Raw genomic sequence first — 144,179 nt, forward strand, 5'->3', positions numbered from 1 at the left:
ATTGTGCAAATCAGTCTGAAGAATTCTCTCAAACTGAAACTAATCTACCACATGACCCAGCTCTACCAATCCTTGCCCACTATATTACTTCGTTGAGAGTTTCATTACCATCATTTACAAATGGGACTCTCTCAAAATACAAAGAAAATTAACTTAGAAAATATATCACAAAATCATAAAAATGACTAGGGCTTATTATTTTCCATTTTTATTTAAGAATCTCAGAGCCAGTATCTTTTTAAAAAATTAAATATCTTCGTTGCTTGTTGAATACGTAAGCAATAAATCACAAAAGTTTTTAATATTTCACAAGGAATGTAATAATGTATACATTTCTCACATTAACTCTCAGATGTTATTAACATATATATCATATAGACAATAACTTTTTGTTTCTAGTCATATAGACTTTCAAGCCTTGGAGGATGATTAAGGGATCTTAAACCAACAGAGCTATGATGTCATAGAAGAGTGTAGATTGACTATAAATGGAGGAGACAGCAGCAGCTCAGCACACAAGGCCCAAAGACTAAGCGAAAGCAATTAAGATTATGATAAACACAGTTCATTTCTACCTTAAAAATTCAGAGGCTCAATTCTAAAGCTACTTATCAACGGGATGGAGGGATTTGGCTTTGTCTCAGTCTGAGTTTGCAGATGCAAAAGAGCAAATGATAGTGGATTCTTTTTTCTGTTCAGAATGATTCTGTTTCATGAGGTTCTATTTATTAATTCTTGATCTTAGTGCCTGTGCTAACGCTGTTCTGTTCAGAAGTTCTTACCTGTGCAAAAGAGTTCAAGACCATTCCCCACTTTCTCATCAGGTTCAGTGTATGTGCCTTATGTGAAAGTCTTTGATGTATTTGGAGTTGGGTTTTGTGCATGGTGATAAATACGGATCTGCTTGTATTCTTCTACATGCAGCCATCCAGTTTAAATGAATTTATTGAAGATGCTGGTTTTTTTCAAGCATATATTTTTGACATTTTCAAAATAAAAAAAATTAGATGTCCATAGATGTGCGGATTTATATCTGACTCCTCAATTATCTTCCATTGATTGTTGTATCTGTTTTTATGCCAGTACCATGTTGTTGTTATTACTATAGCTTTGCAATACAATTTTAGGTTAGAGATACCTTCAACGATTCTTTTGTTATTAGATTTAAAAAAAAACAGTTCTGGGTGCTTTGTGTTTCTGTGTGAAGACGAGGGTTATCCTTTCAATTTCTGTAAAGAATCATGTTGGGATTTTGATGGGTATTGTATTGAATGTGTAGACTGCTTTAGGTAGGATGGCCATTTCCTCTATTCAAACCATCTATAAGCACAGGAGATCTTTCAAGCTTCTGATGTCTTCTTCAGTGCTTTAAGGCTTTTATCGTACAAGTTTTTCATGTTTTTGCTTGGAGCTACCCCAAAATAGTTTATTTATTTATTTATTTGAGGCTATTGTCAAAAGTGTTGTTTTTCTATTTTTTCCCTCTGTCATTTATATATAGGAAGGCTACTGGTTTTCTGTTTTAATATAATATCCTGTGATTTTGTGCAAATGTTTATCAGCTGTAGGAATTTCCTGGTAAGGATTTTAGGGTCATTTAAGAACACTTCATGCCATTTTCAAATAGAGACCCTTTGATCTCTTCCCTTACTATTTATAGCCACTTGATCTTTTTCAGTTGCCTGTTGCGTTAGCTAAAACTCGAGTACTTGAAATAGGTATGGAGCAAGTGGACAGCCTTGCTCCTGATTTTACTAGATGTGCTTTGAGCTTCTTTCCATTTAAGTTGTTTTTGGAAACAGACTTGTTGTAAATTGTCTTTATTATTTTGAGGTCTGCCCCTGTGTCTCCAGTCTGTTCAGCACTTTTACCATGAAAGGATGCTTGATTTTGTCAAAGGCCTTTCTTGAGTCTAATGAGATGATCATGTTTTTGGTTTGCTTTCAGTTTGTTTATATGGTGGATTGCACTTCCTGATTGTCATATATTGACCCACCAACACTGCATCTCTGGAATGAAGCCTACTTGACCATGGTGGATAATCTTTTTCATGTATTCCTGGATTCTGTTTACAAGTATTTTACTTAGTATCTTTGTATCTGCATTCATAAGGGAATTGGCTTGTAGTTTTCTCTCACTGTTTGTGGATTAGGTTCCAGTGTTTTTAGGTAACTGTTCTTGTAAAAAGAATTAGGCAATGTTCCTTTCATTTCTAAAATAAATAGAAGAGTCTTAACCCTAAGTTTCGGGAAGTCTGGTAGAATTCTGTGCTAAAACCATCTTTCCTTGGGCTTTTATTGGTTGCTAAACTTTTGATGACTGCTTCTGTTTCATGAGGGGCTATAGCTCTGTTTAAGTCGCTTATCTGATCTTGATTTAGCTTTAGTACATGGTATATATTAAGAGGTTCTATTTCTTTTAGATTTCCTAATTTGGTGATATATATGTTATTAACGTGTGTCCTTATGAGTCTCTGTATATCTGTTGTTTTGTTACCCCTTCATCTCTAATTCTGTTAATTTGGATCTTCCCCACCTACCTTTTAAATAATTTTAATAAGAGTTTATTTTATTGTTTTTCTCAATGAACCAACTTTTTGTTCCATTGATTCGTCATACTTTTTTTTAATGGTTTCTCTCTATTTTATTGTTTTCAGCCTTAAGATTTGTTATTTTTTGCTGTCTACTCTTTTAAGGCATTTTTTTTTCCTTTTTGTTATAAAGATTTGAGGTGTGTTAAGTTAATAATATGGGGTCTCGCTAATTTTTTTTTTTTAATGTAGGCACTTAATGCCACGAAGTTGTTCCTTAGAATCATCTTAGTTGTGTCCCAGAGTTTGGGTATGTTGTGTTGCTATTTTCATTCAATTCTAAAAGTTTTTAATTTTTTTCTTGACTCATTTTTTCATATAGTAGTGTGTTTTTTCAGTTTTATGAGTTTGTAGCTCTCTTTTGTTTCTACTGTGGTAAATATCTAGCTTTAATTTATGGTAGTCATATAAAAAGCAGGATGTTATGTTAATTGTCATATATCTGTTGAGACTTTCTTTGTGTCTAAATATATGGTCAATTTTGGAAAAAGCTGCTGAGAAGAAGGTGTATTCTTCTGTGTTTTGGCTGAAATGTTCGGGAAATATTTCTTAGGCCATTTGGTTTATGATGTCAGCACCATTATTTCTGTTTCGTTTTTGTCTGGATGACCTGGTGACAGTGAGGTCTTAAAGTCATCTACTATCACCGTGTCAGAGTCAGTGTGCGGTGTTAGCTGTAGAAGTGTCTCTATTGAGAAATTCAGTGTCCTTGTGTTTGCTGCGCAGATGCCAGAATGGAAACATCTTGTTGATAAATTTTTCCTTTGATTAATATAAATGTTCATCCCCATCTCTTTATATCTGTTTGTTTGGTTTGAAGTCTAGTTTGTTGGATGCTAAAATGGCTATGCCACCTTTTCTCTTAGGTCTACTTACTTGGAGTATCTTTTTCTGTATTTATACTTTGAGGTAAAATCTGTCCTTGATGATAAAGTATGTTCTCTAGATACAGGAGATTGTGCCTGTTTTCATACCCACTCTGTTAGTATGTGTCTTTTTATTTGTGTGTTGAGACTATTGATATTGTGAATTTTCCATGAGCAGGATTTACTGATTTTTTTGCTATTGGGATATGTTTTTTTTTTTTTCCTGCCTCTTTTGACTTTCTGGTCTGAGATTATCATTCCTTGTGTTTCCTTGGGTGTAGTCAACAATTTCTGGTAGAAAATTTTTTTCTTGTGCCTTCTGTAAAGCTGGATTTGTAAATAGATATTTCTTACATTTTATCTTATCATAGAATGTCTTTGGTTTTCCATTTACTATGATGATGTTTTGCTGGGTAAAACACTAAGGACTGCCACCTGTCTTTTGGAGTTTGTAGAACATTGGTCCAGATGAAAAGTCAGGGGTAGAAGATTGGTCTCCATCGAAAGGTCAGGGGTTATTCTAGTACGGTCTACCTACCATTATGGGTTAATTGGTCTTTTTCTATTTTTTTAAAATTTTTATTTTGTATTGGATATTTTATGTATTTTCATTTCAAATGTTATATCCTTTCCCACTTTCCCACTCTCTCATTCCCCCTTCCCCTTCTTCTTTGAGAGTGCTCCCCCCTTCCACCTACCCACTCCCAGCTCAATACCCTGGCATTCCCTTACACTGAGGAAAGGAGCCTTCACAGGAGAAAGGGCTTCTTCTCCTACTGATGACATACAATGCCATATTCAGCTACATATATGGCTGGAGCCATGTGTGCTCTCTGGTTGGTGGTTTAGGCCCTGGGAGCTCTAAGGGGTCTGATTGGTTAATGTTGCTCTTCCTATTGGGTTGCAATCCACTTCAGCTCCTTCAGTCCTTTCTCTAACTCCTAGATACAGGTGCTCCAGCTCAGTCTGATAGTTAGCTGCAAGCACCTTCATTTGTATCAGTAAGGCTATGGCATAGCCTCTCAGGAGATATCTATTCAGACTTCTGTCATCAAGAACCTTTTGGTATCAGCAATAGTGCCTTGGTTTGGTGGATGCATATGACATGGATCCCCAGGTGAGGCAGTCTCTGACTGTTATTTCCTTCAGTCTCTGTTCCACACATTGTCCCTGTATTTCCTCCTGTGAGTATTTTGTTCCCCCATCTAAGAAGGACTGAAGTATTCACACCTTGGTCTTCCTTCTTCTTGAACTTCATGTGGTCTGTGAATTGTATCTTGAGTATTCCAAGCTTTTGGTCTAATATCTACTTATTAGATACCATGTGTGTTCTTTTGTAATTGTGATTAAGAATTTCATAGAGTCATTTTTAATAGCTGAATAGTACTCACTTATGTAACTGTGCCACATTTTATGTATTTATTTACTGTTGAAGGACATCTGAATACGTTCCAGCTTCTAGCTATTATAAATAAGGCTGCTATGAACATGGTGGAGCATCTGACCTTATTGTATGTTGAAGCAACTTTGGGGTATATGCCCAGAAATGGAATAACTGAATCTTCGGGTAGCACTATGTTCAATTTTCTAAGGAACCATTAGACTGATTTCCAGAGCAGTCGTACCAGCTTACAACCCCACCAAGAGTGGAGAAGTGTTCCTCTTTCTCCACATCCTCACCAGCATCTGCTGTTACATGAATTTTTGATCTTTCCCATTCTGACTGGTGTGAAGTGGAATCCCAGGATTGTTTTGATTTGCATTTCCCTGTTGACTAGAGATATTGAACATTTCTTTAGGTGCTTCTCAGCCATTTGATATTTCTCAGTTGAGAAATCTCTGTTTAGCTCTGTATCCCATTTTTAAATAGGTTTATTTAGTTCTTTAGAGTCTAACTTCTTCAATTCATTATATGTAATAAATATTAGCCCTCTATCAGATGGAGGATTGGTAAAGATCTTTTCCCAATCTATTGGTTGCATTTTGTCCTAATAATCCTTTTGTCCTAGTATCCTTTGCTTTACAATTTTATAGAGGGCCCATTTTTTCATTCTTGATCTGAGAGCATAAGCCATTTGTGTTTTGTTCAGGAAAATTTCCTCTGAGCCCATGCAATAAAGCTTCTTTCTCATTTTCTTTTCTATAAAATTCAGTGTATCTTGTGTATGTGTATATGGAGATTCTTGATCCACTTGGACTTGAGATTTTCACAAGGAGATAACAATAATTTTATTTTCATTCTTCTACATGCTGACTGCCAGTTGAATCAGCAACATTTGTTGAAAATGCTGAATTTTTTTCACTGTGTAACTTTAGCTTCTTTGTCAAAGATCAAGTGATCATTGATGTGTGGGTTTATTTCTAGGTATTCAATTCTATTCCACTGATCTACCTGCCTATCTCTGTACCAATACCACAGAGTATTTTTTTTATTATAATTGCTTTGTAATACCACTTGAGGTAATGGATGGTTCTTCCCCCAGTTCTTTTATTGTTAAGAATAGTTTTCCCTATCTTGTATTTTTTTATTATTCCAAATAAACTTGCAAATTGCTCTTTTTAACTCTATGAAGAATTGATTTGGAATTGATGGGGATTGCATTGAATATTTTGCTTGTTTTTAGCAAGATGGTCATCTTGACTATTTTAATCCTGCCAATCCATGAGCATGGGAGATTGTTCCATCTTCTGAGGTTTTTTTTGATTTTTTTTTTTTTACAGAGACTTACAGTTCTTGTCATACAGATCTTTCCCTTGTTTGATTAGAGTCACACCAAGGTATTTTATATAATTCATGACTATTATGAAGCATACCATCTTCATCATTTCTTTCCCAGCTTGTTTATTCTTTGTGTAAAGGAAGCTATTGATTTGTTTGGGTTAATTTTATATCCAGCTACTTTGTTGAAGTTGTTTATCAAGTTTAATAGTTCTGTGGTAGAATATTTGGGGTCACTGAAGTATACTAGCATACCATCTGCAAATAGTAATATTTTGACTTCTTCCATTCCAGTTTGTATTCCTTTGACCTGTTTTTGTTGTCTAAATGCTCTGACTAGGACTTCAAATACTATACTGAATGGTAGGGAGAGAGTGGGCAGTCTCTGATTTTAATGGGATTGATTTAAGTCTCTCTCCATTTAGTTTGATGTTGCCTACTGGTTTACTGTATATTGCTTTTACTGTGTTTAGGTATGGGCCTTGTATTAGGTATTCTTTGAAGGTGTGATAGAATTCTGCACTAAATCCATCTGGTCCTGTGCTTTTTTTTCTTGGAAGACTTTTAATGGTTGCTTCTATTTCTTTAGGGTTTATGAAAATATTCAGGGCATTTATCTGATTCTGATTTAACTTTGGTACTGGTATCTGTACAGAAAATTGTTTATTTTATCCAGATTTCCCAGTTTTGCTGAGTATAGGCTTTTGTAGTAGAATCTGATAAATTTTTTGAATTTTCTCAGTTTTTGTTTTTATGTCTCCCTTTTTCATCTTTCTATTTTGTTAGTTTAGATGCTGTCTCTGTGCCCTTTGATTAGTTTGGTTAAATATCTATCTCACTAATTTTCTCAATGAGTCAGCTCCTGTTGACTCTTTAAATAGTTCTTTTTGTTTCTATATGGTTGATTTCGGCCGCGAGGTTGATTATTTCCTGCCCTCTACTTCTCTTGGGTGTATTTGCTTACTTTTGTCCTAGAGCTTTAAGTGTGCTGTCAACCTACATTTGTATGTTCTCTCCTGTTGCTTTTTCAAGGCACTCAGCAAAAAGAGTTTTCCTCTTAGTACTGCTTTCATTATATCTCATGAGTTCGGGTATGTTGTGCCTTCAATTTCATTAAATTCTAAAAATTCTTTAGTTTCTTTCTTTATTTCTTCCTTGACCAAGTCATCAATCAGTAAAGAATTGTTCAGCTTGCATGAGTATGTGGACTTTCTGTTGTGTTTGTTGTTACTGAAGACCAACCATAACTCATGGTGATCTGGTAGGATGAATGGGATTATTTCAATCATCTTGTATCTGTTGAGGCCTGTTTTGTGACTGATTACATGAACAGGTTTGGAAGAGGTACCATGAAGTGCTTAGAATAAGGTATATTCTTTTGTTTCAGGAAAAAATATTTTATATATGTCTGTTAAATCCATTTGCTTTATAACTTCTGTTAGCTTTACTGTGTCACTGTTTACTTTTTGTTTCCATAGTTTGTCTATTGCTGAAAGTGTGGTATTGAATTCTCCCACTATTATTGGGTGAGGTGCAATGTGTACTTTGAGCTTTAGTAAAGTTTATTTTTTTTCTTTAAATGAATGTGAGCACCCTTGCATTTGGAGCATAGATGTTTGCAATACAGTGTTCATTTTGGTAGATTTTTTCTTTGGTGAGTATGAAGTATACTTTTTTTTGGAGGGGGTAAGTTTTGGGTGAAAGTCCATTTTCTTCAATATTAGAATGGACACTCCTGCTTGTTTCTTGGGACCATTTGCTTGGAAAATTGTTTTTTAGCCTTTTACTCTGAGTTACTTTTTGTCTTTATCACTGACCTGCATTTCATGTATGCAGCAAAATACTGGGTACTTTTTAAATATCCAGTCTGTTAGCTTATTTCTTTTCTGGCCCAATCTATTTGGAGGTATGTAGGTTTCCTGTATGTGCATGGGCATCTCTTTCTTTAGGTTAGAGAAGTTTTCTTCTATAATTTTGGTGAAGATATTTACTGGCCCTTTAAATTGGGAATCTTTGCTCTCGTCTACACCTATTATCCTTAGGTTTGATCATTTCTTTGTGTCCTGGATTTTCTGGATGTTTTGGGTTAGGAGATTTTTGCTTTTTGCATATTTTTTTGGCTGCTGTGTCAATGTTTTCTATGGTATCTTTTGTATCTGAGATTCTTTCTTCTATCTCTTGTATTATGTTGGTGATGTTTGCATCTATGACTATTTATCTCTTTCCTAAGTTTTCTATCTCCAGGATTGTGTCTTTTTGTGATTTCTTTATTGTTTCTGTTTTCATTTTTTAGTTTTCTGGGTGGTTTTGTTCAATTTCTTCACTTGTTTGGTTGTGTTTTCCCTGCAATTATTTAAGGAATTTTTGTGTTTCCTCTTTAAGGGCTTCTACTTGTGTTCCTTGTTCCCCCGAATTTCTTTACAGAAGTTATTTATGTCCTTCTAAAAGTCATCTATTATCATCATGAGATGTGACTTTTTTTCCCTCTGTTGTAATACCCAGGACTTGCTTTGATGGGAGAACTGGGTTCTGTTCTGATGATGCCAAGTAGCCTTGATTTCTGTTGCTTAGGTTCTTGCTTTTTCCTCTTGCCATCTGGCTAGCTCTGGTGTTAGTTGGTCTTGCTTTCTTTGACTGGAGCTTGTCTCTTCTTATAGCCTGTGAGCCTGTGATCTTAGAAGTGAAACCAGTCCTGGGAGACCAGCTCTCTCTGGGCAGGCTTTGTGTATGGAGGTCTCTGAGACAGTCTTAGGTCTTCGACAGATCCTGTCTCATGCTGCCCTGTGGTTCATGTGCCCTTTGTACTCTGGTGCATCTGTCTGGATAGTTATTAAAGTGAAAGTTGGAGTTTCACCTTTGGACTCATGAGTGAGAGCACCCCTGAGATACCAAAACTTCCCCCACAAAATTTCTTCCTCATGGCATTCCTCAGTTTTACTCATCAACAACATGGGTACTCTTTACATGGGCACCCTTGACCATATTACCCATGCAAACAGGTAGGCAATTTTACATGGGCACCCTTGACCACATTACCCATGCAAACAGGTAGGCAATTTTAATTGTGTATAATGAATTATATATAATGTTACTACATATACACGGACAGAGGTACAAAACAGACAGGAAATCTGGCATAGCAAAAAAAGACAGAATCTACAAGTAAGAGAAAAAAAGAAAGGAGGAAGAGGAGGAGGAGAAAGAGAAGTAGCAGCAGCAACTCAGATCAAAGGCACAGAAAAATATTTTCAGCAAAATCATAGGAGAAATATTTTCTAACCTAAAGAATAAGGTTCTGCAACACTCATAGGAGAAAATAAAGGAACAAGTAGAGCAGCAGGGATTAGAGAAAAGGTCACCCAGAGGCTGCTTCACCCGGGGATCCACCCCATAAGCACTGAATAAACCCAAGCACTATTGATGATGCCAAGTAGTGCTTACTGACAGGAGCCTGATATGGATGCCACAGCCACACTGATACAGAGGAGAATGCTTGCAGCTAACCATCCGACTGAACACAGGGAACCCAATGGAGAAGCTAGAGAAAGGGCTGGAGGAGCTGAATGAGTCTGCAACCCCATGGGAAGAACAAAATGATCAACTAGCCAAACCCACCACAGCTCTCAGGGACTAAAACACCAACCAATGAGTTCACATGGAGAGACCCGTGACTCCAGGTGCATATGCAGCAGAGGATAACATTCTCTGGCATCAATAGGAGGTGAGGCCTTTGGTCCAGCGAAGGCTCATTTTCACAGTGTAGGAGAACGCCAAGGTGCTGAGGTTATAAAAAAGGTTATCTCCTTTTATACTTGTCACAGTCTGTCCTCTGAGATATTCATGGCCTCTCCAATAAAGTCTACAGATGACTCATCAGAGCTCTAGGATCCTCTGAGAGATATCTTATAGGCCTCTGCAATCTAGTTGGCTTATAAATATGGGCCAACTCTTGACATCTATGTATGCATTAGTATAGGTCTCTATGCATGGTAATTGAACACAGAGAGGTCAATTACATCACCATGAAAGAACATTTCTTGCTTTTAAAATGTAGCTGTTGCATGCAATGTGAAGTTTGACAGAAGTTTTTTTTTTTTTTTTAAATAAAACCTAATGTAAGACTTTGCTTCTTATTTTGAATCCTGACACATTTAGTAGGGAGTAAAAACAATTATTTGATAAAAATAAAACTTTTGCTCTGTAAGCAAATTAATTACATAAGGAAGGCGGGAAGTACAGGGCTAGGTTGTCTCCCAGTATGTAGACTTAACATAGTAGCACCTAGAGGATCACATTCAGATAAAAGCAGCAATCTATGAAGGTGAGGCTATACCCTGGACTAAGGCCTTACATTGTCTAAAAGCCTGTTTTCTTTCTAAGCAATAGGAATCTTTTTAACGGTCACATACAGAATCAGAGAAGAAGCAATGATTAATCAAGTACCATCTTGACTAAGACTCTTTAACTACTTAACTCTAAATTTTAGTAATATTATAAAGTAGAAAGAATTTGGGCTAGCTTGAAAGTCTCAGTTAACGTTTTCATTTATTCATAAGCCAGTCTCTACCATGTACACAAAATAAAAAGATAAGCACATGTAAATACAGACCCATGTATGTTGAAGTTTGATTCCTTTTTAAAATATTGAACAACTTTATTTTAAAAAACAAAGATAAATGTACAGATTTTAAGCATTTTTGCATAAAAGTATATGAATACATTTTTGTCAGTACTTGATTTTTTTAAGGTTTGATAGTATGCATTAAAATCTTACTAGTTACAATGAGCATAAATTATACGTAAAACAAGATATAACCTGGAAATAGTCAAAGTTTTCTTGGTATGTAAAGATTAAGCATAATGGTTTTTTCTTTCTTTTTTTTTTTGGACTTTGTTTTTCTTGAACTTCATAGAGTCTCTGAGTTGTTTCTGGGGAAATCAGAGCTTTTTAGGGTTAGTATCCAATTATCAGTGATTGCATATTATATTTGTTCTTTTGTGACTGGGTGATCTCACTCCGGATGATATTCTCTAGATGCATCTATTTTCTTAAGAATTTCATAAAATCATTGTTTCTGATAGCTGAGTAGTACTCCATTGTGTAAATGTACCACAATTTTTGTATCCATTCATCTACTGAAGGACATCTGGGTTTTTTCCAGCTTCTGGCTATTATAAATAGGGATGATATGAACATTGTGGTACATGTGTCTTTGTTGTATATTGGAGTGTCTCTGGGGTATATACTCAGAAGTGGAATAACTGGGTCTTCAGGTAGTAGTACTATGCCCAATTTTCTGAGGAATTGGCAGACTGATTCCAGAGTGGTTGTACCAGTTTACAAGCCCTCCAACAGTGGAGAAGTGTCCTCTTTCTCCACATCCTCACCAGCATCTGCTGTCATCAGAATTTTTGATCTTAGCCATTCTGGTTAGTATTAGGTGGAATCTCAGGGTTGTTGTGATTTGCATTTCCCTGATGGCTAAGGATGTCCAGCACTTCTTTAGATGATTCTTAGCCATTCCATATTCTTCAATTGAGAACTTTTTGTTTATCTCTGTACTCCATTTTTAACAGGGATTTTTGATTCTCTGGTGTCTAACTTCTTGAGTTCTTTGATACCAGGGATATTAGGCCTCTATCTGTTGTGGGGTTGGTAAAGATCTTTTCCAAATCTGTTGGCTGATGTTTTGTTTTCTTGACAGTGTCCTTAGCCTTACAGAAGCTTTACAATCTCATTAAGTCTCATTTGTCAATCTTTGATCTTAGAGCACGAGCCATTGGCGATCTGTTTGGGAAATTTTCTCCTGTGCCTATGTGTTCTAAGGTTTTTCCTACTTTCTCTTCTAATAGTTTCAGTGTACCTGGTTTAGTGTGGAGATCATTGATCTACTTGCACTTGAGCTTTATACAAGGAGATAAGAAAGGCTCTATATTCATTCTTCTGCATACTGAGTGCCAGTATGACCAACACCATTTGTTGAAAAGGCAGTCCTTTTTCCATTGAATGTTTACAGCTCCTATGTCAAAAATCAGGTGGCCATAAATGTGAGGGCTCCTTTCAGGATCTTCTATTCTATTCCATTGATCCACATGCCTATCTCTGTACCAGTACCATGCAGATTTTAGCACAATTGCCTTGTAATTTAGCTTGAGGTCAGGGATAGTGATTCACGCAGATGTTTTCTGGTTGTTGCAGATGGATTTCGCTATTCTAGGTCTTTTGTTATTCCAGATGAAATTGAACATTGCACTTTCTAACTCTATGAAGAATTGGGTTGGAATTTTGATGGGGATTGCATTGAATCTGTAGATTGCTTTTGGTAGATGGCCATTTTTACAATGTTGATTCTTTCAATCCATGGGCATGGGAGACCCTTCAATTTTCTGAGATCTTCCTAAAATTCCTTCTTTAGAGGTTTGAAGTTCTTGTCATACAGGTCCTTCACTTGCTTAGTTAGAGTCACACCAAGGTATTTCATATTGTTGGTGACTATCGTGAAGGATATCTTTTCCCGAATTTATTTCTCCACGTTTGTCCTTTGAGTAGACTAAAGCTACTGATTTGTTTGAGTTAATTTTATATCCAGCCACTTTGCTGAACTTGTTTATCAGCTCTAGGAGTTCTCTGGTGGAATTTTTGGAGTCACTTACTTACACTATCATGTCATCTGCAAACAGTGATGTTTTTACTTCTTCCTTTCCAATTTGTATCATTTTGATTTCCTTTTGTTGTCTAATTGCTCCAGCCAGGACTTCCAGTACTATGCTGAATAGGTAGGGGGAGAGTAGGCAGCCTTGTTGAGTACCTGATTTTAGTGGGATTGCTTAAAGTTTCTGGCCGTTAAGTTTGATGTTGGCTATTGGTTTGTGTTATATTGCTTTTAATATGGTTAGGTATGGGCCTTGGATTCCTGCTCTTTCCAAGACTTTTAACATGAAGTGGTGTTGAATTATGTCAAATGCTTTCTCAGCATCTAGTGAGATGACCATGTGTTTTTTTCCAGTTTATTTATATGATGAATTATGTTGATGGATTTCCATATATTAAACTATCCTTGCATCCCAGAGATGAAGCCTACTTGATCATGGTGAATGATCGTTTTGATGTGTTCTTGGATTTGTTTTGCAAGGATTTTGTTGAGTATTTTTTGCATCAATGTTCATAAGTGAGATTGGTCTGAAGTTCTCTTTCTTGTAGGGTCTTTGTGTGGTTTAGGCACAAGGGATATTGTGGCCTCAAAAAAAGAGTTAGCTAGTGTTCCATCTGACTCTATTTTGTGGAGTATTTTGGAGAGTACTGGCATTAGGTAGCCAATAAATGTCTGTTAGAATTCTGTACTAACCCCAGTCCTGGGGTTTTGGTTGGGAGGCTTTTGATGACTGTTTCTGTTTCTTTAAGGGTTATGGGATTATTTAGTTGGTTTTCCTGGTTGTGGTTTAACTTTAGTATCTTGTATCTGTCTAGGAATTTATCCATTTCCTCCAGAATTTCCAGATTTGTTGAGTATAGGCCTTTGTAGTAGGATCTGATGATTTCTTGAATTTCCTCAGTTTTAGTTGTTATGTCTCCACTTTCCTTTCTGATTTTGTTAATTTGGATACTCTCTCCTTGCCCTCTAGTTAGTCTGGCTAAGGGTTTATCAATCTTGTTAATTTTCTCAAAGAACCAGCTCTTGGTTTTGTTGATTTTTTGAATTTTTTTTTTATTTCTATTTTGTCAGTTTCTGCCCTGAGTTTGATTATTTCTTGCCATCTACTCCTCTTGGGTGTATCTGCTTTCTTTTGTTCTTGAGCTTTCAACTGTGCTGTCAAGTTGCTAGTGTATGCTCTCTCCAGTTTCTTTTTGGATGCACTCAGAGTTATGAGTTTTCCTCTCAGTGCTGCTTTCATTGCATCCCATTGGTTTGGGTATGTTGTGTTTTCATTTTCATTAAATTTTAGAAAATCTTTAATTTCTTTCTTTATTTCTTCTTTGACCATGCTATGCTTTAATAGAGCATTGCTTAGTTTCCAGTTTTATATGGGCTTTTTGTGTCTTTGTTGTCATTAAGACCAGCCTTAAACTATGGTGATCTGATAGGATGCATTAGAGTATTTTAATGTTCTTATATCCATTGAGGCTTGTTTTGTGACTGATTATATGGTCAGTTTTGGAGAAGGTGCCATGAGGTGCTGAGAAGAAGTTGTATTCTTTTGTTTTACGATAACATGTTCTGTAGATGTCTATTAATTCCAATTGGTTCATAACCTCTCCTAGTTCCACTTTGTCTTTGTTCAGTTTCTGTTTCCATGATCTGTCCATTGATGAGTATGAGGTTTTGAGGTCTCCCATTATTATTGTGTGGGATGCAATGTATTTTTTGAGCTTTAGTTGGTTTCGCTTATGAATATCCATTCGTGCTCTTGGATTTGGAGCATTTATGTTAAGGATTGAGAGTTCCTCCTGACCAATTTTCCCTGTAATGAGAAAAAAGTGTCCTTCCTTATTTTTTTCATAACTTTTAGTCAAAAAACCTACTTTATTTGATATTAGAATAGCCACTCCAGCTTGCTTCTTGGGACCGTTTGCTTTGATGGCCTTTTCCCAACCTTTTACTCTGAGATAGTGTCTGTCTTTGTCTCTGAGATGAGTTTCCTGTAAGCAGAAAAATGCTGGATTCTGTTTATGTATCCAGTCTGATAGCCTATGTCTTTTAATTGGGGGAATTGAATCCGTTTATGTTAACAGATATTAAGGAATATTGGTTGCTGTTTCCTGCTAATTTTGCTTTTAGAGGTAGAATTGTGCCTGTGTGTCTTTCTTCTTTTGGCTTTCTTGCTTAGGTATTTTCTTGTTTTTACTAGGATGTAGTTTCCAACCTTGTATTGGGTTTTCCACTTATAAATCATTGTAGTGCTGGGATTGTTTTCAGATATTGTGTAAATTTAGTTTTGTCCTGTAGTATCTTTGTCTCTCCATCTATTGTAATTGAGAGTTTTGCTGGGTATAGCAGCTTGGGCTGACACTTGTATTCTCTTAGGGTCTGCATGATTTCTCTCCAGGATCTTTTAGCTTTCATTGTCTCTGTTGAGAAGTTGGGCATGATTCTGATTGTTCTGCCTTTGTATGTTACATGACCTTTTTCCCTTACTGCTTTTAGTATTCTTTCTTTGCTTTGGGCACATGGTGTTTTGACTGTCATGTGTCAGGAGGAATTTCTTTTCTGGTCCAATTTACTTGGAGTTCTGTAGGCTTCTTTTATGCTCATGGTCATCTCATTCTTAAAGGTAGGGAAGTTTTCTTCTACAATTTTGTTGAAGATATTTACTGTGCCTCTTAGTTGATACTCTTTGCCCTCTTCTATTCCTATTATCCTTAGGTTCGGTCTTCTCATTGTGTCCTGGATCTCCTGTATATTTTGGCTTTTGCATCTTCTCTGACAGTTTTGTCTATGTTTTTTTATGTTGTCTTCACCCCCGAGATTTTCTCTTCCATCTCTTGTAGTCTTTTGGAGATGTTTGCATCTGTAACTCCTGATTTCCTTTTTAGGTTTTCTACCTCTAGGGTTGTCTCTTTTTTTGTTTTCTTTATTGTGTCCATTTCCACTTTAAATTCTTTCTTCAATTCCTTCATCTTTTTGGTTCTGTTTTCCTCTAATTCTTTGATTTCTTTTTGTGTTTTTCTTGTTTCCTCTTTAAAAGTTTCTATTTCTTTATGCTTTTCCTACCATTCTTTTTTAAGGGTTCTCTATCATCATCTTTAGGTATGATCTCGGGACTGAGTCTTCTTTTTCTAGAGTGTTTGGCATTCTGCTGTTTGCTTTGATGGAGGGGCTGGGTTTTGGTGTTGCCAGGTGGTCTTGGTTTCCATTGGGTAAGTTCTTCTTCTTTCCTCTTGCCATCTGTTGTCTGTGATTATATGTGATCTTGTTGTCAATGATTGTTTCCTGTCTCTCCCGTGTACCTGGCCTGTGTCCCTGGATCTTGGTTTTTCCTTTTGGCAGATGGTCTGAGTGCCTATTCTGCATGCACAGGCCCTCTGGGTGGAAACAAAGTCCCTCTGGTAGAGTCACTGTGCCCCTGAACCAATGAGCGGGGGCATGCTTTCAATGTGCTTGGCCTAGACTTCTCTGTGCCCCAGCTACTCACAGTGTAGTCTCAGTAGGCCTGCATCCCTGGATCTCTGCTGTTCCTGGTGGCAGAGCATTTGCTCTGTACACATGGATCCTCCGGGTGGCAACCGTGTCCCTATGGCAGAGTTCCTGCTACCCTGAACCAATGGGGGGTGCTTTCCTCATGCATGGCCAGACATCTCTGCGACCCGGCTACTGGTAGCCCAGTCTCACCAGGCTTTTAAGTTTGGTTCTTTGTTACTGTGACAAGACACTGATAAAGGAAAACTTAGGAAGGAAAAAATTTATTTGGTCTTACAGGTTATAGTGCATCATCATGGGAAACCAAGTCAGGAAGTGAAAGCAGAAACCTGAAATAAATCCTGAGTCAGAGACCATTAGAACCACTGCTTACCAGAGAATACTCACTTTCTCTGGATATTCATCTACCATATATGTATGTATATGCATATGCATATGTATGTTCATGTGCATGTATATCTATATGTATATGTGTATGTATTTGTATATATTTACTTTAGGCCCATCTGTGGAGGTATGGGAGGGTATGGCCCTCCCACATTTCTTGAGAATCATGAAAATACCACACAGCTTGGTGAGATTTAGTTGACATTCTGGAAATGAACATTAGGATTGTGGTTATTTTTAAGAAATAGAGAAAGAATTTCTGGTTTCAAAAAGGAAATTGTTTAATTATTTGATATCTTTGCCAATAGAAAGAGCTGTCCTGTAATCAGCAAGATCTACCATGGTGTCATTCTGCCACCTAGTGGCCACAGTTCTGTCTTCAAATCTTATAAAACAAAAATAAAAAAACAAAATAAACTATGTTTTCCCTTATAGAGGAAACACAAAAATCAGTTACAGAATTACAGTAAAATATAACCAAACGGGCAAATGAATTAAACAAAACTATCCAGGATCTTAAAATGGGAATAGAAACAGTAAGGAAATCACAAAGGGAGACAGCCCTAGAGAAAGAGATCAGGAGTCATAGATGTAAGCATCACCAACAAAATACAAAGAGATAGAAGAGAGAATCTTAGGTGTAGAAGGTACCATAGAAAATACCAGTACAACAGTCCAAAAATACAAAATTTCAAAAAATCTCTAACCCAAAATACCCAGGAAATCCAGGACACAATGAGAAGACCAAACCTAAGAATAATAGGCATAAAAAGTTTGAAGATTCCCAGATTAAAAGACCAGTAAATAGTTTCAATAAAATTATAGAACAAAACTTACCTAACTTAAGGAAAGAGATGAACATGAGCATACAGGAAGCCTACAGAACTTCAAAGAGATTGGGCCAGAAAAGAAAGTTCTCCTGTCACAAAATAGTCAAAACACCAAATGCAGAAAAGAAAGAAAAAAGTATTAAAATCACTAAGAGAAAAATGTTAAGTAACATATAAAAGCAGACTAATCAGAATTAACCAGACTTCTCAAGAGAGACCATAAAAGCTAGACGAGAACACAAATGCCAGCCCAGGCTACTATAACCAGCAAAACTCTCAGTTGCTATAGATGGAGAAACCAAGATTTTCTATGACAAAAATAAATTTACACAATATCTTTCTACAACCCAGCCCTACAAAGAATAATAAATGGAAATCTTCAACACAAGGAGAGAAACTACACTGTAGGAAATGCAAGAAAATAATCTTTTTGCAACAAATCCAAAAGAAGATATTCACACAAACACAGTTTCACTTCCAACAACAAAAAGAACAAAAACCAATAATCACCATTCCTCAATATCTCTTAACATCAGTGAACTCAATTACCCAATAAAAGACATAGACTAACAGACTAGATACATAAACAGAACCCAGCATTTGCTGCCTACAGGAAATGCATCTTAGCAACAAAGACAGACACTATCTCAGAGTAAGAAGCTGGAAAATAATTTCTTAAGAAAATGGTCCCAAAATACAAGATGGAGTGGCCATTCTAATATCAAATAACACTGACATTCAACCAAAACATTTTTTAAAAAAGAAAAGGAAAGACACTTCATACTCATCAAATGAAATATCTGCCAAAATGAACTCTCAATTCTTAATAGCTATGCTCCAAATGCAGTAGCACTCACACTCATAAAAGAAACTTTACTAAAGCTCAAAACTTACATTGCACCATGCACAACAATGCTAGGGGACTTCAGCACTCCACTCTTTCCAATGGATCATGAAAACAGAACCTGAATAGAGACACAGTGAAACTAAGAAGTTATGAACCAAATTTATTTGACAAACATACATAGGACATTTCATCCTAAGAAAAACAAAAGTATATACCTTCTTCTCAGCACATCATGGTAACTTCTTCAAAATTAACCTCATAATTGGTTACAAAATTGGCCTCAACAAATACAAGAAGATTGAAACAATGATATGCATCCTATTGGATCACCATGGCCTAAGACTGGTTTTCAATAACAAGAAAAAGAACAGGAAGGCCATATACACATAGAAGTTGAACAACACTCTATTCAATGATAACTTGGTCAAGGAAAAAATAGAGAAAGTAATCAAAGGCTTTCACAATTTAATGAAGATAAAGGCACAACATACCCAAACTCATGGGACACAATGAAAGCAGTGCTAAGAGGAAAACTCATAGTTCTGAGTGCCTCCAAAAATAAACTGGAGAGAACATAAACTAGCAGTTTGAAAGCACAGCTGAAAGCTGTAGAACAAAAAGAAGCACATACACCAAAGAGGAATAGATAGCAGCCAACAATAAACTCAGAGCAGAAATCAACCAAGAACAAACAAAAAGTACCATACAAAGAATCAGCAAAACCAAGATCAGGTTCTTTGAAGAAAAAAAAAAAAAACACCAATATAGATAAACCTTTAGCCAGACTAACCAGAGGACACAGGAAGAGCATCCAAATTAACAAAATAAAAAATGAAGGGCAAAGAGAGAGTATCCAAATTAACAAAATCAGAAAGGAAAGTGAAGAAATAACAACTGAAACTGATGAAGTTCAAGAAATCATCAGATCCTACTACAAAAGACTTTACTCAACAAAGCAGGAAAATCTGGAGGAAATGGATGAATTTTTGGACAGATACCAGATACTAAAGTTAAACCAGGACCAGGTATATCATCGAAATAATCCCATAACACCTAAAGAAATAGAAGCAGTCATCAAAACCTCAAACCAAAAAAAGCCCAGGTCCAGATGGGTTCACTGCAGAATTTTATCAGACATTTATTGATGACCTAATACCAATACTCTCCAAACTATTCCACAAAATAGAATCCGAGGGAAAACTACCTAACTCATTTTTTGAGGCCACAATAACCCTCGTTCCTAAACAACACAAAGACACTATTAGGAAAGAGAACTTCAGACCAATCTCACTTATGAACATAGATGCAAAAATACTCAACAAAATCCTTGCAAACGAAATCCAAGAACACATCAAAATGATCATTCACCATGATCAAGTAGGCTTCATCCCTGGGATGCAGGGATGGTTTAATATACAAAAATCCATCAATGTAATCTACCATATAAACAAACTCAAAGAAAAAAAACCACATGGTCATCTCACTAGATGATGAGAAAGCATTTGACAAAATTCAACAGCCCTTTATGTTCAAAGTCTTGGAAAGAACAGGAATCCAAGGCCATTACCTAAGCATAATAAAAGCAATATACAGCAAACCAACAGCCAACATAAAACGTAATGGTGAGAAACTTAGAGCAATCCCACTAAAATCAGTGACTTAACAAGGCTGCCAACTCTCCCCCTACCTATTCAACATAGTCCTGGAAGTCCTGGCCAGAGCAATTAGACAACAAAAGGAAATCAAAGGGATACAAACTGGAAAAGAAGAAGTAAAAATATCACTATTTGCAGATGACATGATAGTGTACTTAAGCGACCCTACAACTTCCACCAGAGAACTCCTAGAGCTGATAAACAAGTTCAGCAAAGTGGCTGGATATAAAATTAACAGAAACAAATCAGTAGCCTTCCTCTACTGAAAGGATAAACATGTGGAGAACAAAATTATGGAAAAGATATCCTTCACAATAGTCACAAACTATATAAAATACCTTGGTGTGACTCTAACTAAGCAAGTGAAGGACCTGTATGACAAGAACTTCAAATCTCTAAAGAAGAAATTCTAGGAAGATCTCAGAAAATGGAAAGATCTTCCATGCTCATGGATTGGAAGGATCAACATTGTAAAAATGGCCATCTTACCAAAAGTAATCTACAGATTCAATGAAATCTCTAGTAAAGTACCAACCCAATTCTTCACTGAGTTGAAAAGAGCAATATGTAATTTCAGCTGGAATAACAAAAGACCTAGAATAGCTAAATACATCCTCAAGAACAAGAAAACATCTGCAGGAATCACTATCCCTGACCTCAAGCTATATTACAAAGCAACTGTGCTAAAAACTGCATAGTACCAGTACAGAGATAGGCCCGTGGATCAATGGAATAGAGTAGAAGATCCAGAAATGAGCCCTCACATATATGGCCACCTGATTTTTGACAAAGGAGCAGTATACATTCAATGGAAATAGGACAGCCTATTCAACAAATAGTGTTGGTCCAAGTGGCACTCAGCATGCAGAAGAATGAAAATAGACCCTTTCTTATCTCCTTGTAAAAAGCTCAAGTGCAAGTGGATCAAAGATCTCCACACTAAACCAGGTACACTGAAACTATTAGAAGAGAAAGTAGGGAAAACCTTAGAACACATAGGCACAGGAGAAAATTTCCTGAATAGAACACCAATGGCTCATGCTATAAGTTCAAAGATTGTCAAATTGGACTTAACGAGATTGCAAAATTTCTGTAAGGCTAAGGACACTGTCAAGAAAACAAAATGGCAGCCAAAAGAGTGGGAAAAGATCTTTACCAACCCCACATCAGATAGAGGCCTAATATCCAAGGTATACAATGAACTCAAGAAGCTAGACACAAGAGAATCCAACAACCCTATTAAAAGTGGGGTTCAGAACTAAACAAAAAGTTCTCAACTGAGGAATATTGAATGGCTGAGAAGCATCTAAGGAAGTGCTCAACATCCTTAGCTATCAGGGAAATGCAAATCAAAACATTTCATACCATCTCATACCAGTCAGTATGGCTAAGATCAAAAATTAAGATGACAGCAGATGCTGGTGAGGATGTGGAGAATAGAGTTGAAGACCCAGAAATGAACCCATACACCTATGGTCACTTGATCTTTGACAAAGGAGCTAAAATCATCCAGTGGAAAAAAGACTGCATTTTAAAGAAATGCTGCTGGTTCAACTGGTAGTCAGCATGCAGAAGAATACATACCAATCCTTTCTTATCACCTTGTAAAAAGCTCAAGTCCAAGTGGATCAAGGGCCTTTACATAAAACTCAATACACTGAAACTAATAAAAAAGAAAGTGGGGAAGAACCTGGAACACATAGGCTCAGGGGAAAATTTCATGAACAGAACACCAGTGGCTTATGCTCTATGACCAAGAATTGACAAATGGGACCTCATAATATTGCATGGTTTCTGTAAGGCAAAGGACATTTTCAATAGGACAAAATGGCAACCAACAGATTGGGAAAAGATCTTTACCAATCCTGTATCTGATAGAGGGTTAATATCCAATAATTACAAAGAACTCAAGAAGTTAGACTCCAGAGACTCAAATAACCGTATTATAAAATGAGGGACAGAGCTAAACAAAGAATTTTCAAGTGCAGCTAAGAATAACCTAAATAAATCTTCAATGTCCTCAGTCATCAGGGAAATTCAAATTAAAACAACCCTGAGATTTCATCTCACACTTGTCAGAATGGCTAAGATAAAAAACTCAGGCAACAGCAGATGCTGGTGAGGATGTGGAGAAAAAGGAACACTCCTTCATTTTTCATCAGGTTGGAAGCTGGTACAATTAACTGTGGTAATCAGTCTGGCAGTTCCTCAGAAAACTGGACATAGTACTACCTGAGGACCCAGCTATACTGCTCCTGGGCATATACCTAAACATGCTCCAACATATAACAAGGACACATGCTCCGTCATGTTTATAGCCGCCTTGTTTGTAATAGCCAGAAGGTGGAAAGAACCCAGAGGAATGGATCCATAAAATTTGGTACATTTACACAATGGAGTACTACTCACCTATTAAATCAATAACTTTATGAAATTCTTAGACATATGCATGGAACCTGAAAATATCCTGAGTGAGGTAACCCTGTCACAAAAGAACACAAGTGGTATGCACTCACTCTTAAGTGGATAATAACCCCAAAGCTAGGATCAGCCAAGATACAATCTACAGATCACATGAAGCTCAAGAAGGTGGAAGCCTAATGAGTGGATATTTCAGTCCTTCTTAAAAGTGGCAACAAAATATTCAAAGGAGGAAATACTGAGACAACGTTTGGAGTAGAAACTGGGGGAAAGCCTATTTGGAAGTGTGGAGAGCCAGTCCACATAGTGCCACCAAATCCAGACAAATTGTGTATGCCAAGGAGTACATGCTCACAGGTGCCTGATATAGCTGTCTCCTAGAGGCTCTGCCAGAGGCTGAGATACACAAGAGTCAGATGCTCTCAACCAACCATTGGACTAAAAATGAGGCCCCCAATGGAAGAGTCAGAAAAAGGACTGAAGAAGCTGAAGGGCTTTTCAACCTGACAAGAAGAACAACAATATCAACCAGCTAAATCCTCCCCCCCAAGTGCTCCCAGGGATTAAAACACCAACCAAAAGTACACATGGAGGGACCCATGGCTCCAGCAACATATGCAGAAGAGGATGATCTTATCATGCATCAAGAAGAGAGGTTCTTGACTCTGTGAAGGCTCAATACTTCAGTGTAGGGGAACGCCATCGTGAGGAGATGGGAGGGAGTGGGTATGTGTGGGAACACTCTCCGAGTTAGGGGAAGGGGGGATGTGACAGGGGGTTTACATAGGGGAAACTGGGAAAGGGGATAACATTTGAAATGTAAATAAAGAAAACATCCAAAAATAGAAAAAGAAAAAAAAAAGCAAAACAGTTACACTTGGTAAATTTTACTCAATATGTTTAATCAGAATAACACATTAGAATTATAAAATTGTTAAAACTATATTTCCTAAATGGTGCAGGATTTATGTGGTGTGAGCTGTAGTATTTGTCTATTAAGGTCTGTGTTTCACTTTTCTCATTTCTCTTATCCAACCCCAGTTAACAGTCCTCTTATTCTGCCACACAGCTTTGAGGTGCCTTCAACACTTGGAGAATATCTTTTTTTCTTTTTTTTGGCCAGCTTCTGGCTTTGAGAAAAGTTATTTTATACATATTGAACGAATGTACCTATCCTTTAAAAGTTTGCTGCTATCAAAATCAATCAATCAGTCAATCAATCAACCAAACAAACAAAACAAAACCAAAACGTCATAAACTCATAAACCACCAATCACTATCAACAACCTGTGTGTGTGTGTGTGTGTGTGTGTGTGTGTGTGTGTGTGTGTGTGTGTGTTTAAAACATTTGCCACTTTTAAAACTGGTTTCTTATCCTGAGTATATACAATGATGAATTATGGCAAATAAATTCTACCTCAAAATCAGTATGCTAACATATTGGAATATTCAGAGCTGCTCCAAAGAGCTTTGCTTCAGTTTTACTGTGGCAATTACTAGTCACAATTATCACAAGTATTTATTGAATTTCTACAATTAACAGGAGTCTCATCTTTTCTGAATTGTAGTTGATCTTCTTACCAGCATTGTAAACTAGGAATTATTCTGATTTTAGAGTTTTTAGAATGTATACTTAGAGTAAATGACACCACTATGACCACACAGGGAGTTAGTAGCAGTGAGATTTCAGTACTACGTGAGTGGCCAACCCTCCGCTCACCTGCGTGCATTCGGTGACTGAGACTGTGTGCCTTCAGTGCAAAGAAAAGAGGATGAAAGCTATATATAAGGACAAATATTTAGAACACACTTAAGTAGTATGCTGCTTTAATAAAGTGGCAGTGACAGCTTCCCCCCCCCTTTTTTTTCAGGAAAGAAATTGTAGTTTATTATGAATAATTTATTGCACAAGTTTTTCCACATCAAGAATTTTTGCTGAAAAGAGAAACAGGTGGGGCTAAATTCAGTTTTCTCCCAGATTTCCCCTAAAAAAAAAAAAAAAAGAAAAGAAAAGAAAAGAAAAAATCCACTCTCTAATTGTAAAGAAAATATATTTCTTACACGAGACAATCCAAACTGATGCAAAATATTTATTCCATGTTAGTTATTTTATGCAGTAGTTTTTCCCCCTCAACAGACTTGTGGTACCCACATCTTTTAAATCTGTAAATAATGTTATCAAAATAATCTTAATCTTTGAAATCTCACAAAAAATTCATATTTTACAATCCACCCTGAATATCAAGGCTGCAAGAATAACATTTCCTATATCCAAATATTTTACAGCTGTACCCAAAAAGGAAAAACAAAACAAAACAAAACAAAACAAAACAAAACAAAACCCCCCAAAACAAAACCAACCACATATGCTCGGTTAAGGGCAAAGTTACCCCAGCAGCCAAAAATAAAATAAAATATCCAAATGATTAGCATTAATTTAATACAATTATAGCTTCAATAGTCACTTTGTCATTGACAAGGATTGCTTGAGCACAGGGCTGAGTGCCCAAGGGCTGGAGTAGAAGCCGTTGAGCAGAGCAGCATCTCCTCCCTGCATCTTTGCCGGGACAGCTCCCGCTTGTGCACAGCCCAACAGCTACTGTGTGTGTGCTTAAAAAATCCCACCACACAAATGTCTATTAAGCAGAAAACGGAAGAACAACAAAAGCTAAGCAAGACAATTGCTCTCTCTCTGGGATATGATTGTTTCCCTTGTGCACGAAGAATTCAACAACATAAGAAAAGGAAAAGAACACTTTATATTCTCTAAACACAAGGCTGAGCTCAGCGGGGCAGGTCAACCGTGAGCATTCGTATTTCTACTTCCAGGCATCGTCATCTGATGTCTCGCTGCTGCTTGTTTCCGTGTCGGAGTCCTCACCCTCGGCAGTGCAAGCGCTTCTCCATGGGGAGAACAGGCTGGAACTACGGCTTTGGAAGAAGCCATTCTTTCCAAACCCATTTCTTCGTAGCTGCTCTGTTCTCGTGTGGAACTCCTTGAGTTCATCCTCTGTGAGTGGGAGGCAACTCTCATCATTTTCAGGATATTCCTGCCATCCCATTGCTTTTAATAAACTGTGCTCTGCTTCCAGAGAGTGTGACAGGACCTCCCCTTCCTCTACCATGGGCAGAGAAAGACCGTTCTGAAGACAGCCTTGTTCTCCATTTTCCTTTGGTTTGGGTATATGGCTGCCCTCCAATCTTAGCCCCTCCAGCTTGTCAGAGTCTCTACGTTCTGAGCTGTCTCCATTGCGTTCATCCTTCACAGTCTTCAGGAACTCGCTCTTCTTGTCCGTGGTTCGTCTGGTCAGTTTGGTCAGGCGAGAGGAGCTGATCTCAATCGGAGGGGTAGAACTGGAAGGGCTCTCTTTGGGAGAGTTGAGAACTGCACCAGCAGCTAGTACCACTGATTTAGTGACAGAAATTGGATTGGTAAAAGCAGACTCCCGGCTAGAGGAAAGGGATCCAGATTTGTGTTCCATTCTGTTAGCTTTCCATGCGCTGGGCTTAGAGGGAGGTGGTGCAGGCTTAGGAACCAAGTTCTTATAGACACTTGGGACCATAGTTGACACTTTGTTTCCATTGGCATGATGGGATCCTGAGGAGGTGAATGCAGCAGAAAAGGCAGCAGCAGAATCCTCTTTGGAAATTTTTTTGATGACTAGCATCTTTGAGGGTTGCTTGGCACTAGGTGGATTTTCCCACACTCCAGAAGGGGTCCCAATAGGTCTGCATGGCTGATTCTGTTTGCCAGCTTCTGGATTCAAAGAAGGGAAGTCTTCCTCTTCGAACTGCAACTTTTCTATTTTATCTTCTTTTTTTTCTTCCCTAATCTCAGTTGGTGTTTTTTCTTGAAAGGCACAGCCTTTCCGGGAATGGAAGCTGCCATTCCAGTGTCGGTGGTTTCCTGTACTAACTCCACTACGTTGGCTCATACCATCGTGACCTCAGGAAGAGCCATGCCAACCAGATAGATTCCCAGAGGTTCCAGCATATGCTCCCTTAGCGACACCAGAGTCAACAGAATCATGGCGGAATAGGGAGGGTTGGTGCCAAGAGTCTCCTGTAGTCAGTAGAGGTCCACTGTTAAAAAAGCCATCAGAGGAATTATGTCGACGACGGTTTATTCCAAATCTACCTTCTCCACGGGATAGGTGCTCTCCGTGTTTATCAAAGGTGGTTGTAGATGACTTAGCTGACTGTGGCGTTGAGAAATTTAGCCAAGCAGGAACAAAGTCATGCTGCGCCATTTAGGTCCAGTGTCTTTTCAGCAAGATGAGGCATCCAACCTCATGGCCAGGATCCTCAGAGTGTCACCTCTGTGGTCCTGTATGCAAAGTTGCCACCTGTCTCTTCCACGAGGTTTTCTTGTAAAAAGGGTGCTAACATAGCCTGGTCAGCAGGCCTTGTGACGAAGCACAAAGAAGCCCAGCTCTGTACAACCTACCCTCTTAATCCTCTCAGTGGCTCATCCTGAACACCTAGTTCCTGACACTTTTCCAAAGGGGGAAGGGGAAGGGGAAGGGGGAGGGGAACATAAAAAGTTATTTGTTACATTTAAAAAAGGGGGGAAAGGGGGAAAAGCTATGTCTATGTTCACCTCATTCAACTTCCTTGAGTAATGGCACTACAATGTTGCTTAAATAGGCAAAACATGGACATCCGCAGTGAGTGCAGACACCATTCATAGCAAATCAATTCCAGGGCAAAATATTCACAACAAAAGCTTTGAAAACACAGATCTCATTACCATACACAACTGCTTAAAGCAGTGTGCAGATATATGTGCTTTTATTGGTTTTACCCTTCAAAGACTAAAGATATAAGAAGTCCTTTTTTGGTTTTGAAAAAAGAATCCAACAGAAACTTGATTTATTTTTCCTGCCACAGAATATCAGCTTTCAAGGCAAATTTCTTGGTATAAAGCTCCTAAATATAGATCCTATTTCTTTGGTCTTTACTATTAATACATTCAAAGCAAAATTGTAAGTAGGAAAAACAAGGGTCAAGGAGAAAGAGAATTCCAAGACGGGGTTTTCTTCTTCTTAATTTTCTGTATTTCACTTGTTGTCCTCCTTCCCAAAAACTAAACTGAGCTTCCAGAAGTGATGTGAAGAATCTCCTATTGCTTTATTGAAGAAATTGCTTTCTAATTTGGGTCCATCTTCATTACTCAAACATTAAAAAGGCCACTTGAGTATGCCAATCAGTCAGCGGCTGGGCTATGGTCAAGGACGATTCGTGGCGCCTAAGGACGCGTCCCCAGCTTCTCCGACCAACAGAGGTGACTAACCCACAACCATAACAAAGCCGACAGCTTCCCCCTTAAAGTCTGTGATATTAATAGTTCTGAGTAGTTGCCTATGTTTCAGATACCAGGCACAATTTCTCTCTTGGTGAGTGGGTCTTATGTTCAGTTAGAAAGATGTTGGCTACTGCCAAGAACTGTGTACCATGATTGCACCCTTAGGTTAGTACGCCATGCTGGTCGCTGTGGTTCATAGACATTCGAGGACTATTGGTTGCTTTTGGTACCATGAGTTCTCAGGGAGGGAGGCTTTCTAACTAGTTCCAGTTCAGGGATCTCTGGGCCTTGTGTCTGAGCACTGTCGGTTCTTCTTTAGGGCAGTCAGCGATCCTGGGAACCCCCTTTCCCCCCTCAGGTCAAACAGTGAGAAATGCCATCTCACTGAAAGATGGTATAGAAGTTAGAGGTGCTGCATTTCTGAGACAGCATTGCTTGCTACACCCTGATGTTGGCAGAGGGAACATCCAACCTTCTTCCATGGGTTCCTTACTTGGTTCCACAAGGAAGCTGCTTATGCACGCATCTTATCACCATGGAAACCTGCATAGGTGGTGAAGAAGCAGAAACTACGAAAAAGGAGAGTACTCTGAGTGAAACTTTCTTCTTGCCTTTCTCAGGCCCTTCCTTGCCGCCATCATTCATCAGCTGCCCCTCTCCCCTGAGTTCCTTTCCCTCTCTTTTCAGAATTCTCCCCATTAACACCTGGTCCGATTAAGAAGCTCAGTTTGACATGCCACCCAGCACCACCCTCTTGACTGGTTCTGGTCACAACCAAAGACTGTTGGTTGGAAAGAACTGCTGTGACAAACATTGGGTGTCATCCAGTAGGCCTTGTCTGGGACAACACATTACCACATCGCTACTATAAGACTTCACTCTTGTCCTCATATCTCACTTAGTGGGTCTTTCCCAGTTGAATAACAGGTGTGAAGCCAGTGGATTCAAGTCTATTTTCCTGAGAGGAGACAAAGTACTACAGGTGATGAAGGAAAGACTATAGGAAAGATGAGTGTAGAAGAGGAGAGAAAGCCGAGCTGCTGGATTAGTGGATCTCTGTCTTTCTTCTTGGTGTTTCATGGCCCCCCTTCATGGAGGAGTGCTTCAAAGTGTGGTGTGGCGGAGGTAAAGACTGGTGTCCTTGTGCAGGTGGTGGTGTTGTTGAGGTTTTTATTTTCTGTAGTTTAACTAGTTATTGGTCTATGTATTAGTTACCATCTACCACAAAAAGAAGTTTCTCTCATGGTGGTTGAGTGATGAACTAATCTTTGGGTATAAAGATAAAAACTCAGGGAGCTGTTTTTTACTATGTCAAGTTGGCAGAATGATAATACTATATTATTCCTGAGGGCCTACAACTTACCTGGCCATAGATTTTTAGCCACAACAGACATGACTTCTATTTTGTATAGTTGGCTTAAAATCCAACCAAAAAATACTTGCTTACTTGCATAACATCTATCTTGCTGTTGAACCAGAGTGTATAACTTGCCAGAACCATGGTTATTATAGCTGGCAGTTCACAGTTCACAGAATTTTGATAACTTTTCTCCCCCAGTAGTGCGCATATCACCTTCTAACATGGAAATCTAGCTGTTAGTAATAAAGATTTTAGGTTTTGGGTACTGATCTAATTTCTTTATGTCACTGATTTCTCCATTCAGCTATATGGTGTATTTAGCAATGATTACACCAAATTCTAGGCAATAGCTTGTGTATTTTTTTTTGAGGGAGAAGGCTGTATATGGAACCTCACTGACCAAGAGTTTGAAAAGAGGTACAGGGGTTTTTATTTGATATTCTGTGATATCTTAGAGTGACTGAGTCTGGCACAGACTGTTGAAATCTCAAAGCGTATATACTGAGAGTATATACTGAGACACACTTCCTTCAACTAAGCCACATCTCCTAATCATTCTCAAGTAGTGCTACTCCCTGCTGACTAAGTATCCAATGAGCCCATGGGGACATTCTTAAATAAACAGCACAAGGAGATTACATGTTTTACATAGAATATTCTCCCCAGCACTGCAATTTTTTTGACTCATAAGATGTCTAGCTCCTTCCAGGCATCAATCTATGAGAAATGCTTGAACAAACCAATCAATACCCTTGTTTTCTTAGATAGCCATTCAGTAAACTTGGCTTGATCCAGTTTTATGTTCCTTCCACTATCTCACACACTTAAAATCCATTTCCACACATATTCCGCAGACGTTTGCTTGAACGAAATAGTACATTTATGAAGCTCTTTAGTGGTACAGCAGCAAACTTCATCATGAACTACAGTTTCTATCCCACTTATAGGAGGAGGCTGCTTAGCATTTTCCGTCTAGAAGCAACTGTTGTTGGGTATTGAGGGACATCAGTATCGCTACACCTGGAACCTTCTTCAGAAAATGTCTCTCTTTGTTTAGAAGAAATGAAAGAATAATACCCTGGGGCAATGGTGGAATGGGCAATATTATAGGTTGGGGGAGGGGGCAATGAGGATGCATGGTCTGTTAAGGGTAGAAAGGCTTCTTTCTCAGATGATAAAATCTGTTAAGAATCTGAGGGTTCGGCATGCGGAAAAATGGCCAGCTCGGGAGCCTGAGCGGCTCTGCGGTCACCCTGGTTCCCCTCCGTGCCTACCCTGATCCCCCTCCGCGTCTGGGCGCAGCGCTGGGCGAGTAGGACCGCCGCGCGTCGTGAGTGGAGCCGCAGTGCTCCGTGCGTGGAGCGGGCGACGCTGAAGGGGCCGGGAACGCGCGCGCCGAGCCTCCCTGGAAGGCGGGAGGGCGCGTGGGGCGCGAGGGGCGCGGGACGGGACAGGACAGCATGAATCAGCAGCGGACGGCGCGGAGACTGCCCAGCCTGCTGGTGGACCCGGCGCAGGAGACCCTGCGCCGCCGCTGCCGGGACCCCATTAACGTGGAGAACCTACTGAAGCTCTGAAAGTGAAGAGGCCCCGGTTTGATGTGTCGCTGGTCTACTTAACTCGGAAGTTTATGGATCTTGTCAGATCTGCCCCTGGGGGCATTCTTGACTTAAACAAGGTTGCCACAAAACTGGGTGTCCGGAAGAGGCGCGTGTATGACATCACCAATGTCTTGGATGGCATCGAACTGGTGGAAAAGAAATCTAAGAACCACATTCGGTGGATAGGATCCGACCTGAACAACTTTGGGGCTGCACCCCAGCAGAAGAAGCTACAGGCAGAGCTCTCCGACCTGTCAGCAATGGAAGACGCTTTGGACCAGTTGATTAAAGATTGTGCTCAGCAACTGCTGGAGTTAACAGATGACAAAGAAAATGAAAGACTAGCGTACTTAACCTATCAGGATATTCACGGCATTCAAGCTTTCCACGAACAGATTGTCATTGCAGTGAAGGCTCCAGAGGAAACCAGACTGGATGGGCCGGCTCCCAGAGAAGATTCTATCACAGTACATATCAGGAGCACCAAAGGACCCATTGATGTATATTTGTGTGAAGTAGAACAGAACCACTCAAATGGTAAAGCAACTGATGGAGTAGAGGCCTCTCCAGCTAAAAGCAAACAACCACAGTGCCCAGAGAAAGAAGACAAGCCTCTTCAGTGAGTGAAGAACTTCTCAGAGTGAGCAGCTGATAGCAGTGCAAAGTGACAAAGGTCTTTGGAGCATCCCACGTGGGTGAACCGTGTGCCCGTCTGAACCTCAGCAATAAAGTCTCCTCAGAGTGCTCTTGTGCTCTTATTCTAGACTCGTAGCAGCCCTGAAGGCCACTAGTGTTCTCCCGAGTAACCTCCGGCGTAGGTTCCCGGATGGGTTCCCCTTTCAGAATCGGCTCTGTTGATAACTTCACTGCCTCTTGCCTCCTGAGATCATTGTACCACAAAGACTAGCACAAGGACAGACAGCTGGCCAGCTGCTCGTGGACTGTGCCCTGCCCTGGTGGGTAGTGTTTGCTTCACAGAAGAATTGCCATACACTGGGTCACATTTGCAGTTAGGTGTTGTGCACTGGTGAGGTGTGCACACGGGGACAAATGTGGCGCCTTTGTATATATATATCTGTATCATGTTTAGTTTGCGTATGAAATATGTCTGAGTGACACGTCTATCCTAGAACACCCAAAATAATGTATGTAGGGAAAATGACAGACAGATCTCTAGATCTTTGGTTCCTGTAACTTATTAGAACCCTCTAGATGGGGGTGAGAGAAGTTTTTTAAAGTTTTATGTGTACAAGTTTCACAGATGCCTGTTCATTTATTCACATACTTAAAAGTATTTTCATATGGTCCTCGGTGCTACAATTGGAACCACACACTTCTTGATTTTAAGCTGCCTGCAGAGTCATCATGTCCCAGTAGATTGATGGCATGCCTCAAAGCACTGGGGGCAAGTACAGAATTCCATCTGGCAACACTAGAGTTCACGACAATGTGAATTTTATCCTGGTGGAACTAAAAGCATTATCACACTTTCTTCGAGCGGATTTTATAATGTGTTTCTGTGTGCAGCCTTGCTCCTCTGTCAGAGGGCCTTACCTCCTGTGCATTGTACCCCACTCCAGCTCTCATCCCGCCTTCCCCATCATCTAGTGCTCTCTACCTCAGTGGGTAAGTCATTTACCTCTCTGTGCCTCAATTGACTCAGTAATTTACCACTAGACTGTGAGCTCCGAGAGAGACATTTGTTCATAGTCGCTCTCAGCGCCTTGTACCACGCCTCGTCCAAAACAAGTGCCCAGTGAATGTCTAGCGAACTCGTGAGTGGGCGAGTGCAACGTGGGGCTGATGGAACCTGGCTTGTAGCTGTACAGGAGTTTGGAGCATCATTAGTGCATTAGACCTCTCTTGCTTTACAAAAGAGCTGAAGCAGCTTGAAATAACAATCACGTATTCAAAGTAGGGATCCAACATTAAAGTGTTAAAAAAAAAGAATCTGAGGGTTCAAAGTCTTCAGCTTTATTGGGCCCCTCTCCCACACATTTCCACCCAGAACTGCAGGACCCCAGTCATTACCAATCAATGTTCTTACTCTAATGGCACACACACTTTGAAGCTGAGAGTTGAATTTTCGCAGCCAACCACATAATGAGAGCTTGGGTTTCATTTTTCTGCAACTTGAATTCTACGGCCACCGGAGAGAAGATATTCTTTCATGACGCACTTAGAAACCTTTAGACTGTTATGTTAATCCTGAGCCAGGTGGTAGTTTTCTGTGAACTTATGTTTTTTTGTTTTATAGTTTATTTGGAACTTATAGAAGCAACCAGGCACCATAACTATTTCTCCTATTTTACCACAAATTGTCTAATGTCACTGAAATTATTGTCACTCACTGTTATCTCTTTAAATATTGTTAACCGCTGGCTTCCAGTGTCATCTCTGCCACTATGGAACTCTTCAATCTATAGGCTTTGCCAAATTCCAGACTGAATTTCAGATAATTAAAACTTTCATCCTTAGACATTTGTTTCTATAGAACTACTCCTGTTTCTACAAACTATATCAGTCAGGGTTCATTAAAGAAACAGAAGTGAGAGAGTGAAAAATTATGGAATTTTAAGTAGCTTTCAGGCTTTTTAGCCCAACAATGGCTGTCTATACTCGGAAAGGCCAATAATCCAGTAGTTGTTCAGTTCATGAGTCTGGAGAACTTAACAGTCCTAATTTGGTACTAGAGTCCTGGAGAACTCCTAGAAAATTGCCTGTCTTCAGCCTCCATGAAATTAGCCTGTGAACAGATTTGTAGGGCATTTTCTTGGTTAATCGTTGATGTGGGAAAGCCCAGCCTACTGGAAATAATGCCACCTCTGGTCAGTTTGTCCTGAATTGTATAAAAGAGAGGGTGAGAAAGCCATGGGAGCAAACCAGTAAGTAGCATTCTTTCATGTTCCTGTTTTTGTGTTTTTGCTTTGAGTTTGTGTCAGTTTCCATCAGGGGTGAATTTAAACCTGAGAGTTTCCAGCTGAAATCAATCCTTTCCTCTTCTAGTTGCTTTTGCCGTGGTGTTTATCACAGGAATTGAACCAAACTATGATAATGTATTCTTCCTAAATGCATAGCTAAAGTTTAGCGAGTTGACCCATTGTCTTATGGAAATATGCCATTCCTCTCCACTAATAGATCAACAGGTAAAAATACTCCCTTGCCTTGGAATAACTATATTTGGAGATGGAGTCTTTGAAAAGTAAAATGAGGCCATAGGCATAAGAAGTGGAGGGCAGCAAGTGTAAGTGGATCAAAGATATTCACATTAAACCAGGTACACTGAAACTAGTAGATGAGAAAGTAGGGAAAACCTTAGAACACATAGGCACAGGAGAAAATTTCCTGAACAAAACACCAATGGCTCAAGCCCTAGGCTCAAAGATTCACAAATGGGACTTAATGAGATTGCAAAGTTTCTGTAAGGCTAAGGACACTGTCAAGAAAACAAAATGGCAGCCAACAGAGTGGGAAAAGATCTTTACCAACCCAACATTAGAAAGAGGCCTAATATCCAAGGTATACAAAGAACTCAAAAATCTAGACACCAGAGAATCAAACAACCCTATTAAAAAATGGGGTACAGAGCTAAACAAAACGTTCTCAGTTGAGGAATATCGAATGACTGAGAAATATCTGAGGAAGTGCTCAACATCCTTAGCCATCAGGGAAATGCAAATCAAAACAACCCTGAGATTCCACCTCACACCAGTCAGATTGGCCAAGATCCAAAACTCAGATGACTGCAGATGCTGGCGAGGATGTGGAGAAAGAGGAACACTCCTCCACTGTTGGTGGGGTTGTAAACTGATACAACCACTCTGGAAATCAGTCTGGCGATTCCTCAGAAAATTGGGCACAGTACTACCTGAAGACCCAGCTATTCCACTTCTGGGCATATTCCCCAGAGACACCTTAGTACACAACAAAGATATATGCACCACAATGTTCATAGTAGCTCTATTTATAATAGCCAGAAGCTGGAAAGAACCCAGATGTCCTTCAGTAGATGAATGGATACAAAAATTATGGTACATTTTCACTATGGAGTACTACTCAGCTATCAGAAACAATGACTTTACGAAATTCTTAAGAAAATGGATGCATCTAGAGAATATCATCCTGAGTGAAATAACCCAGTCACAAAAGAACAGACATAATATGCAGTCACTGATAATGAGATACTAACCCCAGAAAGCTCTGAGCACCCCAGAAACAACTCACAGAATTTGTGAAGTTAAAGAAAAAGAAAAGAAAAGAAAAGAAAAAACCATTATGCTTAATCTTTACACACCAAGAAAACTTTGACTAATTCCGGGCTACATCCTGTTTTACATGTACTTTATGCTCATTGTAACTAGTAAGACCTTAATGCACACTATTAAACCTTTGGGAAAAAAAAAGCCAAGCAGTGACAAAAATGTATTCGTATACTTTAATGCAAAAATGCTTAAAATTTGTTCATTTATCTTTGTTTTTTAAAATAAAGTTGTTCAAGAAAAAGTAGCATTAAAACTGTAAAAACAAAAATAACCAAAAAAAAAAAAAAAAAAAAAAAAAAGTGAAGAGCAGGACTCAGGCATGCTCAGTGGACACAGCGGATGACCATAGCCTAGTGACACCCTGATCTCAGACTTCAGACTATTTGAATTTTAGGAAAGTAAATTTCTGGCATCTAAGTGTCCTCATTTACGGGACTTTATTTTAACAATCTAGAAGAGTAATACAGTCACAGTGTTGGTCAGAAAAGAAGTCTGAAAAATTTTTGAGATGTAAGTTCTAGAATTCCTTTTTACCATAAAGTTAAATTAGAAGTCAATATAGGATATTAACAAATTTTCTATATATTTACAAATTAAATAACATATATTAAATTGATTAAAATGGAAAAATAAATTTACTTCCAAAGTTTCTTTAACTCTGCTGTGGTCTCTTGACTTTTCATAAATATTTTCTAGTACACACACACACACACACACAGACACACACACACACACACACTCCAAAGTGAGGAAACTATGAACATTACACTGGCATGCCTTGTACAGAAAAAGTGTTCTAGAACTACTACACAACTTTGTGTTTGAGAAACTGAGTGGCAAGAGTTTACAAAAATGGCTTCAAGCTAGTACGTAAAGAGGAGACCCATCTCATAAAGGAAGGAGCTTCCCCATATCTTCCACCTTTCCTGGAAAAATAATTTCTGTTGCCCGTCACTCTAACTAGCCCCTACCCACACCTTCACCTCTTTCAGACACTCCAGGAAGAGGTAAGTGTTTACTTTTCCACTCTGAGGTGCCTGTGGTTTTCCTCACGGTACAGAACAATGCTTAGCTCTATTAGCTACCTCTCATGATGTGAGATCAGTTTTCCTGCCACAAGTGGATGAGCTTGGTATTCCTTGGTGTTCTGTGGGTCTGCTCTGAAATTGACTTCATTCCTACAGTTCAGAAGACACAAGCACACAACAGCAGTACACTAACCTCATCTGTCATGCCTGGGCAGATCTCTGCGTTAGCTGTAATTGTCCTGTCCCTGGCTGGTAAGTGACACAGCCCATTTTCTGTGGTGGTCATTCTTTACCTAGTTATCTTAATTCTAAATGCATGTGTGTTCTGGACCAAAGGTGAGACAAAGAAGGCTATAGGGCTATGGGTGTGGTTTCTGCTACTACAAGTCTTTAGTGTGAGCACATTTAAAACTTGTTATCTTACATAGGTGGGGCACATCTTCTACTTTTTTCCTAAGGGCCTTTATGATTTGAGTGAAATTTCTGTGAGTTAGAGTAAATATCAATCCCAGAAGACATTGCCTATGGCACCTACGCTATTGTGGATGCCATATCAATGTGATTTTATAAAACTCACTTTGATTTAATAGAACTAGGCCAGAGCTTTGAAATTGGAGCTGTAGCTGGTTATATACTCCATTCTCTGTTTTTCTTTTATTGGATATTTTATTTATTTACATTTCAAATGTTATCTCCTTTCCAAGTTTCCCCTCTGAAAACCCCCTATTCTACTCCCCTGCTTCTATGAGGGTGCTCGCCCACCTACACTTCCTCTCCTGACTCTCCACCCTGGCAGTCCCCTACCTTGGGGCACTTGGCAGGACCAAGAGTATCCACCCACTGATACTCGACAAGACCATCCTCTGCTACATATGTGGTTGGAGATATGGGGCTCTCCATGTATACTCTTTGGTTGGTGGTTTAGTTAATATTGTTGTTCTTCTTATGGGTTGCAAACCTCTTCAGATCCTTCAGTCCTTTCTCTAATTTCTCACTGGTGACCCTGTTCTCAGTCCAGTGGTTGTCTGAGAGCATCCACCTCTGTATTTTTCAGGCTCTGGTAGATCCTCTCAGGAGACAGCTATATCAGGCTCCTATCAGCACACAGTTCTTGGCATCTAAATTAGTGTCTGGGTTTGGTGACTGTATGTGAGATGAATCTCCAGGTGGGGGCAGTCTCTGAGTGGCCATTCCTTCAGTCTTTGCTCCCTACTTTGTCTCTGTATTTTGTTCTGTAAGTATTTTGTTCCCCCTTCTAAGAAAGACTGAAGCATCCAGATTTTAGTCTTTTTTTTTCCTCTTGAGCTTTATGTGGTCTGTGAATTGTATCTTGGGCATTGTGAGCTTTCGGGCTAGTATCCACTTCTCAGTGACTGTATACCATGTGTGTTGTCTTGTGATTGGGTTACCCATTTTTCTGTTTTCCTTAAACATGTTGTTTATTGTATATAAATTGTGACATGTGAATATATATCAAAAGTCATTTGACCAGTAACATTATTTCACAAAGGTGTAACTAGAGGCATCAAAAATGTTATTAAAATAGTGCTGTTGCACATCAATTCAAAGAGGTAGTCTGGGAAGCCAAGATGAGAATGGCTGGTTAAGTGCCATTTATCTTACTACAGTATTTTACACAAGACAATGAGTTCTATTGGGTTCATGTTCTGTTCTGCCAGCAAGTGTACCAGCAAATTTCCAGTTCCTTCCAGAACTACTGAATTTAACTTGTGAGATCGCTGACGGTCTACACTACACTGCTTACACAGAGTGGAGGACACAGTGGCCTCGGTTGTTACATGAATGTTATGGAAGCTGTGTGTTCAGGTCAGCTGCCATGTAGTTTTGTACCTTGCTTTCAGAATCAAAATTTCATGCTTGCAGAAGTACAAAAAAGATAAGACTTAATGTAGGAATGTAGTACACTGGTAGAGTTGCCTTAGCCTTGGATACACTCACTAATACTGTGGCAATAGCTAGAAGAAAAAGTAAAAAAATTTTGCCTATGCACATACTCTCATCCCTCTAGAAGCAAAAGTAGGATTAAAGGTTTTTACTACAATCAACATGGGTTCAGCTTATAATTAAGCTTTCATTGCTAAGGAAGAAGAGGAAGCACTTTGAATATGTGTGTGTGTGTGTGTGTGTGTGTGTGTGTGTGTGTGTGTGTGTGTATGTGTGTGTGTGTGTGTGTGTGTGTTTAACACTTTAGTAAGCATTTTGTCTTTGTTATTACAATTTCATGTTTTTTTTTAAGCATTACACTAAACACACACACACATTTGTGTGTATATATTATTGGCTAGTACTTACATATGATGAATGAAAATTTTCTTATTTTGAGATTAGGTGAAATTACTTTTTCTTCTGTTTTATTTTTTTAATATTTAAAACATTTTTATACTTAAACATATTTGATTATATTTCTCCCATCTCTCAAGACATTCCTGATCTTTTTCCCCCTCTATCTATAAAATTTTAAGTCCTTAAAAAAATGAATGAAAACCCAATACAACAACCTCTGATCAAATAAACAAAAATGTCACCCCACAGCCCCCAAACAATAAAAATCGAACAACAAAATTCCCACCAAACTGTAACCAAATATATATACTAAAAACTGTGGAATTCATATGTTGGTCAGCTACTCCTGAACATGAGGCCTATCCTAAAATGGTGGAAATGCTCTGTGTCACTCTATTAGAGAAAACTGTCTTTCCCTTTCCCAGAAGGTATAAGTAAATACAGTTGTTAACTTTTACCTTAGTGGCTAGGTTTTCATTAGCTGGTTAATTAATAAAATTATACAAAATATAATTAAAGCAAAAACTATCACAGTGAAGTTGGACAAGACTAATCAATGAAGGAAAAGAGCCCAAGAGAAGGTATAAGGATTAGAGACCCACTTGTTCTCATACTCAGGAATCCAATACGATCACTAAACTGGATCTATAATGTACGTGCACAGGACCTGGTACAGACCCATGCAGGTCCTGTGTGTTCTGCTTCAGTCTGTGAGTTCATATGAGCTTTGCTCATGTTGATTTAGAGGGCCCTGTTTGCTTGGTTCCTCCATTCTCTCTGGTTCATACTTTTCACCTCCTCTTCCACAGGGTTCCCTGAGCCCTGAGCGGGAAGGATTTGATAGAGACATCTCATTTAGGACCGAGTCTCCGAAGGTCTCTCACCCTTTACACATTGTCTGGATGTAGATTTCTGTATTTGTTCTCATCTGCTGCTGGAAGAAGTTTCTCTGATGATGACTGACCAAGGCCGTGATCTATGAGTGTATCACAATGTCATTGGAATCATTTTATTGCTACATTTTCTTTTTTAGAACAGTAGTAGTTGATTTAACCCTAGGTCCTTGTGTTGTCTAATCCTTTGTTTTTGGTCACTCAAGCAATGTTCTATCTCATGAAGTGAGCATTAAGTCAAATAAAATGACTTAATACATGAGTTTTTTAAATTAATTCCTCTAGCATATATTACAGTGATGACCAACATTGTGGATGTAAGGACTGTGACTGTGTTGGTGTTTATGTTTCTCTTTTAGTTTACCGTGCAGAGTACTGTGATATATCAAAGACGCTGGTCCATAGGAGTGAAAGATCTATGTGCGCACTAGTTGGACGTCTTTGTGTTTAGTATGCTGTATAGATTTTTATCTTCAGTAATGGGATTGTTTGGAATTTCCCATTTGCCTTCATATATGTGCTTGATTTAGGAAGGTTTTATTTCATCTTACCTCTCAAATTATCCTTAATTTTAACTCTTTCCCAAATTCCCTCCATTTTCTCTCCCTTTCCTCCCTCTCTTACCCATCCATAGCTATTCTATCTTCCTTACCACATGAGAGTTTTCTGTTTTACTTAGTTCCATTCTCCTTTATCTGTACCTATCTTCTGTGGTTCTGCAGACTGTAGCTTGGTTATCTCTGACTTAACAACTAATATCTATATATAAGCAGATAGTACCACATTTTCTTTCTGGGTATGGGATACCTCACTCAGGATGATTTTGTTTTACCTCTACCCATTTATCTGTAAATTTTATGACTTGACTTCATGTTTTAAAATTGCCAACTAATACTCTTTTATTTTAATAAATGTACAAAATTTTCTTTATCCATTTTTTTTTTGTTGTTAGGAACATCTAGGTTGTTTCGAATTTCTAGCTATTATGAATAGAGCAGCAATGAATATTGTTGAGCGAGTGTCTCTGTGGTAGGATAAAGAAAAAGTACCTTTGACTTAAAGCCTCCATGGAATAAATTTCCAGTAATTGTGAAGTTTTAAGGGTTAGGAATGTAACTCAGTAGTATAGTCCTTGGCCTCCATATCAAAGTTTGGTCCTCAGTAGCAAAAGTGCCAAAAGTCTTGCTGTTACCTGAATAGAGAAAAATCAACTACTTAAAATGCACTGAATGGAAGAATGAGACCTAAAGATACTTATAGACTATATTGACAGTTGTGAACCTGAAGATTTCATGAATACCTGGAGAGCCATGTCTTTTTTTCTCAAGTCTCAGCCTGGAACCTAGCAACTACAGTTCCTATAAAAGTCTGAGTAAATACAGAATAACAAATGCAGTGTGAATGCACAAAGCTGTTTGCTAGCACACCTCACCAAAGAGTTTCCAAGGGCCAGTTTAAAAATATTGTCTATTTTTTCTGGGTTTACATGTACCTAAAAAGAGGCAAGGATAGAACCTGGAAGAATGAGAGATAGAGGTCTTTAACTCCTTAAAGAATGTCTCTAGAGACAATTTGTGACAACCGCAGACATTATATATTCAGTGGTCCCGAAGGTTTTCACCGAAACCAACTTGCTAAAGCTTTATAATAATTCTAGAATATGGTTAAGAGTGTTGTCCTTTTATATCCACATCTAACTCATATTTGCTGAACACTTTCTGTGAACAGGCATTGTGGTGAAAACTATACTCATGATTTACAATTTTAGGCTTTTATTCTAGTGAATGAGTTGTATAACCAAGAAACAAACCATTAAGTAAAGATTTTTTTTTTTTTAAGAATGAAATTCCATGCATTTTTTGACCCTATTGGCAACGAGATCCTAAAATGTTTTGGTGCTATCTCCATGTGTGTACAAAATGTGATGGGTGAAGCGAACAATGAATTTATCTCTGAGGTGGACAATCCTGGAGATAGACCTTATTGAGCATAAGGAAGACAAGGGATGATACTCTGAAGATCTGGCATTTAAACCAAATCATGAAGAATCAGAGCAATTATACCTTGATTTTTTTTAGTTAATAAAGACTAGATAGCTCAAAAGATTAAGAAAATACTCAAAGTTGGTTTACATTTAGAAAAAGACTGTGGGGGGGAATATCTTGCACGAAAATAGTCTCTTATCATTGGGAGTATTTCAGTGTAGACTGCATGAAAATATATCAGTGAGCCACAATTTATCCACCAGATTATGGTTTAAGCTAAATGGCTTGTGAGACTTAGTCCAAATTTGTAATTATAAGATTTCATGAAAAATATAAAACTTTATAACTCTAATCCTCCCTCAGTCTATGAAGTTGTCATAGCCGCTGTTCACCCTGGAGCACTTTGTGACTCCTTTTTGGTTCCGCAGTTGAATATGGTTGCTTTGGTGTGCATTGGTACTGTAACGTGTGCAGGTGAAGGTTTACATACAAATATTTGCAATGTGACCCTAAACATTTAAAAAACACACGTACAAATCAAAACTTACAGTGATGGCCTGGTACTAGAGTCTTCGGTGATCTTATCTTGTTGAAACTCTTAAAAAATTTCCCTAGACTTGAAGCTTTATATTGTGTTTGTTTACTAATGAACACAATCAAGTGGGGATGGAGATAGGACCTTTTCAGCATATTGTCTAACACTTCTGCTTTCTTAATTTGCAGTAATTGTATATGGCTATCAAATAAGAGAAAATGAATTTCCAAAAGCCAGACGCTATCTTCAGTATACTGCAACAGCAACAGAACAGATCACAACAAAACCTCCACTACAGCTGATTAACCAAACATCTCTTGTAACTTTAACAACAAGGTCCAAAGATATTCAAATGACTGCTGAAACTTCTACCTTTGAAAACACAGCCCACATAACAATGAAAACAGCAATCCAAGTGACTACAAAGAGCATTCTACCCAGTAAATCAGCTAGCTATACCTTTGTTAGAGCTAAGAATTCACACATGACTGCTTCACCAACTGAAGATACCACTGGTTCTGGTTCAATTGCACACTTACCAATTCATATAATGAGAGCTAGTCTAGACACTGTCAACCATATAACTGGGAGAACTACCCATCTTGGTGGTCAGACTACGCTTCCCAAGACACTTTTTACTGCACCACACAAAAACACAACCACTCAAAGACCAACTCTATCCACTAATGTCTCAGGAACATCAGCACATACACACAAGGACAGATCAACAACCTCACCTGGCCCCCTAGTTCCTAGGCCTACTTTTGTAACTTGGTCATCACCAGCCAAGATCGGAACTTATGAAGTCCTAAATGGAAGCAGGCTGTGTATAAAAGCAGAGATGGGAATAGTGCTGATTGTTCAAGAAAAGGATTTGGTAAGTTGGGGGTTATAGGACAATAATGCTGTATCTTCAAAGTCTGGCTGAAGTTGCCTTGCTCTGAATGAACAGTTCTCTACACTGTATCTTTAGGCGAGACAGGTAGCTGTGGGTTCATCTTTCCATTGTTCCCTGTCATAAGAAGTATGTTCCAGAACACAAGTTAAAATAAATAGAGAAAGCAAGGAGACCTTCAACATGTATACTTCCTACTTAGAGCCAGCATTGGCAATATTAGCAAGGCTGAATGACAATCATAGCCTACCCCTGTTCCTCTGTAATGACTTCTGAGCTTCAGTTTCTTTCTGACATGAGACATTGGAATCTGATATTCTTCATGGTTCTATCCCATTCTAATATTAATGCAAAAATCCAAATTATCAAGATTATGGAAAGGGGTTATATTAAGTGTTTTATTTATAAAGGAGTCACAATAAACTATTATTTTTACATAGTTTTTAACCAAAGAAGTCTCATATTTATATTTGATACAGAAGTACAAACTCCTCTCTCCATTTCCTTTTAGTACATCAAATTGAGAAAAAATTGAATTTCATGAAATTTGATTCCTATTAGTTACCTGTTAAAACACCTATTATGGGGGAATCTCTTTTAAGAAAGCCTTTAAGCACATGCTTGGAAGTAAGATGATGTCATACAACTGGAGAGTTTGTGTTTTTTATTGTAAATAAACATCCATTTACTTATTTAATAGTCTATACTTCTGGCTTGATGTTTTTCTCCCTGTCTCTTACTGATTGGATCTATCTCATGGTTTAGGATACTGCAACCCAGAGACACTTTAACATTGACCCCAGCCTAACCCATGCATCTGGGAAATGTGGCTCCCAAAAATCCAAACTCTTCTTGAATTTCCAGGGAGGATCCGTGAATATAACATTTACCAAGGTAAGGCATAGATTTCTTCACAATCATTACCTCAAGCAGGGCTTGGACTCTCCTCAATCTAGTGCCAATACTTCAGTGCAAAATTTCAGTCTAGATCCTGGCAGAAGTAGCCAAGAGTCTCTTGGGGTCTTTTTAGATAAGAATAAGGACCCTGGGAGGAAATGAAATGAAGTGTTGACATCATGTTTGCTTTCTCCTTCAGCCTACTCTTATCAGTCCAAGAAGGGCTTCAGTACCTCTTAGGAGAACTTCAGCTTTGCAGGGAGGTCTACTCACCAGTGCTTTTGCAGATTACATAAGGAGGAAGCAGCATAGATGAAAAGAGTTGTGGAAATTCCCAGTGGGCACCAGATAAGTGGTTATTCTAAACCCTAAGTCAAACAACAGAATGGGTTCTTTCCAATCCCTGAAGGCAAACCCCATGGACTTAGAAGTTTTCCTGACAGGAGATGAAAAGAGCACAGTAGAATGGAAATGCTTGAGTGTTGAGGGTCTGAGTCAGACGCACATTTGACTCACTGACTTGTTTTGTGGCAGTGAGCAGGCGATGCTCATTGGTATCTGTAAGTTCTGTTTTATTACTTAGAAATGAGAAATGGGATCATTTCTATACAGGCAAACCTATTATAGAGGAAGTGGTGTGTACCCAATAGTTTCCTACCATAATTGAAGTGACTACAACGGGCAGATATTTCGGGAAGAAAAAACAGGTGAACCTGCTTATCTCACTGTCTAGAGGTTCCCCAACCTTCACCCCAGCAGCTGCAATTTCATTTTATTCTCATGGCCCTCTGTGTGTCTTTCCTCTCTCCCCGATATGAGATCCTGCCTGCTTATCCTTTCCCCCTTCCCTCTCCTACCTTGCTCACTCTGCCTCCCATGATTATTTTGTCTAAGTGGGATTTAAACATAATCACTTGGGCCCTCCTTGTTTAAGTTCTTATGGTCTGTCTGGAATGCATCATGAGCATTCTGTACTTATTGGCCAATATCTACATATCAATGAGTATACACCATGCATGTTCTTTAGGGTCTGAGTTACCTCCCGCAGAATGATATTTTTATTGGACATTTTATTTATTTACATTTCAAATGTTATCCCCTTTCCTGGAAAGCTGCTATCCCATCTGCCCTTCCACCTGCTGCTATGAGGTGATTTCCCTATCCACTCACCCACTCCTGCTTCCCTTCCGTGGTATTTCCCAACACTGGGGCATCAAGCCTTCCCAGGACCAAGGACTTCTTTTTCCATTGATGTCCCACAAGGCCACTGTCTACTACATGTGCAGCTGGAGCCATGGGTTCCTCCGTGTGTATACTCTTTGGTTGGTGGTTTAGTGGTTTAGTCCCTGGGAGCTCTGGGTGAGGGATCTGGTTGGTTGATATTGTTGCTCTTCTTATGGATTGCAAACCCCTACAGCTCCTTCAGTCCTTTCTCTAATTTCTCATTGGGGACCCCGTTTTCAGTGTAATGGTTGGCTGAGAGCATCCACCTCTGTATTTGTCAGGCTCTGGTAGAGCCTTTCAGGAGACAGCTGTGTTCTTTTGTGACTGGGTTACCTCACTCAGAAGGATATTTTCTAATTCCATTTTTTTTTTTGCCTGAAAAATTCATGATGTCCTTGTTTTTAATAACTGAATAGTATTCCATAATATAAGTGAACCACTTTCTGTATCCATTCTTCGATTGAGGGACATTGGGGTAGCTTCCACTTTCTGTTTATTATGAGTAAGTTTGCTATGAACATAGTGGAGCACGTGTCACTGTAATGTGGTGGAGGATTTTTGACTATGTGCCCAGAAACAATGTAACTGGGTATTCAGGTAGAACTCTTTTCAATTTTCTGAGGAACTGTCAGAGTGATTTTCAGAGTAGTTGTACAAGTTTGGAATCCGACTAGCAGTGGAGGAGTGTCCCCTTTCTCCACATCCTTGACTAGCAGTGGAGGAGTGTCTCCTTTCTCCACATCCTTGCCATCTGTGCTGACGCTTGAGTTTTTGATCTTAGACATTCTGATTGGTGTAAGGTTTTGATTTGCATTTTTCTGATGATTAAGGATGTTGAACATTTCTTTAGGTGCTTCTCAGGCAGTTGATATTTCTCTGTTAAGAATTCTATGTTTAGCACTGTACACATTTGGTTTTTTGGAGTCTAACGTTTTGTGCTCTTTATATATTTTAGAAATTAGCCCCTCTATCTGTTGTAGGGTTTGTGAAGATCTTTCCCCAATCTGCAGGCTATCGTTTTGTCCCATTGATAGTGTCCTTATCCTCACAGAAGCCTTTCAGTTTTACAAGGACCCATTTATCAATATTTTATCTTAGAGTACATACCATTGGTATTCTGTTTAGGAAATTGACTGCTGTGTTAATGCATTCAAGGCTATTTCTCACTTGCTCTTATATTAAATTAAGTGTACTCGCTTTTAGGTCAAAGTCCTGGAGCCACATGAGCTTTGTGCAGGGTATTAAATATGGAACAATTTAGATTCTTCTACATGCAGATTGCTAGTTAGACAGTACCATTTGTTGAAGATGATTTCTTTTTTATTTTTCCCATTTGTTTTGGCTTCTTTGTCAAAGTAGAAAGTCCAAAGTTGTATTGGTTTATTTCTGGGTCTATTCAATGGATCAAACTGTTTGTCTCTGTACTAGTACCACGCCGTTTCTTTAAAATCATTATTGCTCTGTAGTACAGCTTGAGGTCAGAAATGGTTATTTCTCCAAGAGTTCTTTTATTGTTCAGAATTGTTTTGGATATCCTTGTTTTTATTTTCTCCATATGAAGATGAGAATTGCTCATTCAATGTTTGCAAAAAAAAATGTTGGAATTTTGATGGGGGGAGTCTGTAGAACGGTTATTTTCACTATGCATCTTCTGAGGACTTCTTTGATTTCTTTCTTCAGACACTTAAAGTTCTTGACACACACATTTTTTTCTTGCTTGGTTACAGTTACAACAAGATATGTTATATTTTTAGCTGTTTGTAGCTATTGTGAAGGGTGTTGTTTTCCTGTTTTTTTTTTCCTCTGCCAGTTTATCCTTTGTATAAAGGAAGGCTACTGAGTTATTTGAGTTAATTTTGTATCCAGTCACTTTGCTGAAGTTGTTTGTCAGCTGTTAGAGTTCTCTTGTAGAACTTTTTGGCTCTCTTCTGTATATTGTCATATCATCTGCAAACAGTGATACCCTGACATTGTCCTTTCCAATTTGTATCCCCTTTATTTCCTTCTGTTGTATTGCTCTGGCTAGAACTTCAAATACTATATTGAATAGATTAGAGAGAAAGAGTGGGCAACCTTGTCCCTGGTTTTGGTGGGATTGTTTCAAGTTTCCCTCCATTTAACTTAATATTGGTTTAATGTATATTGCTTTTATTATGTTTAGGTATATGCCTTGAATACCTTATCTTGCTAAGGCTAATAACACAAAAGGGTGTTAGATTTTATTGAAGGTTTTTTCAATATCTAATGAAATGATTATGAGGGTTTTTAATTTATTTTAACACGGTGCATTGTGTTGATGGATTTTCATATATTTTTATCATTCCTGCATTCCTGGGATAAAGCCTACTTGGTCATGGTGAATGTTGTTTTGGATGTGTTCTTAGATTCTGTTTGTGAGAAATATATTGAGTACTTTTGCATCAATGTTCTTAAGTGAAATTGGTTTGAAGTTCTCTTTTTTGTTGTGTTTTGTGTGGTTTAGGTATTAGGGTAAATGTGTTCTCAAAGAATGAATTAGGTAGTGCTACTTTTGTTTCTTCTTTGTGGAATAGTTTGAGGAATATTGCTAGTCGCTTGCTCTCCTTTGAATGCCTGTTGTAATTCTGAATTAAAACCATGTGGACCTGAGAATTTTTTTTTTTTTTTTTTTTTTTTTTTTTTTTTTTTGATGGGAGGTTTTTAATGACTGGTTCTATTTCTTTAGGGTTTATGGGATTGTTTAGATAGTTTATCTCATCTTGACTTAACTTTGGTATGTGGTATCAGTATAGAAAACTATCCAGTTCATTTAGATTTTCTAGTGTTGTCAAGTATAGGCTTTTGTACTAAGACCCGATAATTTTTTGAATTTTCTCAGTTTTTATTGTTATGTCTGTCTTCCTTTTCATTTCTTAGTTTGTTAATGTGGATACTGTATCTAAGTCTTTTAGTTAGTTTGGTGAGGGTTTGTTATCTTGTTGATTTTCTCAAATAACCAAGCCTTGGTTTTGTTGATTCTTTGTATTGTTTTCTTCGTTTCAAATTGTTTGATTTCAGCCCAAAGTTTGACTGTATGCCACCTTCTTCCTGGTTCGTTTTGTTCTAGAGCCTTCAGGTAATCTCTCCAGTTTCTTTTTCTATCTTTTTATTGGATATTTTATTTATTTACACTTTAAACGTAATCCCAGGTGTGCCTGCTGGAAACTCCCTATCCCATCCTCCTTCCCCCTGCTTTTATGAAGGTGTTCCCCTACTCACCCAATCACTCACACCTCCCCACCCTTACATTCGGGCATCCAGCCTTCTCAGGACCAAGGGCATCTCCTCCCACTGATGTCCTACAAGACCATTCTCTGCTACATATGTGGTTGGAGCCATGGGTATACTCTATGGTTGGTGGTTTAGTCCCTATGAGCTCTCTGGATTCTGGTTGGTTGATATTATTGTTCTTCCTATGGGTTGCAAACCATTTCAGCTCCTCCAGTCCTTACTCTAACTCCTCCATTGTGGACCCTGTGCTTAGTCCAATGGTTACCTGCAAGCATCCACATCTGCATCAGTAAGGCTTTGGCAGAGCCTCTCTGGAGACATCTATATCAGGCTCCTGTAAGCAAGCATTTCTTGGCAGAAGCAATAGTTACTGGGTTTGATGGCTGCTTATACGATGGATCCTCAGGTAGTGCAGTTTCTGGACGGCATTTCCTTCAGTCTCTGCTCCACACATTGTCTCTGTATTTACTCCCATCAGTATTTTCCTTTCCCATCTAAGAAAGACTGAAGCATCTACATTTTAGTCTTTCTTCTTCTTTAATTGTATCTGTGAATTGTGTCTTGGGTATTCTACACTTTTGGTTTAATATCCACTTATCAGTGAGTGTGTACAATGTGTGTTCTTTTGTGACCGGGTAACTTCACTTGGGGTGATATTTCTTGTTCCACTCATTGGCCTTAGAATTTCATGAAGTCATTTTTTTAATAGCTGCGTAGTACTTCATTGTATAAATGTACCATATTTTCTGTATCATTTCTCTGTTGAAGAACATCTGAGTTCTTTCCAACTTTTGGCTAGTATAAATAAGGCTGCTATGAGCATGAGTCCTTATTACATGTTAGAGCATCCTTTGGGTATATGCCCAGGAGTGGTATAACTTAGTCCTATTTCCAATTTTCTGAGGAACTTCCAGACTAATTTCCAGAGTGGTTGTACCAGCTTGCAATCCCACCAACAATGGAGAAGTGTTCCTCTTTTTCCACATCCTCACCAGCATCTGCTTTCACCTGAGTTTTTGATATTAGCCATTCTGGCTAGTGTGAGGTGAAATCTCAGGGTTGTTTTGATTTGCATTTCTCTGATAATTAAGAATGTTGAACTTTTCTTTTAAGTGATTCTCGGCCATCTGATATTTCTCAGTTGAGAATTCTTTGTTAAGTACATTAATTTTATCCTTTTTACAGACCTCAATCATCCTAATAAAATGGGGTTCAAGGTCAGAAAACTGCTCCTCAGGTTGTATTAGGATATCCAGGGCATGCTGTAGTAAGAGAGCTTGGTTTTAATGGTGCCAAATTGCACTGGATTTGACTCATCATGTTCTTGTGCTTGCCTTTCACCATCTGGTTGTTTCTGGTGTTAACTAGCCTTGGTCTCCTGGATTGGAACAGGTCTCTCTTAAGGCAGGTGGAGCTGGCCTCCTGGGAGGCCTTTATTGCTGTGCCCCTGGTTAGAGCAGGTCTCCTGGAGACAGGCAGAATTTTGGACTTGGTAGTGGTGGGTGTGCGAATTCTCTCCGAGTACAGGTGCAGCTACAGTCCTGGACAGTGGTGGGAGTCTGGCAGTACTGGGAAGATGCTGTGTTTATAGGTCTCTGTGGGGTCCCAGCTGATGTGGGTATTGGGGTGGGTGTCTTACCTGTGCCCATGGTTAGAGCAGGTCTCCTGGGAGACAGGTAGGGCTCTATGATGGGGGAGGAAGGTATATGATGGGGGAGGCAGGTATATGATGGGTCAGGCAGGTATATGATGGGCGAGGCAGGTATATGATGGGGGAGGCAGGTATATGATGGGGAAGGCAGGTATATGATGGGGGAGGCAGGTATGCCAGTCCACCATGGGGATGAGTGTAAGTGCATACTGGAAGGGACCAAGGCAATCCTACAATGGAAAGAATTCAACAATAGAAATTTGAAAGCAGTATTCTTCTGAGCACCCTCAGCTTTCTCCTGAGTCAGATTTGGGTCTCTTCCTAGGTCCACAAGTTTCTCTGCAGTAAGATATGAAACTCTCAGCATCTTTGGGACTTGTCCTGAGGGCTTGAGATTCCCAACTTGAACCAGAAGTTACAAAATTTTACCACTATTCAAGATAGAAACAAATTTCATACTCACGAGAGATGCATATTCTGTTTAATATTTGTATAAGGAATCAAACTTTTGTTTTAATATTAATATTATTAATATTAATAATACTGCTGGAACTATATCATCTTCAATGTTTTTTAGAATTGGTTATTAATTTTATTTAAAAATATCAGTGCTGAGAATACTGCTTTATACATTGTGTACAACTCAGAATGGCAGGAGTACAATCAAGGCCACTTGTTTAATTCCTATAAGTTCTGTCCTATTCTGTGGTGGTTTGAATAAGAATGGCCTCAGTAGGATTCTTATATAGGTGTGGCCTCATTGGAGTTGGTGTAGCTTTGTTGGGGTTGATGGAGCCTTATTAGAATAGGTGCAGCCTTGTTAGAATAGGTATGGCCATGTTGGAGGAAGTAGGTCACTGGGGAGAGGTTTTGACATTTCAAAAGCCCACATACTTTTTGTTTCCTGTGTGTCAGGATATAGAACTTTCAGTTACCTTTTCATCACCTTGCTCACCTGTGTGCTACAATTCTTCTTACCATGATGATAATTGAATAAACCTTTAAAACAGTAAGCCAGCCACATATAAAATGGTTTATTTTGTAAGAGTTTTTGTGGTCATGGTGTCTCCTCATAGCAATCCAAGAGTGAATTGAAACATTATTCTAAGCTAAGATTCATTTTATATGTTTTTCAGTATTCTCATTCTGTTAAGTGAAGTTAAAATGTATAAAAATCTCTTCTATACATAATTAAGAAATCTTAATTGATTTCTTGAGAATTTCATACAATTTGTTTTGACTATAATCATTCCTTTTCCACAACACCCACAAGGTACCCTACCTCCCTACTGATCCAAATTTGTGCTATATTTTGTTATTAAAAATACATCAAGTCCAATTTATATTTCTCAAATACCTTTGGTTATGCAGACAGTACTTATAGTCCGGTCAATTATTAAGGAAACTGACTCTTCCTCTCTCAGCAGCTAATTATTGTCAATAGTTCCTTTTCTAGAGGTAGCATGCTATGTCCATCTCCTTTGTCAATACTGGGGCTTTGTCTGGCTTGAGTTATCATAGGTCTTCAGTGTGTTGTCACACCTGCATTGAAAATACATGTGCAAGTGACCTAAGGTATTTGAACACCACTTGTTTCATTTGTAGGCATCTACCAACTCTGTACTTATAATATTTCTGCTCCCTCTTCCACAACAATCTATGGGATTTGTGAGGGAGGATGGAACACAGATGTCTTATGCAGTGTCTTATTCTCTGCATATTGATCTTTTGTGGGCTTCTGTAGTAATAACAATCTATTGTAAGAGAACCTTCTCTGATGAGAAAATACTCCAAACTATAGGTCTGCAATAAGTTATAGATATCAGTTTAATGTTCATTTAAAGGAATGATAGTAGCAGGTTATCGATCTTAGTCTATGATACATCTAGCCACATAATATATCTTATTCATGACAATCATGCTAGGTACAGGTTTTATGTTGTGGAAAGGGCCTCAAATCCAAACAGAAAGTCATTGGTCACTTCTACAACTTTTCTGCCACTTATACATTAGTGGTTTATCTTGCCAGGCTGGCTATAATTTTAGTGTCTGGGTTCAGAGTTGGGTGAGATTGATGATTAATTTTCTCCTTTAGTTGCATGCATAAAACTTCTGATACTGTGAAAGATAGTTAATAAGAATGAAACTTACAGGTGAGTATCAAATTGATTTCTCCATGTTCTATGACTTAAGTATGTGGTATCTTCAGAAATAGAAAGGGTCTTACTATGAAGTTCTTGAGGGTAAGCTAGGGAATTATTTTAAAAGTAGGATCTGTTTTGTCTTACCTATAAACTATGTGAATCTGAGGAAAATGCATAACTGTTCTGAACTTTCTGATTAGCCAGCTCTAAAATAGGCTAATGATATTTATTATATCATAAAGGAATATTGTGAAAGCCAATTGAGGCACAAAGTGGAAATAGTGTACTTGAGAAAATATAACACCCTATTAGAAATGTCAAATACCTACCTGTAAAGTCCTGGAGATACCAATGGTAGGGAAGCTTCTAGAAATGTTCAAAGTAGTATTGTAACATTCTTCTTCTGCTCCTTAAATTAAACTAGCTCCATAGCCTAAGCAGTTTCTAAATACAACATTCAGCATATTACCATACTTAAAACCCACCAACAGGTTCTCTCTTTGCCTTCAGTATGGAGTTGGATCTTTCTTTTGGCAGGAGTTGAGGTAGGGTTTCACTGGTTGGCTTGAAACTCACTGTGTAGACCAGGCTCTTCCTGCTGGAATATACAATGGAATTGTAGGATAGTTGCTAGGAAAAAGCAGTGCTGCTATAGTGGGATTAATAATTGCCCCAGGAGTCATAGATGCAGGTAATACTGGGGAAATTAAAATTATGACCTTTTCACCTACTCATATTTCGGTCATCCAACCCAGGCAGCGAATTGTCCAATTGATCCTTGTGCTGTTGGTTATGACAAAAATTTAAGTTATGACCCAAGCTCAAGGAACAAAAGAATTCGGTTCTTCAGATGCCTATTGGGTACAAGCTATAAAAGATGAAAGACCTGAGTTAGCCTTAAAAATAAATGGAAAAAGATTTATGGGGCTACTGGATACAGGAGCGGATGTATCAGTAATAGCCTCTACTCATTGGCCTATATCTTGGCCAAAAAGAGTTAGTGTTACCCAATTACAAGGGATAGGGGAAAGTCAGAGCCCTGAGCAAAGCAGTGATTTTTACATTGGGAAGATGAGGAACGTAACTAAGTGTATTTCCAGCCTTATATTGTTCCTAATTTGCCTGTTAATTTGTGGGGAAGAGATATAATGAAGGACATGGGAGTCCTTCTATGTAGCCTGAGTAACAAAGTTATAAAATAAATGTTTGTGGTTATTTGCCTACCCAAGGGTTGGGAAAACAAAATCAGGGCAGATTAGAGCCCATGGAAGTTACCCCTAGAGAAGGAAAAGCAAGTCTAGGGTATTATTAGCAGAGGCCATTGACAAGTCTGTGCACCATGCAGATAAGATTACTTGGAAAAGCAATGTCCCTGTATGGGTTGATCAGTGGTCTGTAACTTCAGAAAAAAAAATTGGCTGCTCAATAGCTAGTGCAGGAGCAATCGCAAGCTGGCCATATTGAGACTTCTAATTCCCCCTGGAATTCCCATATACTTGTAATTAAGAAAAAGTCAGGGAAGTGGAGGTTATTGCAAGATTTACGGAAGGTTAACGAGACTATGGGACTTATGGGGGCTTTACAACCTGGCCTACCCACTCTAGCAGCCATTCCAAAAGATACATATAAGATTATCATAGATTTGAAGGATTGCTTTACACTGTTCCTTTGCATCCTGATGACCGCAAAAGATTTGCATTTAGTGTGCCTTTTTTAATTTTAAGTAATTGTAAGTAATTTTAAGGAACCACTGAAATGATATCATTGAAAGGTTTTGACCCAAGGAATGGCTAATAGCCCCACATTGGGCACCACTGTCCAAGACTAGCTCAGTCAGACAACAGGTTCTCCAGGGCCAGAGCAAGGATTGAAAAAAAAAAAAAAAAAAAGAGAGACGCAGTTAGTCAAAATTGTGACATAACTTTGGCCAGACTTGAGGCTGAAGCCTCTAGGCTGAAGTAAAACCTGGTTTATTGAATCCTCTTTTAAACAACTTTAAATTTTAATTGCATGCAGAAAGAAAACATCAGTTCTGAATCCGGGAACAAGCAAGTTAACAACCAAAGATCCTGTAAACATCTTTCAGGAGGTCAGGTGTAAAAGTCAGGGACAAAAATGGGTCCAAGGAGACTTCTGCGGAATCTTCCTTGCCCCAGCTACATTTCTAAAGGTTCTGTCCTGAACTACAGATGCAAGTGTACTTCCATCTAGTCTACATTCCTAAGGGCTCTGTCCTGAACTACAGATGCAAATGTACTTCCATCTAGTCTACATTCCTAAGGGCTCTGTCCTGAACTTCAGATACTTATGTACTTCCTTATAGCCTTATCAGGGTGTAGCACTGAGGCCAGGTTTCTGCCTTAGTCTAGCTTCAAGATGTCCTGGTAAAATGAGATTATTCACTATCAACTGTCCAGGGGTGCCAACAATGCTCCCCACAGTTACACAAATTTACTATCCTGACACTTATCAGACTTCACTCCTTGTTTGTCCTTAAAAGGTCCCCCACTTTCCAACATCTTTCTATATCCCTGTCCTGGCCAATGGCACACAGCCACATTAATCTTTCCCCAGAGACCCTGCTCATGTCCCCAGAGACATAAATATCCCCTTGCCATTAATCTGAAACAGTTCTATGAGGCTGTTCCAGTGTGTGTGTATTCTTTGCCCTTGCAGTCACCAATTGACTAAGGCCCTGCACTGTAACTCACCTACCCTGGCCAAGGTTCTTTCCTTCCAGCTCAGCCATGTTTTTTTTGCCAAGTCCTTGAACAATGTATCACATGGAGTGGATGTTAAAGACAGGTTAATTCTACTTTGAGCTTAGCACTGGGTGGCCATATCTTACCTTTTCACCCTTAGGCTGTGAATTAAGTATTACCTTAGTAATACTTAATTTTCAATTTTTTTTTCATAGTTGTGAAGATGAGTTGGGACAATGCATGAAAGCATCTGCTACAGGGTCTCATGCAAACTAAGAGGGCATCAAATAGGCCAGTCAGTGAACTGCAGAATCTATAATATTTGTATATTACCAGTGTTCTTACTAACGTATGTTGTACTCTGAATGGATCATCATTTCATCTGTGGATAACAGGAGTGTGAGCCATACTGTGATCATAATCATTACTGTTAAATTTCTTTCATAATTACATGTAAAACTTGAAAAAGTAATTTGATTTTGTTTATTGATTTTGATTATATGATGATGAGCTTTACACATATCTGATAATAATAATGTAAATTGCTAACTGAAAGGTAGAAAGGAGCCAATGCTGTAGCTCAGTAGTAGAGTACACGATTTTTATATATGAGACCCTGGATTTAATTCCCATCCTTAAGAAAATACACAAATTTTCTTTTTAACTCAACTCTTTCTTACCCAACATTAATTTTCTTGAGCATCCCAAGTCCCCAGTCTTTCAAAGGGGTTGCAGGGCTATTATGAAGTTTCTTTTGATTTCAAAAGGAAAACTCAGAAACAAAAAAGTGGAGGCAAGAGTGGACTCTAGGACGAATGAAATCTTCCTAGAATCTCTCTTGGTGACCCATATAACCAATTTGAAAACACAATTTGAAAATAGATATTCATCTTTTTACCAATTGACCTTCTACACAGAGAAGGGCACATACAATTTTTCAATGTTATTTTTATCTGAGGGTAGATGAACCCCTCAATCTTCACCCAATATATTCATGAGAATGGGTACTTTAAGTTAATACCCTCTACCCTTACAAATAATTCCACTCCATCTTCTAGATGTAATTACATTTTGGAATTTTGATAGAACTGAAATTCTCCTGGGGAAACTTTAGTTTCAGACTCTAGCAACAAGTAAGAAATAGAGTTATCTGGGTCTATGAGTTATTCATTACTTAAAAAAATTTATTGTATCATAAAATTACTTTTATTAAATTTTTCAAATATAATTATGATTAGCACAAACATACCCTGGCTCTCATATTGAGTATTTAGTAGCTATGACTATAGTCATAAACCTTGAGATTACTGAAAGGTTAACACATTACTGTTTTACAGGAAGAAAACTTATATTATATTAGTGAAGTTGAAGCCTATTTGACCATCTCAAATACAGGTTAGTAAAAGAACAGTTCTCATATCACTATTTTCATATCATTGACTCTGATACTTTTTGATGCTGTTTTTTTTTTTTTTTTTTTTTTTTTAAACAACAATATGGAACTAAAGGAACTAAAACTTTGGGAGAATTAAAAATCTGTGTGTACTTCAGTTTATGATCATGGATGCTGATGGTCTAGATCATGTTGACAATATCAAATTATAAGTTTAGTTTTTAAAAACTGATTTGTTATTGAAGTAAAATTTATTCTTTAATCTTAGTTGTATATTACTCAACAAAATTACAATATAGCCCTGTCTGTGTTCGCCATAATTATCCAAGTTGATAAGATTCTGCATAGTAGGGCTTTCATTCCAGAAAAAAAAAAGCACCGTACACAGTCACATTAAATTATATTCTTTTAAAACAATTTTTTAAAAAAGATTTATTTATTTTATACATGAGTACACTATCACTGTCTTCAGACACATCAGAAGAGGGCATCTGATACCTTTCCAGATGGTTGTGAGCCACCACGTGGTTGCTGGGAATTGAACTCAGGACCTCTGGAAGAGCAGTCAGTGCTCTTAAACACTGAGCCATCTCTCCAACCCTACGTTATATTCTTAAGTGATAATTAGTTCTATGAGTAAGCACCAATCAGAATGTCAAAGAATGGAGAGCTATTTAGTATGTCCTTCAAGAAACCTTCAGAGGAGAAAGACTATTGTGAAAATGTTTGAACACAGTTTCTTTATCTAGGGGCATCTGCTTTGAGGCAACTTTCCCAGATGTCTGTAATAAAACATGTATGGGTTTTAATGAGTGAGGTTTTCAAAGAAGCTATATTTACTACTTTTATATTGGTGCAGTAAAGCTTTATGGCCAAGGTAACTTGTAGAAGGAAGGGCATATTTGGTTTCTGACTCCAAAGACATAAGAGTTCATTAACATCACAGCAGAGAAATGTGGCTGCAGGAAGACATAGTGACTGTGGAATGGGGCAGAAAACAGAGGAGTTGCATCTTGATCTGTGAGCTGGGGGGGGGGGGGCAGTGATTGGGAATGGCATGAAGCCTGAAAACCTCAAAACCTGCTGTACTCCTCCAACAAGGCCATTTCCCTGAGCAGTGACACCATCTGAAGACCAGTATTAAAATATCAGTGCCTTTTAGGGACATTCTCATTTAAGCTACCCCTAAGGAATAGTGCTGTTTCTAGTTCCCTAGAAAGTGAACACACAGTAGATGTGGTCCCGGGGATGCCCTTTTAGAGCACGTAGAACCTATGGGCAGGTCAGCTAAAGACGAGATTTTATTCTAACGGATGCAACTATACCATGGGAAGATTTGGATTAAGTGAATGGTATGATGCATTTATGAGCATTCGCTTTGTTTATCTTATGGAAAACTAACCATAGAGAGACATTTATAAAAATTTACAAATGTTCATGTTTAGAGAGATAATGTTCCCAACAAAATCTGATGAGCTTATGGAAGCTCTCAGATACAACCCTAGAAAGTCTAGCTTTAGATATTACATTTGTATTGAGCTCATCCACTATGCCTTTGAAATGTTCTGATTTTTTTTTTTTAAAAACACTGTTATTATTTGATTGGTTTAAACATTATTTATTAATAATCTCTCAGTAATGGTATTTGCTACAAAACAAAACTGTGGGGTTTTAAAAAACTGTGCAAAGTCTGTTTTAAAATGTGTTCTATATAGTCAATTCCGGGCAATGAGGTGGGAGTGGGTATGTGGGGGAGCTCCCTCATAGAAGCAGGGGGAGAGGGAGTTTGTGGAGGGGAACTAGGAAGGGGATAACATTTGAAATGTAAATAAAATATATACATATTTTTGATATTATGTATGCTATATTTTATTGATATGATTCAAGGAGATTTTGTTAGTGATGACAATTAAATATAAGTAGAAGAAAACAACTAAGAGCTAATTTTCAGATGTTAATTTACACTTGCCTCATGTAGACTAGAGATTAAGTATTATGTGCTAATAGAAATTGTTTAATGTTATCTTAAGGGATAGAGAAGATTTTAGCTAGTAGTGGGGTAGTCAGCTCTTAAGAAAGGTGGGAAAGGAATATCAGACTAGAGACTAACTTAGAGACTGATAGGGAAACCAGTTTTAGGTTCATATGCTTAAAGGCTCAGCAATATTAGCAGGAAGAATAGCTGACACAGTAATGGTGGTTTTCATGTCATTGTGCTCATATTAGCAACAGTATTAGTAACAGTAATTCATCATCATTACAGTAAGATATCAGAAAATGTTGGGGATGGCAGCAACAGGATAAACCATTGATATGTGGGTAGGGAGATAATAGATAGATAAAACTACAGATATTTATCATATGATACAGTAGTATAAATAGATAATTTAGTATATCATCTCAGGCCAACTTGTTAATTTACATAACACTGTTTCTTACTGTAACTGGAAATGGGACAAGACATTTTGGCTTTTTTACTCACTAGATTTTGTTGTTGTTGTTGTTATTTATGAAGCCAAATATTATTAGTGAGTGTTGGGTTGGAGTAAATGAAGTTTGTGATATGTTTAACTTCATCTACCTTCAAGATCGCTGTTTAGAAAAACTGTGTATCTGGCATAATGAGTTGACCCCTTTGCTGGATGGCAAACAGAAGAATGGGATACATTTCCGAGGATGCAACTTCCTTCCTGCCGAGTTCTTTCTCCTCTACGGACTCAGCCTTATGGCATGCAGATGCATTCTTTGTGAACTTGTTTATTTTTGTTCTGATTCATTATCATGCATGCTAAGTGTCAGAACAATCTCACTTCTCTTTCTAACATCTTTAGGAAACTCTTTATAGCCCCAGGAATGGACAATTCTATCTGCAATGATGTGAAACAAAAGTAGAGGAAACACACTAAATTCACTGTTATCACATGGAAATCTACATGAAATGTCTCACATATATTCCAAATAGAGCCACAAAGTAGCCTGCACACATAGAGTACTTTTTTCATGAATAAAGGACAGCAGGACTCCAAGGTTACCACATCTGAAAAAAGACAACTGGCCATATGTGAGCAGAGTAGTGGTACCTGGCACTTAGTTGATATTGTTAGGATTCTCACATATCATATTTTACTTTGTCTCCAGAGAAGACTTACCAGGGAAAGAAGAATACTATGATGATGTTTGAGACAGTAGTTGGGCATTCTTTCAAGTGTGTTAGTGAGCAGAGCATCCAGCTGTCAGCTCAGCTTCAAATGACAACAAAGAATATCCATCTTCAGGCCTTTGATTTTGAAGGAGACTCCTTTGGAAATGGTAAGTTATGTGTCCTTAAGTCACAAGCAGCCTTCAAACACCTAGGGGTCTATTACAAGGTGTCTTTATTCTGAATATGTCATGGGGCTAGAGCACATGATTACCTCTCATAGTATAACTCTGTGCAGCTTAAAGAGCTGTTCTCACCCTATGCTTGCAGGTCAAAACCATATGTATAACCCTTGTATTTACCAACTTACTCCAGTAGGATGAGTCTTCATCTGACTCACAAATTGAAACACATGCACAGTCTCTCTCTCTCTCTCTCTCTCTCTCTCTCTCTCTCTCTCTCTCTCTCTCTCTCTCTCTCTCACACACACACACACACACACACCACAAAAGAGGGGAAACATTGTGGACACTTCTCATAAATGTTGTTGAAGAGTAACCAGTTACAGCATGTTCAGAGGACATTTTAGACATTTTTCAGTAAGAGATTTTTAAAAAGACTTTGTAATAATCTTCCCATTTATAGAAAGGGAAAACCAAGGTGTGCTTTGTCCACATTCAAAAATAAACTTAAGGTCTGTCAGAGTCACTTTTCTGGAATGTAGGGCATCATTAGACATTTTCTCTCAGCCAGTTTAGTTTACATACATCTAACTTTTTCTTTGCATTTAAACTACAACACAGAGCTCATCTGGAACTTCCCAGGGTAAAAACTCACCCTTAGGTGAAGACCAGGGCTACATAGGTCACTTTTTAGAAAAGTTCTTGTCGTAGTCACTGTTATTTTTCTATGAAGAAACACTACAACCATAGCGACTCATATAAAGAAGCTCGAAACAATTTTAAAGGGTTAGTTTACTATCATTGTAGTGAGGATCAGGTGGCACATAGGGAGTCACGGCTCTAGAGCTGAGAGCTTTACAACTAGATCCAAAGATATCAAAGAGAACAGAGGGAGAACCTAGTCTGGCGCGGACTTTCGAAACCCAAAGCCCACCTCTAGTGATATACTTCCTGAAACAAGGCTGCATGTACTACAACAAGGTCACACCTCTGCATCATTTTCATTTTTCACAACCAGTGCGGACCCTGATGAGCAAGCATTCAAATATACGAGCTCACATGAAACAGTATTATCAAGCCACCACAGATACCCTTTCCATGTTTAATAAACAGTGTTACTCAGACTTATACATTTGACCAGAATAGTCACAAACATCACCTAAAATATTTTTTTTTGTAGGAACTCAAAAATATTCTAAGTACTTTTGAAACAACATGATTTAGAGGCCTCATATGAACTTTAAACATAAATCTGGTTTTACATTTGAATTTCATTGTATAACTAAAGATGTGTCTAGGGGGAGAAACTCCTTTTCATTTGTTAAAGTATTCTGGTGTTTTCCCCCTATCCTCTGTTTTTGAAGGTTTTTTTCTGTCTTAGAGTTTCTGTATTTGTTTTGTGTCTTTGTCATAGGGTTAATATCAGTAAGTATCATCACAGAAGCTGTCAAAAACTGCTCTTAGAGTGTCTAACTTCTAGAAAACATTTACTTCTTAGCAAAAAAAAAAAATCCTCTAACATTAGTCATGTGATTTCAGAATGAGGCACACAGTTGCCTGTCTAATTGCTTTTTTTTTTTTTTTTTTTTTTTTTTTTTTGGTGAACCAGAAAAGGGGTAGATCTGGTGAACAATATCTCTCTCATGCCTGGTTACCATTATGAATGAACCACAAGCAGATGCATAGAAGCTCTTTCCTTTGTTTTTCCTAAGGAAAAACTAATCAATAGTTAAGGAGACCCCAAGCAAGAGAGCAACATTCCTTCACCCTTGTTGCTATTCACTTTCTAATTGAACTCTCACAAACTCCTGCCATTCTATGACCAAAAAGTTTCTTGCTTGGTAAATGCCTTAGCTGAAGTGTACATTCTGAGATTTTGTAATTCAGATATTTTTTAAATGATGCTCAAGTGGAAACATATATTATTCTTTAAATGCTAAATTTTTACGAGTGACAGTTAGTTAAAAAGAAAAACATTATTGTGTGAATGGAATTTAAATGCACATGGGCCATGGCCACAGTGCTCTTGATGAGGGGTAGATCAGAGAAAAAAACTTTTCTACAGTTTCTGTTTTTCCACTCGTTGCAGGAAGCCCATGCAATTTTGGCAACTACTCTGTGGTTGTTGGTTCCTTACAAAATGCACTTCCTCTTTTCAGGAAGTAGTGTCTTAGTTCTTTCAACATTCCTAAGGGGTTGAAGGAAGCATAAGGAAGATCTAAGAGAGACTGAAGGGCCTAGGTTTCTTCTAAATGACTCAGAGTTAATAGCACACACTTGGCTTGGAGAGATGTGGTCTCCTTGGTACTTTGTCAAATACTTTTTTTCTAGACTTTCAGGTATGACGTGTCAAGGGCTCTTATAAAGCTCTACAGAGCAGATTGAAGGTATTTACTTATGCTACCAGTCATCTTAAGGAACGACCACATTAAAGTTTATTTGTTTTGTGGAAGTGGCTTCCAAACCAGATGGGAACAATGGGTAGAGCTTAATATAAAGACTAGGGCAATACAATGTTTAGTAAAATTGTAAGTTTTATTTCCATCACCTTGAGTGAGTTCTTTAAGCTTCTGTTATTTATCTGTACTAATATAAATTGTTCTTCAAGTTAACATGGATGAACATTCCAGTAGCCATGAAGAGCAGGACTTCCTCAGAATAACTAGTAAACCAAAACTTGAATATGTTGGTTTCTCACAGTTTTGTTTACTTTATTCCACACAGAGTGGTGGATCATCTGTGGCAGGCTCTTTATTCTGTTTCACTCTCTCTCTCTCTCTCTCTCTCTCTCTCTCTCTCTCTCTCTCTCTCTCTCTCACACACACACACACACACACACACACACACACACAACCACTCTATGAAACTCTCAACATATGGACAAAAATCTGTAGACACTTTCTTCTGTTTGGAATAAATAAGAGTGGGTTGCTTCATAGTTTCTATCTCTAAACATAGACAATAGAGTGATCACAGGGATTGAAGGAGGTAAGCTGAGGATCATCCCAAACAACAAAATAAAGCAAGCCCACAGCTAGTTTCAAGATTACATAAAAGTGATAGAATACAAGAATTCAAGAAATCCATCGACAGTGTTCTAGTACAATGGAAATAAGGTATATAAGTCATTTACATATTATCAAAGAAAATTGAATTTCTAGACCACCATGATTAAGAGTGAGCAAAATGAAAGTAAGGTACATAACCATTGGCAGAAACACTGCAGAAATATATTGATGAATTGAAGCTAAATTGATGAAGTATTAGGAGTAATGCTTGGTTAGACATGTCAAAGTGAAGTACTACAGGCTGGGTGTCTAAGTAATAGAAATTTATGTTCTGATAGTTTGCGGAGCTGAAAGCCAAGTACAACATGTTAGCAGCATTAGAGTTATCAATTTTTATTAAAAATAAATTTTTATATAATATATTCTGAATATAGTTTTTCTTCCTCCTAATCTGCCCAATTCCTTTTGTCCTACCTTCCCTTCCAGATCCATACCATTTTTATATTTCTTTAGATAATAAACAGGCATCTTGGGAATAATAGTACAATTTAGTAAGGTAAGATAAACTGAATCAACAAATCAGAATAATACAAAATAACCAAACAAGTAAATGAATCATAACAAAAGCATGAGAAACACATATAGACACAGAAATACATGTTTTTATGCACAAGAATCACATATGTCCCCATTCCCTGCAAAATAAATCTGCATGTGTATGTGTGCATGTGTGTGTATTTGTGTATGTATGTTTCTAGAGTTTCTAACCCCAATACCCTTATATAAGAAACACACAATTCAGGTATTATAATTATAAACTATATGACTAGATTGGTCAAATCTAACACTATACTAACTTATTACTCAGCTATAAGATGTTTTGTTACTTGTGGTTTCTCTTGGCCACATGGTTCTTCTCCATCATGGCTTTTTTTCCTTCTTCTTTTATCTCTCTTTCTCCATTTCCTTCTCCTTCCTCCATCTCTCAAACCTCTCCACCCACCGTTGTCCCCCACTGCCCAATCACAGGCTCTAGCTTGAATTGAATAATAAGAATAGGGAGAAAGTTCACATGAGATCACCTGAGTATATGATCAATTTCTTATTGGGGCAACCCCTCTAGAGGAAGCAGAATTAACATCAGAATACGAACAGCATCAGTGCAACCCACATTTCCCCCTTTTTATTCTATTAAAATGGCTTTTTCTCTCAGATATAAATTGAGCCCAACTATAACAATCATACAAATTATGAGATATAATACAAAATTAACATCCAGTGCATTACATTTATCAATTTAGATAAAGCACTCTATCATTTATCCTAACTTGAAGAGTTTACAATTTTATGTTTGAGTTATGCTGATATTAATTTGTATTACCCTCTCAAATCTATCCTTTCAAATCTGAAACTTCTTCTTTAACAACTTAAGTTTTATTATGAGACTATAACTAGTCTTTAAAACTACTAAGATATCTGAGAAAGAATAAAATATTATCTGACTATGTAGGTAGCAGAAAGACCTAGCTTCCAAAATTATTCAATTTCTAGAGAGAGTTGGCTGCCCGGACAGTCCCTTAATTCCTTATAAAATTGGAGCATCTGTCTTCAGCCTTCTGACCGAGAACTATCTGACAGACCTTAGGTGAATCAGGAATTATTAAAGACTAGGTAACCTTGTCTGGGCAGAGCTTAGCAGTCAACTATCCCACCTCTGTTCTTTTCTTGGACAGTATTTTTTGTCTGTAGATGAATTAGGGCAATTTTTGCTGAGAGGCTACCTTGCCACAAGTGAAACAATTAAACCTGGAGATAATGATGCTCAATGCCTTACCTGAAGTGGAATGGGGATACTGCTAGGAGCACATATGTCTCATAGTCAGATGATCCCCAGTAACAAAATAACATCAAATGTTACATTATGTGTAATGTAATCTCTGATGCTTTTGAAGACTTCTATATACATACAGCATAACTGATTTGTCAAACATTGTTTATTCTCAGCTATTCACTATTTGAATAATCTTGAAAACACATGTAATTAAATTAGGATCTAACATGATTACAAGCTTCACTATTTTACTATTAACTTGCATAACTTAATTGTGATAGTTTGTATGTGCTTGGGCCAGGGAATGGCACTATTAGGAAGTGTGGTCTTGTTGGAGTAGGTGTGTCACTGTGTAAATGGGCATTAATACCCTAGTCCTAGCTTCCTGGATGTCAGTCTTTTCTTAGAGGCCTGTAGATAAAGATGTAGCTCACTTGGCTCTTCTTGCACCATGCCTGCCTAGATGCTGCCATGCTTCCACCTTGATGTTACTGGACTAAATCTCTTAACCTGTAAGCCAGGCCCAAATAAAATTTGCCCTTATGAGAGCTGCCTTGGTCCTGGTGTCTGTTCACAGCCATAAAAGTCTAACTAAGACAACTATCTTAAGTAGTTTGTAATAACAGTTATTAAAAGTACTGGGTATAAGTCTTGTATTCTTAAAGAGTTTTATAGGCCTAATATCTATCCAAGAGTAACAATATTAATTTTAAAATTTGTATCAATATTCAAGGAGTTATACCAATAAAAATATTAAACCTTCATCAATATATAAATTCTGTACCAATATATAAAATTATAACTTTAATTTTGCATCAAATATAAAGATTTTTTCCAATGCAGCATTATGGCTATACAGTGTTTTGTTTTAGAGTAAAATTAATAACTTATTCTTATACTTCTAAAATATTACTGCATCCTTCCTTTTTCATTTCCCCTTTTTACCAAAGAAAAAAGAACAGAGAAGAGGAAAGGAAAGATAGAAATCCTTAAGTCTATGCTCTATAATCTCCTCCACGAAATTTTCTCCATATCACTTTCAGTGACAACATATCTATAACCTGTAAAATAACCACAACTGTTCACCCCAACCTAAGCAACCAGGACAATGATATTCTTTTGCTTGCTTCTTGCTGAATTGGGGCAGAGAATTTCTTTCTGTGGGCCCAAAGGGGGAAAAAAAACTGGTTTTGTCAAAGGAAGCTCTAGCTGGCATCATTTGTTGTTCATTTCTATATGACAAGAATGTTCATGGTTTAGCTGCAGTCATAATTATAATAGTCTGAAATGCTGGATGGGCAATCTAACTGTTCTGGAAAAGTCCTGGAAGAAAAAAAAATCCACTTATCTTATTAGAGACTTATGTTAGACCATTATCCTTTTAAATTTGTATAGGTATTCCCATAATGGCCATAACTTCTAACAAATGTGTAATTATAGAATTAGCCTTTTCTGAAGCGAAGGCAATGACCCACTGAAATCCTGGCTATGTGTCTATAGTATGATGGACATATTTCAGTTTACCAAACTCTGTAAACATGTCCATTTGCCAAATTTTATTTCTTTGGGTACTTTAGGATTACTTTCTGGGGGTGATGGAGTTTGGTTATATAATGAGCAGGTAGGACATTGCATCACAATTTTCTTGGCTTGCTGCCAAGTGCTGGATAATTCCTTCTTTAAACCCTTGCAGGTAAAATGGTGATTTTTACGAACTTCTAATGTCTCTAGGACACTTTATATCAATAGCTGGTCAATTTCATTATTACCTTATAGCAGAGAACCTGGCAGATGTGTATGGAATCTTATATGTGTCATATATAGTGGATGATTCCTATTTCTGATCATTTGTTATAGCGAAGTAAATAGTGAAGTTAACTCAGTATCATCCTAAATAAATTATATAATTTAGATTTTTTTAATCCAACTTACAGGGACTCTCAACTACCTTAATTACAGTTTCTGACTTATATTCTGACTTTCTTAATTTATCAGCATCAGAATAAAATGTTAGGGCTCCAGAAATTGGAGCTCTCTTTATTATAAGGGAAAAAATCTAATTAGTTTTTTAAATGAATTGAAGTTGCTTGCTTTTAGGGTATTTTTTCTTAATTTCTCTTAAGAAATTATTGTATGCTCTTATCCAGTGTTCATATTGTGTCCATAATGAGGCAATTTCAGCATTAGTAAAGGGTACCAACAGCTTCAGCTGGATCCATTCCAGCTAATTGTCAGTGTTTCCTCTTTCCTTTTAGTATCAATTCAGAAACCTTGTCTATGTAGGTTAATTTCTTTTCTATGTAGTTAAGTTTCATACTTTGTCATGTGCTAAAAAATATACATTCTAAGATATAATCTTCCTCTGCATAAGAATCCATATAGAAGAATGAGTAGAGGACAAGAAAACCAAGATGCAGTCCACATTTAAATAAATATGATCTAGATGTGTATCCTGTAATTTCCCTTTTACCAGAGCTAACTCTTTCTCAGATTTGCAGGCTGTAGCCAGTTAATATCTCCTAGTAGTTTCTGAAAAATCACTGAGTCTTTAATTTGTTTCTTCTGATTTGCATCTTTTGTGATCTAACCCCTTGTAAACTTGTTATGTATTGTAGGTAATTAATGAAATCCCCTTTCTGTATTTTTTCAGGGGTGATTTGAAATCCCCAGCAAAGCAAGTATTTTATTCTTTTATTTCATTAAATATTTCTTACAAGACATTCCTGTCTGAATCAGCCAATAGGATAGCATCCATATAATGATTAAATAATAGATCAAGGAAGCATGGATCATCTACAATGGCTGTTGTACACAATATTGACACAAACTGGGGCTATTCAACATTCTTTGTGGCAGGACATTACAATCATATATTTTTCTTGGAAAACTTTTATTAAAGGTAGGTACCAAGAAATCAAACCTTTTTTTTTTAATAATTTTTATGTAGAGGAATTTTGACAGTCTTTTAGATCAATAACTATGTTAGGCCATTTTTTAGACAACAAGGAAGGCAATGGGCTTCCAGGCTGCAGAGAACCCATTGGCTTAATAATCTTATTAATTGCTCTGAGATCTTTTAACATTTTCCATTTTCCAAAATTCTTTTTAATGAGAAATACTGGAGAATTTCAAGGACTGGTAGAGACCTTTATATGCTGAGCCTCCAGCTGTTTCTGGACCAGATGTTCTACTTTCTGTAGTTTTTCTTTTGTCATAGCCCACTGAGCATTCCAAATGGATTGGTCAGTTAATCACCTCAATGGTAAGTAATGGTCAGTAATCACCTCAAGGCTATTGGTGTTTTTTTCTGCAGTGGTTCCTTGATGCAAAACTTATTTATCAGTCCCTGTTGTGTCTTGTTTATGGACAGTGTGGACAATTCTGAAACCATCCTTGAAAACCTTCCTTAACTAATTTGATTTTTTAAATTAGGATCTTGACTGGTTTTGTGGCCAGTCTCTGAAACTTAAAGGATGTTAATATGTGTTTTCCACTGTTGTAACAGATCTCTTCTCCATATGTTTATGGTTATATCAGCCACATATGGCCTTAATTTTCTTATGTCACTTTCAGACCCTGCACATTTAAGATATCTGGTGCTTGCTTTATTTGGAATAAAGTTCCAGCTCCTTGAAATTTGATGTCTACTTCTTGAAGTGTCCAACCTGAAGGCCAAGATTTTAGAGAGATAATGGTGACATCTGCTCCAGTTGTTAACCATTCCTTCAATTTCAATTTCAATTTCAACATTATTTATTAATCATCTTAGCTTGTGCCTTTGATTCTTTCTAAATGTTTGCCACAATATTTATTTTTGACTCCTCATTAGGTTTTCTGAATTGTTTGTAGAATTTGCCTCAACCTTGTTATTTGGTCCCACAGTATTCGATTTCTGAACAGTGGTTTTTAATTGTCCAGAGGAAGAGAACTCTCCCTACCTGGCATTGAGGCCTGCAAGAGACTCCCCTTGGAGTTTTTTGGTAAAGTGTTACCCCATTTATCTGTTGTTGCTCTGTATTCCTTAGTCTAATGTTTACCTGTGCCAGGCTCTCTTTTAGAATTAATTTGGTTTTCTCTGCAGTTTATTCTGAAATGACCCTGCTCACAACAATTAAGACATTTGAAATTTTGGGTCTTCTCAAGTCTTCAAGTGGCAACTTTTTCTGTTAAGGTCATAGTAGGTGAATGATGTCTAACATTGATTGTACATCTAATCCACTCATCTGTTGATGCTGACCTTGCCCTCAATGGTCTCATTACTTTTTGTATTTAGCATTCACATTTTCACAAGTTAAAGACTTGATTATTGCCTTTCTTGCTGATGAATCCAATATGCTTTCTTCTACAACAGAACTCAACTATTGCAAAAAGTCAGGGAATGTTTCCTTTGGACCTTTGTTTCTACAGTGTTATCCCAGGTATTTAGGCTGCCAAGTGACACAATGTCAAGGTTTCTTCATCATATTCAGCCTGTCCATCTACCTCAGCAAAGCAACTTCACCCAGCCACTGATCTTTAGAAATATCTTTACCTCTGGCTCTACTTCTATGTGTGTGTGTGTGTGCGCGCATGCTATCTTCTTCAAGTCTTCTCTCCACCATTGTAAATATGACACAGGTTCTAATATTGCTTTATCCATATCCTTCCAGTCTCAGAGGATTACTTTATTTCTAGTAGGCCAAGAAGGCAGGATTTATTTTTACAAATGTTTAATATATTCCAAAATTAGTGATATTTTCCTGAAATTTTCTCAGTTCTAACACATCCATGGGTTGCCAATAGAATTCTTGATAATTCTGTGGATGATCACTATCTGCTAGTGTTTGTTGTGTACTAATTGTTTAAACTAAGTTTGTTTTCTAGTAACCCTTGGTTGGACTTCATTAATTTTATCTTCTGTCTCTACCTGAGTATTTTCTTTAATTAATAATTTAAGTTCCTCCCTTAAGGTATGTGCCCATGCTTCCTATCTTCCTTTAGTTGTTCTCCTGTTCCTCAACTTCTTGTGTATCCTCTGTTCAAGGTTCTGCTTCCACATTTAAATTTTTCTTTATAGTGTAAATTTTTATTTTCTGCTGTCTATATTATTTTGGTTGATTATTTTTAAAAGATTCTCCTCTAAGCTTGCTCCCAGACCTTATTATTTTCTTTCTGCTGTTCAGTCTGATATGTGAGATGTCATGTACCTTGTTTGTGTGCCTTCTCCAGATCCTGTCTCCAACCTTCATTTTCTTTCTCAGTTGCTTATCTTGACCTATAAATTTCTGTACCTTTAGCTTCAGTGTTTCCCCTAGGCGGTGTTTCCAAGTCTTAAGTTTATTTCTTTGTTGTTCAGTCTCATCTATGAACTTCTGAATCTTTTGTTCTAGCATCTTTTACAGCTCCTCTCTCCAACCTTCATTTTCCTCTTTCTGTCACTTACGAAGACTATAAAATTCTGCACCTTTAGTTTTAGTGTTTCCTCTAGGCTATGTTGCCAAGTATATCCCTCTGTTGCTCAGCCTCACCTACTAATTTATACATTTTCTGTCCAATAAAATTCTCTAATCCCTTTATTAAGGCTCATGATTTTTTATCTAGAGCCCTGTTTTTTTTTTGAGAAGACGTAGTAAGCCAACACACTTAACATTGAAACAATAATAACTGGCAGGGTGTCAATTTCCTCTAAATCCATCCCTGACCAACAGTTCAAAATAGCCCATGAAACCTAAAAGGTATTTACTGTATTTCTAATCTTTAAGTATCTAAAAAATATCAATTTATTATTGATTTATGATTCTTATTATCTGATTTTGAACTTTTGCTCCCTCTGCTGTTTGACTCAGGACACTGCAGCTCTCTCCAATTCTTTTATTGGAAAAGCCCTAACTGTAGAACAACTGGCACCTTCTGTTGTGTTTGTTAAGGTTGTATATGATCTCAGGCACCCTCTAGTGCAAGCAGTTGGTAGAGCAGGTATGTTTAGATGTGAGGAACACTGGAAAGTGTGCACAGGAAGGCTCCCTCGGGTGGAGATGCCCAAATCTGACAGCTGTGCCTGTGAGAAGGCTTTAGAAGAATGTTAACTGCCCTCTCATTTGTTTTGTTTTCAGCTCTCAATCCTTGTCTGTGAAGACTGCTCTACAGGCAGTTGACCTGGGAGTCCTTGGTCTTTTTCTATGCTCAGAGAACCCCAACAGTGTTGTGACTTGGGGAAGGAACTTCTCAGTAGCTCTCTAAAACCTTTAGAACAACTCAGTATGCAATTTACAGACTACTGCAGCTTTAGAGCATAGCCCTAGCTATTTATTTGGAGGGATGGGTGGACTTTTATTTCAGGGTAGTTGGGTTCTAAGGTCAAAGTATGTGTGCCAAGTTGTTGCTGGAGTTTCCAACCCCAATAAGCCCATATAAAAACACCTGATTCAGTTATTACAATTGTAAACCATGTGCCTAGATTGGGAAAGTCTAACACTATACTAACGTATTCTCTAGCTTTAACACTCTTTGTTACCTGCAGCTTCTTCTGGCTACATGGCTTTGCTCCATCATGTCTTCCTCCTTCTTTTCTTCTCCCTCCTTCTCCCATTTTCTTCTCCTCTCTCCCTCATCCAAACCTCTTATCTCACCTTTTCTCTTCACTGCCCAATCACAGGCTCTAGCCTTGATTGACCAGTAAGGATGGGATAAGGTTCATACAAGATCACCTAAATCTATGATCAACTGTTTGTAGGAGGCAATCCCTCTCGAGGAAGCAGAATTAACACCAGAATACAAACAGCATCAGGGCAACCCACCATATATATTTCAGAAGGTTTAAACAAAAAGTCTTGACTTAAGATTATGACAGAAAAACTTTCAAAGATGCTGTTGAATTCATTTTGTGTTGGGCACCTACTCCTGGGAATGGTGCCTACTCTTTAAAGTGATTTGTTTTTCCCAGTAAGAAAAAAAAAAGTTTTCATTTGCAAGTGGCTAGCAATTGAAAATAGCTTACCGGGTTTGGGATTGGTATATGTGTCCACTTCTCCTAGGACTGCATTTGATTCAGACTCATGTATATGCTGTCTCAGTTTCTGTGAGTTCATATGTGTATCTGTCATTCTCTATTTAGAAGACCTTCTTTCCTCTGTGTCCTTCATCCCCTATGGCTCTTATGTCTTTTCTTTTGTAGTGTTCCCTGAGCCCCGAGGAGAGGGATTTAGTAGGGATATACCTTTTAGGTCTAGGTTTCCAAAGTCTCTTATCTTCTGCATATGGTTTGTTGTGGGTCCCCACCCCCAATTCAAGGTCTCATATCTTCTGCATATGGTCTGGTTGTGGGCCACCCCCTCTCTTCACACACAAACCTCCTTTTTTGCTGCTGGAGGAAGTTTTTGTTATGATGGCTGAGCAAGTCTCAGATCTACAGGTAATTAGGAGTCATTTTATTGTTACCTTTTTTTTTGTCAGAGCAATAGTATTTAGGTTTAGATAACATAGGTGCTCAGGCTATTTAGTCTCAGGTTCTTAACCACCCAAGTAGCACTGAGTAATGGTTCCATCTCATAGAGTGGAATTTGACTCAAATCAGATAGTCTTTGGTTACTCCTACACATTTTTTGGTTATGGTTGCACCAGCAATTTCACAGTCAGGTCACATCTATATATGGTAGGGATTGAAACTTGGTTAATGTTTACTATTTTTATTTCTCAGCATGAAGTATACCTTCCAGTAATATTTTAGTAATATATAGGGTTAACTTGACTCCTCTGTGTTCAGTGAGTTGTGTAGATGTTTTCATCAGCAATAAGACCTTACCATCAGTTTGTGGAGAGTAACCATAGCTTTGGTAATCTCAGTTGCATTGGAGTTTCTATGAAGCCTCATAAAACAACAGCTAAATTACAAATGTTTCACTTGGTGTCAAGGAATATCTACTTCGAGCTTTGTTCCCCATGTTTTGTGATTCCATTGTTATCTAAAAATTGGATCTCCACAAACTCCACAAAAATCAGTTTGTGAAGATTCAATTTCTTAGTTACTGTTCTACTGTTGTGAAAAGACATGGCAACTAAGACAACTTTTATAAAAAAGTATTTGATTGGAGTTTTGCTTACAGTATCAGAGGCTGAGTGCATTATCATCATGGCACGGAGCTTCAGGGAAGGCAGACATGGTACTAGAGATGCAGTTGAGAGCTACATCCCAGTCTGCTGCAAGGAAAGAGAGAGGGAGTGGGGAGAAGAGAAGAGGAAGAGGAAGAAGAGGAGGAGGAGGAGGAGGAGAAAAGGAGAGGAGAGGAGAGGAGGGGAGAGGAGAAGAGAGGAACAGGGAGATGGACAAAGATAGGGACAGGAACAGGAAGAGTAACAGGAGAGAACACACCTGGAAAGGTCTTTGGATATCTCAAAGACCAACCTAATGATGTCCTTCCTCCAAGGCCGTACCTACTACTACAAGGCCACACCTCTTAATTCTTTTAATTTTTTTCAAATAATGACACTCCCTGGTGACAAAACATTCAAGTATATGAGCAAATGGGGTAATTTTTTTCCCAACTACCACAATCAACAATAACCTTGGGAATAGCTTAGGTTGTTTTGGGGTTCCCATGTGACCCTTTTAGCCAAGTACTTGATTATATGTAACTCATTCATTATCCAGAAAGTGTCATTAAATTTTGAGAGATGTCTAGATGTGATCATCTCTCCCTTGTTATTTGGAAATTTTATTTAGATCACCTTCATATATGTATATATTATAGGAAGTTTCTACTGTATTAGGTTCTCATATAACCCCTGAATTGGCTCTTTGTTTTAGCTATTCCACATCAAGTAAGGACAACTTTACTTAGCCATGTTTCTTCTCCCTCCCAACTTGATCTTCTCCTTTTATTGTGCCCCCATCCTTTCATAACTATTTATTCTATGTCCCTATCTTTGGGAGATCCATTTCTGTCACTTAGGCCCTTATTATTTATCTATCCTCGGTTTTTATATGGATTGTAGCTTGCTTATTAATAGCTTAAAAAGTTATTATCCACATATAAGTGAATACATACCATATTCATCATTCTGGATTAAAAGTTACCTCACTCATGAGGACTTATTTTTAGTTATATATACATTTATCTGCAAATTTCATGATTTTGCTTATTTATTATATTTAAATTTTTAATTTATTTTAAATAATAAAATGTGATAAATATATTTAAAATTTATTTAAAAAATTTTGTTATTGACTACTTTATTTATTTACATTTCAAATGTTATCCCCCTTCCCAGTTTCCCCTTTGCCATCCCCCTATCCCATACATCCTCCTCCTGCTTCTATGAGGGTGCTCTGCCCCCACCTACCCACCTACTCCCAACTCACCACCCTAACATTCCTTTATACTGGGGCATTGATCCTTTACAGGTCCAAGGGCCTCTTCTATCACTGGTGCCAGATAAGGCAATGCCCTGCTACATACACACTTGGAGTCACGGGTCCTTCTATGTGTACTCCTTGGCTAGTGGTTTAGTCCTTGGGAACTCTGAGGTACTTGGTTGGTTAATATTGTCCCTCTCATTTGGTTACAAACCCATTCAGCTCCTTCAGTCCTTTTTCTAACTTCTCTTTTGGGGTCGACATGCTCAGTCTGATGGTTAGCTGCAAGCATCTACATCTGTGTTGGTCAGGCTCTGGTTATGCCTCTCAGGAGACAGCTGTATCAGGCTCCTGACAGCAAGCTCTTCTTGGCATCAGAAATAGTGTCTGGGTTTGATGGCTGCATATGGGCTGGATCTCCAGGTGGGGAAGTCTCTGGATGTCCTTTCCTTCATTCTCTGATCCACTCTTTGTCCCTGTAGTTTCTTAGATAGTATCAATTCTGGTTTAGTAATTTTGAGACAGGTGGGTTGCCCCATCTCTAGGGGCTGTGCCTAACCTCTGGATATAGTCTCTATAGATTCTCTCCTCCCTTTGTTGGGTATTTCAGTTAATGTCATCCTTCTGGGTCTTGGGAGCCTTTTTCTTTCCTGGCATCTGAGACTTTCTGTTGGCTACTCTCAGTTCCCTATCCTCTACTGCTATACACCTCTATTCAATTTCTTGACTCTCTGTATATCTCCCTTATCTTCACCCACATCTGGTCCTGTCTCAGTTTTCCCCCTCCTCTTCTCTCCCTTACAAGTCCTATCCTCTGCTTCCTGTAATTATTTTGTTTCCCTTTCTAAGTAGGAATGAAGCATCTACATCTAGTGTTCCCTCTTTCTGAGCTTCGTATGGCCTGTGAGATTTACTGTGGGTGTTCTGAGCTATTTGCCTAATATTCACTTATCAGTGAGTACATATCATGTGTTTTCTTTTGTGACTGGGTTACCTCACCCAGGATGATATTTTCTAGTTCCACCCATTTGCCTATAAATTTCATGAAGTCATTGCTTTTAATAGCTGAGTAGTATTCCAGTGTGTAAATATACCACATTTTCTGTATCCATTTCTCTGTTGGGGGATATCTGGGTTGTTTCCAGCTTCTGGCTATTATAAATAAGGCTGTTATGAACACAGTGGAACATGTGTGCTTATTATATGTTAGAGCATCTATTTGGTATACACCCAGGAGTGGTAAGAAGCAGCAAGACTAATTTTCTGAGTGGTTTGCAATCCCAGCAGCAGTGAAGAAATGTTCCTTGTTCTCTTCGTCCTTGCCAGCATCTGCTATTACATGAGGATTTCATTTATCTTAGCCATTCTGACTGGTATGAGGTGGAATCTCAGGGTTATTTTGGTTTGCATTTCTCTGATAACTAAGGATGTTGAACATTTCTTTAGGAGCTTCTTGGCCTCAGTTGAGAATTTTTTGTTTAGCTCTGCACACCATTTTTATTAAGGCTATTTGATTCTCTCAAGTCTACATTCTTGAGTTCTTTACACATATCATATATTAGCCCTTTATTGGATATAGGACTGGTAAAGATCATTTTCCAATTTGTATGTATTTTACTGATGACAGTCTCTTTTGCCTTACAAAAGCTTTTAAATTTATAAGATCTCATTTGTCTGTAGTTGATCTTAGAGCTTGGGCCATTGGTATTCTGCTCAGAAAAATTTTCCCTGTGCCAATGTGTTCAAGGTCCTTTCCTACTTTTTCTTCTATTAGATTCATAGTATCTGGTTGTATGTGGAGGTCCTTGATCAACTTGGACTTCAATTTTGTATAAGAGGATAAGAATAGATCAATTTACCTCTTTCTACATATGTGATATCATTTTTCATTGGGATGATTTTGGCTTCTTTGTCAAAGATGAAGTGACCACAGGTTTGTGGGTCTAATTCTAGGTTTGCAATTCTATTCCATTGATCTACCTTTCTGCCTCTGAACCGGTGCCTTCCAGTTTTTATCACTATTGTTCTGTAATAGAGCTTGAGGGCAAGAATGGTGATTTCCTACAGAGTTTCTTTTATAGTTGCGAATACTTTTTGCTATCTTGTTTTTGTTTTCTTTTTTTTTTTATTCCAAGTGAACTTGAAAATTGCTCTTTCTATCTCTGTGAAGAATTGAGTTGGAATTTTGATGGAAATTGAATCTGTAGATTGCTTTCGGCAAGATGGCCATTTTTCCTATGTTAATTTTGCTGATTCATGAGCATAGGAGATCTTTCTATCTCCTGAGGCTTATTAAATCTTTTTCTTTGGAGACTTAAAGTTCGTTTCATACAGATCTTTTACTTGCTTGGTTAGAGTTATATCAACATATTTTATATTATTTGTGACTATTGTGAAGGGTGTCATTTCCCTATTTTCTTTCTCACCACATTTATTGTTATAGTGGAGAAAAGCTACTGATTTGTTTGAGTTAATTTTATATCTAGCCACTTTTCTGAAGTTGTTTATCAGCTGAAGGAGTTCTCTGGTAGAATTTTGGGGGTCACTTAAATATGCTATCATATTATCTGCAAATAGTGATATCTTTACTCCCTTCTTTCCAACTTGAATCTCTTTGACCCCCTTTTGTTGTGTAATTGCTCTAGCTAGAATATGAAGTGCTTTATTAATAGATAGTGGGCAGCCTTGTCTAGTCCCTGATTTTAGTGGGATTGATTCAAGTTTCTCTCTGTTTAGTTGGATGTTGGGTATTTGTTTACTGCATATTGTTTTTATTATGTTTCGGTATGGGCTTTGAATTCCTTTCCAAAACTTTTAACATGATGGGGAATTATATTTTTTCTAATCCTCTTTCAGAATCTAATGAGATGATAATGTGTTTTTTTTTGAGTTTTTTCATATAGTGGATTACATTGATTAATTTTTGTATATTGAACCATCTCTGCATTCCTTGGATGAAGCCTACTTGATTATGGTGGAAGATCATTTTGATGTGTTCTTGGATTTAGTCTGTGAGAATTTTACTGAGTATTTTTGCATCAATATTCATAAGGGAAACTGGTTTGAAGTTCCCTTTCTTTGTTATTTTACCAAGTTTGGCTACCAAAACGAGGCACAGTCTTGACCCCATCTGGATCACAGCTTCTGTGTGTTTGCCATGAGGAAATACCCCCAGAAAAGTTTACCTGAATGATTCCTGTCTGTTTTTAACCACAAATGATTTTTTTAGACAAGTATTAAATTATTTCTTGAAAGGAAACTTTTGCCTTTAGTTGTTCTGTTTTTTTTTTTAAATCATAGTCATTTTTATCTCCATTTGACCAGAACTACAGAATCTTAATTTAAATTATTACCTAAATATGTCATACGAATTATTTGCATGCCTCTGATATGAGCCAGGATTCCATAGCCTGTATTGCTTTCTGATTGTCTTTCAAGTTTCCAAAATACGTTATTAAACTTTTAACAGAAATGTCTTCTTTAAGCACAAAGTTCAAAATTCCTTCTACAATCTTGTACCAAACAACAAGTCCCATATCTGCTACAATAGTCTACTTTCTGATACCAATATTTTTCTTAGTCCTATCAGTGAGCTTTTGGTGATAAACTTAACATCCACTAAATGAAAGGGAAATCATGGCTGATACTAAACTTTAGCAAACTACATGGGTTTATTGAAGTCATGATGATATTGGAGAAGAATCGCTAACTTCCATTTTACTAAATCAGGATAATCTTTAACTACATTCTAAATATTTGTGCTTATGCTCGAAAATAAGCATAATTCTCATAGAACCTTATTTTTTTCAGCTGTTGGAGACAATTACAGAAAACCACAACTAATAAAAATGCAGTTAACAAGAAATTGTATGATGTCAAGTCCAAGTCCCATCTATAGCACAACTCCTGTAACTAAGGCTCAAGGATAATTTCAGAAGAAGGGCCAGAGAAATTGTAAGAGCCAGAGGAAGAACAAGTTTGCTTTGAGATTTTATTTCCTAAAAATATCAGAGAAGCTATACTTATAAAGTCTCATCAACGTGAACAAGTGCCTAAACAAGCCCTAAGTAAGAACAACACAAATAGACATACTAACATGAAAGGGAAAAGCTCAGGAGGGCTAAATAACAAACTAAGAACTAGAGGAGACTAAGGGATGCTGTGAGAGATGTAGTTTTCCCCAGAGATGACTCTGCCAACTAGCTGTCCAATACCAAAAAGCCATCCTTGAAATCATATACAAATCAATAACATGTGGATAAAACATATTGTATTTACATGTTTATAAAAATAGGTACCAACAATTAAAAAAAAAAGACCATAAATTTTTAAAAAAGCAAGGGAAGTACACATAATGGTTGGTGGAAAGGAAGGAAAAGGAGAAAATGATATAATTACTTTATAAAATGTTGTATTATAAAATTACTAATTTAATTTCTTTTATTCTATTTAATTTGTGTGGATATTTTGCCTGTATCTATGTTTGCTCACAATTTTTATACCTGGTTCCCATGGAGACCAGAAGATGCAGTTATATATTTCAGAATTGTAGCTACAATTGGTATGAGGCACCAAGTGCAACCTTGGACCAAAACTGGATCCCTGGAAGAGCAGCTAGTGCTCTTAATCATTGAACCATCATTTTGTCACCACACTTTCATTTTATGTTTTCAACACTTTATTGTAAATTAAAAGAACGTTATTTTTTCTTTTTCTTTTTCTTTTTGAATTGAACAACTTTATTAAAAAAAACAGAGATAGCTTTTAGAGAGGAAGGAGACTGAGATGCATGTAGGGGCACTGACTGCTCTTCCAGAGGACCTGAGTCAACAGCAACCACATGGTGGCTCACAACCATCTGTAATGAAGTCCAACACCCTCTTCTGATCACACTGCATACCCTGCCATAAGGTCTTGGTTTCCATCTGGTGGGCCCATGCGTTCAGAACAGGCTCAGGCCATCTGCCACCAGGAACAGCAGAGATCCAGGAATGTAGGCCTGGTTAGACTGTGCTGCGAGTAGCTGGGGAGCAGAGAGGTCTGTGCTGAACACTAGGAAAGTGCACCCTGCCGATTGGTTCAGGGGAGCAGGAACCCTGCCATAGGGTCTCAGTTTCCACCCGGCTGGCCCGTGAGTGCAGAACAGGCGCCCAGGCCATCTGCTACCAGGAACAGTGGAGATCCAGGGACACAGGTCTGTTGAGACTGCACTGCGAGTAGCCATGGCGCAGAGAGATCTGGGTTGAGCACCTGGAAAGTGTGCCTCTCACCCCCCCCCCATTGGTTCAGGGGAGCAGGAACCCTGCCATAGGGTCTTGGTTTCTACCCAGTGGGTCTGTGTGTACAGAACAGGTGCTCAGGCCATCTGCCACCAGGAACAGCAGAGATCCAGGGACACAGGCCAGGTACACGGGAGAGACAGGAAACAATCACTGACAACAAGACCACCTATAATCATAGACAACAAGATGGCAAGAGGGAAGTGAAAGAACTTAGCCAATGGAAACCAAGACAACCTGGCAACACCAAAACCCAGCTCTCCCATCAAAGCAAACAGCAGAATGCCAAACACTCTAGAAAAAGAAAACTCAGTCCCGGAATCATACCTCAAGATGATGATAGAGATACTTAAAGAAGAGCGGGAGGAAAAGCATAAAGAAATAGAAGCTTTTAAAGAAGAAACAAGAAAAACACTCAAAGAACTCAAAGAACTAGAGGAAAACAGAACCAAAGAGATGAAGGAATTGAAGAATGAATTTAAAATGGAAATGGAAACAGTAAAGAAAACACTAAAAGAGACAATCCTAGAGGTAGAAAACATAAAAAAGAAATCAGGAGTCACAGATGCAAGCATCTCCAATAGACTACAAGAGATGGAAGAGAGAATCTCGGGGGCCGAAGACGACATTGAAAACATAGACAAAACAGTCAAAGATGCAAAAGCCAAAAAGCTCCTAACCCAAAATATCCAGGAGATCCAGGACACAATGAGAAGACCAAACCTAAGGATAATAGGAATAGAAGAGGGCAAAGAATATCAACTAAGAGGCACAGTAAATATCTTCAACAAAACTGTAGATGAAAACGTCCCTCCTTTTATGAATGAGATGACCACGATTTTCCTCATGTTCTTGTTTAATGTTCTCCATAATCTTCTTGAGGAATGATTTCAGGTCTGAGTCTTCTTTTTTTGGAGTGTTTGGCATTCTGCTGTTTGCTGTGATGGGAGAGCTGGGTTCTGATGTTGCCAGGTTGTCTTGGTTTCCATTGGGTAAGTTCTTTCACTTCCTTTTGCCATCTTGTCTTTGATTGGTTCCCATCTCTCCTGTATACCTGGCCTGTGTCCCTGTGTCACTGTTTTAGGTGGCAAATGGCTTGAGCGTTTGGTCCACATGCAAGGGCCTTCTGGGTGAAAACCAAGTACCTACAGTAGAGTTCCTGCTTCTCTGAACCAATCAGGGGGCTGCGCTTTCCACATGCCAGGCCTAGCCCTCTCTGTGCCCCAGCTACTCACAGTGCAGTCTCATCAGGCCTGCATCCCTGAATCTTCGATGTTCCCTGTGGCAAATGGCCTGAGCATTTTGTCTGCATGCAAGGGCTTTCCAGGTGGAAACTGAGTCCCTACAGTAGAGTTCTTGCTCCCCTGAACCAATCAGGAGGCCACACTTTCCGAGTGCTCGGCCCAGACCTCTCTGTGCCCCATTTACTTGCAGCACAGTTTCACCAGGCCTGTGTCACTGGATCTCCACTATTCCTGGTGGTAAATGGCCTGGACGTTTGGTCCGCACTTAAGGGAGCATTATTTTTTCACATACAAAATATCTATTAGTAGTCTAGGTATGGCAGTGCTTAATTTTTTCAGTTGTAGACTTTCTGCTCTAGAAGATAAGAATTTATAGCAATAACAAGATAATAAGATATATGATGTTAAAATCCTGTGTGGAGGTTTGGATGAAAATGACATCCATAAGCTCTTAGGGAGAGCCACATTAGGAGGAGTAGCCTTGTTGGAGTAGAGATGACCTTTTTGGAGGAAGTAGGTAATTATGGTGGGCTTTGAGGTTTCTGAAGTTCAAACCAAGACCAATGGCTCTTTTCTTCCTGCTTCCTGCTAATCCAGATGTAAAAATCAGAGCTACTTCTCTACTTCCCTTTTCGGCTGCATGATTGTCATGCTTGTCATCACAGTGATAATGGACTGAGTTTCTCACATGTAAGATAGCCCCAGTGAAATGCTTCCTTTATAAGAGCTGCTGTGGTCATGGAGTCTCCACAAAAGAAACTCAAATTAAGACAATATTTAAGTATTTCTTACTGCCAAATCAAATAGTTTATTACAAATATTATTTCTTAGATGCATACATTTTTGGGGTTTTTTTTGCCTTTTTTGTTTTTTGTTTTTGTTTTGTTTTTGTTTGTTTTTTCCCATTTCTCAGGGAGCACTCCTGGAAATCTGTTTTATCAATTCCAGAAATGTGGATAACAATGATTTGGTATTAATGGGTAAAAAAAAAAAAAATAAGAGTTATTTATGTACTTACTTAAGAATCATATATTATGTTTATTTTATGAATAAGAGAATTTCAGAGGTAAATTAATCTGCCCAATGTTATATAACCAGTGCTGTGGATGCAGCCCAGCAGTAGAGTACTTGTCTAACAGGCATAAAGTCTTGGTTCAGTTCCTAGCTGTACAATCACTCAACCAATGAACAAACTAAATGGTTAGAACAGGTGTTTAGTTCCAAAGCTCATGTGCTGGTTTACTTTCTGGTCTGTCATCACTCAATCTTACCTGCTGCATTGTATTTGTTTTCTCTCATAGTGGACGAGTGTTTGTCTGACTACACGGTTGCGCTTCCTGTGGTTGCCATCATCATTGTTGTCCTCTGTGTTGTGGGTCTTGGCATCTACAAAATTCGCCAAAGGCATCAGTCATCTGCATACCAGAGAATCTAATTGTAGCCAAAGAAAATGGCAATAATAGAGTTTAGAAAAAAAATCATTAATTCCAGAATGTTGGAGGGATCTCTTCCTCCCTGCTTTCTAATAAAACCAACGAGTTATTAGTGATTCAAATTAAAGTGGCATATCAGTTCTGGATATTTCTGTTCATTTCATGAAAGATTAAGGAAGATATTAGAGAGTATTTTCTAGCTTTTATTGGAAAAAATTTAACTACTAAAATGAATATTTGAGATACACAGAATTAATATAATGCTCAAAAGTGGTAGGTACATACAAATTATAAACCAAAATAATTAATTATATTGAACCCTACCTGTGTTTGCCTAGAGAAATGTATTTGAACATTAACATTTTTTTATTTCAAAAATATTTTGCTGGATTTTCTTACCATTTGTGTTTATTTGATATATGTATATCTGACATGCTACTCACCTTCTTTTTCATTTAAATATTTTTAGTTATCAAAATAATATCTCATGTTGTTTAGACTTTACCTGAAAATAACATATTTTTTCATGAATCTTGCTTTGGAATTAATAAAATCTATGAAATAGCTGCCTATAGAAAACAAAACTAAACAATAGAAAGCCTCAATAATCATGTAATCATGACTCTTATTTGTATAACATACATGTTAGCCTAAGAAATTTATTTTTTTTATCTTCATTATCTACAGATGATTCTCAGAGTTATGAAAATAAAATTTGTTCGTCACCTACACTAAATTCTGTTCTTCATTTATTTTCTGTTTGTTTCTCTTTTTTGCCTTTATCCATTCAATTGCCCACTTCAATCTTTCTGTACCTCTGTTCCTAGTAAGAACAAGGGCACAAATTCTGTCTGAAAGCTTTCTATCCATGTTGACTTCATTTCTACAGGAAAATGGTTTTATGTAAAATAATCATTAGGTGGCTGAAAGGAAGGTTGCAGATAAAGAAATGGTCCGCCTTTGATAGACCTCTGACTCTTCAAGACTGTGGGACCCTGCAAGACATGGATTAGTTTCTCACTTTTAAGAATGTGCTTGCCTTTAGCTGTAAAGATAAGAGAAAATCTGTATATTTTTGTTTGTTTCTTTGTATTTGTTTTTCAAGACAGGGGTTCTCTGTGTAGCCCTGGATAACCTGGAACTCATTATGTAGGCCATGCTAGCCCTGAACTCACAAATATTTGCCTGTTACTACCTCCCAAGTGCTGGGGTTAAAGTTGTTCACCACTTTTGCCAGAAGAAATATGTTTCTTAAAGTATCATTTTTTGCCATGTTGTTTCAGTCAGAGTTTTCTGAATGAATATAAGGTTAGTAGACTTATCTCTTTTATTCCTGAAAACACTATGATTGAATATCAAATATCAAAAGCTCATATCAGTTTATTATACATACTATTTTCACTGTACTGCCTATTATTTCTGCCCTTATAGACATGCATTTTCCTGATCTGGCCAGTTCAATAACTAGATTTGCCTTTGGAAAATGAATGCTGCCACTTGGTCCTTGGTATTTTAAGGGTCAGTGAAATGAAGCACATATTCATCCAGTTGAGCAGCAGTTTCTCCATCCCCAAGATCTGGCACAAGGAGAAGGGCAACAACAAAGCTCTTCAGATGTTTTTATGCTGCTCTTACCACTTTCTGTCTTACAGAATTAGTGAAAGGGAGTATGACATTGTCAATAAAGTAGGCACAGTGATCAATGGGATAGAAACAAGGACCCCATATAAGCTCGTTGTTTCACTGGAATATTGTACTTCCTGTATCACTTCCTCTTTTACAGCGATCCTTGAGCCATCTATCTTCCTGTCTCTTCATATCTACCTCCACCCTTATACCTGCCCCACCCCAAATAAAACAAAAATAGACTAAACAAAAGCCCTTCATCTTGCCATGGGAGCTATAGTGTGTCACAGTTTGTTTCACAGTATACCCTTTTGTTCACATATCTTTATTTGTAAATGTTCATTGCAAGAAGTTATTGGTCTGCACAGAAGCCTCTGGATTTTGCTCCATCATCAATACTGGATATTCTGGGACTCCTTTCAGATATCTTGTTGTTTCCTTGTTTCATAGAGATCCTGCAGCTTTGGATCTGCAGGACTAGCCCCTTTTAATATGTTTTGGTAGTTTATTGATTAGGTAGATGTTGGGATGGGACAACTCAGAGCCTGGGTAAGGATAGTAGTTGAATTGGTCAGTCCACCAGTTCTCCTGTACCACATCTACATGGTCATGGACAACTATGTTACCCTGCTTTGCTCACAAAACATGGTACTGAGCAAGGGGCAGGGCCATCTCTCTTAATTTCATGCCCTCATGTCTTGCTCACCCTTGACTTTTTCACCAGGGCTAGCGCTATTGTGCTATCCAAGCAGGGATTAGGGCCAGCTCTCCTGAGTGCTGCCGTTATTCAAGGGTGGGGCTATCCCTGCACATGGTTTTGACATATTCATGTTCCCAGGTGGCATCCCAGACAAGGGATGTCTACATGCCTTTGATGGTCATAAGAGCCATGAACATTGGCACAGAAATTTGCTGCTGCATGATCATGGGTTGGGGCATGACCCTCATCAGCAGCATGGGTGAGGACTTCGCCATGGCTCCAGGTGCCATTGAAGGGTACACCCTTCCATCTCCAGTTTCTCTTCTCTTTACAGTGTAAAAACCATTCTGCTTCTCCTTCTTTCCTATTTCTCTACCAGCACATTGTAATGGCACTCCCGCTTCAGGCAGGCCATGCATCAGGATAGGATAGTTTGGGTGCCTTCTGCCTACCTGTTTGATATGATGTTTTTTGGAATAAATTTAGAGTTATTTTGTCTCTTCCTATACCTCCCCTGCTATCCTGTCCCCCCCCCCCCCCACACCTCCATTTAACCATTCTTGTTCTGTTTCCCCTTTAATCCTTTATACTAGTAAGTTCTATCTTGTTTCCTTTTAAAGACACCCCTGTAGATTCTTAGTGATTTCCTGACCCCCGAAAGTATTACCAATGTAACCCACATATCTGAAACTTTAAAACTAACATTAGCAGATGAGAAAAAGCATATGACATTTATCTTTCTGGGCCTGGGTTACATCACTCAGAATTATTATTTCTAGCTCAATCTACTTACCTGTGAATTCTATAATTTTTCTTAATAGTTGAAGTATTCATTGCATAAATATATATCATATTTTCATTATTAATTTTTCAGTTGATAGCTCTATAGGATGTTTCCATGTAAATAAAGCAGCAATGAACATGAGTGATAAGGTATCCTTCGAGTAAGATACAAAACCTACTGGAGATAGAAGAATGGCATAGTTGACTCACTTGGCATATCTATTCGGAAAACTCCACACTGATTTCCATAGTGGCTGTCTAAGTTTTCACTCCCATTACAATGAATAAGAACTTGTCCTTTTCCATATGCATTCCAGAGTCCTCTGTTATTTATTTATGCATTTGTATATTCATTTATTTAATCCTTTGCATTTCTTAGTGGGTTGAGATTAAATCTCAAAGTAGCTTAATTTGTATTATCCTCACAGCAAAAGCTGCTGAGCATTTTAAAAATTGTTTCTCAGCCATCATGTTTTATTTTTTAGTTCTATGCCCCATATCTCAATTGGTTTGTTTATTTCAATGGTGTTTATTTTTTTATAGTTTTTATGTATTTTACAGATTAGTTCTGTATTGGATATGTGGCTGGTAAAGAGTTTTTACATTCTGTAATTTGTTTCATTACTCAAGCGATCATGTCCTTTTATGCAGAGAAACTAATTATTTGTTGTCCTATCTAATAATTGCTAGTCATGACACCTGCCCATTGGCTTTCAGTACAGAAAGTCCTTCCTGGTGTTTCTGAGTTCAAACACATTCCCTAATTTCTCCTCTATTAGATTCAGGACATCAGATTTTACATGAAGATCTTTCATTTATTTGTCACTGAGGTTTTGTGGAGAGTGAGAGACAATAACCTAGCAAAGCCCCTCCTTATCTTTTGTACATGTAGATGTTCAATTTGATGAGCACCATTTGTTGACAATGTTTGCATTTTTCTTCTATCTGTATTGCAAATCTTTTCATCAAAAATAACATGGCTGTGGAAGTGTAGATTTATATGTTCATACACAATTTTATTCCATTGACCAATAATTAATTTAAGTATCCTGCCATTTTTATGATTATAGTTTTGTGGTATAACTTGTTATCTGGGATGTTGATCCCTATAGCAAAATTTGTTGTTGTTTAGTATCATCTTGGCCATGTCTTAATATTTATTCTGCTAATTTATGAGCATATAAAGTTTTCCCATATTCTTAAATTTCCAATTTCTGTTTTATTTTTCCAGTGTTTTGGAAAAAACATTTTAGTCCTTTATTTAATTAATTAAATTTACTTCAAGACATATTGGAGACCATGGTTGAATTGTATTGTTCTCTTATTTTGTACATAGGAAGGTGACAGTTTTTGCAAAATTTGAATCTTTCTGTTTGCTGGATGCATTTTGAGATGTAACAGTGTTTTGATGGAGTCATTAGGACTTTTATATATAGACTCATATGAACTGTAAATAAAGGTGTTTTGATTTCTTACTTTCCTACTTGTATTCCTCTGGTCTCCATTTTTAAAGAATGGAGGGTACACATTTTTCTTTTTCTCTTTCTTTCTTTCTTTCTTTCTTTCTTTCTTTCTTTTCTAATTTGACAATCAGATTTTGCTCATAAATTCTCACTCTACAAAACATTTACAAAATAAACTCAGGGCCAATTGATAAGATACAATCTGCCCATTTAAACAAATTGTCCTATAATAATCCAATTCTAATAAGATATGTATAGCTACCTGTGACTAATTAAAGCCACATGGAGATTAATCCTCCTCATCCTCCTCCATCTTGTCTTTTTTCCTCTCTTGACCTCTTTCCCCTTTCCAAAACTCTGTCCCTGACTTACCTTTTCACTGTGAAATTACAGGCCTTTTCTTATCTTGTGCCTGCCCTCCCTGAATACCACAACTCACCTTTTCTGTATAATTAAAAAAGAACTTACCTCTCAACTATAAGCTGAGCGTAAGTATTATCATTTTGTAATTTATAAAGTATAAAATACACCTAACACCCAAATAAGATTATGGCTGTACAATTTTAGCTAATTCCCATACTTTAGTATGAACATTTCTAAATTATTCAGAAAGACAACCTAAGAATAACCATCTCCAGCTCCCCAAAGCTCAGGGAATCAGGGTTCTTTAATAACTTCTTCAAGCTTTACATGGGCAATGAGATATCTTGAATGGGTGGGGGGTAGGGAAAATGAGAAACCCAGCCAGGCCTTAAGAAGGCCACATCAATGATTGTTGTAGTCTCTGATGTCTGTCTTGACTGGATCTGAGCTAAATGTCTCTGATCAGGGGTCTAAGCAGACCAGTTCAGTATTTTGATAATAAGCCTCACCAAATTTGTACATTCTGTAATATATAAATTTCAAAACAAAACTTTAGTATCATTAAGATATCTGTATGGATTCTGTCAGTCTGTGTAGGGTGTACAGATTGGTTAGGATGATTTTGTTTGTTTGTTTTATTGTCTTGAATCTAGTTCTTCAGGAGGTCTCCCTTTATCAAATCTGATCCATAGAACTCCGGAAGGTGTCCAGAGCCTAATAACACTTTTATATAACACAAAGACAAAACCTTCGAAATAGCCTGTCCTTTAGTTGACAACCAGAAAAGCTTGTATCTTGCATTTTCTCCCAGAGAAATAATATAACCTGGGAATTGAACTCTGGACCTCTGGAAGAGCCGTCAGTGCTCTTAACCTCTGAGCCATCTCTATAGCCCTTTAATAACTTTTATGCAGGCAAATATCACTACTCTTTATTTGCAGTCAGTGACTAATTCTTTTTTCTATCCTAGTTCTAAATTGCAGGTGAAAATCTCCACATGATTCAGATAAACTCTGTATATAAATATATCCTAAAAGCAAATAAAACAGCTTTTGAATTAAATTATACTCTAATCAACATCTCCTAAGTAAGCAGGAGCTTCTTATCTCTAGCTCTCTGTTTTTAGAACAGGCATGTGATTTTTTTTTTTAAATAGAAGGAGAACTAAAGACTGCAAGCAGAAACTGCCCCCTTTTCTTTGTCTAAGGTTCCCAAGCTTGAGTGATCACATGACTCATCATGGAATCTGCCCTCTCCACTTAGAAAATAAAACTCAACTCTAACTCTCAGGCTGATATTCTTAAATTTTTAGTGGATCCTTGCCCCATGTTGGGTGCCACCTGTAGTGGTAATTATTTAAAAAGAGAGGCACGTAACCCCTTCTATGGCTGGCATCATCAAGCCACATAGCACTAACAGGGTACTTTCATCCTGGTGGTGGCCGTCCTCCTGGCTCTCTGACAGTGGCTATTCTCCGGTCCACAGTGGGGATCTCTCTGCCTCTATGGCTAGTTCCATCTATCTCGTGGCTCTCTGCTGTGCACCCTGTTCCCATTCCCAGCAACCTGGTAAATTCAAGACTCTAGAGGTCCCAGCAGTGACTGCCCTCTCATGGCTCCCTCTATCGATTTTGTTACCATTCCCTAAAACCACTCCCTGTGGTCACCATCACAACTCCCACAGTCGAACAAAATAAAAACCCCAGAAACTTGCAATTTAACAATCAGATTTATGTCATAAATTCACACAAAGTTCACACAATAAACCCATAGTCAATTGACAAGGTACAATCTGCCCACCTAGACAAGACAAATATTCATAGCTGCCTGTGACCAATTAAAGCCACATGAGATCTTGGCCCAGATCAGGCACACTGACATGAGGATTGGTGGCTTGCCCACAGAGAACTGCGTGCCCAGGGAAGACACAGGAGCACTCACCCTATGGAGCCCACGGGCCTCCATTTGCACCCAAAGATAGTGCCGGTCTATTGCCATCAGAACTCACAGACTGCCCCTAGAGATCTGAACACCAATCAGGACTTGTGGCCTGCTTGCAGGTTGCTGGACATCTGAAGAGCCTCAGGAAGGCTCTTATTCCTGAGCAGAGGGATAAGTCGATGTTCCCTCCCCACTGTCTATCCAAGGAGAGGCCACCTAGAACTCACAAGGTGCAGGTGGAGGTGCTACCTGGGAGTGCACACTTCTGGCCCAAGGCCAGACCCAACCCATTATCATCAGGACTGGTGACCTGCCCACAGGTTGCTGGGCAGATGGAAGAGCCACAGCAGGGTTCTCATTCCTGAACACAGGGGGTGAGTCTATATTCCCTCCCCAATGTTTATACAGGGAGAGGCTCCCTGGAACTCTCAGGGTGCAGGGGGTGGTGCTGTCTGGAAACAGACACTTCCAGCACAAAGTCAGAGCTCGCCCAGTTGCACTAGAACTGGGCACTGCCTTTGGAACTCACAGCCTACACAGAGAGCTGAACACCAAGGAACAATCTACCTCTGGAGATTCACAGAAGAGAAAAGCTCCAGTAGAAGACAACAAGGTCACCCAGCATCACCAATAACAAGTTGACAAGAGGCAAGCTCAAGAATGTAAGAAACAGAAACCAAGATAACCTGGCACATCAGAACCCAGTTCTCCCAACATGTCAAATAGTGGATATTCCAACTCACCAGAAAAACAAGATTTAGACTTAAAGTCATACTTCATGATGATTATGGAGATCCTCAAAAAACACATAAATAACACACTTAAAGAAGTACAGGAAAGTGAGAATAACACACACACACACACACACAAACACACACACAAACACAAACAAGTTAAAGAGAAAACACAAAATCACTTAAAGAGCTAAAGAAAGAACAAACAAACAGGTGAAGGAACTGAAAACAGAAATAGAAATAATGAAGAAATCACAGAAGGAGACAGCCCTGAAGTTGGAAAACCTAGGAAAGACATCGGATGACATAGATGCAAGCATCACCAACAAAATACAAGATGGAAGAGAGACTCTCAGGAGCAGAAGATACCATAAAAATCATCGATACAACAGTCAAAGAAAACACAAAAATCAAAAAGATTCTAACCCTCTCCCAAAAAATCCAGGAAATCTAGGACATAATTAGAAGACCAAACCAAGGATAATAGGTGTAGAAGAGAGCAATGACTCCCAACTAAAAAAAACAGTAAATATCTTCAATAAAATTATAGAAGAAAACTTCCCTAACCTAAAAAAAAAAAAGTGATGACTACGGACATACAAAAAACCTACAGAACCCCAAATAGATTGGACCAGAAAAGAAATTCTTCACAACACATAATAGTCAAAACAACGAATGTTCAAAACTAAGAAAGAATACAAAAAAACAGTAAGGGAAAAAGGACAGGTAACATATAAAGGCAAACCAATCATAATTACACCAGACTTTTCAAAAGAGACTATGAAAGCTAGAAGATCCTGGACTGATGTTATACAGATCCTAAGAGAACTCAAATGTCAGCCCAGGTTACTATATCCAACAAAACTCTCAATTACCATAGAAGGAGAAACTATCATATCATCCTCAAAAAGTGATATTTTGACTTCTTCCTTTCCAGCTTGTACCCATTTGACCTCTTTTTGCTATCTGATGGTTCTGGCTAGTAATTCCAGTACTATATTGAATAGGTAAAGAGAGAGCTGGCAGTCTCCTTTAGTCCCTAATTTTAATGGGATTGCTTCAAGCTTCTAACCATTTAGTATGAAGTTGGATACTGGTTTGCAGTATATTGCTTTTCTATGTTTAGGTATGAGCCTTGAATTTCTGACCTTTCCAAGACTTTTAACATGAAGGGGTGTTGAATTTTTTAAAATGAATTCTCAGCATCTAGAGAGATGATCATGTGGTTTTTATTTTTGAGTTTGTTTATATAGTGGATGACATTGATTGATTTCCATATATTGAACCATCCTTGCACCCCTGGGATGGCCTACTTGATCACGGTGAATGATGGTTTTGATGTGTTCTTGGATTCAGTTTGAAAAAGTTTTATTGAGTATTTTTGCATTGATGTTCATGAGAAAAAATTTTCTAAAGTTCTCTTTCTTTGTAGGGTCTTTGTGTGAATTAGGTATGAGAGTAATTGTGGCTTTGAAGAATGAGTCGGCCCTCTGTTTCTATTTTGTGGAATAGTTTGGAGAGTATTTGTATTAGGTCTTCAATGAAAGTCTGAGAGAATTCCATCTAGTCCTGGGCTTTTTTTCCCTGGGAGATTCTTGATAACTGCTTCTATTTTTTTATGTGTTATGGGAACTGTATCTTGTGTATTCTATACTTTTTGTTGTTGTTGTTAATATCCATATATTACTGAGTATATATCATGCATGTTTTTTAGGGTCTGAGTTACCTCACTCAGAACAGTATTTGCTAGTTCTATTCGGTTGCCTGCAAAATTCAGGATGCCCCCATTCTTAATGGCTGAATGGTATTTCATTGTGTAGATGAACCATATTTTCTGTATCCATTCTTGTTTCGTGGGACATCTGGGTTGTTTCCAACTGAAGAGACAGCAATTTTTCACACTCCAATGAGTCAGGTTTCTGAAATAAAAAGGTTTTTCTTTGTAAAGAGTCAATTGTAATAACCTCAAATCCACATATCTATTTAGAAAACATTAGCAACCAAGAAACATATGCATGAGTACGACAGATGTGCTCTTCTGTCCTGAAGAATAACATGTTTTAAGGGATTCTTTGTTCAAAGAAAAAGTCAAGTTTATGGCGACATGATACTGTATCTAGTCTATGAGTTCCGACAGGAAAATCAACTTAAACTGGAACTAATCAAATCACCCCTGGAAATGAATTGTGTTCAATCATTGTCAGCCTCATGCTGTAGTTTGACAAATGGAAAAAAATAGTTATAAGACACTTTGTGTCCCTGCACATAATTCTAATACTTGCAATGCTGAGGCATGGGGTTGTCATAAGTTGAGACTGGCCTGGGTTACATAGTGAACTTTAGCTCACCTTGGGTAACCTGTCTCAAAACAAGACCAAATCCACTAAGGCATCAATAAACAAAACATGTTTGAAATCTTGATTGAAATTCTGAAATGCAAAGAAAAGTTTGGTCATCATTATTATTATCAATCAATAAAAGTAATTACCAGAATTTTGTATTCATTGATATAATTTAGATTGTTTTGTGATGATGTAATGTTTAGACCATTCTGTTTTACCACAGAGAATGCTGCAGTGCACCAATTTTTATCCTCACAAACCACTTCTGCATGCCCTGCTGATTCTCGGGGGGTCAAATTCCCAATGCTTTCCTAGTATAAGAAGGCCGAGTTCTCTCTTAGAAACCACACATCAAGAACTTTAAGCCTAGATATCTTCCATATTTTTCCATGTTATATCCTAATGATCCATTGCCCAGTTTAAGCTGATCTAAAGTAGATGCTAGGTACCTTATAGGTATGTACCATACCTATAAGGCATTTCTAATAATATAAGGAAGCGATCAGCATTAAGATGCCACTTATCCTCCTGAACCTACGGGATAAAGTGTACTATGTGGTAAATCAGGTACGGTCTGATGTGGTGAGTGGGGGGGGGCTGGTTTGACTCATCATGTGCCTGGATACACTGTGGTAGTCCCCAGTCCTGGACTGCAGCAGTAAGTCAGCTCATGTAAACACCTCACTTACTGACTGAGAATGCTTCTCTGATGCAGTTGGCTGATTCTGAACAGGACAGACTTATTTCTCTGCAGAAAGCACAAGGCTCCACTGTAAGGGAGATTTCAAATGTATATTTGGAAAATGGAAAGCCTTGAGACCTTTGAAATTATTAGTGTAGACAATTTCTGGGGAAGAAACCAAAGTATAGAAAAGGTAGGATATAGATTAAATTTTGTAAACATAAGAAATTAACTGGAAATGCTAAATAGAGATAGAAGATTTCATGATTTTTAAAAAACATGGTGTTGTGACAAAACATATCTGCATATTCAAAACTGTATTACAGAAAGAAATGCTGACTTTTAAGACTAAACATTTGGAGAAGCTAGAGGCAAGAAATTCATCATTATACATTACAATATTTTTAACTTCTATGTTATGCAAAATGAAAATTACATGGTTAGAATACAATAGTGTAGACTGATATCAAGTTGGAGATCACACAAGTTTACACACTTATACATGTGTTCAGAGGAGTAAGAGATTGCAATAAGTGATTGCTATTGTCTTATTAGATTTAATGAACTTTTAAACTAAACTTTTATTACTATTTATTTGGCTCATCACTCTGCAACAATTGTATAACTAGTGTACTATATCTATTTTAAGACTAAATTATGATATTCTCATAAACTACCTGGACATTCTAAAACTGATAGAATGAAAATTTGCACTTAGATAAATTTAACCCCCAATGAAATTATCTGACATAATTTAGAAAAAATATGAACATGTGAAGTTTATATATATTTTTTCTTTTTTTTAACTCTAGAAAGGTGAGAGATACTGTTACTATGTTAACTTATTAACAAAAAGTGGGAAGTTAAGTAAACAGAAGTAGAAAGATTATGGCTATTGATAATATTGTTTCTCAAGTCAAAAACTGCTAAACTTCAAAGAAGTAATTTACACATTCTTGATAGACAGTCACAGTGAAGAGCTTCGTTGCCATGGTGAAGCTGTGTAGCTCCCCTGGACCTTTGAAAAATCTCTGGCGCCCATATGATCATGATGCATCTTTGATGTTGTCCTTCATACTGAGTTCTTTTCTTTGTCCATACTTACTTCCTATATGACCTGTAGGAGACACGAGATTGTTCACAACCGGTGTGGCCACATTTTAAGTTTAAAATGGCAACAGTCAGACCTATGTCTTGGCAGTCCTTGTGCCTCAAAACCAATGAGCATTCTATCTTAAAGCAACATCATTCTAATGTGCTGTCAAAATAAAGATTTTAATCTCTTGATGGTTAATATAATTAGCCAAATATGGGTTGCACTGAAGGTGATTGCAGTAATAAGTTTGAGAAGTAAGACTCATCTTTTTTTTTTTTATAAATTGAACAACTTTATTTTAAAAAACAAAGATAAATGTACAGATTTTAAGCATTTTTGCATAAAAGTATATGAATATATTTTTGTCAGTACTTGATTTTTTAAAATGTTTTATAGTATGCATTAAAAATCTTACTAGTTACAATGAGCATAAAGTACATGTAAAACACGACGTAATCTGGAAATAGTCAAAATGTTCTTGGTGTGTGAAGATTAAGTATAATGGTTTTTTCATTTTCTTTTTTTTTTTTAACTTGATCTTCACACAGTCTGTGAGTTGTTTCTGGGGTGTTCAGAGCTTTCTAGGGTTAGTATCCAATTATCAGTGACTGCATATTATGTCTGTTCTTTTGTGACTGGGTTATCTCACTCAGGATGATATTCTCTAGATGCATCCATTTTCTTAAGAATTTCATAAAGTCATTGTTTCCGATAGCTGAGTAGTACTCCATTGTATAAATATCTTTGTATCCATTCATCTACTTAAGGAAATCTGAGTTCTTTCTAGCTTCTGGCTATTATAAATAGGGCTGCTATGAAAATTGTGGTGTATGTATCTTTGTTGTATGTTGGAGCATTACTGGGGTAAATGCCCAGAAGTGGAATAACTGGGTCTTCATGTAGTACTATGTCCAATTTTCTGAGGAACCGCCAGACTGATTTCCAGAGTGGTTTTACCAGTTTATAACCCTACCAAGAGTGGAGAAGTGTCCTCACCAGCATCTGCTGTCATCTGAATTTTTGATCTTAGCCATTCTGACTGGTGTGAGGTGGAATCTCAGGGTTGTTTTGATTTGCATTTCCCTGATGGCTAATGATGTCGAGCACTTCCTTAGATGCTTCTCAGTCAGTAGATATTTCTCAATTGAGAACTTTTTGTTTAGCTCTGTACCCCATTTTTAAATAGAGTTGTTTGTTTCTCTGGTATCTAACTTCTTGAGTTCTTTGTATACCTTGGATATTAGGCCTCTATCACATGTGGGGTTGGTAAAGATATTTTCCCATTCTGTTGGCTGCTATTTTGTTTTCTTGAGAGTCTCTTTAGCCTAACTTTGCAATCTCATTAAGTTCCATTTGTCAATATTTGACTTTAGAGCATGAGCCATTGGTGTTCTGTTTAAGAAATAGTCTCTTGTGCCTATGTGTTCTAAGGTTTTTTCTACTTTCTCTTCTAATAATTTCAGTGTACCTGGTTTAATGTGGAGATCTTTGATCCACTTGCAATTAAGATTTGTAAAAGAAGATAAGAAAGGGTCTATTTTCATTCTTCTGCATGCTGAGTGCCAGTTGGACTAACACCATTTGTTGAAAAGGCTGTCTTTATTTTCTATTTAATGTTACAGCTCCTTTGTCAAAAATCAGGTGACCATATATATGAGGGCTCATTTCTGGATCTTCTATACTATTCCATTGATCCACGTGCCTATATCTGTACAAGTACCATGCAATTTTTAACACAATTGCTGAGAAGTAAGAGTCTTAACTTTATACCTTTCAGCAAAGTTATTTCTGCAAGAGAGCTCGAGGCACAGTGCTTGAGAAGGTATGACCTGGGCTTCTTCTTATAATGCAGACACTTCACATCAGACACTGACATGTCTTATTATGTAAATACAGATATCATTAAGATTTTCATTCTTAACAGGCTGCAACACATGTAATATATATCTCTGTGTGGGCAGTATGCATGTTTATCAGCACAACCTATTTTTTATCCTGCTAACTCTAGCCCGTCTTTATATTACAATTGATGGAATTTGTTAATGATGGCAGGTACATGATCAGTATTTTATACTTCTCCTGCCTTGAAAATAGCAATAAAACCTTACCTTCTTCAACCGTTTTATTGGGGGGGGGCAGTAGAGTAGATAAATGGAACCAAACTGCAAAGGCATTTTCTAGATTCTCAGAATTACTGTCTTTTTTTTCTTTAGCCAACCCTACTGTATGGAGAAATATTTGACAGATACTGTAATTTGGCAGTATTATATATGTAACACAATAGCCATAAGTTCTGTCGTCAATGAGACTGACAAGTAATAAATATAAAACAAGTTATTTTTTTAAAATAAGGTTTTCAAATAAAATAGCTGCTGACATTGGCAACCTGGAGAAAGTCTTGTGATTGAGAATGTACTCATTTAAAAGGGGAGTAGACACCCAGCTTTCTGCTCCTGTAATCTTTCCTTTTGAAACTGTTCATAATAATATGTTCAAATCTATACAAGGAAAGTAATAAAGGTATGGTGCTTTAGTTTTCAGCCTTATGACTATATCTAGATATTAGTACCAGTTATTATTCAAAGGGCTTTAGGAAAAATGAGCAGCCCAGGAATACACACATAATGCTGAATGCATTGAACTTGGTTTCTCTGAAAGCAGTAAGGAATCCACGTTTAGAATTACTGTGTTTACACACAGTTCATAAGATCTGAGAGGCCATACTACATGAAGAACGTTTATAGAGTCAGAGCAGGTTTGTATATAGTTCTGATTTATGTATAGGAACCAGGCCGCACAGAATGGCAATGTTCTCAAGCTATGAACTAGAGTCACACATGCCCATTCATGACTTTGTTGGGGGGAAGCCTATTAGATGGAACTTATTGTAGTAGCTCAGCATTTGGCTTTATGAATGAGATGACACTGTGAGATTCATGATTTTATTAAATTTGGCTGATAGTAAAAAGTGGAGGTCACTCTGCAATGATTGAATGCAACTTGACTGTTAAAAGAACATGCACAGATGCACACACCCAACACAAACATCACACAAACAAAATTCTGTTTTTGGGAAGAATTTGTGATCAGCTTACTAATTGGCTTAGTGCCAGGAACCTCCCAGCCCAGAGAGGTGGACTTCCCAGATTAGGACTCCAGTGATGGTGATAGTTGTAAAGATTAAGGGTCTCTGGACCTTCTACCTCTCTAACTGTACTGAAATGTTGATGATAACTTCTAAAATGTCCTAAAAACTTTCTTGCTCTTTCTGAGAATAAAAGGCTGTGAGTTTAGGTGATTGGCACCTGTAGCCTAGCAGCTGGGGATTAAGTAATGTGGCCTTTGTTCTATCTCAGCAGAAACTGTGGGGCCCTAACTTTTGGCCTTCAGGTAGGAAGTTGCAGTAGGAAAATGAGACATTTTTTGAAAGTGATTAGGACATTTATTAGTAAGTTTTAAAGCTATCTAAGGGGACTAGCTGAAAGATCCTAAGTGGGGAAAGAAAAAAAATTCTTATAAGGGAAAAAATTCCTCTTTTCTTTTTGTCCTCAGTAGTTATACATCTTTCAGAATACATGACCACAAGCTATAAAGTTCATCAAAAGTTTATAAACAAAATAAAATAATAAACTGATATAGAAGCTTACTACAGAGAATGTTTACATGCATAGCCATTAGGAGTAATTATCTGGCTAAACCTCCATTACCTGTCACAGCTCCACAGGTTCACTGAAGGTTTAAAACCATAACTAAGATATTAGTAAAGTTTATTTTGAGAACCTAATTATTTTTTTATTAGATACTCTGTATTTACATTTGAGATGTTATCCCTTTACCCTGCCCCGCTCCCATCCCCCCTTCCCCTCCATTTGTCTTCACAAAGGTGCACTCCCTTCTGATCCCCTTCTCCACCCCATTGCCTTGACATTCCCCTGCATTGGGAAAACATGCCATCACTGGAACAAAAGTCTCTTCTCACATTAACGCCAGACACTGCTATCTTCAGCTACATATGCAAATGGATCAATAGGTCTCTCAAAGTGTGCACAAAGGTTGGTGTTTTAGTCCATGGGAGTTTTGGAGGGTATGGTTAGTTGATAATGTTGTTCTTCACATTAGGTGGCAACCCCTTTCAACTCCTTAGGTCCTTTCTTTAGTAACCTCATTGGGGTCCCCGAGTTCAGACAGATGATTAGCTGAAAGCATGCTCAGCTGTATCTATATGACTCTAGCATAGTTCCTTAGGGGGCAACTCTGTCTGGTTCCTGCTGTAAGTACTTTTTGAGAGCAGCCTTAGTCCTTGGATTTGGTGACTGCATATATGGTGGATCCCCAGGTGAGGTGGCTTCTGAGTGATCTTTTCTTGAATCCCTGCTCCTCTATTTGACCTTGCATTTCCTCCCATGAGAGTTTTGTTCTCATTTCTAAGAAGGCATCCCCATTTTAGTCTTCATTCTTTTTGAGCTTCATAATGTCTGTAAATTGTTTCTTGGATACTGGGTATTCAGAGCTTTCTGGAAACAGTATCTGTTTATCAGTGAGTGCATACCATGTGTGTTCTTTTGTGATTGGGTTACCTCACTCAGGATGATAGTCTTTAGTTCCATCCATTTACCTATGAATTTTATGAAGTTGTTTCTAATACCTGAGTAGTACTCCATTGTGTAGATGTACCACACTTTCTGTATCCACTCATCTTCGATGGACATCGAAGTTCTATCCAGCTTCTGGCTATTATGAATAATTCTGCTATAAACATGGTTGAGCATGTGTCCTTGTTATATTTTGGAGCATCTTTGAGGTATATGCCCAGGAGTGGAATAGCTGGGTTTTCAGGTTGTACTATGTCTAATTTTCTGAGCAACTGCTAGACTGATATCCAGATAAGTTGTACCAGCTTACAACCCTACCAACATCTGAGGAGTGTTCCTCTTTCTCTGCATCCTCACCAGCATCTGCTGTCATCTGAGTTTTTGATCTTAGCCATTCTGGTTGGTGTGAGGTAGCATCTCAGGGTTGTTTTGATTTGCATTTCCCTGATGACTAGGGATGTCCAGCACTTCCTTAGATGCTTCTCAGCCATTCAATACTCCTCAATTGAGAATTTTTTGTTTAGCTCTGTATCTCATTTTAAAAATAGGATTGTTTGATTCTCTGGCCTCTAACTTCTTGAGTTCTTTTTATATATTGAATGTCAGACTTCTATCAGACGAGGGGTTGGTAAAGATCTTTTCCCAATCTGTTGGCTGCCATTTTGTTTTCTTGACAGTGTCCTTAGCCTTACAGAAATTGCAATCTCATTAAGTCCCATTTCTTGATTCTTGGTCTTAGGGCACAAACCATTGTTGTTCTGTTCAGGAAAATTTCCCCTGTGCCTAAGTGTCCTAAGGTTTTCCCTACTTTCTCTTCTAATAGTTTCCCTGTACCTGGTTTTATGTGGAGATCTTTTATTCACTTGCACTTGAACTTTGTACAAGGAGATAAGAAAGGTCTATTTTCATTCTTCTGCGTGCTGAGTGCCAATTGTGCCAACATTATTTGCTGAAGAGGTTGTTCTTTGTCCATTGAATGTTTTCAGCTCTTTTGTCAAAAATAAAGTGACCATATGTGTGAGGGTTTTTTTTTTCTGTATATTCTAGTCTGTTCCATTGATCAACCTGCCTATCTCTCTACCAGTACTATATGGTTTTTAACACAATTGCCTTGTAATATAGCTTGAGGTCAAGGATGGTGATTCTGCAGATGTTTTCTTTCTTTTTTTTGTGAGGATGGATTTTGATATTCTAGGTTTTTTGTTATTCCAGATAAAATTGCACATTGCTCTTTCCAACTCTATGAAGAATTGGGTTCAAATTTTGATGGGGATTCCATTGAATCTGTAGACTACGTTTGGTAAGATGGCCATTTTAACAATGTTGGTCTTTCCAATCCATGAGCATGGGAAATCTTTTCATCTTCTGAGATCTTCTTCAATTTTCTTCTTCAGAGATTTGAAGTTTTTGACATACAGGTCTTTCACTTGCTTAGTTAGGGTCACACCAAGCTATTTCATATAGTTTGTGACTATTGTGAAGAGTAACTTTGCCCTAATTTCTATCTGAGCATGTTTATCCTTTGAGTAGATGAAGGCTACTGATTTGTTTGAGTTAATTTTATATCCAGCCACTTTGCTGAACTTGTTTATCAGCTGTAGAATTTCTCTGGTGGAATTTTTGGGGTCACTTAATTATACTATTATGTCATCTGCAAATAGTAATATTTTTACTTCTTCTTCTCTGATTTGTATCCTTTTGATTTTTTTTTGCTGTCTAATTGCTCCAGCCAAGACTTTCAGTATTATGTTAAATAGGAAGGAGGAGAGTGGTCAGCCTTGTCTAGACCCTCATTTTAGTGGTATTGCTTCATGTTTCTCACCGTTAAGTTTGATGTTGGCTATTGCTTTGCTGTATATTGCCTTTCTTATGTTTAGGTATGGGCCTTGATTCCTTTTCTTTGCAAGACTTTTAACATGAAGTGTTGAATTTTGTCAAATGCTTTCTCAGCATCTAGTGAGATGACCATGTGGTTTTTTTTTGAATTTTTTTATATGGTAGATTATGTTGATGGTTTTCCATATATTAAACCATCTCTTCATCCCTGGTATGAAGCATACTTAATCATGGTGAATGATTGTTTTGATGTGTTCTTGGATTCTGTTTTCAAGAATTTTATTGAGTATTTTGCATTGATGTTCATGAGATTAATTGGTATGAAGTTCTCTTTCTTTGTATTGTCTTTGTGTGGTTTAAGTATGATGGTAATTGTGGCTTCAATAAACAAGTTGGGTAGTATTCCTTCTGTTTCTCTTTTGTGAAATAGCTTGGAGAGTATTGATATTATGTCTTCTATAAAAGTCTGATAGAGTTCTCTACTAAACTTGTCTGGTCCAGGGCTTTCTTCTATTTTTTTTTAAGTTGTTATGGGACTGTTATGATGGTTTATCTGATCCTGGTTAACTTTGGTATCTGGCTCTGTCTAGAAATTTGTCCATTTCCTCCAGATTTTCCAGTTTTGTTGTGTATAGGCTTTGTCAATAGGATCTGAAAAATTTTGAGTTTCCTCAGTTTCTGTTGTTATGTCTCCCCTTTCGTTTCTGATTTTGTTATTTGGATACTCTCTTTTTACCCTTTAGTTTTTCTGGCTAAGGGTTTATCAATCTCGTTGGTTTTCTCAAAAAAACAGCTCTTGGTTTTGTTGATTTTTTTGCATAGTTCTTTTCAGTCTTTATTTGGTTGATTTCTGCTCTGAGTTAGATTATTTTCTGCCATCTTCTTCTTTTGGATATATCTGCTTCTTTTTGTTCTAGGGCTTTCATCTATCCTCTCAAGCTGTTAGTATACGCTTTTTCCAGTTTATTTTTGGAGGCACTCAGAGCTACAAGTTTTCCTCTCAGTCCTGCTTTTATTGCATTTCATAAGTTTGGATATATAGTTGTGTCATTTTCTTTAATTTCAAAAAAAATTTTAATTTATTTTTTTATTTTTTTGACGATGTTATCATTAAGGAGAGCATCATTCAGCTTTTATGTGTATGTAGACTTTTGGTTGTTTTTGTTGTTATTAAAGATAAGCCTTAGTCTATGGTGATCTGATAGAATGCATGTATTTCGATCTTCTTGTATGTGTTGAGGTCTCTTTTGTGATTGACTGTATGGTCAGTGTGTGAGAAGGTACCATGAGGTTCTGAGAAGAAAGTACATTCTTTTGTTTTTGGATGAAATGTCCTGTAGATGTTTGTTAATTCCAGTTGGTTCATAACCTCTGCTAGTTTTGCTGTGTCTCTGTTCAGTTTCTGTTTCCATGATCTTTCCATTGATGAGTGTGAGGTGTTGAAATCTCCCACTATTATTATATGTGGTGTAATATATGCTTTGAACTTTAGTAGGATTTCTTTTATGAATATTGTTGTCCTTGTATTTGGAGCATAGATGTTCAAAACTGACAGTTTATCTTGATAGATTTTCCCTGTGATGAGTAAAAAGTGTCCTTCATTATCTTTTTTGATAAACTTTGGTTAAAAATTTATTTTATTTGCTATTAGAATAGCTACTCGAGCTTGTTTCCTGGGCCCATTTGCTTGTAAGGTTTTTTTTTTTTTCCCAGACTTTTACTCTGAAGTAGTGTCTGTGTTTGTCTCTGAGACAAGTTTCTTTTATGCAGCAACATGCTGGATCCTGATTATGCATCTAGTCTGATAGTCTATGTCCTTTTATTGGGGAATCGAGTCCATTGATATTAAGAGAAATTATAGAATAGTGATTTTGTTTCCTGTTATTTTTGTTTTTAGAGGTAGACTTTCATTTGTGTGCTTTTCTTTTTTTGGTTTCTTTACATAATTATTGTTATTGTTATTGTTATTATTTTTTGCTTTTCCTTGGGTGTAATTTTTTCCATTGTGTTGGACTTTTTTATCGATCATCTTTTGTAGGTCCAGATTTGTGGACAGATATTGTGTATATTTCGTTTTGTCCTGAATATCTTGGTTTCTCCATCTATGGTGATTCAGAGTTTTGCTGAATATCGTAACCTCACTGGCCTTTTTTGTTCTCCTAGGGCTTGTTGGATACCTGTCCAGGATCTTCTGGTTTTCATAGTCTTTCTTGAGAAGTCTGGTGTAATTCTGATTGGTCTGCCTGTATATTTTACATGTCCTGTTATCTTTACAGCTTTTAGGATTTTTTCTTTGTTTTAAATATTTGGTGTTTCAAATATTATATGTCGAGAGGGGTTTCTTTTCTGGTCCAATTTATTTGGAGTTGGCTTTTGTATGTTCATAGTCATCTCATTCTTAAGGGCAGGGAAGTTTTATTTTATGATTTTATTGAAGATATTTACTATGCCTTTTAGTTGATATTCTCCTTTTTCTACACCTATTATCCTTAGGTTTGGTCTTCTCATTGTGTCCTGGCTCTCCTGGACATTTTGGGTTAGGAGCTTTTTAGTTTTTGCATCTTCTATGACTGTTTTGTCTATGTTTTTATGTTGTCTTTAGCCCCTGAGATTCTTTGTTCCATCTCTCCTATTTTGTTGCATCTATGCCCACTGATTTTTTCTTTCTTTCTTTCTTTCTTTCTTTCTTTCTTTCTTTCTTTCTTTCTTTCTTTCTTTCTTTCCTTCCTTCCTTCCTTCCTTCCTTCCTTTCTTCTTTCTTTCTTTCTTTCTTTCTTTCTTTCTTTCTTTCTTTTGGCTATCTTCTGGGTTGTCTCTTTTTGTGGTTTTTTTATTGTTTCTATTTCCATTTTCTTTCTTTTTTTTTTTTTAAACGATTTTATTTTTCAAAACAATGATAGATGTAAAGATTTTAAACATTTTTTGCTTAAAATTATACATTTTTGTCAGTACTGTTTTTTCAGACATTAAAATAAATTTTACATAAAACCATGTGAATATGTTTTTTAGTCGGTACTTGATTTTTTTCAAGGGCTTGACAGTATGCATTGAAAACGTACTAGTTGCAATAAGCGTAAAGTACATGCAAAACAAAACGCAACATGGAAATAGTCAAAGTCTTCTTGTTTTGTGAATATATGTATAGTTTTTGTTTTCTTTATTTCTTGGATTTCATACAGTCTGTGAGTTGTTTCTGGGGGAGTGCAGGCCTCTGGGGTTAGCATCCCACTATCAGTGACTGCATATTATGTCTGTTCTTTTGTGACTGGGTTATCTCACTCAGGATGATCTTCTCTAGATGAGGCCATTTTCTTAAGAATTTGGTTAAGTCATTGTTTCTGGTGGCTGAGTAGTATTCCATTGTGTATATGTACCACAATTTTTGTATCCATTCGTCTTCTGAATGAAAACATCTGGGTTCCTTCCAGCTTCTGGCTATTATAAATAGAGCCGCTATGAACATTGTGGTGCATATATCTTTATTGTGTATTAAAGTGTCTCTGGGGTATATGCCCAGAAGTGGAATAGCTGGGTCTTCAGGTAGTACTATATCCAATTTTCTGAGGTATCGCCAGACCGATTTCCAGAGTGGTTGTATTAGCTTGCAACCCCACCAACAGTGGAGAAGTGTTCCTATTTCTCCGCAGCCTCGCCAGCATCTGCTCTCATCTGAGTTTTTGATCTTGGCCAATCTGACTGGAGTGAGGTGGAATCTTAGGGTTGTTTTGATTTGCATTTCCCTGATGGCTAAGGATGTCGAGCACTTCCTCAGATGTTTTTCGGCCATTCGGAGTTCCTCAACTGAAAAAGATTTGTTTAGCTCTGTACCCCATTTTTTAATAGGGTTATTTGATTCTCTGGTGTCGAGCTTTTTGAGTTCCTTGTACACCTTAGATATTAGGCCTCTATCTGATGTGGTGTTGGTAAAGATCTTTTCCCATTCTGTTGGTTGCCGTTTTGTTTTCTTGACGATGTCCTTAGCCTTACAGAAACTTTGCAATCTCATTAAGTCCCATTTGTTAATCTTTGACCTTAGAGCTTGAGCCATTGGTGTTTTGTTTAGGAAATTTTCTCCTGTGCCTATGTGTTCTAAGGTTTTCCCTACTTTCTCATCTAATAATTCCAGTGTATCAGGTTTAATGTGGAGATCTTTAATCCACTTACACTTGAGCTTTGTACAAGGAGATAAGAACGGGTCTATTTTCATTCTTTTGCATGTTGAGTGCCAGTTGGACCAGCACCATTTGTTGAATAGGCTGTCCTTTTTCCATTGAATGTTTACTGCTCCTTTGTCAAAAATCAGGTGACCATATACATGAGGGCTCATTTCTGAATCTTCTATTCTATTCCATTGATCCACTTGCCTATTTCTGTACCAGTACCATGCAGTTTTCAGCACAATTGCCTTGTAATATAGCTTGAGGTCAGGGATAGTAATTCCCGCTGATGTTTTTTTGTTGTTGAGGATGGTTTTCGCTATTCTAGGTCTTTTGTTATTCCAGATGAAATTGCACATTGATCTTTCCAATTCCATGAAGAACTGGGTTGGAATTTTGATGGGGATTGCATTGAATCTGTAGATTGCTTTTGGTAGGATGGCCATTTTTAAGATGTTGATCTTTCCAATCCATGAGCATGGGAGATCTTTCCATTTTCTGAGATCCTCCTCAATTTCTTTCTTCAGAGGTTTGAAGTTCTTGTCATACAGGTCCTTCACTTCCTTAGTTAGAGTCACACCAAGGTATTTTATAGCTTTTGTAACTATTGTGAAGGGTACCTTTTCCCCAATTTCTTTCTCCACATGTTTGTTTTTTGAGTATAGGAATGCTACTGATTTGTTTGAGTTAATTTTGTATCCGGCCACTTTGCTGAACTTGTTTATCAGCTGTAGGAGTTCTCTGGTGGAATTTTTGGGGTCACTCAAGTACACTATCATGTCATCGGCAAAGAGTGATGTTTTTATCTCTTCCTTTCCGATTTGTATCCCCTTGATCTCCTTTTGCTGTCTAATTGCTCCAGCCAGGACTTCCAGTACTATGTTGAATAGGTAGGGAGAGAGTGGGCAGCCTTGTCGAGTCCCTGATTTTAGTGGGATTGCTTCAAGTTTCTCGCCATTAAGTTTGATGTTGGCTGTTGGTTTGCTGTATATTGCTTTTATTATGTTTAAATATGGGCCTTGGATTCCTGTTCTTTCCAGGACTTTTAACATGAAGGGGTGTTGGATTTTGTCGAATGCTTTCTCAGCGTCTAGTGAGATGACCATGTGATTTTGGTCTTTAAGTTTGTTTATATGGTGGATTACATTGATGGATTTCCTTATGTTAAACCATCCCTGCATCCCAGGGATGAAGCCTACTTGGTCATGATGAATGATGGTTTTGATGTGTTCTTGGATTCGGTTTGCAAGGATTTTGTTGAGTATTTTTGCATCAATGTTCATAAGTGAGATTGGTCTGAAGTTCTCTTTCCTTGTAGGGTCTTTGTGTGGCTTAGGTACGAGGGTTATTGTAGCCTCAAAAAATGAGTTGGGTAATATTCCATCTGATTCTATCTTTTGGAATAGCTTGGTGAATATTGGTGTTATATCCCCAATAAATGTCTGATAAAATTCTGCACTGAACCCGTCTGGACCTGGGCTTTTTTTGGTTGGGAGGCTTTTGATGACTTCTTCTATTTCTTTAGGTGTTATAGGGTTATTTAGATGGTTTACTTGGTCCTGGTTCAACTTTGGTACCTTGTATCTGTCTAGGAATTCGTCCATTTCCTCCAGATTTTCCAATTTTGTGGAGTATAAGTTTTTGTAGTAGGATCTGATGATTTCTTGAATTTCCTTAGTTTCAGTTGTTATGTCACCACTTTCCTTTCTGATTTTGTTAATTTGGATACTCTCTCTTTGCCCTTTAGTTAGTCTGGCTAGGGGTTTATCAATCTTGTTGATTTTCTCAAAGAACCAACTCTTTGTTTTGTTGATTTTTTCAATGGTTTTTTTTGTTTCTATTTGGTCTATTTCTGCCCTAATTTTGATTATTTCTTGCCGTCTACTCTTTTTGGGTAAATCTGCTTCCTTTTGTTCTAGGGCTTTTAGCTGTGCTGTCAGGTTGCTGATGTGAGCTCTCTCCAGTTTCTTCTTGGAAGCACTTAGAGCAATGAGTTTTCCTCTCAATACTGCTTTCATTGCATCCCATAGGTTTGGGTATGTTGTGTTTTCGTTTTCGTTGAATTCTAGAAAATCCTTAATTTCTTTCTTTATTTCTTCTTTGACCCTGCTATCCTTTAGCAGAGTGTTGTTTAGTTTCCATGTGTATGTGGGCATTTTGTTGTCTTTGTTGTTGTTAAAGACCAGCCGTAGACCATGGTGATCTGAGAGGATGCATGGGAGTATTTCAATCTTCTTATATCGATGAAGGCTCGTTCTGTGTCCAATTATGTAGTCAATTTTCGAGAAGGTGCCATGGGGTGGTGAGAAGAAGGTGTATTCTTTTACTTTAGGATAGTATGTTCTGTATATATCTATTAATTCTAGTTGGTTCAAAGTCTCTGCTAGTTTTGCAGTGTCCTTGTTCAGTTTTTGTTTCCCTGATCTGTCCATTGGTGAGAGTGGGGTGTTAAAGTCTCCCACTATTATTGTGTGGGGTGAAATGTATTTTTTGAGCTTTAGTAGAGTTTCTTTTATGAATGTGGGTGATTTTTTATTTGGAGCATATATGTTAAGGATTGAGAGTTCCTCCTGACAGATTTCCCCGGTAATGAGTAAAAAGTGTCCTTCTTTATCTTTTTTGATAATTTTTGGTTGGAAATTTACTTTATTCGATATTAGAATAGCCACTCCAGCTTTCTTCTTGGAGCTGTTTGCTTTGAAGTTTTTTTCCCACCCTTTTACTGTGAGATAGTGTCTGTCTCTGTCTCTGAGATGAGTTTCCTGTATGCAGCAAAAGGCTGGATTTTGTTTATGTATCCAGTCTGATAGTCTGTGTCTCTTTATTGGGGAGTTGAGCCCATTTATGTTAATAGATATCAAGGAATAATTGTTTCGGTATCCTGCCATTTTTGCTTTTTTGGGTTGAGTTGTGTCCGTGTTTTTTTTCTTTTTTTAGTTTTCTTGTTTAGGAGTTTTCTTGTTTTTACTAGGCTGTATTTTCCCTCCTTGTATTGTGTTTTCCACCTGTAATTCGTTGTAGTGCTGGGTTTGTGGTCATATATTGTGTGAATTTTGATTTGTCTTGAAATATCTTTGTCTCTCCATCGATGGTGATTGATAGTTTTGCTGGGTATAGCAGCTTGGGCTGGCACTTGTGCTCTCTTAAGGAGTGCATGATGTCTGTCCAGGCTCTTCTAGCTTTCATAGTCTCTGCTGAGAAATCGGGCATGAGTCTGATTGGTCTGCCTTTATAAGTTACCTGACCTTTTTCCCTTACTGCTTTTAGTATTCTTTCTTTACTTTGGGCACTTGATGTTTTTACTATTATGTGTCGGGAGGTATTTCTTTTCTGGTCCAACCTATTTGGAGTTCTGAAGGCTTCTTTTATGCTCGTGGTCATCTCATTCTTGAGGGTAGGGAAGTTTTCTTCTATGATTTTGTTGAAGATATTTACTGTGCCTCTTAGTTGATACTCTTCTTTCTCTTCTATTCCTATTATCCTTAGGTTCGGTCTTCTCATTGTGTCTTGTATTTCCTGGACATTTTGGGTTAGGAGCTTTTTGTTTTTTGCATCTTCTCTGGCTGTTTTGTCTATGTTTGCAATGTTTTCTTCTGCCCCCGAGATTCTCTCCTCGATCTCTTGTAATCTGTTGGAAATGCTTGCTTCTGTGACTCCTGATTTCTTTTTTTGGTGTTCTGACTCTAGGGTTATCTCTTTTAGCGCTTTTTTTATTGTGTCAATTTCTGTTTTAATTTCCCTCTTCCATTCCTTTATTTCCTTGGTTCTGTTTTCGTCTCGTTCTTTGAGTTCTTTGAGTGTTTTTCTTGTTTCTTCTTTAAAAGCTTCTGAATCTTTTTGCTTTTCCTCCCTTTCTTGTTTAAGTAACTCTATCAGCGTCTTGAGGCATGTTTTCAGGTCTGTGTCTTCTTTCTCTGGAATGTTTGGAATTCCTATGTTTGCTACTATCGGAGAGCTGGGTTCTGGTGTTGCTAGATTGTCTTGGTTTCCTTGGGATATACTCTTTCTCTTTCCTCTTGCCATTTTGTTGTCAGTGATATGTTCTTGCCTTTCCCTTGTATCTGGTCTGTGTCCCTGGTACACTTTCCGTGTGCACTCCTCAGAGATCTCTCTACTCCCCAGCAGCCCAGGTTCCGGGTGGCAGCTGGGCCAGGCTCTGCTCTGCGTACTGAAGTCACCTCCGGGTGGTAACAGATGTTCCTAAGATTTGTTCCTGGTCACAGTAGCTCAGCCTGTACGAGCCGCCTTTCCGGCTGGTGGTTGGGCCAGGCTCTGCTCTGCGACCTGAAGTCGTCTCCGGGTGGGAACAGAAGTTCCTAAGATCTGTTTACCGTTACTGGATCGGGGAGGACAGGGCAGGTCAGGGCAGGGGGTGCCCTTTTCCGTGTGCACTCCGCAGAGATCCCTCTGCTCCCCCGCAGCCTAGGTCTCCCACTCACCAGTTGCTCAGCCTGTACGAGCCGCCTTTCTGGCTGGAGCCGCCTTTCCGGCTGGTGGTTGGGCCAGGCTCTGCTCTGCGACCTGAAGTCCTCTCCGGGTGGGAACAGAAGTTCCTAAGATCTGTTCCAGGTCTCAGTAGCTCAGCCTGTACGAGCCGCCTTTCTGGCTGGAGCCGCCTTTCCGGCTGGTGGTTGGGCCACTCTATTTCCATTTTCAACTACTTTATTTGTTTGGTTGTATTTTCCTGTAGTTCTTTGAGTGATTTCTTCTGTAATTGTTTAAGGAAGTTATTTATGTGCTTTTCAAAGATCTCCATCATTGTCATTAAGTATGATTTCAAGTCTAAGTCTTGTTTTCCTGATGTGTTTGGCAATCCACTACTTGCCGTGGTAGGAGAGCTGGGTTTTATTTTTGACAAGTTGTCTCAGTTTCCATTGCTTAGGTTCTTTTGCCTTCATCTTGCCATCTTGCCTGTTATTATAAGTGATATACTTGTAACTGACTGGAGTCTGTCTCTCCTTTGGATCTGAGGGCCCATAGGTTCAAGGTGTTTTCTCTTTGTGGGCAGGTAGTGAGTTCTGATTGCAGTGACTCCATCCTGTCTCTGTGGACTCAGGTGGGAGAGCTCTTGAAAGACTTCTTGCCCTGCCCTCTAGCTGGCCTTGAAAGGACCTGATCCCAGAGTACACCATGCTAACTGTCCTCTGAAATCTTGGAGCTATCCCTCCAGAGACAGCCTGAAGGCTACATTGCAAACTACCTGTGGGCTCAGGCAGAAGAGCAGTTTCAAGGCTATTCTTGTGTCTCAGCTGTCTGCAGGCAGATTCTGAGTCCTAATGGCAGTCACCTGGCCCTCTCTCTGGGGCCAGAAAGGACTAGATCTAAGAGTTCACCCCTCTGTCTGTTCAGGAGATCATCGGGTTTTCCCTCCCCAAGCAGCCTGTGAGGGTATGTGGCAGGCTTAGGGCTTACTGTGGGCTCAGGTGGGAGAGTGCTTGCTAGGCTTTTCTGGAGGCTCAGCCTTGTGCAGGTGGGTCTGAGTCTTTGTGAAGTTTTGTATAGATAAATCCAGTCAATATTTTATCCTCTACCTAAGAACCTATAATAAATTATTAGTTCCCTTTTTATGACATTTGATTAACTGTTTTATACTCACTTAGAATGTGCTCTGAGTAGGAGAAAGTCTGGTTACTAAGAGCAATTAACTGGTGACATTTTGGAGACCAGCAGAGTTTTCATTGCAGTTTTGACTAGCAGCAAAGGAGCTATTAGCAGTCTCACTATAAAAAAGCTTAATAATCACTGATATAATTTTAAAAAATTTAATTTCTATGTTTTAAAAATTATTTTTGGCCTTATAATATAATCACATCATTCTCCCAACCCCCACTTTTTAATCTTCAGACCCCTCCTTTGTCTTTTTCAAATTCATTCATGACCTCTTTTTTGTAGTTTTGTGGAGGTAATCATCATTAAGACTTAAGAAGTCAACAGGAAAAGCCCCTTTTGGTATTATTATTTAAAAAAATATAATACAAACAACAGAAATAAAACAAACATTGAAGAGAATTCGGAGATTCTCTGTTTCTTGAAAAAAGAGGTGAAGCAGCAGATGCTTGCTTGACTGCTACTCATGTTAGTACACGTGTCCTTCGTTTTAGGGTTGGGGGTTGCAGCAGCCCCCTTTGGGCATGTAGATCATGCTCTCATCAAAGTGAGACAGAGGCACTGTGTCCTCGTCCTTGATGTGACCTTCCATGTCCACCATGGAGTAAAGGAAACTGTAGAAACTTCTGTAACTTTTGGTGAAATGGAACATTGTTTATGAGCTGTTAAAGAACAGGAGGAAGTTGCTGTGTGACATGGTGCTGGCACTGATGTTAGTCATCTTCTTAGGACATGCCTGTAAATGTGATTGGATTGTGCAAAAAGAAGGTTCAAAGATCTCGGAAAAAAAAGACTTAAGTCATCGACTTGTCTACATAGCATCACTACAAGGCAGTACATATTCATAGGTATGTAGAGGTCTACTCCAAAGGGGTGTGCTATTACTTAGCAATGTTTTATATGTTTAATCATAACAGGAAAAGCATATTAATAGCATGAATCTTTCCTAAAATAAATTGCATTAAGGCCATGCCTAAAAAGGGCCAATCTATGGCAGATTATATCACAATCTGCAGCAGACCATTTCAGGAGGATCCCCTGTGAGTTATTAGCTTGTCCCATTATGGCTCCTGACAGCTCAGGAGTGCAATTTTGCTTTTCTAAGAATGCATTCACGTGTAGATTTTAGTAAGAAAAAAACTCCAGAATTTTCCACAAAATATGTTGAATTTTCTCTCCTCTAAGGAACCTTAATCCCACTTAACTATATAGGGAGTGACACCACCAACAGGCATGCTACTGTGAGGCAGGGCAAAGCCCATGAACCCTCAGCTCTACATAAACAGCTACAAGAAAGTAAGGAGTACTGAGAGCTGGAGCAATATTCTTCTCCAGAGAAGAATTCACTGGTTGTTTATGCAATACCAAATGATCATTTCTGAAGTCAAACATACAAGTATTATATACGCCTAGCACATTGTATTTATTAACCAGACCCCAGCCTTTGCAAAACTACAATTTTTAAAAAAGAGATCATAAATGAATTTGAAAATGATCAAGGAGGGGTTTGAAGATAAAAAGCAGAAAGGGGGAAATGATGTAATTATATTATAATGCCAAAAATATTTTTAAGACATGGAAAGATATAACTGACTCCAAATCACTGGGGGTTGGGTGTCTTCTGACCCCTTCTTCACCCCCACATCATGTGGACATATGCAAGTTTGTCCATACATATTAGTAACTAAATGAAATAAAAAGCAAATAACAGAAAGCAGTAAAGGTTATATAGTTTGTAAGATGTTGATATATAGCTGCGCTTAAAACTAGAAGGGAACTAGTTTGACATTTAAAATATAAAAAGGAACATTCCACACTAAAGACTAAAACTTTTTAGAACTACCACAACAAAAAATGTACTTGTAGAACACATCCACTCTGAAACTCGATATGAGGCCCTTGATGGTGAAGAGAAATTACAAATCAAATAATCTTATTATGCAAGTTTATAAGTAACTCCAAGATTTAACAACTTTTTCATAATTAAATAACCATCTCTTTGTAGGTAACGAAGGAGGAGATATGATGGAACATTGGAACTACACTTTCAGCGCCGACTTCATTCTCTTGGGACTGTTCCCTTATTCAAAGACAAGCTTAGTTTTTTTCTCATTTATATTTTTCATTTTTATTATGACTATAACAGAAAATACCCTCCTGATCCTCCTAATCCATAGGGATTCTCGACTCCACACCCCAATGTATTTCCTGCTCAGTCATCTCTCCTTCATGGATATCTTGCACATTTCCAACATTGTTCCTAAAATGATTGCTGACTTTTTCTCAGGGAGAAGAACCATTTCCTTTGCAGGCTGTGGCTTCCAGATATTTCTGTCCCTCACCTTGTTTGGTGGTGAGTGCCTTCTCCTGACAGCCATGTCCTATGATCGATATGTGGCCATCTGCCACCCACTTCGCTACCCTGTGCTGATGAGAGATAACTCCAGTGGGCTTCTGGCTGCATGCTCCTGGCTGGTGGGGATCCTCAACTCCATAGTACACACAGCTTTTGTACTCCATTTTCCCTTCTGCCACTCAAGGGCCATTGATCACTTTTTCTGCGAAGTCCCTGCCATGTTGAAGTTGTCATGTGTAGACACAACACACTATGAGCGAGGAGTTTATGTGAGTGGTATTATTTTTCTGCTAATCCCATTTTCCATAATTTCTATTACTTATGTGCAAATTCTCCTTACTGTTTTCCAAATGCAATCATCAGGGGCCCGGCAAAAGTCCTTTTCTACCTGCTTATTCCACATGGTTGTTGTCATAATGTACTATGGGCCATTCATTTTTACATATATGAGACCTCGCTCATATCACACTCCAGGACAGGATAAGTTTCTGGCAATATTCTACACCATCCTGACACCGACACTCAACCCTATAATCTACAGCTTCCGGAATAAAGATGTCCTCATGGCTGTGAAAAACATAGTCCAAAATAATTTTTTGAATAAAAAATGAATAGAAAAATGCCTCATATTTGTGTTTTGTAAACTCACTTTCTTAGCTTGTTTCACACACATTGCTTCAGTGTAATGTGTAACTGTACCCAGACATCTATGTATATACAGGTGCCCATGGTAAAGTCTTGCTTTGCTGCAGTAAGTCAATAGTAACATGTTATCTAAGAAGTCAGAATATTTTTTAACGCATTTATAGAACGTATTGTGGAATTATGTGTGACAATTGCTCTATTTATTACCTGCTTAATCTGTATATTAATTGTATGTCATCAGAGATGACCATTTGGATAACTATTTTGTGTGTTCTTTCCTGGGGAAGACTAGGGTTTTTTTTTCCTTCGTTATTATCATCCCTGAGTTTTCTTAAGTTCTTTGTAGGGTTGAGTTTTCCGGGTCTTTCCCACAAGTTCCCTGACATGTATATTATTATCACTGTTGAGCTTATATTTAGGTAGTCATTCTTGTACAGGGTTCCAAGCTGATTAGTAAAAGTAAAACAAGAGTAATGTGTGTGTGTGTGTGTGTGTGTGTGTGTGTGTGTGTGTGTGTATAATATATATGTTCCTGCATCTGGTATATATTTTAAATTATGATTTATGATTTCTAATTTGTGTATCTATGCATATATAATTTAAATAACATCTTCTAATGCTTTCCTCAAGAGCCATAGTCTCTCTAGTAAAACCCCCAATTCAGGTATGAGAATTTCTAGTTTATATTGTTGATCAGGGATGTCCAAGAGAGTCTCAAAACATTATAGAATATTTGATTAATGCAGTGATGTGGGTGGTAAGTCTTTGTCAATAGAAGTTAGGGCTTCTATTGCTGTAAAACATGACCAAAGTTGACTTGAGAAACACGTTAAGGCCTTGGTAATTTTAAAAGTTGAGGTTTTTTGTATGATATTAATGTTACCATGACATTTTTGGACAGATGAGAAAGGAAGTATTGTAATTAAGTATACAGATGTATTTGTTTGTTATATTGGGAAGTAATCAATTGTTCTAAATAATTTTGGTTGGTTGGTTAGACAGTGGGTTGTTTGCTTGGTTTATTCTGTTTTCTTAGATTTGACATAAGCTACAGTTATCTGGGAAGAGTGCACTTCAACTTACAACTCTCATGTAGCCTTTTAACTCTAGTGTAACAATCACCAAGTGGAGTCCATGGCAGTAAGGCCAGCCAGGAACAGAAGGTTTATGGCTGTTTTCTCCCAGTTTTCTCAATTTGTTTTCTGATACATTCCAGGGTGATCTACCTAAGAATAGCATGATCTACAATGGGCTAGGCCTTCTCATACCAATATGTAATCAAGAAAATGCCCCACAGAGTTGCCTACAGTCCAGTCTTATTAAGACATTTTGTGAATTGTGATTCCTTCCTCCAAGATGACTGTAGCTTATATCAAATCTACAAAACAAAACAAAACAAAATCAACCAACCAACCAACGAACCAACCAACCAATCAACCAAGCAACAGAACAGCTGACTACCCAACCAAAATTATCTAGGACAATTATCCATTATCACCGTGACAAACAAACACACTTTTATTTAACTACAAGTGCTAAAACTTTCTATAGAAGTTCAAACTTAAAATATACAATTTATAAAAATTTTAGAGAAACTATGTCCAATTTCTCCAAAAAATAAAGTATCATTATTGTGACCTCCAGTAAAATAAAAATCAATAATTTATAATTGTTTAGCTGTGGCCTGGCTTTCTGGGTCTGGGTGAGCTGTGCCAGACTTGACTCTCCATGGAAACCTTCTTGGGCCCCATAAATTAACTAAAGCTTGGAGCCCTACCTGATCATCCACCCAAGTTGGATTCTTCTACAATACTAGCTGGTCTGAATGGGAAAACTGCCAGAGATGAGTGGAGCATGTGATCTGTAGAGGCCCATTGTTTAGCTATGGCCTGTGTTAACCTTGTGTGACCCCAAGATTGTATTGCCTTTCCATGAAAACATTTATAAGCCCTAAAACTAATCAGCTTGGAATCCTGTCTAACCACTAGTCCTAGTTGAGTCCATTTGCCACCCCAGCTGGGTCTGACTGGGAAATATCTGCAGAGGCTGGACCTCTAGGGACACTGCCTGTGGAGTGGGGTTTGACTGAGGCACATCTAAGAAAGTAGGTTACCCCAATCTCTATTTTCTGGCCCACAACTCACACAACCTTCCTGAGAAGTTCTGCTGCTATCAGGATCATCCAGTAAACCCCAGGAATAACTAGATGCCTAATAAACAGTTTAAGAACACAATAAACAAGAACCAGGGTAATATGGCAGCACCTGGTCTCATTGAACCGAGATATCCTGCTACAACAAACTCTGAATTTCCTATTGAAACTGAAGTACCAAAAGAGAATCTTAAATTTAGTCCTATAAAGATGATGTAGCCCTTAAAGAGGACATAATAATATCCCTTAAGGAAACACAGGAAAATATATATTAACAGGTAGAGGTATTAAAAAGGAAGCAGATAAATATAAAAAATACAATAAAACAGGTGAAGGATATGAATAAAAACAATGTTGTGTATGTTGTGCCTTTATTTTCAGTAAATTCTAAAAAAAATGTTAATTTATTTCTTTTTTTCTTTCTTTTTACCTTTATTTATTTATTTATTTATTTCGAATACATTTTTAAGGTTGTAATTAAGTATTTGTGGGTACATGTACATACACATATGTATATATGTAACAATAATATAGGAAAAGAGGCTATTAATTTGAGGGGATAGGAGAGAGACTAGGAGGGGCTGTAGGGAGGAAAGGGGATGTGATACAGTTCTATTTTAATTAAAATATATTCTTTTTTTCCCCTTGAACTTCACACAGTCTGTGAGTTGTTTCTGGGGTGTTCAGAGCTTTCTGGGGTTAGTATCCCATTATCAGTGACTGCATATAATGTCTGTCCTTTTGTGACTGGATTATCTAAGTCAGGATGATATTCTCTAGATGCAGCCATTTTCTTAACAATTTGGTTAAGTCATTGTTTCTGGTGGCTGAGTAGTATTCCATTGTGTAAATGTACCACAAATTTTGTATCCATTCATCTACTGAAGGACATCGAGGTTCTTTTGAGCTTCTGGCTGTTATAAATAGAGCTGCTATGGACATTGTGGTGCATGTATCTTTGCTGTATATTAAAGTGTCTCTGGGGTATATGCCCAGAAGTGGAATAGCTGGGTCTTCAAGAAGTACTATGTCCAATTTTCTGAGGTATCGCCAGACTGATTTCCAGAGTGGTTGTATCAGTTTACAACCCCACCAACAGTGGAGAAGTGTTCCTATTTCTCAGGAACCTCGCCAGCATCTGAGGTCATCTGAGTTTTGGATCTTGGCCAATCTGACTGGTGTGAGATGGAATCTCAGGGTTGTTTTGATTTGCATTTCCCTGATGGCTAAGGATGTTGAGCACTTCCTCAGATGATTCTCAGCCATTCGATATTTCTCAATTAGCTCTGTACCCCATTTTTAATAGGGTTATTTGATTCTCTGGTGTCTAGCTTTTTGAGTTCTTTGTATACCTTGGATATTAGGCCTCTATCTGATGTGGAGTTAGTAAAGATCTTTTCCCATTCTGTTGGCTGCCGTTTTGTACTCTTGACAATGTCCTTAGCCTTACAGAAACTTTGCAATCTCATTAAGTCCTATTTTTTAATCTTTGACCTTAGAGCTTGAGCCATTGGTGTTTTGTTCAGGAAATTTTCTCCTGTGCCTATGTGTTCTAAGGTTTTTCCTACTTTCTCATCTAATAGTTTCAGTGTATCTGGTTTAATGTGGAGATCTTTGATCCACTTACACTTGAGCTTTGTACAAGGAGATAAGAAAGGGTCTATTTTCATTCTTTTGCATGCTGAGTGCCAGTTGGACCAGCACCATTTGTTGAATAGGCTGTCCTTTTTCCATTGAATGTTTACTGCTCCTTTGTCAAAAATCAGGTGACCATATATGTGAGGGTTCATTTCTGGATCTTCTATTCTATTCCTTTGATCCACACACCTATTTCTGTACCAGTACCATGCAGTTTTCAGCACAATTGCCTTGTAGTATAGCTTGAGGTTAGGGATAGTGATTCCCAAAGATGTTTTCTTGTTGAGGATGGATTTTGCTATTCTAGGTCTCTTGTTATTCCACATGAAATTGCACATTGATCTTTCCAACTCAATGAAGAACTGGGTTAGAATTTTGATGAGGATTGCATTGAATCTGTAGATTGATTTTGGTAGGATGGCCATTTTTAAAATGTTGATCCTTCCAATTTATGAGCATGGGAGATCTTTTTATTTTCTGAGATCTTCCTCGATTTTCTCCTTAGAGGTTTGAAGTTCTTGTCGGACAGGCCCTTCACTTGTTTAGTTAGAGTCACACCAAGGTATTTCATAGTTTTTGTCACTATTGTGAAGGGTATCTTTTCCCTAATTTTTTTCACCACATGTTTTTCCTTTGAGTATAGTAAGGCTACTGTTTTGTTTGAAGTAATTTTGTATCCAGCCACTTTGCTGAACTTGTTTATCAGCTGTAGGAGTTCTCTGGTGGAATTTTTGGGGACACTTAAGTACACTATCATGTCACCTGTAAAGAGTGATGTTTTTACCTCTTCCTTTCCGATTTTTATCCCCTTGATCTCCTTTTGCTGTCTAATTGCTCCAGCCAGGACTTCCAGTACTATGTTGAATAGGTAGGGGGAGAGTGGGCAGCCTTGTTGAGTCTCTGATTTTAGTGGGATTGCTTCAAGTTTCAGACTGTTAAGTTTGATGTTGGCAGTTGGTTTGCTGTATATTGCTTTTATTATGTTTAGGTATGGACCTTGGATTCCTGTTCTTTCCAGGACTTTTAACATGAACGGGTATTGAATTTTGTCAAATGCTTTCTCAGCATCTAATGAGATGACCATGTGATTTTGTTCTTTGAGTTTGTTTATATGGTGAATTACATTGATGGATTTCCTTATATTAAACCATCCCTGCATCCCCAGAATGAAGCCTACTTGGTCACAGTGAATGATCATTTTGATGTGTTCTTGGATTCTGTTTACAAGGATTTTGTTGATTATTTTTGCATCAATGTTCATAAGTGAGATTGGTCTGAAGTTCTCTTTCCTTGTAGGGTCATTGTGTGGTTTAGGAACGAGGGTTATTGTAGCCTCAAATAATGAGTTAGCTAGTATTCCATCTGATTCTATCTTGTGGAATAGTTTGGAGAGTATTGGTGTTATGTCGGCAATAAATGTCTGATAAAATTCTGCACTGAACCCTTCTGGACCTGGGCTTTTTTTGGTTGAGAGGCTTTTGATAACTTCTAATTCTCTAGGTGTTATGGGATTATTTAGATGGTTTACTTGGTCCTTGTTTATCTTTCGGATCTTGTATCTGTCTAGGAATTCATCCATTTCTTCCAGATTTTCCAACTTTGTGGAGTATAAGTTTTTGTAGTAGGATCTGATGATTTCTTGAATTTCCTCAGTTTCAGTTGTTATGTCTCCACTTTCCTTTCTGATCTTGTTGATTTGTATACTCTCTCTTTTCCCTCTAGTTAGTCGGTGTAGTGGTTTATCAATCTTGTTGATTTTCTCAAAGAACCAGCTCTTGATTTTGTTGATTTTTTTAATGGCTCTTTTTGTTTCTAGTTGTTCTATTTCTGCCCTAATTTTGATTATTTCTTGCCATCTACTCTTCTTGGGTGTATCGCTTCCTTTTGTTCTAGGGCTTTTAGCTGTGCTGTCAAGTTGCTGATGTATGCTCTCTCCAGTTTCTTTTTGGAAGCACTTAGGGCTATGACTTTCCTCTCAGTACTGCTTTCATTGCATCCCATAGGTTTGGGTATGTTGTGTTTTCATTTTCATTGAATTCTAGAAAATCCTTAATTTCTTTCTTTATTTCTTCTTTTACCCTGCTATTGTTTAACAGAGTGTTGTCTAGTTTCCATATGTATGTGGGCTTTTTGTTGTCTTTGTTGTTGTGAAAGACCAGCCTTAGACCATGGTGATCTGAGAGGATGCATGGGAGTATTTCTTTTTTTTTTTATAGTACGGAATAGAGTTTATTCAGGTAATGGGAGAGTTAAGAGGGTGGTAGAGGCAGAGAGAGAGAAGTAGAGGAGTAGAGGCCGGCCATGAGCACGTGGGAGAGAGGGGGGAAGGGAAATGGGAGAGCAAGGCTGCAAGAGCACAAGGGCAGGAGAGGCCAAGAGAGAGAGGAGGGGTCAAGCAGCCCTTTTATAGTGTCAGGTCACTGGGGTGGAGCATACCTGGCCACTGCTCGGTAATTGAGGGGTGGGGCATACCTGGTTGTTGCTAAGCAACTGAGGGGTGGGGTTTACAGAATCCCAACATTCCCCCATTTTTGTTTAATTAAAAAAGAAAAATTAGAGGCGATGGTGGACCAGGAATTGGGTCATTGTGATCTCTTAACTGCTTCATGCTTGTTTGGGGCGATGTTTTTAGAGAGTCCGGAAAAGTGGGGGTAGGGATGTTTGTCCAGTCTTAAGAGTTGGCTGTTTCCTTGTTGTACAGGGTCTGTGGAACCATCTGAGGATAGGTCAGAAGTAACAGGTCCAGTTGAAGCATCTGTGTCTGTGAGAGAAGGCTGAAGTATCTGTAGGTTGCTTCTCTGGAGCTGTTCTAGATGTAATAAGCACCCGGACTTGAGAAGATGCTGAAACAAACATATGTATACATTACAGGTAGTGATTAAGTACATTTGGTTTGGAAGAAAGATTTTTCATGAGCAGTCCTAATGCTGCCATTCCTCCCCTTTTCTCATTATAAAAGGAGAAAAAACGGGAGGGGGAGGCTGATGGTGAAAGGGGAATAGGGGTGTCGAGTCTCATTGGCTACTTCCTGCTGTCTTGGGGCATCGTAAGGGGATGCAGCTGGCTTTCACCATCGGGATCCACCTGGCAGATGTTCACATCAGGCTCCTCTATGGACAGTGGCTGGTAATCCTGTAACAGGAACTAATTAATAGTTTGATTAGAAATTTTTTGTCGTTGAAGTAGACAGAAGATTGATAAGGTTCGGAGCAAATTACTATAATGTGTCCCGGATATTTTAAAACAACTTGCCATGCCATGAAGAAGAGGGATAGGGGAAAGGTGTGGAGTCATGGCAAAGTCAGAGTCAGGGCAGCTGAATGTTGATAGTACTTACAGGGGGGACTCTGGCTGGTTTTTTACAGTAGAGGTTACCAACAACTTCTGTCTCTCACCTGGGATCTCATGGATCTTGTATGTGATAAAAGAGCTGCAGGCATTTTGAGAATCACCTTAAAAGGGTCCTGGTAGGGTCTAGTAATTGGATTACAACAGAAGAGTGTTTATAACAGACTCGGGGGTCTACCTGAGAAGCTGGTAAAGGAAACATGTTTGTGTTAGTAGGTTGACTGGATAGAAGAAGCAGAGGGGTTGCTAGCGAGCTTGGGTTCAGGCAAATGGGGGGGGGGAGCAAAGGAAATAGAGGCTCCCAACTTAGCTAGATCTCTTCTCTAATAAAGGGACAGGACATCTTGGCACTAAACTACCAAAAGGAATGACTGAGAGGTACACCCCTAAAAATGTAAGTGAGTGCTGGAATCTGGTGAGGAAGGTAAGGTGTCTTCTTACCCGACAATAGGAAAATGAGAGGGAGAAGTAGGTCCCCAAAACTCCGTCAGAACCGAGTAAGTGGCCCCAGTGTCCAAGGGGAAGGAGATGGGCTGCTCACATACCATGATAGCTCCCCGTGGCTCCCTGTTCGTGATGGCAGTGGTCAGGTCAAGGGAGCCTGGGCCTCTTCAGTTGTCCATAGCCAAGACTAGAAGGCTGGAGGGTTATTTGGGCGTGATGTCCCTCTGTCTTGGGTAACACAGGGAAATCGACAGCCCAATGTTCTTCTGAATCATACTTAGGACATGGCTCCTTGGCTTGTGAGGGCTGGAGCGAGCTATCACCCAATGACCTATTGACCACATCTGTAGCAGGGGCCCGGTGGTGTAGCAGTGGCTGGGGCTGGTCGGGAAGCCTTTGCCAGCATATGGTATTTGTGAGCCTTTTTACCTTTCCCATGGTACACTTTCAAGGCCAGCACCAAGACTTCTGCCTGTGGAGTTAGGGGTCCCCTCTCAAGCTTTTAAGCTAGTCTCTTATGTCGGGGTAGTTCTGGGAAAAGAAATAGGTCATTAGAAGTTGTTTACCTTTTGGGTTTTTAGGGTCTAAGTTAGTGTCTATCTGTTTGATGGATCTCGTCTGCATGCATTTTTTCTGCTCCCAAACTCGCTGGCTTTCCTCAGGAAGTAAATTATTAGTGAGTCTCATAGTAAAGCATAGAACATCAGACTATAAGATTGCGGCACAGAAGAGGACAGAAAGGGAGGAAAGGGGCACCAGCAGTGGTGCTGGAGGGCGGGTGGTGTGTCCACGTCCACATGTGAGTCTGGCTGTGGAGGGGAGTTTTGAAAACCTTAGAATAACATGAGTAGAAGCTGAGGTAGAGGTTTGGATTTTGCGGCGATGGCTCGTTGGCTGGATCGAGAGCTGTGGTGTCATCTGCCCTATTGCCTCATTGCTAAAAGGAGGTGGGTGGGGTTACAAGAACACGGATTAGAGCGGAGATAGATTAATGCCTGTACACAGGGAACCTCTTTCCATTTACCAGATCTTTGGCAGTATGAGTGAAGGTCTCATAAAATTAATGAGTCTAGGGTGCCATTTTGAGTCATTATCTAGTGGATACTGAGTCCAAACATTGTTGTAGAGGTGTACCAATTTAGATGTCTTTAGCTGAGGTGTCAGTTTTAGAGATTTGGAATTTTCCAGGAGACATCCCAGTGGGGAGCCTGGTGACCCATTTTGAGACATTGAGTTGCCCATTGGGAAGGTACAGGGAGGGGGCTACGGAGCCATCCAATCCAGCGTCCCAGTGGATGAAACTCAGTAGAAAAGTTTCGCCTATGCGCAGGGGTCGCGAGTCGTCACTCGGACTCCTGGTGGCTTCGCCAGATCCCGGATCTGGCAGAGAGTGCCCTCGCCAGGCCTGGACTTCAGCTGAGTGAACCGGCTGCTTAGAGCCCTGGGGGAAGGGATAAAGGGTGAAGGGCACTCCCGACGGGACCTTCTCAATGGTCAATGTCTGTCTCAAAACTGTGGCTATAGAGAAGTAACCCTCTTTGCCCGCAAAAGCTGGCCAGGCCTTTTTGGGAAATCGGGGATTCTCTCCGCCAACTGGAGTGACAATCCCTACCAATTTGCCAATGTTTGTGCAGGAATCTTAGCCATGATCTGGTATCAGGAAAAGTGAAACCATGTGGTGTGTGGCTGATCTATCTCAGCGGCCCACGTGGCGGGAGCTATTGGCACAAGTGGCGGAGCAGTGGCCAGCAAGTGTCTAGAGCTTCAGTAATGGTGACAACTCACGTGCTGGAAGTCTGTGAGTCGGGCAGCTGTGGCACGGAACGAGAAACAGTACGGGAACTCGAGGCAGTGGCATCGGTTAAGAGGAATAGGCAACCGCAGTGCCAGCCATGCAGCCAAGGCTATGCCGAGCCCGATGGGGTGGGCCGGGGTGGTCGGCAAGGACCGGTCACGAGAAAATCTAGGTCCCTGCGCAGGTTTGGCTTAACTACCTCAGTAAAGCAAGAAAAATTTTAGATGTACATTTGAAACCCACATTTGAAATCTAGAGGAATCCCACACTTTTAGAATAGGTAGTGAGCTTTAGGCAGATGTACTTATCTGGGTGGAGTCTCATTTAGTCCATTGGAGGTAGATCTGATTGGGTTTCCTATAGCTTATAAGTTTATAAGAGATAACAACATGAGTTAACAACATAAACATTTTTAAGATGAGCCTTTATGGAGCAGAAGAAGCAAGAATTGTATGTAGTGGAAAAGGAAGTTTAACAAGAGGAAACATGAAGCATTAATGGAACCAGAGCTTCTATAAGAAAGTAACCATATAGCTGAGCTACTTGTTAGAAAATAGAAATCTGTTTTTTTTTTTCTTTTTTAGTTGTTAAACTGCAGTTATCTTAGCTGTCAATGTAGTCAGAAATCTGGCTTAGAATAAATAAAACTTTAATCTAGCAAGCAGAATAAGATTGAAAGTAATAAAGGGAAACAAAACATGCAGGAGACAGGCACTATTGCACACAGGTGAGAAAGTGCAGTTGGGGCACTGGAGGCACTCACATACAGGGAGGGGGTTTGGTGCTGTGGCAGCAGGGCAAGGCTAGGTGTTCCAGCCAGGGGGCGGGCCATTCCGCCCCTCGGTGGGCGGGGAGTACCTGTGCTGCCACCTTGGCAGGGGACCACGTGTGTGATCTGCTAGGCAGGAGGCTGCTTACTAGGAGGCCTGCTTTCACGGTTTCCCTAGGGACTGCCAGCAGGGCCAGGGTCCCTGCAGAAACCCAATCGCCACCCTTCTGCTCGCTGCCCGAGCGGCCGGAGCCTGGAGCACTAGGCCCACAGCACATCAGCCTGCTCTGAAGCTCCTGCGGGAGCGGTGTTGCTGGCTGCTGCCCCTTTCAGGAAGCCCACCTACTGGCAGGCTCTACTAGCTCCAGATTCCTGCCGCAGGCCCAAGCAACCAAGGCTGAACCTTCCTCAAGACAGGATACCTGCTCACTGGGTCCCAGCGGACAAAGAGTCTGGGACAGAGACCAGGATGGAGAAAGCACATGTGGGATGGGAACAGCTAGGTCTAGCAAACAGTCTCAAGCAGAGGCTAGGAGCAGGGCCAGACCTTCACACAGAACAGATAGCTAGGGAGGGAGTGCAGTTTATTGGTTTCTGATCACTGTAAATTAAGCTAAAGCATCCCAGGAAATAGGGACAAAGGCGGCGAAAACAATCCCATGGCTGAGGGTAGGTATAGCTGCCATGGGGGCGCAAAACTCGGAGGCTGTGCTCCACGGAGGTGGCCCATGGGTGAGAGTCAGCAATGGGGTTAAAGGGGAGGCGGTGCTCCAGAATGAGATCCAGGCCTGGCCTGGGTCTAGTAAAAAGAGGAGGGGGGTCCCAAGGGAAAACGTCCTAGAATGACGGTCAGTAAAAGCATCTGTCCTCAGGGGTAGTTCAGGAACACTTCCCTGGGACCTCGTGGATGCTTACTCTGACCGATGTGGGGAGGGAGCTTACCGGGTCTTGGGCTAGTGAGCATCGGGATGTGAACCTGCATTTTCTTGAGGCGCTGGCACCAATCCAAGGTTGTTAAAAGTCACAGAATGAAAGGAAAGAGAGATCTGGTCGTGAAGAAATCTAACATCCTCACACGGGGCACCAATGTAAGGAAAAGATGACGGGGCACCAATGAAAGGAAAAGTCACAGGGCACCAATGTTGTGAAAGGATAACGGCACCAATGTTAGGGGAAGGATGAAGAGAGTGGGGGGCATATGGCCCATGGAGGTGCAGCGAGGCCTGAGGGCAAGGGAGATGCCTCTGAGGGGTCCATGTTGGGAATCCCTTCCCTGAGGGACCAGCCATACAACAGTATAGTACGGAATAGAGTTTATTCAGGTCATGGGAGAGTTAAGAGGGTGGTAGAGGCAGAGAGAAAGAAGTAGAGGAGTAGAGGCCGGCCATGAGCATGTGGGAGAGAGGGGGGAATGGAAATGGGAGAGCAAGGCTGCAAGAGCACAAGGGCAGGAGAGGATAAGAGCGCATGGGAGTATTTCAATCTTCTTATATCGATTGACGCTCGTTCTGTGTCCAATTATGTGGTCAATTTTCGAGTAGGTACCATGGGGTGCTGAGAAGAAGGTGTATTCTTTTACTTTAGGATGATATGTTCTGTAGATATCTATTAATTTTAGTTGGTTCAAAGTCTCTGCTAGTTTTACAGTGTCTTTGTTCAGTTTCTGTTTCCATGATATGTTCATTGGAGAGAGTGGGGTATTAAAGTCTCCCACTATTATTGTGTGGGGCAAAATGTATTTTTTGAGCTTTAGTAGGGTTTCTTTTATGAATGTGGGTGATTTTTTTATTTGGAGCATATATGTTAAGGTTGAGAGTTCCTCCTGACAGATTTCCCTGGTAATGAGTAAAAAGTGTCCTTCCTTATCTTTTTTGATAACTTTTGGTTGGAAATTTACTTTATTCGATATTAGAAAAGCCACCCCATCTTGCTTCTTGGGGCTGTTTGCTTGGAAGTTTTTTTCCCACCCTTTTACTCTGAGATAATGTCTGTCTTTGTCTCTGAGATGAGTTTCCTGTATGCAGCAAAATGCTGGATTTTGTTTATGTATCCAGTCTGATAGCCTATGTCTCTTTATCGGGGATTTCAGTCCACTTATGTTAATAGATATAAAGGACTAGTGGTTGCTGTTTCCTGCTATTATTGCTTTTGTAGGTTGAGTTGTGTCTGTGTCTTTTTCTTCTTTTGGTTTTCTTGCTTAGGAGTTTTCTTGTTTTTACTAGGATGTAGTTCACCTGATTATATTGGGTTTTCCACCTATAATTCGTTGTAGTGCTGGGTTTGTGGTCAGATATTGTGTAAATTTAGATTTGTCTTGAAATATCTTCATCTCTCCATCTATGGTTTATTAATAATTTTGCTGGGTATAGCAGCTTGGTCTGGCACTTGTGCTCACTTAGTGTGTGTATGATATCTGTCCAGGCTCTTCTATCTTTCATAGTCTCTGTTGAGAAATCGGGCGTGATTCTGATTGGTCTGCCTTTATATGTTAACTGACCTTTTCCCCTTACTGCTTTTAGTATTCTTTCTTTGCTTTGGGCACTTGGTGGTTTGACTATTATGTGTCGGGAGGAATTTCTTTTCTGGTCCAACCTATTTGGAGTTCTGAAGGCTTCTTTTATGATCGTGGCCATCTCATTATTAAGGGTAGGGAAGTTTTCTTCTATGATTTTGTTAAAGATATTTACTGTGCCTCTTAGTTGATACTCTTCTCCCTCTTCTATTCCTATTATCCTTAGGTTTGGTCTTCTCATTGTGTCCTGGATCTCCTGGACATTTTGGGTAGGAGCGTTTTGTTTTTTGCATCTTCTCTGGCTGTTTTGTCTATGTTTACAATGTTGTCTTCTGCCCCCGAGATTCTCTCTTCCATCTCTTGTAGTCTATTGGAAATGCTTGCTTCTGTGAGTCCTGATTTCTTTTTCAGGTGTTCTACCTCTAGGGTTATCTCTTTTAGTGTTTTCTTTATTGTGTCAATTTCCATTTTAAATTCCCTCTTCCATTCCTTCATCTCTTTGGTTCTGTTTTCCTCTAGTTCTTTGAGTTCTTTGAGTGTTTTTCTTGTTTCCTCTTTAAAAGTTTCTGATTCTTTTTGCTTTTCCTCTGGTTCTTGTTTAAGTATCTTTATCAGCATCTTGAGGTCTGTGTCTTCTTTTTCTGGAGTGTTTGGCATTCCAATGTTTGCTGTTATGGGAGAGCTTGGTTCTGGTGTTGCCAAATTGTCTTGGTTTCCTTGGGATATACTCTTTCGCTTTCCTCTTGCCATCTTGTTGTCAGTAATATATTTTTGCCTTTCCCTTGTATCTGGTCTTTGTCCCTGGATATCCACTGGTCCAGATGGCAGATGGGCCAAACCCTGTCTGCGCTCCAAATTCGCCGGGTAGAAACAGAGGTTCCAATGCTGTGTTCCTGGTCCCTGGATCAGGAAGGGCAGGGGCGTGCTTTCCGTGCACACTCGGCAGAGATCTCTCTGCTCCCTGGCTGCCCAGATCCCCTCCTCACCAATCTTTAAACTTTAGGTAGCTGCTGGTCCAGGTGGCAGATGGGCCGAGCCCTGTTCTGCCAATTTATTTCTTTATTTCTTCCTTGACCATGTTATCATTGAAGAGAGCATTGGACAGCTTCCACGTGTATGTGGGCTTTTTGTTGTTGTTGTTGTTTTTTTTTTTTTTGTTGTTGTTGTTATTTAAGTCCAGCCTTAGTCCATGGTGATTTTATAGGATGCATGGGAATGTTTTGTTTTTGTTATATCTGTTCAGGCCAGTTTTGTGACTGACTATATGGTCAATTTTGGACAAGGTACTATGAGGTGCTGAGAAGAAGGTGTATTCTTTTGTTTTACAATGAAATGTTCTCTAGATGTTTGTTAAATTCATTTGGTTCATAACCTCTTTTAGTTTCACTGTGTCTATGTTAAGTTTCTGCTTCCATGATCTATCCAATGACGAGAGTGGGGTGTAGAAGTCTCCCACTATTATTGTGTGTGGTGTAGTATATGCTTTGAGCTTTAGTAGGGTTTGTTTTATAAATATGGGTGCCTTTGTATTTTAAGCACAGATGTTTAGGATTCAGAGTTTGTATTGATAGATTTTTCTGGTGATGGGTAAAAAGTGTTCTTCTTTATGTTTTTTGATAACTTTTTGGTTAAAAATCTATTTTATTAAATATTAGAATGACTACTTCAGCTTCCTTTTAATGACCATTTGCTTAGAAAGTATTTTTCCCAGCCTTTTATTCTGAGTTATTATCTGTGTCACTGAGATAAATATTCTGTATACAGAAAAAAATGCTGGATCCTGGATCCTGTTTATGTATCCAGTCAGATATTCTATGGCTTTTTATTGGGAGTTGAGTCCATTCATTTTTTTAATAATTTACTCATTTTATAAAATATTATTATATCTCACACAGCTTGTTACATAATATATGATGAATACACATTTTCCATTTTTCTCAAAATTTTTTAAAAGGACTAAGGCTTCCACATTGTGGCCTTCATTTTTATTGAATGGTCTGAGAATTGTTTATTGGGTTTTCAGAGCTTTCTGGGGCTAGTATCCAGTTATCAGTGTGTTATGTCTGTTCTTTTGTCACTGGGTTACCTCACTCAGGATGCTATGCTCTACTTCCATCCATTTGCCTAGGAATTTTGTAAATCATTGTTTCTAATAGCTGAGTAGTACTCTATTGTGTAAATATACCACAATTTCTGTATCCATTCCTCTACTGAAGGACATCTGGGTTCTTTCCAGCTTCTGGCTATTACAAAAAAAGGGTGAACATGCTGGAGCACATGTCCTTATTATATGTTGGAGCATCTTTGACGTACACGCTCAGAAGTGGAATAACTGTTTCTTCAGGTAGTACTATGTCTAATTTTCTGAGGAACTGCCAGATTACTTTCCAGAGTGTTTGTACCAGCTTCCAACCCCACTGATAGTGGAGAAATGTTCCTCTTTCTCTGAAACCTGGCCAGCATTTGCTGTCATCTGAGTTTTTGATCTTAGCCATTCTGACTGGTGTGAGTTGGAATCTCAGGGTTGTTTTGATTTGCATTTCCCTGATGACTAGGAATGTTGAGCATTTCTTTAGATGTTTCTTGGTCATTTGGCATTCCTCAGTTGAGAATTCTTTGTTTAGCTCTTTACCCCATGTTTTAATAGGATTGTTGGATTCCTTGGAGTCTAATTTCTGGAGTTCTTTGTATATATTGGATATTTGATCTCTATCAGATGTGGGGTTGGTAAAGATCCTTTCCCAGACTTTTGTCTGCAATTTGTCTTTTTGACAGTTTTCTTAGTAGTGCAGAGACTTTGAAATCTCATGACGTCCAATTTATAGATTCTGGATCTTAGAGCATAAGCCATTGGTGTTCTGTTCAGGAAAATTTCTCCTGTACCTAGGTGTTCTATGGTTTTTCCCACTCTCTCTCCTAATAGTTTCAGTGTACCTGGTTTAATGTGGAGGTCTTTGGTCCACTTGTACTTGAGCTTTGTACAAGGATATTAGAAAGGATCAACTTTTATTCTTCTGCATGCTCAGTGCCAGTTGAACTAATACCATTTCTTGAAAAGGCTGTCTTTTTTTCCATTTAATATTTTCAGTTCCTTTGTCAAAGATCAAGTGACCATATGTGTGAGGTTTTATTCCTGGATCTTCAATTCTCTCCCATTATTCTACCTGCCTGCCTATTTCTCTACCAATACCATGTGGTTTATAACACAATTGCCTTATAATATAGTTTAAGGTCAGGATGGTGTTTCCCACAGAAGTGTTCTTGTTGTTGACAATAGATTTTGCTATCCTAGTTTTTTGCTATTCTAGATGAATTTGGAAATTTCTTTTTCCAATTATATGAATACTTGAGTTTGAATTTTGATTGCATTGAATCTGTAGATTGCTTTTGATAAGATGGTCAATTTTACAATGTTGATCATTCTGAATCCATGAGCATGGGAGATCTTTCCATCTTCTGAGATCTTCAATTTCCTTCTTCAGAGATTTTAAGTTTTGTCTTACAGGTCTTTCACTTGCTTAGTTAGAGTCACACCAAGGTATTTCATATTGTTTGTGACTATTGTGAAAGGTGTTTTCTCCCTATTTTCTTTCTCAGCATGTTTATCCTTTGAGTAGAGAAAGGCTAATGATTTATTTAAGTTAATTCTATATCCAGATACTTTACTGAAGTTGTTTATCAGCTGTAAAAGTTCTCTGTGGGAATTTTTGTGCTCACTCTATTATACTATCCTGTCATAGGCAAACAATGATATATTGATTTCTTTTCTGATTCATATCCCTTTGACTTCCTTTTGTTTTCTAATTGCTCTGACCAGGACTTCCAGTATTATACTGAATTTGTAGGGAGAGAGTGGGCAGCCTTGTCTAGTTTCAGATTTTTATGAGATTGCTTCAAGTTTCTCACTGTTTAGTTTGATGTTGGTTATTGGTTTTCTGTACACTGCTTTTAATATGTTTCGATATGGGCCTTGGATTTCTTCTGGTCAAAGATTTTTAATATGAACGTGTGTTGAATTTTGTCAAATGCTTTCTCAGCATCTAGTGAGATAATCATGTGTTTGTTCTTTGAGTTTGTTTATATCATGGATTATGTTGATAGATTTCCATATATTGAACATTCTCTGAATCCCAGGGATGAAACCTACTTGATCATGGTGAATGATCATTTTGATGTGTTCTTGGATTTGGTTTGCAAAAATTTTATTGAGTATTTTTGCATCAATGTTCATGAGGGAGATTGGTCTTAAGTTCTCATTCCTTATAGGATCTTTATGTGCTTTAGGAATGAGATTAATTGTCGCTTCAAAGAATGTCTTAGGTAGTGTTCTCTCTGTCTCTATTTTGTGGAATAGTTTGGAGAGTATTGGTATTAAGTCTTCTGTGAAGGTCTAGTAGAATTCTGCACTGCACTCATCTGGTCCTGAGCATTTTTTGTTTGGGAGGCTTTTGCTGACTGCTTTTATTTCTTTAGCTGTTATGGGACTGTTTAGAAGGTCTATCTTATCCTGATTTAATTTTGGTATATGGTATCTGTCTAGAAACTTGTCCATTTCCTTCAGATTTTTCAGTGTTTTTGAGTATCGACTTTTGTAGTAGGATCTGACGATTTCTTAAATTTCTTCAGTATCTATTGTTTTTTTCCCCTTTCATTTTTGATTTTGTTAATTTGGATACTCTCTTTGTGGCCTCTAGTTAGTCTGGCTGAAGGTTTCTTTATCTTGTTAATTTTCTCAAAGAACCAGTTCCTGGTTTTTTTTTTTTTTTTTTTTTTTTTTGATTCTTTATATAGTTCTTTTTGTTTCTACTTGGTTGATTTCAGCTGTAAGTTTGATTATTTCCTGTTGTCTACTCCTGTTGGGTGTATCTGCTTCCTTTTTTTCTAGAGCTTAAAGGTGTGCTGCCCAGCTGTTATTGTATTCTCTCTCCAGTATCTTTTTGGAAGCACTCAGAGCTATGAGTTTTCCTCTCAGTACTGCTTTCTTTTTATCCCTTAGGTTTGGATTTGTTGTGCATTTATTTTTATTAAATTCTAAAAAATTCCTAATTTTTAAAAATTTCTTTCTTGACCATTTTATTGTTGAGTAGAACATTGTTCAGCTTTCATGTATATGTGGGCTTTTTTTTTTTTTTTTTTTTTTTATTTATTTATTTATTTATTTTTGTTGTTGTTGTTGTTATTAAAGACCAGCCTTAGTCCATGGTGATCTGCTAGGATGCATGGGAGTATTTCAACCTTCTTATATCTGTTGATGCTTGTTTCATGACTGACTATATGGTCAATATTGGAGAAGGTACCATGAGGTTCTGAGAAGAAGGTATATATATTTTTGTTTTAAGATTAAATGTTCTGTAGATGTCTGTTAATTTTAATTGGCTCATAACTTCTGCTAGTTTTGCTGTGTCTCTTTTCAGTTTCTGTCTCCATGATCTGTCCAATGATGAGAGTAGGGTGTTAATGTCTTCCACTATTATTGTGTGTGGTGCAATATACACTTTGAGTTTTAGTAGGTTTCTTTTATTGAATATGTGTTTCTTTGTATTTGGAGCATTGTTCAGGATTAAGAATCTATCTTGATAGATTTTTCCTGTGTTGAGTAAAAATTTTTCTTCCTTATCTTTTTTGATAATTTTTGGTTGAAAATCTATTTTATTCAATATTAGAATGACTACTCTAGCTTGTTTCTTATGTTGATTTGCCTGGAAGGTTTTTCCCTGCCTTTTACTCTGAGGTAGTGTCTGTACTTTTGTCTTAGATGAGTTTTCCATATGCAGCATAATTCTGGATCCTGTTTACATATTCAGTCTGATAATCTATGTCTCTTCAATGGGGAAATGAGTCCATTGATGTTAACAGATAATAAGTAACAGTGATTTTTGTTTCATGTTATTTTGCTGTTAGGTTGAATCATGTTTGTGTGTCTTCTTTTGGTTTTCTTGTACAGTTATTTTCTTGCTTTTCCTAGGGTGTAGTTTTCCTCCTTTAGATGGGTTTTCCCTCCATTATCTTTTTTAGGGCTATATTTATAATCAGATATTGTATAAATTTTGTTTTGTCCTGGTATATCTTGGTCTCTCAAACTATGGTAATTGAGAGTTTTGTTGAATATAGTAACCTGGGCTGGCATTTGTGTTCTCTTAGAGTCTGTATGATGCCTGTTCAGGATCTTCTAGCTTTCATAGTCTGTTGAGAAGTCTGGTATAATTCTGATTGGTTAGCTTTTATATGGCACATGTCCTTTTTTCCTTATTGCTTTTAGTATTTTTTTTTTGTTTTGTTTTAACATTTGGTGTTTCCACTATTATGTATCAGAACAAATTTCTTTTCTGGTCCAATCGATTTGGGGTTCTGTAGGCTTCTTGTATATTCATGGTCACTTCCTTCTTAAGGGTAGGGACGTTTTCTTCTATGATTTTGTTGAAAATGTTTGCTGTGCCTTTTAGTTGATACTATTTGCCCTTTTCTACCCCTATTAATCTTATGTTTGGTCTTCTCATTGTGTCCTGGATATCCTGGACATTTTAGGTTTAAGATTTTTGGTTTTTGAATCTTCTCTGACTATTTTGTCTATGTTTTCTATATTGTCTTTGTTTCTGAGATCCTTTCTTCCATCTCTTGTAGTCTGTTTGTGATGCTTGTATATATGATTCTTGATTTCTTTCTCTATCTCCAAGGTTGTCTCTTTTGTGATTTTTTAAAATTATATTTATTTCCATTTTCAAATCCTTCACTTGTTCAATTGTGTTTTCCTGTAGTTCTTTGAGTGATTTTTCCTGGTTCTTTTGTAATTGTTTAAGGATTTTTTAATGCACTTCTTGAAGATCTCTATTCCCATCACAAGGTATGACTTTAAGTCTAAATCTTCTTTTTCTTGAGTGTTGGGAAATCTACTACTTTCTGTGGTGGGAGAGCTAGATTCGGATGCTGCCAGGTTGTCTTGGTTTACTTTGCCTGGGTTCTTGTACTTTCCTTTTGCCATCTTATTGTCAGTGATTGTAGGTGTCCTTTTGCTTGTGGTTATCTTTCCTGTTGTTCTGAAGGCCTGTGTGCTCAGGAGGGAGATTGTTCTGCTCTTTGTGAGTAAGCAGTGATGTCTGATGGCAGTGATGCAGTTCTGTCTTTGTGGGCTTAGGTGTCTGAGCTCTTTTGAGGCTTTTCTGGGAACTCAGCCTTCTGCCCACAGGTCCTGAGTTGTAATGGCAGAGATCTGGCTCTTTCTTAAGCCAAAAAGAACCCTTTTCCAGAGAGTACCATGCTCCCTACTCACTGAGAACTCACTTTCCCTCACTGGACAGGTGGGGGCCTATGCATCAGGGACACCCTTGGTCTAGGTGGAAAAGTTTCTGTGCAGCTGATCTGGGAGCTCAGCCTCCTGCAGGCAGATTCTGAGTCCAGGTGTAGGAGGCCTGGCCCTCACTGTGGGATGGAAAGAACACTTTTCCAGAGAACACTGCACTCCCTGCATTCCAAAAACTCCTGGTGTGATCTAGCCAGGCTTGTGCCCCAGGACCACCCCTGGTCCAGGTGGAAAAGCACCAGTGCAGCTGACCTAGTACATTGATATTTAGAGATATTAAGGAATGGTGATTGTTGTTTCTTGTTATTTTTGTTGTAAGAGGTAGAATTATGTTTGTGTTCTTTTCTTCTTTTAGTTTTGTTGCAAGAAAATTATCTTCGTTTTCCTAAGGTGTAGTTTCCCTCCTTGTTTTGGAGTTTTTCATCTATAATTCTTTGTAGGGTTGAGTTTGTAGACAGATAGTGTGTAAATTTGGCTTTGTCCTGGAATATCTTGGATTTTCCATCTATGGTAATTGAGAGTTACTAGATATAGTAACCTAGGCTGGCATTTGTTTTCTCTTAGGGTCTGTGTGATATCTGTGTGATATCCAGGATCTTCAAGCTTTCATCATCTCTGTATAAAAGTCTGGTATAATCTGATCTGTCTGCCCTTATATGTTACTTGTATTTTTTCCTTTACTGCTTTTAGTATTCTACTTTGTTTTGAATATTTGGTGTTCTGACTATTATGTGTCTAGAGGAGTTTTTTTTTTTTTTTTTTTTTTTTTTTTTTTTTTTTTTTTTTTTTTTGGTCCAATCTATTTGGAGTTCTGTAGGCTTCATGTATCTTCATGAGATCTTAATCTTAACACCATCTAATTTTATCCTCTCTTCCATCTTCTGTATTCTGTTGGTGATGCTTGCATCTATGACTCCTGATTTCCTTCCATAGAAATGATTCTATCTCCAGGGTTGTCTCTTTTTGTGGCTTCTTTATTGTTTATATTTCCACTCTCAATTTCTTCACCTGTTTGGTTGTTCTTTTCTGTAGCTCTTTAATAGATTTTTCTTATGTTTCCTCTTTAAGGACTTCTACTTGTTTACATGTGTCCTGTTATTCTCTCAGGGAGTTATCCACACCCTTCTCCAGGCCCTCCATCATTATCACGAAGAATGATTTTTTAAAGTCTATATCTTTTTTTCCTTGTGTGTTGAGATATCTACTACGTCCTGTGGTTGGAGGACTAGATTTTGATGTGGCCAGGCTGTCTTTGTTTCCATTGCTTAGGTTCTTGTGCTCGTCACTTGCCATCTTGCTATCTGTTATGTTAGGTGATCTTGTTGTTTCTGACTGGAGCTTGTCTCTCCTATGGGTCTGAGGCCCATGGGCTCAGGAGGGTGATTGCTCCTGGGTGTTTGGCTCTTTGTGGGTAGGCAGTAAGTTCTGATGTCAGTGACTTGGCTCTGTTTCTGGCCCAGAATTGACCCATTCCCAGATAGCATTTTCCTACTTGCACACTGAGAGTTCCCAGCAGTCTCTCTCTGATAGTCAGTGAGGGGGCAGGTTTTAAGGCTTCACCCATGGGTTCACTTGTGGGCTCAGGTTGGAGATAGCTTTAGAGGCTCTTCTGGGTGCTTAGTTTGTTGGTAGGCCCTAAGTCTTAATGGTGGTGACCAGGCTCTGTCACTAGGTCTGAATAGCTTCTGGTTTCTTTGTTCTCATCCTGCATTCTCTTTATATAAATTTACATAAAGTTATATAAATTTTTTATACTTTTCTTCTGTGATCTAATTTTTCTACTTTATTTTTGGATACCTATACTGATCTTCTGTTGTATTAATTTGGTTTATAAGTTTTCCACAATCTTTTCTGTTATTGAATATTTCGAATCACGTTTTTTAAAATTTCAAGCTGATTTATCTTCAATGTTTGTATTTCTTTATAGAAATAAGCGCTCAAATACTGGATCAGTTTTATCATTTAAGTATGCCTTATGTTTATATTTTTTTTGTGCATTGCTTAAACATTTATTGTTACTTGTTTTAAATTCATTCACCTGTTTGTGTTTTTTTAAGCTAGCTGTATTTCTTAATAAAATTTATGATTGTTCTACATTTTATGTCTTGAGACTCATCTCTCTAATTCTCATAGAAGAACCTTTCTAGTGGGAGAATGGATTTCGTAGGAGAAATGATATCTTGGCCCTTTATATATTTTGTTTCTGTGATGAGACCTGATTTTATTTTGTGTTCCTGATGTGAGATTATAGGCTGCTTCTATTGAGTAGAATTTTTCTTTTTTTGTTGTTGTCAAAGCTTGGTCATTTTTAGATTATGTATGAGGGTTGTTTTGTCCATTATCCAGATGCTTGTTATTGAGTTTGGATTGGAGTATGGGAAAAATGACTGGGTCTGTTTGGTGTAGTTTGTCGGCTGTGCTTTCTGAGCTTTGCCTCAGAATACAAGGATGGCATAATTGTGCCAGAACATTGGGGGCTTGCATCACTAGCCTGACATTCAATCTGTGATTAGGCTACACATGAAGGCTAAATATATAGGCAAATAAGATTATAGAACTCACCAGGCTGGACCTACACATAAATATCTATCCCAGATGAATCTTTGAGTTTGGATGTGGTACAGCCTACTTAACGTCCTGAAAACTCACCATACTGGTCCAGCTCACTGTGCCAGAGGCATGCCATAGGTAAGCTCAGGACTGGCAGTCTCAGCAGGCTGTGCTGCCACACAGGTTTTCAAACATTGTCATTGAAAAATAAACAAAAGCTTGTTGATAGCAATTTCTCACACTGAAATGAGTCAGGTTTCTGAAATGTAAAGTCTTTCTTATCAAAAGGGCCAGTTGTAATAGCCTCAAGCCCACACTTCTATACTACACGCATAATCATCCAACATACCCCGAGTAAAATAGACATATTCGTCTCTCCTGAACAACAAGGTGTTGCAATATGGATTGTTTTGTTGACTGAATTTGCAAAGTTTGTGGGGACAAAATATTTTATTTTGTCTGAGAGTCCTGATGGCAGGACCAGTTTAATCTGGAGCTAAGCAAAAACATTACTGGTATAGTGGTTTGAATATCTTGGTCTATTGGAAGTGGTACTGTTAAGAGATGTGGATTTGTTGGAGGAAGTGTGTCATTTGTGGGGGTGGGCTTTAAGAGACCTTCTTCTTTGCTGCCTGTAAGGGAGAGTGTCTCATAACTATAGTTGGATCAAAATGCAGAGCTCTTAGCTCTTTCTCCAGCATCATGTCTGTATGAATGCCACCATGTTTCTTTTTGCCATGATGAAAATGACCTGAACCTCTGAAACTTTAAGCCAGCCCCAATTAAATATTGTTCTTTATAAGAATTGCCTTAGTCATGGAGTCCTTTCACAGCAATGGAAATGCCAAAAATGGTGCTTAGAAATAATGCTGTGAATTTTTGTGGACCTCCTGTTGTAGTTTGACAAACAGAAGAAATAAAATAATAGTTATAAGCTACTATGTAGACTTGCCTGTAATTCTAGTACTTTCAATACTGAGGCAGGAGATTTTTATAAGCTAAGTCCAATCTGAGCAACAAAGTAAGATCAAAGACATCTTGAGTTACCCGTCACAAACAAATCATATAAAATTTTAGTAAAGAAGAAATGTTTGGAATCTTACTTGAAGTCTTGAAATGCATGAAAAGTTTAGTCATAAGCTTTATGACCAAATTAAAAAACTATAAGAATGGTACTTTTATGTATAGATTTTTATTGTTATTTTTTATAATATAATGCTCAGACTCCCTTGTTTTAAAACAAAGACTGTTATAGTGTACTGACTTTTCTCACACAGGCCACTTCTGCATGCCCAGATGACTCTCAGGGGATCTAATTCTCAATGCTTTCCTTTTATAAGATGGCTGCATTCTGTCCCGGATACCACACAACAAGAATTTCAAGGAAACTAGATGTCTTCCATGTTTATCCATGTTGCAACCTAATGATTTATTGCCAGTTTGAGTTCATTTGAAGTACATGCTGAATGTGAGGCACCTTCCATTACATCTATAGAGGTGTTATTAATAACATAAGCAAATGACCGGCATCCTGAGTGAAGATGCCCCTTATACTCCTGAGCCTAGAAGATAAAGTGTACTATATGGTAAATCAGGTATGGTCTGATGTGAGTAAGAGGAAGAAAACGGGACGGAAGACAGAATGCTGCTGAGATGCGTGGTTTGACGCATCATGTGCCTGGATAAAGTGTGGTAATCCCCACATGAGGCTCCATTGTAAGAGAGATTTCAAATGTATATTTGCCTAATGGAAAACCTTGAGACCTTTGGAATTATTAGGGTAGGCAGTTTCTGTGGAAGAATCCAAGGTATGGGATAGATAGGAAATAGATTAAATTTTGTGAACACATAAAATTTATTAGAAATGCTAGTTAACGTTAGAAGATCATGATTTTAAAAAATTATGGGGGTGTGACAAAAATATTTGCATATTCACAACGATTACAGAAAGAAATGTTGACTTTTAATACCAAACATTCATTTGGAAAATATAAGAGCAGGGAATTCATCAATATAATACAGTATTGTTAATTTCTAAGTTATGTAAAATGATAATTACATATATTGAATACAATATTCTAGACTAATATAAAATTGGAGATCATTCAAGTTTACACACTCATGTAATGTTCACAGGAGGAAGCTGTGAATGTGTGCAGAGAGCTATTGTTTTATTATTAGACATTTGAATACAATTTAATGAACTTTTTTCATCAATACTTTATTACATTAATTCTGTTCACAAAAGTGTATCTTTTTGTATTATTTATATAATAACTAGTATACTATCATCTAATTAAAACTGGACATTCTAAAATAGAGTAGTTGAAAAATTTTATGTAGATAAATTTAACACCCCCAAAATTATTTGAAATAACTTAGAATTATGAACACAAGTAGTTTAAAACTTTTGCTTCATTTTTGTTTTAATTCTGGAAAGGTGAGAGATACTGTTACTATGTTAACTTATTAACAAAAAGTGGGAAGTTAAGTAAACAGAAGTAGAAAGATTATGGCTATTGATAATATTGTTCCTCCAGTCAAAAACTGCTAAACTTCAAAGAAGTAATTTACACATTCTTGATAGACAGTCACAGTGAAGAGCTTCGTTGCCATGGTGAAGCTGTGTAGCTCCCCTGAACCTTTGAAAAATCTCTGGCGCCCATATGATCATGATGCATCTTTGATGTTGTCCTTCATACTGAGTTCTTTTCTTTGTCCATACTTACTTCCTATATGACCTGTAGGAGACACGAGATTGTTCACAACCTGTGTTGCCAATGTTGGTTTTGGAAGTTTACTGTTTAGAGTTTAAAGTGGTGACATTCAGACCTATATCTTGACAGTCCCTGTACTTCAAAACAGTGGGCATTTTACTTCTGTTTTAAAGCAGTATCATTCTAATGTGCTGTCAACGTAGAGATTTTAATCTATTGATTGTTCAGAAATAAGTCAAATATGTGTTTTCTTGAAGGTGTATTACAATGATAAGTTTGAGGAGTAAGAAACTTAGCTTGATACCTTTCGGCAGAGCTATCTCTGAAAGAGTGCTCGAAGCACAGGGCTTGACAAGGTATGACTTGGGATTCTCCTAATAATACAGATATGCCAAATTTAATACTGACATGTTCTATTATTTAACCATAAATCTCATTAAAATTTTATTTTTACCAAGCTCTTAGTCACATGACTTGTGTAATATTGTTCCATGTGTGAGACATATATATGCTTATATGCAAAACCTATTTCTTCACCTTTGCCAATTCTAGCCTGACTTTATATTACAGTTGCAGAATTGACTGAGTACATGCTAAATATTTTGCACATAAAAATAGCCACAAAGCCTGACTTGCTCCAACCTGTGGGTTTTGTGTGTGTGTGTGTGTGTGTGTGTGTGTGTGTGTGTGTGTGTGTGTGTGGTATAATAGATAAGTGTAACTAGACAGACAACAAAGTCATTTTCTAGATTTGCTGATCGCTTTTTTCTTTTCTTTCAGCCACCTTTACTGTATGGGAAATATAGATACTGTAACTCATTATTATAAGGTATAGAATAACAATTCTTTGTTCTATCTTCAGTGAGGCAGACAAATAGTAAATATAAAACAAGGTTTTTAAAAATAATTTCTTTAAAAGAAACAGTTGCAGATGTTGGTGACCTGCAGCAGGTCTTGTGATTGAGAATGAACTCATTTTATAAGGAAAAGGAACCATGGCTTTCTGTTCTTGTAATCCTTCCATTTGAGTGTGTTCATAATCGCAGGCTGAAATCTATATAATAGAAGTGATAAAGGTATTGTTTTACTTCCCACCCACATGAGCTGTAACTGGAGAACATCAGTTAGTCACTTTCTACAGGGTTCAGGAAAATAAGTAGAAAAGGATTATACACTCAGTGCTGAATCAGTGTAAATATTTAACTCAAAGTTGGAGATGAGTAATGCCCATTTAGAATTACCATGTCTACACATATTTCAAAAAGTTACAAAGGACGTACCTCATGAACATTGTTTACAGAGGGAAAGTGTGAAGACGTGTGATTTGTGTATAGGATAGAAGTAAGGAGACTTAGAACTTTCTCATTGCACAAAATGACACCATTCTGAATCCATGAGCTCTAGAGTCATAAATGCCCATTAATGGCTTTGTTGGGGGAAAGCTATTAGAGGGGACTAATTGTAATAGCTCAACATTTGGTATTATGAATTTGGTGATATTGTGATATATATGATTTACTAAATATGTCTTTTAGTATAGATACATGTCACCTGTGCATTGATTGAATTTAGCTAGAATGTTAAAATGACACACACACACACACAAACACACACACAAACACACACACAAGCACAAAAAAATAAACAAGCAAGCAAGCAAGCACACAAAATACAGTTGGTGAGAAATGAATTTGTGATCAGCTTGATAGCTCAGCAGTGTCAATTTGCTTTTCCAAGCATATGTTCAAGTGAGTTTCTTAGTGAGAAGCTTCCCAGACATCCACACCCAGCGTTAAGTTCATCCTCTTCTAGGGAGCCCACAAACCCACTTAAGTATACAGGGAGTGATAATGTAGCAGTTTCTCCTGGCTGTGTTTCATCTTGGGATCTTCATCTATAGTCTCCAAGGCTTTCCCATTCTCTATCTTTTCCCCTTCCTTATATCCCCCTCCTATCTAAACTACCTTAGCATATTAAAAGGTACAGAAATAGGACATAGCAACTGGAAGAAACTATTAACACAACGATGCCGGCAACAGTCTTCGCCATCATTTCTTGCTATTCTAGGCCTTGTTTTCCCCTCTAGCATGTATTCAATATGCTTCATTTCATGTTAAGAACAACTATAGCAAGTACTGATATAATCTTTACTGAATTTCAAAGAAACCGTAAAACAAATTTTCACATAGTTTTGTATCTGGTCTGTGTTTTGTTTATATGAGACAGAAACTATATATTAGGAAATTTTACTTGCCTGAAACTTTCTTGTTTTGTTTTAAAATAGTGAGATATAGTTTATTTTTTTCATTTTTATTGGTTATTTTATTTATTTACATTTCAAACGTTACTCCTTTTCCAGTTTCCCCTCTACAAACTCTCTATACCCTCCCCTTGCCTCTTTGAGGGTGCTCCTCAGGACCCACCCACTCCTGCCTCAGTACCCTGGCATTCCCCAACACTGAATCATCGAGCCTCCACTGAACTAAGGGGGTCCCCTCCCAGTGATGCCCAGAGAAGCAATCTTCTGCATATCCAACTGGAGCCATGGGTCAGCCCATGTGTGCTCTTTGGTTGGCCGTTTAGTTCCTGTGAGCTTCGGAGGTTCTGGTTGCTTGATATGGTTGTTCTTTCTATGCAGTTCTTCATCTCCTTCAGTCCTTACTCTAATTTTCTATTGGTGTTCCCAATATTCTCAGAATTGAATGTATTATTGTGCATACACATATCTGTATTATTGAGCAATGACTACTAGCCAAAATTAAAAGACTTTGCATATTTTCTTTCTGGAGAATAGAGATAAGGTAGTAAAATAAAAATGTAATCTAAGCAAAAGCTGACTGTACAAAACTGATCTGCTGACCCCCTTCATATCCATGCATACATATACACATTAGTCAATAAAGAAAATAAAGGAAATCAATAGAAAGTACTATGACGCTTATATAGTTTACAAGAAGTTAATCTATAGCTGTGCCTAAAACTAGAAAGAAACTTCAATGTGAATTCAATGGAACACTGCTCAGTGATGACAAACGCACATCCTGACTCGTCAAGTGGTTAAAAAAACAATGAATTTTTTATGTGATTTCTTAGGTAGATATCCACTAAGCCACCTGGGTGGGCTACTTGTGTTAACAATGAACTATATAAGTTAAGAATTGTAAATAACTTTTCAGAAAAAAAGAACTATTTTAAATATATGTAGAATCTCTGTCTTCATCACTCTCTTTGTCTGTCTGCCTGTTTATCTGCCTGTCTGTCTCTCTCTCTCTTCCTCTCTCTCTCCCTCTCTCTTTCTCTCTCCTCTCTCCCTCCCCTCCCTCGCTCCCTCTCTCTCTCCTCCCCCCTCTCTTCCTCTCTCTCTCTCTCTCTCTCTCTCTCATACACACAAATATGCACATGCAAACACACACACACACACACACACACAAGTTTAATCACAAAATTATCTGAAAGAAGTACTGAATGTTTCTGAAACTAATCTTGGGCAGCTCCCTTTATTGTGTTAAACTCAGCACAAAATGACCCAGTTCATGCTGTTGTCATTCTTTCTTCCTTCTTTTCATAGCTGGAGCCCATTCTTTTAAACCCAAGATTTCATAATTGAACAGACTGCAAAAGAGCAGGGAAGTCTGGGTTTAAACTAGAATACACAGTTAAATAATGAATTGTTTTGCAAAGCCCAGGTTCTAGGGAGAGTCCCACCCAAAGGAATCCCGAGTGGAGCTTACACAGAATATGCAGTTGTGAGGGGTTTATATGTAAGTAAGTACAGTTATAAAATCTTAAATATAAAATGTCCTATTCCAAAGTACATAATAAATTTTGTTAGAATAAAAACTACATACTTATAATACATTCATTTTGAAACCCTCTATGAGGCACTTGATGGTGAAGAGAAGTTACATATCAAATAATTTTTATTATATATCATATAAGTAACTCCAAGATTTAACAAATTTTTTATAATTAAATAACCATCTCTTTGTAGGTAACGAAGGAGGAGATATGATGGAACATTGGAACTACACTTTCAGCGCCGACTTCATTCTCTTGGGACTGTTCCCTTATTCAAAGACAAGCTTAGTTTTTTTCTCATTTATATTTTTCATTTTTATTATGACTATAACAGAAAATACCCTCCTGATCCTCCTAATCCATAGGGATTCTCGACTCCACACCCCAATGTATTTCCTGCTCAGTCATCTCTCCTTCATGGATATCTTGCACATTTCCAACATTGTTCCTAAAATGATTGCTGACTTTTTCTCAGGGAGAAGAACCATTTCCTTTGCAGGCTGTGGCTTCCAGATATTTCTGTCCCTCACCTTGTTAGGTGGTGAGTGCCTTCTCCTGGCAGCCATGTCCTATGATCGATATGTGGCCATCTGCCACCCACTTCGCTACCCTGTGCTGATGAGGGATAACTCCAGTGGGCTCCTGGCTGCATGCTCCTGGCTGGTGGGAATCCTCAACTCCATAGTACACACAGTTTTTGTACTCCATTTTCCCTTCTGCCACTCAAGGGCCATTGATCACTTTTTCTGCGAAGTCCCTGCCATGTTGAAGTTGTCATGTGTAGACACAACACGCTATGAGCGAGGAGTTTATGTGAGTGGTATTATTTTTCTGCTAATCCCATTTTCCATAATTTCTATTTCTTATGTGCAAATTCTCCTTACTGTTTTCCAAATGCAATCATCAGGGGCCCGGCAAAAGTCCTTTTCTACCTGTTCCTTTCACATGGTTGTTGTCATAATGTACTATGGGCCATTCATTTTTACATATATGAGACCTCGCTCATATCACACTCCAGGACAGGATAAGTTTCTGGCAATCTTCTACACCATCCTGACACCCACACTCAACCCTATAATCTACAGCTTTCGGAATAAAGATGTCCTCATGGCTGTGAAAAACATAGTCCAAAGTAATTTTCAAAATAAAAAATGAATAGAAAAATGCCTCATATTTGTGTTTTGTAAACTCACTTTCTTAGCTTGTTTCACACACATTGCTTCAGTATAATGTGTAATTGTACCCAGACAACTATGTATATATGGGTGCCCAAAGTAAAGTCACATTATTCTATTGTAAGGCAATAATAGAGCATCATCTAAAGAGACTGATAATTTTTTCATGTATGTATAAAACGTATTGTGTAATTTTTGTGATAGCTCTTGTATTATCCAAACTAATGAAAAAATTTGTTATGAAATTAATCTACTTTACTAATAGCAACAAAATGGAAAAGTATATTTTAATTGAGGAAATTTTATCATATTACATGTAATGGTTTGTAGTTTTTCTTAATAAATATCATGTAATAAGTGATATAAATTGATAACACATCATATAAACATATATCTGGTTAAAATTTACTAGTTTGTCTTTTAAAGTTAGATCTTTACCAAGGATCACAATACATTTGATAGTTTTATGAATTCTGTGTGCATTTTATAACCACTTTCATTTTTTTTCTTTTTTTTAAATGACTTTATTTTGCAAAACAAAGATAAATGTACAGATTTTAAACATATTTTGCTTAAAATTATACATTTTTGTCAGTACTGTTTTTTCAGATATTAAAATAATTTTTACATAAAACTATGTGAATATATTTTTTAGTCAGTACTTGATTTTTTTCAAAAGCTTGACAGTATGCATTGAAAACCTAATAGTTACAATGAGCATAAAGTACATGCAAAACCAAATGCAACATGGAAATTGTCAAAGTCTTCTTGTTTTGTAAATATATATATATAGTTTTCTTTATTTCCTGGACTTCATACAGTCTGTGAGTTGTTTCTGGGGGAGTGCAAGCCTCTGAAGTTAGCATCTCAATATCAGTGACTGCATATTATGTCTGTTCTTTTGTGACTGGGTTATCTTACTCAGGATGATATTCTCTAGATGCAGCCATGTTCTTAACAATTTGGTTAAGTCATTGTTTCTGGTGGCTGAGTAGTATTCCATTGTGTAAATGTACCACAATTTTTGTATCCATTCATCTTCTGAAGGACATCTGGGTTCTTTCCAGCTTCTGGCTATTATAAATAGAGCCGCTATGAACATTGTGGTGCATATATCTTTGTTGTGTATTAAAGTGTCTCTGGGGTATATGCCCAGAAGTGGAATAGCTGGGTCTTCAGGTAGTACTATATCCAATTTTCTGAGGTATCGCCAGACTGATTTCCAGAGTGGTTGTATTAGTTTGCAACCCCACCAACAGTGGAGAAGTGTTCCTCTTTCTCCACAGCCTCGCCAGCATCTGCTGTCATCTGAGTTTTGGATCTTGGCCAATCTGACTGGTGTGAGGTGGAATCTCAGGGTTGTTTTGATTTGCATTTCCCTGATGGCTAAGGATGTCGAGCACTTCCTCAGATGTTTTTCGGCCATTCTGTGTTCCTCAACTGAGAACGTTTTGTTTAGCTCTGTACCCCATTTTTTAATAGGGTTATTTGATTCTCTGGTGTCTAGCTTTTTGAGTTCCTTGTATACCTTGGATATTGGGCCTCTATCTGATGTGGTGTTGGTAAAGATCTTTTCCCATTCTGTTGGTTGCCGTTTTGTTTTCTTGACGATGTCAGCCTTACAGAAACTTTGCAATCTCATTAAGTCCCATTTGTTAATCTTTGACCTAAGAGCTTGAGCCATTGGTGTTTTGTTCAGGAAATTTTCTCCTGTGCCTATGTGTTCTAAGGTTTTC

At 38.1% G+C, this 144,179-nt stretch overlaps 3 protein-coding genes and 2 pseudogenes across 5 annotated transcripts; 4 read left to right on the forward strand and 1 right to left on the reverse strand.

Moving 5' to 3' along the window:
• Nucleotides 1-25,248: 25,248 nt before the first annotated feature.
• On the reverse strand, nt 25,249-26,830 carry LOC308422521 (vasculin-like protein 1; annotated as a pseudogene). The gene has a single exon. The product of its transcript is annotated as a vasculin-like protein 1 (transcript).
• A 3,746-nt stretch (nt 26,831-30,576) lies between these two features.
• On the forward strand, nt 30,577-31,545 carry LOC308422780 (transcription factor E2F6-like; annotated as a pseudogene). Its single transcript has one exon. The product of its transcript is annotated as a transcription factor E2F6-like (transcript).
• A 4,665-nt stretch (nt 31,546-36,210) lies between these two features.
• On the forward strand, nt 36,211-81,328 carry LAMP3 (lysosomal associated membrane protein 3; the record flags this gene model as incomplete). Its single annotated transcript, XM_080918944.1, has 6 exons — nt 36,211-36,259; nt 41,913-42,601; nt 43,385-43,513; nt 55,824-55,881; nt 59,018-59,188; nt 81,195-81,328. The coding sequence occupies 6 exons, from the start codon at nt 36,211-36,213 to the stop codon at nt 81,326-81,328; spliced, it is 1,230 nt and encodes a 409-aa protein (XP_080775070.1).
• Nucleotides 81,329-111,269: 29,941 nt separating this feature from the next.
• On the forward strand, nt 111,270-112,214 carry LOC308422486 (olfactory receptor 2AJ1-like; the record flags this gene model as incomplete). Its single annotated transcript, XM_080919099.1, has 1 exon — nt 111,270-112,214. One exon carries the CDS (start codon nt 111,270-111,272, stop codon nt 112,212-112,214), a length of 945 nt encoding a protein of 314 aa, XP_080775225.1.
• A 29,264-nt stretch (nt 112,215-141,478) lies between these two features.
• Nucleotides 141,479-142,423, forward strand: LOC308422484 (olfactory receptor 2AJ1-like; the record flags this gene model as incomplete). The annotated part of the gene is made up of 1 exon (XM_080919097.1): nt 141,479-142,423. The coding sequence occupies one exon, from the start codon at nt 141,479-141,481 to the stop codon at nt 142,421-142,423; it is 945 nt and encodes a 314-aa protein (XP_080775223.1).
• Between the last annotated feature and the right edge of the window lie 1,756 nt (nt 142,424-144,179).

Source organism: Micromys minutus, assembly GCF_963924665.1.
Source record: "Micromys minutus genome assembly, chromosome: 7".
In the NCBI taxonomy this organism is placed as follows: Eukaryota; Metazoa; Chordata; class Mammalia; order Rodentia; family Muridae; genus Micromys; species Micromys minutus.